This window comes from Mercenaria mercenaria, chromosome 1, assembly GCF_021730395.1.
Source record: "Mercenaria mercenaria strain notata chromosome 1, MADL_Memer_1, whole genome shotgun sequence".
Classification (NCBI taxonomy): domain Eukaryota; kingdom Metazoa; phylum Mollusca; class Bivalvia; order Venerida; family Veneridae; genus Mercenaria; species Mercenaria mercenaria.
In genome coordinates, this window is record NC_069361.1 from 20,000,001 (window position 1) to 20,122,252 (window position 122,252).

Here is a 122,252-nt window from a genome sequence, read left to right on the forward strand (position 1 = left end):
CAGCCTGCGCATCCGCGCAGTCTGGTCAGGATCCATGCTGTTCACTTTCATTGTCTATTGGAATTAGAGAAATCATTAGCGAACAGCATGGATCCTGACCAGACTGCGCGGATGCGCAGGCTGGTCTGGATCCATGCTGGTCGCAAAGTCACTATGTTGGTTTTCCCATGGCACGGCTCATATGTAAATTGTATAAATCAAGTCAGCACTTACATGGTTGTCTTTAACAGCATCTTCTTTCTTGAGGAATGTGATAACATCAATTGTATCACGTTCCGTTTGTAACATCTGATTCTGGAGAGCATCATTCTCAAGCATAAGTTGCTTAGCATTGTCTCTGAAAACAAGTTAAACATGGATTAATTATAGATTAAATGACTGATCAATTTAGGTTTTCCAAACCTTTCTAAAGATTTAAAAGCATGAAAAAATATGAGTATATGCCTTTACTCCTAGTAACATTATGCAATTTAGGAACTCATTTGTAGTTGCTTAATTTAAGTTTTGCATCTTTATAGTTTTCATAATATAATATTTAAAAAATGATAATAATTTTATTTACACAAGTTAACACATAAAGACATATACCGGTATAACTGTTCTAAAACATATTACAGTGAGCAATTTATACAGGTAGAACACATCTGGTAAAAGAATTAAGAGCTTCAAGTGCAGGATGTAACATGTGAATGTGACTTTGAAATTAGTAGAAAAAATCATGTGACCTTATAAAGTAACCAGTAAAATTTAATTATCATCACAATTCATCCAATGTGTCTGGACTGAGATTCTAAACTCTAAATATATTGTGTTCTTAAACATACCTGAATTCTTGTTTTGATTTTTCTGCAATGTCTAGTCTGGCTTCCCATACTTTTGAATTAGCAGCTGCGATTTTTGCAACTGATTCTTGCTTCTTCCCAGACTTTGCTCCCTTCTTTCCCTTTCTGTTGGAAAACAAAACAAAGATCATGACAGTCAAAAATAATGCTAAATATCATGCATTAGTGTCCTTCCAGGTAAGTAAATATAGAAAATATTGTAGTGAGGGCACTTCCAACAGCCTAGCTGTTTTGTTTGTGAACCCTTTAGCATAATGGCTAGAATGTCAGCCTATACACAGATCATGAGAACCTTTTTCCTAAGGGGTTGCTTTTTAGGTGTTACGACAAATGACATTATATCTGTGCTTCTTCCACAGTAATTAAGTGGGAAAAGTGCCAACATTGTTGATTTTATGAACATCTCGGAGGAGTTTGGGCGCTGCATTAGGGGGTGTTTCACCCATTTGTATCTTTTTTCTCTTTTTTTTTGGAAATATGGATTAATTTCTAAAGTTTCTTGTTTTCTTTTTTTTGTATATATCGGACATAAATTAAATAATTCTGTAAATATGCAGTCATTTTTTGTGTGTGATTCACATTCCTAGTTAACACTAGGGTGTCCGGTCCGACTACGAGCCAGGACTCAAACACCTTCCAGCCTGTTACAGAAGTACTGCAGAATTGAATATTACTTTTAAACAAATTATATAGTAAATCACCAGGGAGCTGGATTTATTTTTGGGTCCTGGACTCTCTATGGACGATTTTTTGTATAGCATCATACAAAATGTATAGCATAATTATTGAACAAATAAATGTGCGCAATGCCAAATGGGTATGTTTCGACTATTATATTCTCGAGATTGAACTTTTTTGAATCAAGTAGAAAACTTTCGTTTGACTTTTAATCTTATACGTATGTGAACATGGACCTATGGTATTGACCCAGGGTGAGAAAAATCAAATAAAATCCCGGGCCTCGGAATACCGTTCCAATGCTCTACCGAATGAGCTACCCGGTCGCAGGCCTACACACTTTCTCCCCATTTTTAAGTAATTAAGTCCTATACATTGACATTCTCCCCCACTATAAGAAATTCGTCCTCAAATTTCTTATGGGACAGAGAAAACAACATGCGACATAGTAATAAAGCCTTGAAAGAACAAGCATACATTTCCCTAGTTCGATCTGTGTTGGATTATGCTAGTGTTGTCTGGGACCCCCACCTCCAGAAAGACATAGACAAGCTTGAGGGTGTACAAAGGCACGCAGCGCATTTCGTTTCTAACAATTATGGGTGCAAAAGTAGTGTTTCTAACATGATGCGTGACCTGAAGTGAAAACCCTTAAAGGAGCGCCGATGAGACCAGCGCCTGGCATTCCTACACAAGATCGTCTACGACCTGGTGGCTATCCCTGCTAATGACCTCCTGGAATACAACCCACGGCAACAACGAAGATCCAACTCTAAATCAATTAAACAAGTGACAAATAATACAGACATACACAAAAACTCATTTGTGCCTCAAACCATCCGCGATTGGAACTTATTACAGGACTCAGTTGTAACTTTTACCAAAAAATACATTCAAATTTACATGCTCTCCTGGACTATAGAACGCGCGATTAACATCTAACATCATGCGCATACACACCGTCGATAATATTTGCTCATTAGAGCGATAATTTCGACTATCAATACAGATACAGAACAAGTTGAACAAGATCTATCATATATTTAGTCACCGCCCCCGTTTGGCGCCAAATGTCGTGCAGGGTGAGAAATATGTGCAGCCAGACTGTGACTCGAATACGGGGCCTCGGAATACAGTTCCGGGGCCTCGGAATACAGTTCCGATGCTGTACCATCTGAACTACCCGGCCGCCTACACACTTTCTCCCTTTTTAAGTAATTAATCCTATACCGTGACGGTTTGTATTCTGGAACCTGAGTTTAAAGCTCAAATTGGATTCATGATTGCTGCTCTCCATTTTCTAGTTGACTTTAAATGAAAAACACTATGTTGTGATAAGAAATTTATGACATTTTATCACACTTAACTTACCCCTTCTTTCCCTTTTTACCCTTCCCCTTCTTGCCCTTTTTAGGCATTTTTATTGTGTAAATTTATGCTGTCGTCAGAAAAACTAGCTCTCAATGGCGGCCATCTTTGTTTACTTTGTCATGACAACATTTATTCGTACTCAATATTCTCGTACACATAAACAGATACATTAAATTAGAACACAGGAGTCTGAAATTCTATCAATAAGACCATAGAAGTCTATATTTACAAATAATACCCCCCCTATATATATAAAATAAACACATATAATATAGGGGTTATTTTTTGTAAAGATAGACTTCTATGGTCTTATTGATAGAATTTCAGACTCCTTTCCTGTGATTAGAAATAAGATGCTCACTTTTGCGTTGTCATTAGCCCTAGATCTATAAGAAAAATTGGACGACATTGCAATCTTTTAATATATATCTCGCGAGAAGGTCTATACCACTAGCGGGCCTATACCACTAGCGGATCCAGGGGGAGCGCACCCGGCGCCCCCCCCCCCCCCACCGGAGCATAGGTAATTTGTCTTCTGTTCTGGGTAAAATAAGTGCAAAATATACATTTTTTCTCGCTCGCTACGCTCGCGTACATAATTTGTCTTTTGTTCTGACTGAAAAATATAAAATACGCATTTTTTTTTCTCGCTCGCTACGCTCGCATAGATAATTTATCTTTTGTTTTGGGTGAAAAATATGCTTTTTTTTTCGCTCGCTATGCTCGCACATTTAAAATCCGACAAATTTTACACGAGCTATTTTATGTTAAATAGTCCAAGGTAAACCCTCCCCATAAAAATCCTCAGAAGTCGGGCTAAAAAATTCCGAGATACTTGCGCAAGAATAAGTCTGACCATTCATAAAACATGGCTATAATTAGCATGTTATTTGTGTTGATTTTGTCACAAAACCTGTCCTTTGTCAATACCAAATAAAGTACCTCAGAACGCCCAGAATGCACCAGATAGATCCATTGTTTTCAAAATTTTCCGGGGGAGCATGTCCCCGGACCCCCTAGTTGCTCTACACTACCAATATTTTACGCCCCCTCTAACACCAAATCCTTTTATCCGCCCCTGTATACTCTTCTAGAGTGAGGCGACTGAAGATGGTGACGATTAGATCTAGCATAAAAATATATATGGGACGTTTCATGAGGAAACCTGTGTCAGTGAGAGAAAAAAAAAAACTGAGAAAAACATTCTTTTATACCAAATGTTAAAATTAAAACAAAAACGCTTATCTTCAATAGATCTATTTCGAGATGAACAATGCTTTTAAATACGTCATCGAACGCATGTAGGTATGTGACGTCAAGAACGTCGGGGAAGCAGATCAACGTTATCGTGCAATAATTGCATGGCGTGTAATTGCATATATCATTTATCATATCTCATTAGCTTTTGAACACCATAGGCTACATTCGAATATTTGAAAATAGTTTGAAATACTTACTGAAAAAAACGACTTAACCGTGTATTTTTGGTGTACAGTAACAATGGGCCTTTTATCTATATATATATATATTATATACATATATATATATATTTTTCATGGTAGCTCTACATGGTCCGCTAAAGGTAAAAGGTAAAAGTAATTTTTATTTACCACCGCTTTGTGAAACAGTCTGAACAAATGATTTGTAGAGCTTTTAAGCGACACTATTCTAAGATCAGATAAAACCAATAATACCTTTTCCCAGCAATTTGCCGGTAGAGCTACCCATTTATGTACAGCTGGGTCGACCGAGGCAAGCGCGATAAAGTGCCTTGCCCAAGGACACATCGCAATGGGACCTATAGCCAGTAATCGAACCCGGAACCTTCACCTCCATAGGAAAGTGTCTTAGCCCTCTATAGCAATGCATCCACATTTCGGTTGCCATGACAACAAAAATAACTTTTTATGAAAAATGGTATAATTTCATGTGTCTTAGATAACTGAATTACAACATTTCCAAGTTTCTGCACGAAGAGAAGAAAACAATCATCAGATTTTCCGGTTGACCTATATCAGAAGCAGAAAAGAACAGAACAGAACATATTTTTTACAGAAAGTTTATTTAACGAGTACACTATATGTATAGGTACATTCTTTAATATACATGTAATTTTATATAATTCGATTCTCAAAGTCACGCATACAAATGAAACTGACAATATTATGACATCACATGTAGAAGAACCTGCATTACAAAAAGGAAGAAGTATTTCCATCACAGAAATACACAACAGTATATATAGCTTCAGTACGCAGATACTGTCTATAGACCTTTATCAGAAAAGCACAAAAGATTACTGCAGACATGTAGGAGGAATTTAAACATGTAATGTTGGAGTTTTACTCGAATGATGATTTGTTCTTAGTACACGAATCTTGGAACTCCAAAATTGTGTAACAATTAATGTAGGCCTATAGTGTAGTTGACGGTCGTGGTGAGCTCGGTCATCTCCGTTAACTCTGGTAATGTACTTGCAGATTGATTTCTACCGCTTTGATAAACTGATAGTAATAAATGCGAGTGTTTGATGATTGTGAATCACAAAATGCTGTCTATTTGCTGGTATATCGACCGAAAAGTGTTAGAAATGCTGTATTAGTTTAAAATTGCACGGGAATATTCGAGCCCATTTCGCGTTGAATCGTCGTAATTTTTTCACGAAGTAATGCATTGCTCAGGAGACAACATGAAATCAGATATAAAAAGTCCCTTTCCATTGCTAAAACCAAAGTGTTTAAACATTGGAATGTCACACAAAACAGTTATTATAGTGATTTTTAGGGGAGCGGTACGCCCGCAACATGGCGGTTGGGGTTACAAAATATTACAGTTGCCATATTTTCAAAAGTAACGAAGATTGCGGTGTCTTTTCTTTAACTTGGACCCGCCACAGCCTAGTGACATACTCCCTATCCATCCACCCACCCACTCACACTTACACACATTTATTATAATAACTTCATGAACTTCATACTGATAATTCAGGTATAATGAAGCTATACTACAATTCACAACTTTATCTGCTAACTTATTCAGTAAATCTGTTTTCAATATAGTTTCAAAAACATAGACAAATATATCTTACACTTATAGAAACAAAGTGTGGTTTACACTTAACAAAATACGTCATGTACTGTGCATACTGTTAATGTAAAGAAAGTAAGCGCATTGTCTTGGGCTAATATATAGAGGATATTTGTTTGTTTCAGTGAAATATCAATTTTATTTCACAAGTGAACACCAAAAAAACCGATATTTTCACGACTGGCGTAGCCACGAGTGAAAATGTCTGTTTTGTGGTGTTCACGAGTGAAATAAAATTTATATTTTACTGAAACAAACAAATTTTCTTTTTATTTTATGTGTAAAACTCTACTTTTGTTGCGTTTTTCATATACAATGTCGAAAATCACGGGAAACGTAACCAGAAAGCATAACACAAAATGTAATTTTAACGACGTCATCGTCATATGCTTTCCGGTATTCATTACGTTCGGTATACATTTGACTTTAATCTGGGCAGAGGACGGGAACCAGTTCGGCGAAAACAGTGAAAAATAAAAATGGTAATCCACTGTTTCAAAACTGTAGATTACCACTTTTATTTCACTGAGAAAACTCTATAATTCACTGGAAAACATAAAATAAATGTCATTGTCAATGTGTAACTAAATACATGTACCTGTATTTTTCTTTTTTCATGCAGATCATGTATACTTAGCATCATTGAGATATAAATTTAAAAGGATACAGTTATTCTGGCTTGGGTCTTTAAGTCACACTATAAGCATTGTGCAGTTGAATAGGTACTATCATTATGATGCACTGTTTTCAATCTGACCAAAGTACTTGATATTCTAAACGAAGATCTAAGGATGACCCATTCATTTCCGATATTTCTATTTTCATTTTCGCAAATCTATTTTTATTTGAACCAATCAGACGACTAGTTTCAATAAGCATTTGGCTGAACCATCAAAATGGCGGTAATATCCGTAAGAATCGAAGTGATATGCATTACAACCCCGGTGATAGGCACAACAACATTGGTGATATATATTAGAGCCATGGCCCCGATTTTACGAATATACTTAAGTTTGTTACTTGACTTGAGTACGTTAATTTGCTTAAGAAAAGTAAAAAACGTAAGCAAATTAACGTACTTAAGTCAATTAACAAACTTAAGTATTTTCATGGAATTTGGGCCTAGTGATAGTAGTAAGAAACCCTGGTGATAGGCATTACAACCCCAGTGATAGTTGAAGGAACCCTGGTGATAGACATTAGATAGACCATGCATGGTTTTCTAAAATATCACTAGGGATGTTACCGGGATTCTAATGTCTACTAATTACCGGTGTTCTTACTGCTATCACCGGGGTTCTTACTGCTATTACCAGAGTTTTTTTTTCAACTACCACCGAGGTTCTAACGACTATCGACGGGGTTCTTATGTTTATTACCGGTGTTCTTGCTACTATTAAAGGGGTTCTAATGACTATCACCGGGGTTCTAATGTCTATCACCGGGGTCCTAATATCTATCACCGTGGTTCTTATGCCTATCAGCGGGGTTGTAATGCCTGTCAACGGGGTTCTAATATCAATCATCTGGGATCTAATGCCTATATATAACATATCAGGGTCTATTACTATCACCGGGGTCCTTATTACTATCGCTGGGTCTTTAATGCCTATCACCGGATTTTTAATGTGTCACGGTTTTAACAGATATTAATATTACAGAAGTGTAGATAAAACGCTAGAAAAGTCTCCCCGCGCATGCGAACTGAACGGTGCTTATCCCGGTGACTAGATACTCATTAATATGATACCTCTCAAAACACGAGGGCGCAGTCATGATGTGGTCGTCATAAGAATTATAAACATGAAAAACCCATGCTAAATATAGATTTTTAAGCTTCTACTTTCACTTTCAAAATGTTGAAAGCAAGGCTCTGATTGGCTAGCTGAAGGGTCGTCAAAACGAGTCATTCAATAGCACGTCTTCAGATCCAAAGCGTAGCGTTAAAGTGGTGATGTACTTTAGTCAGATTGCACTGTTTTTAAACGTACCCTTAAATAAGTTAAAATAATTTTAAAATATTGAAAAACTGTACCCGCGTCTCAAGAAAGTCAAAATCGAGGGGGAGGTTTTGAAAACTTTCCGAATTGGTTTAAATAAATTGGTGTGGCACCGTGGACCCCAAGATAAGACACAGGTAACGTGTCTGAAATGAGCCAATTATTACAATTATGAAAGAAGCCATTTATGATGACTTTACGTAGGCCTACTGTAATGCCAAAAGGAAGTAACCTTTTCTTGTGCCAAACTAAGAGATGGGTTAGAACCCAGCTAAAATCGATATTTTACCATGAAGCTACGGTGTCGCGTTTTACAATTCATGTATAAATCGGAAGCAATGCTGGTACTGGTTGAGATCATTATCGTTACATTAACCATTTTGCTCTGCATGAGTATGAATGCTATGGGGTAAGAGAGATGGGCCTGGGTTACTGGCCTCTCTTATGTGCAGGTACAAAAAATGAAAAGTTAGTGAGTATATGTGTTAAATTCAAGTATTTTTGGTGATGTTACATCAAGAGTAGCGGTTCGACACTACAGTCTTATTATACATAATATATGAATAAAGCATTTTTACTACTAACAGTTTTGTTTCGAGTAAGGATGTTGTATACTTAAGATTAAGCGTAAATCAACTCAATTTATACATGCCGACACATCCGTACAATAAATGCCAAAAGATGATGTTTTCGGTAACGAAATGTTTTAATTAATTCCTTCAACGTAGCTTATAGGTCCGTGCAGACCTAAGCGTACATTTTAATTAAATAAAAGATTTTTAATGTTATAAATAGTCATCAAAAAGAGCCCTACATACAGTTTTAACGCAGGAAATTAATGGCTAACTGGCGGGAAAACTGTAAGTATTGGAACTATAGTTGATGGAATGTTTGTCACGGGAAACAAATAAACTCCCAGTCAGGCCTCACACTTTTAAAAGTTTCAATGCTTCTTTTATATTTATAAAGTACATACCTATCGGAATTCGTCAGAGGGTGGATATGCTGTGCACCCGATAATAATGAGATTTAAATGTAGTGTTAACTTTCTACTTCTCTCAGCCTTTGTTGACTTAAACTATTTATCTGGAGTTGATAAACCGTAATAATCAAACAACAGGAAATTCAGGTAAGAATTTTGATCATACCAACAGAATCTAGTATTATTTGTGAAAATATTAAAGGGTAACTAAGGAATACAAAATTTTGAATAATAAAATAAATGCAATTAATTGTTGAATATTATTAAACGATACTGAGTTTTGGTCTGATTATTATGTAGACTATGCGTCAATTAAGCATGCTTTATTTTTCTCTCATAGAAAGGGTTATAAACAGGAATAAAGTAGAAAAAATACAGATTTAATTTAAATATATTTAACACGTCTAAACCTGTTATAAATAGTTTAAAATCATATCTTTAAATCACTGAAGCGGCAACATAAGCACATCTTTTAAACTATATAATATTTAATAAGGCCTTTTGAAACACACCAGTTGGTTTCCTGTACAAAGACTTCTTATATTCTATTTGTAACACGCAAAGGCCGGTAACAGCTTTTGCCTTATTTGCAAATACAGGCCATCTGTTACTGACTATACGCGGTAAACTATTGTTATACTAGATGAATTCAGGTGTCGTGTATAAAACAGGTCGAATCAACAAGTTAATATGTTAAAAGTTAGATTGCTTTAAGATACGTGCTTATGGATTTTTTAAAATGCTAAACACAACCTGGATGGCGAGTATGATGATTACTGAAATATAAATGGAATAGGCCAGTGAATGATCTTTTAAAGGTAAAGTATGTTAAGTAACATACAGTAATTTATGTAGGAAATATATAAAGAAATATTTTTATGTACGACAATCGGTGTTCAAATCTATTCAGCTATTGCGAACAACTAACAAATCTCTATTATGCAAATTTGCAAAATATGTTAGAGAAAGTTTGGAAATTAGAAATTCTATCATGTAAACTGCTTTTTATTATGAGTTAGCATACAGTCACACGTGATGTTAAACTATATATGTAATGTAAATGTTAAATCTATATTGATGATGTACTATGTATAAATCTAATAAAACATATGTTCTGTTCTGTTCATAATATTGTTCGATTCTTAAATTTACAGCCTGCTGGAACATTGAGAATAAGTTCAGATGATATAGAAATTAGATATGTAAGTTTGTTTGTTTTGGGTTTAACGCCGTTTTTCAACAGTATTTCAGTTATGTAATGGCGGACAGCTAAAATAACCAGTGTTCTTGGATTCTGTACCAGTACAAACATGTTCTCCGCAAGTAACTGTCAACTTCCCCATATGAATCAGAGGTTGAGGACGAATGATTTCACAATGTCTTTTTTCAAGTCGTCATGGAGAACATAACTCAAGAAACCGCGATCTGTAAGTCTGCGCTCTCCCAGCTGAGCTAAGCGGACAGGCTATATAGATATTAAGAGTTCTCATAGGTATACACAGAAGTCCCCTATTTTCCCAAAAAAGGGGACTCAAGCGTGATCCAGATTGTTGACATTCGAACTTAAACAAAAATAGTCAAAATCTAAATTGATCAACCGTTGTATATAATATTTAGAAGTTCTCCATATGTGTATTTATAAGTTTTAATACAAGTATCGGGAGAAATGGGAAACAAATGTATAAAATGTGTCTGCATATATATTTCGACTGTTGAACGGAAAACTGTCGTTATTTATATAGAATAACGACGGGGTTACGATAGTTTTCCGCCCAGCCTTTGATTTGTCGAAAAATTGGTACCACCCTGCAACACTATCCAACTTCGTTATTTTGTACACTCGCTGTGTTTGAGCAATTTAACTGCTAGTTCACCTAACAAGCCAATTAACTACAACAACTTAGGCCGCTGGTTATTTTGCTGATAACCTTCCTGTTATGTCACTGGACACAGTGGTCAGTAGATATATAAGTCAGCATTTTGAGTTTATGGACTTGTTGGTTTGACATTGTTTATTTTCATTATAATTAATTAATTGTGGCTAGGAACAGTGACAGTGATTCTTAGCTATATTTGAACGTCAATGTAATGTTCTTATACCTTTTAATGTGGCACTATTTCAAGCGGAAAGCCAAATATATACAATAAACATTTCTCTTGATTTTGCACTGTGTATATAATTCATAAATTCGAGTACTTAAATGTATATTGCAACGGTTGATCAAGTTTAGATTTTGAATATTTTGTTTCAATTCGAATGTAAATGATTTGGATCACGCTTTGGAAATAAAACGGGACATTTGAGATGGGAGTAACAAAAGTTGGTTTAATTATATAGTCAGCATTTGTATATACCATATGAGAAATCTCTAATTTCTATGTATCGTTTTAACTTATTCAGTGTCATCACAATGGCTTTTACAAAAAGAACACGGAGACACAGTAATATTCAGCTTTCAATGGGACTCGAACTCGCGAGTCTAAGCAAGTTGTAAACATGCCGCATATACTTCACTGTTTTCTTTGTTCTTTTTTTTTGTTACCAGACAGCAGTTTCTTCTTTCTCTACACGGTTTCAAATAATGCACTGGTTGACAGTTGTTGTGCTATTTGTGGTAACGGTTGGTTACCTGTTTATTGGAGCAGCTGTATTTCAAGCACTGGTGTCGGACAATGAGCAGGAAACCAAAACAATGTCAAGGGGACTGATTAAAAACTTCCTATGTCAGTATAACATACCTATTTCATTATTTTTCAATATTGTAAGCATTTTGTTTTAAGTCATGTTTCATATTGTATGATGTATTGTAACACATATAATTGTGTCGGTGTGGCGTTAAACCTAACAAAATAAAAGAAACAAATTGTAACATATGCATTATTAAAAGGGTTTTTACTAGTGTTTAACTGGCACAATGATAGACAATATGCCGACTTCCAAGCTACTGACGGTAGAGGAAGACCCAATTTGTCCCTTTGAGCATTATTTCCGGCACGAGCGGTTTCCTGGGTAGAACCGTCGACGTACTGGTCAGCTGAATGAACTCTTTAATGGAAGAAATCTACACCTGAAGTGAGGTCTCAAACTCACAGTGGTGAGTGATGTTAAAGAGGTGGATTTGCTTCTCTTAAACGTCTCTTAAACATATTATTTTCTTAAAACAGGGATGTCCATTGAATTTTGTATAAAATACTTGCTGTAAACTGAAGAACTTTTGAAAGTATAACGATTACCAAAGGCAAGACAAACAAATTTCAGTTTGAAACTCCTTCGTCTTTCATTTTTGTTCCGGAACGCGAGGAAGTTATTACAGACAACTTATCATAAAGTATAATGTACTTTCACATCGTTGGAGATGAAGAAATTAACAAAAAACATGCTAAACATGCATATATTCAAATATGCAATTATTGGACCGTTGCTTTTAAATATACAGTTAACATAACACAAAATCGATGGAACTATAGCAGATATATATGGGAAACATGAGCCTTTCATACATTTTTAAACGTTTCTGTTCAAGTATGAAATTGGTCAGTGCTTACATCAACTCGATTGAAAGGATTTTGACGATGTTTTTTCTCTGACTGCAGCGAATGCCACTTGTATTGACCAAGCACAACTGGAGACACTGATCACGTCCATTATAGCAGCCTATGACCAAGGTGTTCTAGTAACAAACCAGACGGATTCGAATGACAACTGGAACCTTTGGAACTCGTTCTTCTTTTCGGCAACTGTAGTGACAACTATTGGTAAAACCTCTAAATGTAGTCTTCAGTTCATGTGCATACACGTACATATATTATATATACATGTATTGCTTATTTTCCTCGTAAAAAGCCCATGATGAATTTTCACCCTATTTGCGGTAATAATTCACCCTTATTTCAGTTTACTATATCGTATGTTATTGTAGTATTTAAAGCTGCTCCTTTCTGATTCTCTAAGAAATTTTTCTGGTTGATTTCAAGTTTCACGTATCTGTACTTGTTATTTCAGGTTACGGTCATATATCACCATCAACAGTACGGGGACAGATATTCTGTATCTTCTATGCAATCATTGGTATCCCGCTTATAGGCGTGTTCTTGGTGGCTGTTGGGCAAAAACTATCAATTCCAGTGAAGAAATTCAAGAACAGATCAAAATCGAAGTGGTCTCGAGTTCTCAAGTCTGTAGTGATATCTTTTCTAGGATTTGCTATACTCGTATTGTTACCAGCGCTAGGATTCCACAAAGCTGAAGACTGGACAATGTTTGAAGCAATATATTACAGCGTAGTAACTCTTACAACAGTAGGATTCGGTGACTTTGTCGTGGGTAAGATATATACTTTATATTTACCTTCAACAAAATAACATTTCATAGAGTAAGCAAATAACTTTTACAATGTTCTGTTATCTTTAACCTGGGTTAAAGTTTTATACGTCAATATCAATGTCTACTGAATTTGAAGTAGTTATAAAGCTTTTTTTAAAAAAGGAAAAGAATCGTGAATCACACTTCTTACTGGTCTAACGGAGCGTCTTTAACTACGGAAGGCAGGCCAGGATCCAGAAATTTTCGACCGGGGGGCACCAGTCTAGAACGAAGCGCATAGCAAGGGTTTGGAGGGGGTGCCTTAGCCCATGTTAGAGGGTTCGTCGGGGGGGCTCTTCCCTTGGAAACTTTTTTTTTGAAATACAGGCATGAAATGGTGGCCTCTGGTGCGTTTCTGGGTCTAAATTTTGAGAAAAATTATTCCTTTGCCTTTGGGTAGGGGAGGAGGGGGGCACGGACCTCTTCTACCCAGCCCTGGATCCGCGCCTTGAAGGAACCGGAGCGAACCTAACAAGATACACTTATACAGTACTGAGCAAATGAAAGCTCCAAACTGTGCACTTTTTAGTCAGTCGCAGAAATTGGTCTTGTCATAATGGTCGTGATATTATACTGTATGATTTAATGTTGTCGACTGACTGAGTGTTTATAGATATTATATAAAATCCTAAAGTCTTAATTTGAAATTTATTACCACTTCATTAAATATTAAGTTAAGAGCGTAATATTTTAAATGCTTAACAAGATTCATACGAGACGACTATTATATGTGGACATATTGATAGGGAGGGCTAAGACGCTATCCTACGGAGGTGACGGTCCCGGGTTCGAGTCCTGGCTACTCACAGTACGTTGTCTTTAGGCATGGCACTTTATCGCGATTGACAAATGTTTCATGCTGACCCCAGATATTTCCACGGAGTCACTTACAAACCCTTTAATTGATTTGTTTTATCGACCATTTATCTTTAGCCTAAATTTACATGAAGATCTACTGACCTTCCACAAAACGTGTAAGGCGTCACCACGTGACCATTTTTAAACAAGTGAAAATGGTAGAATCTTATAAATCAGTCTGTGCTTCTTTTTGAGCAGGTCAGACTAAGGACTCGTACAGAATATGGTACAGAATGATTACCATAGTGTGGATATTTGTCGGTCTTTCCTGGTTTGCAGTTGTCATATCAGATATCGGGGACTACTTTACTGCTACAGTCAAAGAACAGGAACAATCTGTACGTAGGAGAAGGAAATCGCACGTACGCATATTTTCTTCTAAACTTTCCGATCCTGTCAGTGTTTTTTTTTCGTGCTCCTTTGCGCATGTCTGGTTTCATTAAACTTAGCCGTTTCTCACTTCTTTATTTTGCATTGAACAATATGAGCCGCGCCATGAGAAAACAAACATAGTGGCTTTGCAACCAGCATGGATCCAGACCAGCCTGCGCATCCGCGCAGTCTGGTCAGGGTCCATGCTGTTCGCTAAAAGTTTCTCTAATTGCAATAGGCTTTGAAAGCGAACAGCATGGAGTTCGCTAAAAGTTTCTCTAACTGCAATAGGCTTGGAAAGCGAACAGCATGGATCCTGACCAGACTGCGAGGATGCGCAGGCTGGTCTGGATCTATGCTGGTCGCAAAGCCACTACTAGTATGTTGGTTTTCTCATGGCGCGGCTCATATCCGCTTTTATGTTCACTCTCTCAGTATTGTTTGGGATCTTTCCCTGGAAATTATTACATGATTTTTTTCAGTTAATTATCGAAAAATCAGAGTTAAATATATCTGGAATTTTCACAGTGAAAAATAAAATCAAATATATTTTCATTGGCAAGAAACTATAAAATTGGTAAATTTACTAAAAACATGAAATTAAAATAACATTTGTAGAAAAGAAAGGTAGATAGAAATATGACTGGCTTATTTGTATTCTTGACGGATTGTATCCCTTTATACATATTTCATTACTTTAAAGAATCTTTGTTTTCAGTTTTTTAGTCTATTTATGTTTTTTTTTGTAGGACGTTGATACAATCAGGTCTAAAAAAAGTACACGCAGTAATGGACAGTACAATAATTCCTTTTCACAATTGTGATGAAATGAATGACGGCAATAGAGTCTGGATTTGTAAAATACCTCGCACTGATGGCGGACTGCTGAAAAGGTACCGGTCTGATATAATAGAATCTGATACCATTCTACAATGTTAAGAGATTCTGTGTTATTCCCACCATAAAAAAGGGAGAGCATGGACTTCGTTAATAATTTACTTGTGTTCTTTCCCTCAGGCATTTTCGTGTATTCCGTCGGTGAAACGTTAGTAATAGTGCATGTTTATTAATTGACTTTGATATAAGGTTATTATTTATATGTGCACTTTAGAGATATAATGTTAATTGGGATAAGACTGCTATATGCTCAATATAACAATGTTCCCACTATAATAATTCACCTTTGTAATTTTTTATTATTCCAAAATTCACTTAAGATGTGAAATAAATTATGTATATATTTATTTAATGTACACTTTGAATTTATAGCTTTTGCAATAAATTTATCAGACATTTAGGCTATTCTTCCCTCCTCCAAAACACACAAACTTGAATCAAGTTAACCATGTACCGTTGTAGCGGTGAGCAATAATGAATGTGTAAAATATATTAATCCGCTGGCAAAAGATATATGATCTCCTTTAATCGTTAAATGAAATGCTTCTCTCTAAGTTTTGAAGTTCTAAGCACTAGCTTTTTAAGAACGGATTTTGTTCGGTTTGGTTTTATGCCAAGCCGGCACATATGACCACTTTCTATCATAAATAGAGGACGAAAACCGAATGTGCCCCTCCTTGCATTATTTTGAGCTGCGCCATGAGAAAACCAACATAGTGCGTTTGCGACCAGCATGGATCCAGACCAGCTTGCGCATCCGCGTAGTCTGGTCAGGATCCATGCTGTTCGCTTTCAAATCTATTGTAATTAGAGAAACGGTTAGCGAACAGCATGGATCCTGACCAGACTGTGCGGATGCTCATTTTATATTCAACCAATGACCTAAATTACTCAGTCGATGACCCGCCCCCCACCCACACCCACTCTCCGCTGAAGTTATGGAAGAAATTTCCAATTCTGCTTTTATGTTTTATCTTGAATATAATATTCAAAAGTATTTTAAGTCGTCATAGTCTTTAGGAGCAGTTTATACAAGGCTTGAACTCGACTGTCAAATATGTGACAGGGTACCTCCGTGGCCGAATGGTTTATGTCGCTGACTTCGAATCACTTGCCCCTGTGGGTAATACCTGAAATAATGGCTGAAGCGGCACTTCATGTCTTCCTCCGTCATCAAAAGCTGGAATGTCGCCTTTTGACCAATAGCTGTGTTAGTCTGGCATTAATCAAATCATACAAACATCTGTGACAACCCATTTAAACTGCTCTTTCAAAATAAATTATTTGTGATTTTGTAAAAAGTAAAAAATCTTGTTCACAAAAATACTTTATTATTTATAATCATAATATTTCGACATACTGAAATCTTTTGTTATGTACGTGTTTCAGAATGATTCATGGAAAATAGAATCAGTGCTTTGAAGATATTTCTGTTAAGATTAATTACACATATTTTTCAAGTTCCACTGTCACTTGCAAAAGTTGGCAGAGTGACGAATCAAATAGGAAAATCCGGTCTACTTGCAGTCCTTACAATTGAAAATTTAGTTTCTGTCACGGGGGAGCTTCCAGCGGCTACTTTGTTAACGGCTGTAGTGATTTATTGTCCTGCATTGATACAAGCATTAGATAAACCAGATGGCTGCGTTACATTTGGAGGCTATGCAAACGTTTTTGTTCAGATTGTACTGAAATAGACACGTATACACACAGTATTGGTGTAGCATTCTACAGATATATAGGAAGATCATCAATAAAGACAAGCGCATGAAGCAAACAACTTCGCCCAATTCGTAGAATGATAACTGGCTCTGATGTACCCCGCCACAATCATGCGATAACTTCTTGGCGATGAGTGAAAAACAAGCTGATATTGCTAGGTGGTTCCTTTCTGAGAGTTTGCAAACAATGACAGATACGTTACCAAGAGAGAAAGGCCGTGTTACAGGAGGAGGCTACTAGGATGTACTGAAAACAACTTTCAATAAACGCGAAGTGCAACAACTGTCATCAAATCACGAAGAGGCTGATACGAGGATCATTCTACCCAAGAGAAGATTATGAAATGATAATTATCAAATGTCAAGATACTGCTCTTACTGGATGATGGCTGGGGCATCCAAGAAAATCAAACTGTACCCTGCACACATTATTTCTCAGAAGATGTCCCAATATTTTGGGATTCCATGCATTGACGGAGTGCTAAACAACTTCCTTCTTTTCCGGTATTGGCAAGAAGACTTGTTGGAAGAAGTATGTCACATAAGATAAGGCAGAGAAGTTTGTATGCTTATTGTATGGCGTCGATGGAGAATCCGTTGATGATGCAAGATATTCTCTGTTTGTTAAGGCTACGAAAACGCTTGAAATGCTTCCGCTAACAAGTGATGTAGAGAATTGGAATACATCAAAATGAAACTGTCCCAATAAATCACAAACCAAACTACAGCATTTTATACTAGTTTTGTTTTATAGCATAATTATAATACATATAATGCTATTTTTTATAGAAGATGTGTACCATTTTCTTACATTAATGCAGTTTGAAATTAAGAAGAACTTAATTGTCTTTTGCACTTAAACGACCTTTAACACAGTATAATTTAATTGGTACATATCCAATGTCAATGCCCGAGATAAATCATATTTAGATCAAAGATTATTTGTATTATTTATTTATATTACTTTTGACGGTATTGATATTTTTCGCGTTCGTGTCAATTTACCCTACCCACTTTTAGCAGTACATTTGTTCCCGTAAACTAATAAATAGGCTATTGACAAGTATATATATTAATAGCTTAATGTCTCACCTTTAATTTAGTATCATTTAGGTCTTAAAACAGCAACAATGACGATGTTATGACATGTGTGTCGTGCATACACGTCGATTTCTTACGAAATTTTCCATTTTGTAGGTGTATTCTTTAGTATGCAAATGAGCTAATTTGCAAAAAGTTATTTTTAGTACGAGCCCAATAGGTTAGCTTCATTTTGATTCCATTTTTGTATTTCCTTCCTAAGATATAATGATATTTTTAGTGAGATATATGAAAATGTACTTACTTGACATTTGACCCACTTCTGAGAAAACGAGGCAAAATCATGTATGTCATGGGGCAGTTTCAGATTACTCACATATCAAAGATAGCATATAGTATGCATGCCAAAATTCTTTTCTCTGATGCCATGACCCGTCACATTTTCTCCTGATGGACTACTGATTATGATAGGTTTATAGATTATATAACTACACCGAACCGCAAAATAAACGCAACGCATTTCTTTTTTGAATATTCACGGGGGAGGAAGTGTCACACGAAGGATGGAGTTCTTCTGATAACCTGTCATGTTTTCCTCTGATAACTGTTACGGAGTTCCTGGAAAACGTTACAGAGTTCGTCTGATTTCTGAATGACGTGCCAAGGAGTCGTAGGAAAAAATGGTAATTATTTATCTTTAAATAGAGAGAATGGGGTGTAAAACTAAAGTTTGATGATCAAGGTTGCCCGATGTCTTGTGCTATGCGTCAGAAAAAAACTGTTTAGTCTAATAATCAGCGCCACTACTTTGAAAAGAAGACATTTTGAGTAAAATACCGAAATCGTTTGCTCATTCATAAATATTATTCTTCTTATTCACGTTCTTCATCCGCAGCACATGCAATAGAATAATTTTAGTGCAAAGTTGCAAACATATACCACTTTCTAACAATTTTATGCCCTATTTTTCAAATGTTACGGAATTCCGGTGATAACTCTGAAGATGTCACAGAGTTCTTATGATAACTTTTATTACTGCCAGGGTGTTTCTTGAGCTATGTTAAGATACTTTTTAGCTAATTTCATTATTTAAAAAGGGTGTTAACGATGTTCTAACGTAATATAATTATCCAAGGCACAGTATTGTGGTTATATAATGTACGGTATGTGTCTTTTGTAAAGTTTAAAACTATATGCAGTATAATGGCATATATAGTGAAATACTAATAGATAATAAATGCAGTAAATTGTATTTTTTCGTTCTATCAATGGATGTGCTAATGTTCGTGAACAACGATTTATTGGTTTCCGTTTTGATTGATCACTGAATTGAAATCAAATCCGTTATCTTTAATTTAAGGTACATCTATTTGCTGCATTTGCAGAGGCTGTCTTTTTCTGAAGTGATTGATCGGATTAATATGTATGACTGCTGTTGTCATTGCATGCAATTCAATTGCTTGTCTAATTATGCATATTCATACTATGGCCTTTACGTTAAGTTAATATGTAGTAGGTTGAAAAGGCCAATATGCTAGGTAAAGCTTTAGATAATTGTCCTTTGTTTCAGGATGCGACAGTCAGATGTAAATACTGTCACAAAAGATTCCCGACACCGTCTGAAGCAGTTGCTCATGTTGTAAATATTCATCCTGAAAGGAAAGTCGCAACTACAACATTGAGGCCATGTGGCAAATTTTAAACACGGACGTTTGATTTACTTGGGGAAGACATTGGACAGGATGAATCAAAAATATCTTATGATGAAGAAAGTGGCTTGATACAAGTGTTGACGAAAGAAACTACAGAAAGTCCTGTACAAAAATTAAAAAGAATAAATACACCAACCAAGACTGTGCATAAACAGTTGTTTAAGGACGATGGTCAGCTTGAAGCTAAAGATTCTGATATCAAAGGTAAAGACCTGTTTAAAGTTAAATTTTTTATAAAATAGTCAATATTTGTCCTTATTTGTATTTGTAAACAATTGCTTTGTTGCAGAAAAACTATACTGTTGATATTGTCCATAATAAAAGTGTAGTGGATATAATCCTAAAATAATTAATGAAACTGTGTATGGGAACGCGATATCGAACAACGCAATTGCCGTGTCATGCTATGACTTTTGAACAGGAAATGCGAAACCTTTTACGATATGGCCTACATTGAATTAAGATCAATCGCTTGGACCGCTTTTGCATTTGTTCACGAACATTAGCACATCCATTGATAGAACGAAAAAATACAATTTACTGCATTTGTTATCTATTCGTATTTTACTATATGTATCATTATACTGCATATAGTTTTAAACTTTACAAAAGACACATACCGTACATTATATAACCACAATACTGTGCCTTGGAAAAATATATTACGTTAGAACATCGTTAACACCCTTTTTAAATAATAAAATTAGCTAAAAAGTATCTTAACATAGCTCAAGAAACACCCTGGCAGTAATAAAAGTTATCATAAGAACTCTGTGACATCTTCAGAGTTATCACCAGAATTCCTTAACATTTGAAAAATCGGGCATAAAATTGTTAGAAAGTGGTACATGCTTACAACTTTGCACTAAAATTATTATTTTACTCAAAATGTCTTCTTTTCAAAGTAGTGGCGCTGATTATTAGACTAAACAGTTTTTTCTGACGTATAGCACAAGACATCGGGCAACCTTGATCATCAAACTTTAGTTTTACACCCCATTCTCTCTATTTAAAGATAAATAATTACCATTTTTTCCTACGACTCCTTGGCACGTCATTCAGAAATCAGACGAACTCTGTAACGTTTTTCCGGAACTCCGTAACAGTTATCAGAAGAAAACATGACAGGTTATCAGAAGAACTCCATCCTTCGTGTGACACTTCCTCCTCCGTGATATTACCGCCGTAAATATATTTTTCTAACCCAAACGTACTGTGCCACTAAAATTTATTGAAATCATCGTACCTTGACACCTGACTGGCACAACAATACGAAAAGCACGTTTTGCACGTGCGCGCTGAAAGTAAGTAAATTATTTTTTAAAAATCGCTACTTTCGTGACCTGTTACGATTTTACAATTAAAAAAACACCCCAAAAGATTTTTAGCTGACATAAATAGTCTTTTGCAATGCCACGACTTCCGGATAATTTGCGAAATCAGGCTGTCGGAATGCTGCATGCCGGAATGTCCACGAGACGTATAGCTGCAGCATTAGGTTGTTATGCTTCGACGATTGTAAGACTCCATCAAAGTCTATTATAAACTGGTAATGTTCAGGATCGACCAAGGACAGGACGTTCCAAAGTGACAACACCGCACAAGACGCACGGGTGCAAGCTGCCCACCGTCAGGACAGATGCCTTAAAGCCACAACTACTGCCAGGAATAGTATTGGGATTACTGGGTGAGTCTCATATACATGTACAAAACATTAACATTGCAATCATTCTTTATTTTAAATAAATAACCAGTTATATGTATCAACCTTGTTGGTATAAATTAAACAAATGACGCAATGAAGTCATATTAATAATATTTCATATGCGATTCGGTGCACTACTTCATACAATGATACAAATAACGTAATGTGCATGTACTTGTACTAACTGCATATTTGTTCATTGTAGACGTAACGTCAGCGATGATACGATACGCCGTCGGCTGTATGCTATTGGTTTCAAGGCTCGACGCCCGAAGAAAGGATTGATTCTCAGTGCTAGACATCGGCAGGGGCGATTAAACTGGGCTACGAGACATCTACGATTTACCCGCAGGCAATGGGGTCAAGTGCTATTTTCGGACGAATCCAAGGTCAACGTCAACCGGCTGGATGGACGTGTACGTGTATGGCGCGCACGTGGTGAGCGAGTAGCAGATCAGTGTGTACAGAGGTATGACCGGTGGTGGAAGCGTGCACATCTGGGCTGGTATGTCCCAATTTGGACGTATTAATCTAGTAATTCTCAACGGCAACGTCAACGCCCATAGGTACGTAAATGACGTTCTCCAACCGGAAGTGATCCCGTATATGCGACAGAACCTACGCGGTGGCATATACCAGCATGATAATGCAAGGCCTCACACGGCGAACCTAACAACTAACTTTCTAGGAAACAATAATGTTAATGTCCTTGACTGGCCGTCCTTGTCGCCAGACCTGGCACCGATAGAGAACATCTGGGCGGAGCTCAAAACACGCGTGTATGCACGTCAACCACCACCGAACAACCTTCAACATTTACGTCAGGCTCTTAATCGAGAGTGGAACAATATTCCACAGAACGATATCGCGAATGTAATTGGCTCCATGAGACGTAGATGCGCTGCTTGTATTCAGGCCAATGGAGGATACACGAGATATTGACAATGTGTGAAAACTGAACTTGTGGGAAATGAACTTTGACATAATGAAATCGGGGTTATTTGTTGATATATTTTAATGAAATTTAAACAGTATGTCTGTAAGGTACCAATAAAATGAAATAAACTTGTTATTCATCATTTGAATTGTTTATTTTCGAATTATATGTGTTTCCCCAACCGTTGCGTTTATTTTGCGGTTCGGTGTAGTTTAGATGCAAAACATGAAAATAATTTTAATATTTCACTCTGCGGAGACATAATTAATGCCCGTATTTCAGACTGTCCTGATTATGTAAATGATGATAATTTTATACATATGGACATATTGCCCGTTGACTATCTTGTTGACACCGAATGAAACTTTGTTCTCAAGGTACTGGTCGTATGAATTATAACGACACTTCATGCCTAATTCACATTTGACCCGGGCGCCATACGATAAATTAGTCTACGATTTTCCTTGTAGATTTTTTTGCATCGTATGTGTTTGCGGGCTACGGCGTATGTGTGTACATTATATACGAGCATCGTACCATTTTTTTGTACAGGCTTTCTGGGAAGGCCGGGAGAAATCCGTACGGAGGCTGCGTGGAGATTATACGGAAATCGTGCAATTTGAGTGAAGTTGCCGTATAGTCTCCGCAAGCTTTCCACGGAAATCGTACGACGCCCGTACTGCTTCCATGCAGAGGCTGTGCGGAGAAGATACGGTGACGGTACAAGCCTGGACGGCAGTCTTGCTTCTTAGAAATTATGGGGGTCAGTCTGTCCACTATCTCGTGAAACATAGGTGGCTCGATTCTTAGGTAAGGTTTGAAGTCCCAATGCGATTCCCGCATCAACTCCTGCATCAGGGTGTCGTAGTGTCCCAGGGTGACCCGTCTCATAAGCCAGGGCCTCACACACACACCGTCCTCTCCCTGTGCTTCTGTCGGGCCTGCTGCTCCTTCAAGGACGGCCAAGGTTGCAATCATTGCCTGCTCTCTTCTCCTGGCCTGCCTCAACTCCATCCTCAGGTATGCCGCTCTGAGTCTTGGTGGTACTATTATTTCTCTGAAGTGACGAATAATGAAAAGATGTTGGAGATGGCCAATATATACATGACCATCTGAAAAATGTTTGTCCATATAAAGGCTGCCGCACGGCAATTGTGCGGCTACTGTAGGGTTGCCGCGCAATGATTGCTCAATATCCGTGCGACTTCACGGATACTGCACGGGCAGCAAGCGGCACTTTTGCGGCAGCTGCGCGAGAGCCGTGCGAAGGTCCCACGAGTCTACAATGGCACTACGAATTCTTTTGGGCACCACGTCCATGGAAAATCGTGCGATTTCTGCCCGGTCAGGGCACGGCCTCATAACGATGCCCGTGTGGGTATTTTGCAATGCCACCTGCAGGTTTACGATTTTTTCAAATGTGTATAACTTTTCGCTAAACAAACTCTGAGAGGCTGCGGTGCCCGTATATTTGTACGAAAATTGCCTTGCCTTCTCCTGCCTCCGCACGGAGGCCGCATGGGATTGAGGATATGGGCAGTCTACGGGCTCCGCAGACGCATCGCAGGCCAAATGTGAACTACACATTACTGCTTGATATATGCAAGTATACTGGGTTACGTATATTAATGGCCGTGTCGGTACTGATAAAGGTATAGGCAAATACACTTTTATTTGGAACAGAGGTTCAAGTCTAATAGACTATGTAATTTGGACCTCAAAATCTTTTCAGATTTATTAAAAGCTTTGATGTGTCAGACCCGAATTTTTTGTCTGATCAGAGTGTTGTCTCTTTTACGTTCGAATTTGAAGAACAATTTATTAAGGGGACGCATATTGCTACATTCACAGTTCATACAGAAATGCGGAAGGGGTGCATATTCAAGAAATCAATGGTGGGAAAATAAAAAACATATTCCTAAACTGATATAATACTGATGGACACCTGTAATATTCAGTATTTTGTGGATAAGGATGTGGTACTATGTCTGTAATAGGAAAACAGAGGTCTTTGTGAAAGTACATTCAACACAAAATATAAAGCTTTTGTATAAGGAAAAAACAGGTTTTTACAATAACAGTGTTCCAAATAATCTTGAAGGGATGAGATTTTCTTTCTAACACACCAGGTTTGCTTAAACATGTAATAATGTAACGCCACGTCAGTTCAGCTCGGGATGGACGCCATATTTCATGACATTCTACACAACGAATACCTTAGAACAGATATGTAAGATGCTACACAGGTCAGGCGGGTTAAATGCATAATGGCGATCACTTGAATCTCATCTTGAAAAGGTGGTTAATTTTAGTTTATTTACATGGTTTTTAATTTTCCCACGACTTCTCGGCGATTCACTGCAAATGTATTACTGCGCCGGACGAAAGGTAACTCTAATAAACAACGGGAGACAACTTAGGTGTCAGCACGTGTACGATTTTTAAAAAAACATGTCGATGATTATAATTTCTTATCAAATAATGAATCCTATTCAGATATTCGTCTTTAATATTAGAAAATTATTAATTTCTGTGGACATTTGTCAATAAATATTACTTACATTGGACTAATTTTCGCGAATCAAACTGGTTTCCGCTTCAGTTGTGAGGCACTTCCGTTATACTTTTTGACAACAATAACAAAACACAAAATGAATCAATAAAGTCACTTATAAACCGACTGCTACTTAAATCAGTGTAAGTAAAGTTGTTGTTACAACATTATACATGTTCGTTACGTTATGAGATAAAGTTTATCTTGAACTGCATAATCCATTAATTACGTTTAGATGATATTGCATTTACAACTTATTTGACCCCATTTTTTTACGTGAATGACAGCATTCTCGTGCAATTCGTGCAAACAGAGTTATGAAAAGTATGGTGGAGAATTCAAGGACAAATTATAAATGACATTAAAGTGAGGATAACTGTATATTCGTCCAGTTTTGATCATTGACATGCCTGCTGTGTATTAGTAACTTTTGTGAACAAGATGAGAATGTTACTTTTGCACATATACACATTGATTGGACCTCTCAACAAAATTTCATACCTTATTTTAGGGATTTTTAAGACAATACATTTTCAAAAGTTTGTTGAATGTGTTTTGATATTTAAGTGCATTGTAGTTCATGAATACCAAGTTAAAAATTAATAATGGCAACATTTCTAGGCCCTTATTGTAAGCCACTAGACTTCTGTAACGATAAATGTTTAATGTATTAAGGGGAATATACTCTTTTAGTTTTGGAATGTGGCATTCCTTGACCACCGTATCTTTTCTTATGCACTACTTTGTAAACAAACTAAATAATGTGTTTTAGCTTACATATGCGAAATGAAAAGCAAGACAGTTACCATATCTCACATTCTTTCTTTAAATTAGAATCTGTAGGACATTGATAAAGGTTTGGACAAGGTGAAGCACTATTATTTTCGCACCAAAAAGTCTTAATTGTTGACTTTGAATGTACACAATAAGTCTTATGTAATTCAACAATAACTTTCTTGTTTATTTTAGTGAGCAATCCTTTGTGTACTTATAACAGTTGAAACAGTATCCATTTCATGTACCAAAACCTTGTACTTTTTTGCACGTAAATTTTATCATACCCCACCCACTTTTTTCTAATTACAAAGTATGCGTCCCCTTAACGAAACAAATACTGTGTATGAAATGTGAAATACAAATACATGTATGGTCCAATGACCTGAAAAATGGTCTTATTGATGGATTATCACCAAGTGTATTGTTGATAAATTAATCAGTTTTAATGAGCAAATACAAGTTGCGGAAAATAATCAAGAGATTGACAAGTGTATAAATGAATTCTACATTTTGATAGAAGAAGTTGCATCCCTTTTGTTTAAAAAGTATATACATGTCTGATAAACTCACATCTTCTGATGACAATAATTCGTGGTTCAATGAAGAATGTATTGAAAAGAGAACTGCAAGTGATCACTAACAACCAATCACTGAACTGGTAATTTTTAAGTCAATTTTCAAGATGTCTATTGCATTTTAAGTCGCTCGTATATTTTGTGCATTTTTGTATTTCAACTGGAATTTACACCTTTCCTGGTAAATAATTTTACTTCTATATTCTTTTACCGTCAGTACATAATTGTATGAACGTTAATTGCAAACAAATTATATTTTACCTGTAATGCAGTAATGCTAAGCATGATTCATTTTCTCAGGTGGCCAATGTTTGTTTACATATTTGACAGCTGTCATCTGTCATATCGCGTTGTAATTTTGATATTTGAATAATTTGTTAAATAGTTAATATAATTGAATTAATTTTAATTTCAGGATACCGATACATATTTACATATCAATTTTAAACCTCTGTATCATCGTGGTCATTAAACTGCGACAAATACTTTTGGTTGTCCGGTAATTAAAGGAACACGTCCCATAAATACTATAATTATATTCTAGCCGTGGCAGTACACCAAGGAAAGATTAATATCTTAACAGATGAGCACAGTCTATGAATTATCTTCAAAATAATAATAGATAAATAAGAGGGGCTACCAAAATTACGCCTCATATTCGAAAAGATTAGACGATGAATACAGCATTTATCATCAGCGTTTTTGTAGCTCTGATATCTTTTGGTAAGTACAATTCTTATTTTACTCTTTTATAAAGTCAATAGGATCAAAGTTATCCTTTATCTTAATAAGAGAATATACGCCTTATCTTGGGAGAGCCATCAATAAATTTGTGCTCTCTCTATGGAACTAAACAGGCGGGCTAACATAAAGGATGGCTCTCCCTTCTAAACTTGGCGGATAGGCGAACATAAAGGGCGCTTATTAAGATACGCGCACTTCCTACTATTCTAAACTAAGCGGACGAGCTTAAATGAAGGAGGAAAGGGTTTTAGATGCCCCTGATTGTTTTGGATATATTATTAAATTGATAGTCCAAATAATCATTTGAGTCATTTTCACCACGTGATATTAAAACATGTAATTTTGACCATATTTCTATTTTTTCCGACTTCTATATACAACTGTATAAATATTTACATTCACCATATAGTCTAAGGGCTAACTTTTCAAAGGACCTTGTAATGGGTTCTCTTCCAGTCCATTGAGTATAAAAATCCAATGATATGTTTGAATAATATAGATCATTGTGCTTTGATTTAATGCGGATGCCAGATCTCGAAGTGGTCAAGATTATTTTACAGGGGCAATAACTCGTGTTTCAAATATTTCAATATTTATTGAAGAATAGTATAGGGAACAATTATTTTCCTAAGTTGAATAAAATTATCAGTAGATTTGTAAAATGTTGATCTTCCGTATACATTAACATCGATCTGATATTAACAAACATAGTACTTAGTTGGAAATATACCGTAGTAGTTCTTTAAAAACCACAGCAGCACCCCCTTCCCCTGCCCCTTTAATTAGAACTGTAAAGTATTGGCAACCTCTTTGTATCAGTTGTATTACTATGTTACACTTTCAGCAATAATGAAATTCTGTTGCTGATACTGAATTATTATATATTTAAATAATTTCAGTCCTCCTCCTCCTCCTTCTCCTCATCATCATCATCATCATCGTCATCCGAATGTCTCTATTTCTACATAAATATACCCGACATTGTTAACAAACACTCTCAGATCAGTCAGCTTCCTGTCTTCCCGAACAAACACATCCTATCCTGTGTGTCATATACACAAGCATCAGTACACGGTAAGTATTCATTTTACATTTGCATCACCTCGTTAGACAGTCAGTTTTACAAAAACATATGGTAAAGTCAAGTAGCACTACAGGTGTAGGCTGCTGCGTCATTTTAATGGGAACCATATGCCCTTCTTTGTCATGGGTCCAACCAGCGTTAAGTGGTGATCGTAGGTGTAAGAACAGTTCAGTTGCTGATTTTCAGATATATGACTGGTAGTTAACCCTTCCTATGTGTTCATGCAATGCATCAGATATTGGCGGAAGTTTTCCTCTGGAAAATCCTTTCTTGGAGGACAGTTCATATCTAACATTGTCTATATTTTCTTTCGGTTTACCAAAATATAAATAAGACACTGTTCGTGTCACAGCCGAATTTGCTATATCTGATATTTGAATGGGATCCTCACCAAGTTCCATCATTCTCTCAAGTATTGACGGGTATTCTTTATTATTGTCCAGCTCTTTTTTTCCTACACCATGGAATGCATTCGTGGAGTCACAACCACTTCATGCGTGTATAACTGAAAGAGTCATTGAAAGGTTTTATCCTAATTCTGATGCTACATCATGTATTGGAATGGATCGTCTCAGCTGACGAACATCAGTCTTGAAGAATATCTTGATTCCAAGAATTAATGACAGTCTTGGACACAGGGTTAATACTCCAAAGTACGACACTTGTAACATTATGCTCTCTCACAGCATAGTCTCTATGGATGAACATTCTCCAGTCAGCCTCTTCATAGTCTGACTTTAGAACTCTATGTATTCGCTTTAATTTCTCTGAGCTTTCTTTGGATCCTTAAAACTACCAGCAAGGTACATTGTCATTTTATCCGACAAGTCCATTTTCAATTTTTCTTCCAATTTTCTTTAAAATTATCTGCCAAATTCACCTTATTAACTGCATTTGATAGGTATTTCAATGTTTGTCTCCGCAATGGAGTTTCCAATGTTTGATTTCATATCTCTTGAATTTGAACTTGTCCTCGTCTTGCCCTTTCTCCTGACTGATGGTCTTGGATTTTCGGACAAAAATCACCTTGTATATTGTTGTTATTACCATCAGTCAGATACAACACCATGTTTGTAATATCTAGATGTTTACCATAAAGTGCTTCTGTAGCTCTGCTGAAATTATAAGCTGCTGCCCGAAGAGTTGATCAAGGTTTAATGTTTAAAGGTACTGTCGTTTTTTTCTTCACTCTGTTGATATTTAGCCCAGCTTGTGTCAGTACGCTCTATCTCTTCATAACTTATTCCGTGTCCATTTTTATTGATTAAACGACTGCATGTTTCGACAGATAGATAGTATTTTCTGATGCAAATTCGTGTTTCTCTCTTTCATCTGAGTCTTGTCGACTGTATCAGGTGATAAAGAACGCTCACCTGACCCATGACACAAAGGAATACATTTCACAAGGGACAATCTTTTTTCCTTTCTTTACAAATATCTGTTGGATCTCAAGGCTGGATTGGTATTCCGGTGCATTCTGTTTTCAAAGATCTGAGTATAAGAGCTGTGTGAAAGAACATTAACTCTACTGTCTGATCTGTACTTTACTAAGACTTAAATCAGCCTCCATCGGTACAGACGTCGGTGCTTCTTTAAATCTTGCTGCTGAATGTATTACTTCTTCCAGCTTCAGTGATTTATCGACTCAACAAGTCAGGATTACCTTTACGGTTGGACAAAACGAAAATTGTCTGTGTATTGAGCATTTAGTTTCATTTTCAGCTTTTGAGAAGTGTAAGATTTAGCTTCGTCCGTGAGTATCGCTTGGTATTGCTGAAGTAAGATTGTCATTAAGTAGGCGTGTCCACATTTTATTTTAGGCGGGATCTTATTGATAAGTTTTTTTTCAAGAGCGGTATTGTATACGTTTTCTCCCTTTGGCATAACACATTCTCTTACATCTTGCTTAATGTATTTACAGTAGCACCCTTTATGTAGAGATAGTACCTAAGTTTTTCAAATCATAGGTATGAAGTTAAAAAGCTTTGAAGTGAATATATCCATATATTTGTCAAAAATAGATATATTGACAATATTTTAACCAGAAGCGTAGAGTTATGAACATTTAATATTTTCATGTAAAAGAAAATTTTGTGATCAAGGAAATGTAACTCTTCTTGAACCTGGAGAGCAGAAACATCAAAGGGACATAATATAGCGAATATTTTCCTTTGGGTGCATTTGATTTAACATTCAACTGTGATCTGGATTTCTGAATAATGATCCATGATACTGTGTGCTAAAAATATAGAACAACTGGAACAGTCCTTTAATAGCAAAAAGATGCTGTAGCAGAATGAAAATTGTTAAGGTCTAACTGGGACTCGAACCCAGGACCTCTCACACCTAAGGCAGACACTCTACCACTTCCCTATAACAGCAGTAGCTACAGCTAGGCAGTTTAAGTTCAACGATTACATTACGTGAACTGGAACAGTTTTGTGACAACAACACATAATTGGCCTACTCCGGATTATCGGCGTATTCGCTTTGTTACCTAACTGCAATTTTCGTGTAAAGAAAAAATAATCTAATGCTGCAAACGTTTTAATCGGTCAAAATTGCCCAAATTTCTCTGTCGTGTTTTTTAGAGTATGAACTTACTAATTGGTAGTACCAGTGAAATATAACTTACACTGCATCTTATATATTTGCCTTTTTAGCAGCTGGCGAATGGCAAAGACAGTGGGCTTTGTCCAAATATAAGCAATTACTTTACCAGTTTCGAGAGGATATCAATTGATAGGAAAACACAGTTACAAACTAAATACCTTTCTGCAACACATGGAGTCATTAGCATTCACTGTCAATCAGTATTATGACTAAGATTGACGATCATTCATTCATTCAAATAATTTATAGACAGAGTCCGTTGTTTACATTTTTAATCGTAACCGGTGCTCTTGTAAAAAACACTTTTTTTTTGAAAAATCGAAGAAGGCGAAGAGCTATGGTACGGTCTCTACTTTATGATACTTTGCTTTACTTGCTATCAATTTGTTGTAATCACCTAAGTTACAATTCATTTCTATGTTACCTTTTTCACTAGCTCTCTTTTCAAGATTACTACAGAACTCAAATGTAGATACATTAATTAGTTTTACACCTTTCTTGTACGATTTCTGTTCACAAAAGAAACACAACTCTTCAGTTAAATGGCCGGTTTGGGATTTTTAACTTGATGGTCTGCTCCTGTAGAACTTGATGATCCATGTGCGCCTTCATGTAACAGCTGGTGACTTCATAGTCTTGCTATATGATGTTTGCTTGTAAATGTAGAGTAACAACTTTTATGCCGGTGAATATCACTACAGTACTGGTGTCTCGTAATTTCAATCAGCGTAATATTCAACTACAGAGTCAATATACTAATCAGTGCCATTATCACCAGCATCTATGCGGCTTTTTAAAGCACTCAGAAAAGTAAATATTCACTTATCTGAAGCTTTTCTAGCAGTTTCACCTGTTTCAGTTTCGAATATATTACACGTATTTTTGTTTATACTTAATCTTCGTTTAACAGATATCCGTTTCAGCTTTAGGGCACTTGGTTCCATCATTCTGGCTTTATGCTACAAGATATCACTCAAATATGACTGTGAAATTCTTGAAAATAACTGAAAATGATTCTAGAATGAAAAGATTTACTGTCGAAGTTATTATTATATAAATTTTACAAGAAAACCATACCTTTGGCATTTACAATTGAATTTTAGTGGGTGGGGCTGGTAACAATTGCTATACTAATGCTGACTTTGACACCCACGCTTAATTTTAATGTATGTGGTAAAACTATCCCCTGGTATCAACATAAATTTTATACCTTGTATGTTGAAATAGAAATAACACTCCCGGAGCCAGCTCCTAGACTAATATATTTTCTGTGGAAAGAAAAGTATGTTTATTTTCGTATAAAAACATTGATGTAATAATAGAGAGTTTGAGATTTCAACCTTCGTCTTCTACTTCAACGTCTCTTGCGAAGTTAACGTATGAAGTTGAAGTCCGAGTAAAATTCCTTGAGATTTCAAACTTTACAATGAACCTTACTTCTTTTAATCCGCCCATTCAATTTATCTGTAATTATGATCGTTTTTCTCGTGCATTTTGATATCAATTGTCCGAAAGTGCATGAGTTTTACAAGAGGTTTTAAAAATAAAAAATTAAATAAAAACATTTCAATTAACATAATCATCGCATGGATATTAGTGCGATTACAAAAAAAAAACAACAAAAAAAAACATTTTATATAAAATGATGTCAGTATACAATGCACGATTGTAAATTATATATGAGAGGAAATAAAAATGATAATCATATCAACGTATTCTAGTGTTGATGGTGCTCTTGAAAGATATTACAATTAATATTTTTAAACAAAAACATGAGACACCAACTACTACAAATGCATTTCTCGATATACTTTGAAGTTAAGTTAAATATATGTCGAGATAAAGCAAACACAAAAGGCTGTTGACTAGTATTCATAGTTTTCCTTAAAGTTTATTTTTTACTTTGAATTGGTACTTTGTACATCGAATTCCTTAAAATACGCGTTTTACTTGTAGACTGTACCTGTTGAACATCTAACCTTTTAAAAGCTATGTTGATAACACGAACCCATACGGCTAACAAGAAACTTCTCGCATCATGATATCATAGATCTGAAATTGTCTGATACTTCAGAATTTTTTTTCCGTCTTACTAGTACCATTTTGTGTTTATAATTAAAACGCAATTGTCTGAAGTGTCCGACAGAAACGGATTGATTTTTTTGGGAAGTTAAATTAAAATGTTCCACCAAACGATAATCGCGCGTTATCATTATTTTTTCAAGTAAAATGACTGTCATGCTATGTGCCTCCATCCAGATTTCAGTCTTTGATTCATTAGCCAAACAAAACGTCATTATTCTTATACTTATTGATAGTGTTTCGCATCAAATTTAGTCCAGTTATACATATGGATAATCGAATAACTTAATAAGCAGAAATCCTGAAACTAAGCTTTTTATTTCACATAGTAATGAAGCGAAGTCTTAGGCTTACTTGATATTACATTGAAAACTTTAGTAGCAACGTCTGATATAAATAAAATAAACGCATATCGGTGACGTTTTACCCCAAGTATATATGAGAGACGTTGAAGGAGAATGCGAAGGTTGAAATCTCAAACTCTCTATTATCAAAGACGGCCCTCACGCGCAACCTGTCGTCATTCACAACATTTAAGTGGCGTCGTTCGAAAAAATTCTTTCGAAAACTGAAGTCAGAATTTCAAAACGAACATTAAATTAAAGCTTGAATTGTCAAAACTGTATGAGTTTTCATTGGATATTGTAAAACTAGGAACTGTATTTTCATCGGACGGCAAATTACAACTGAACGTTGGCGGGTCTTTTTGGATGTTCTAAGTAGATAATAAAGATATCGGTATTCTCGCATTTATTTTGATTTTCTGATACTCATGATAAGCACCCACATATTGTTGTAGCATGCTACCTTTGAAAATCACCCATCAGTCGTCAGTTGTATCTTCTTTCTTAAAAATATCGGTATACTCGCATTTATTTTGATTTTCTGACACCCATGATAAGCACCCATATATTTTTGTAGCATGTTACCATTGCAAATCATCCATCAGTCGTCAGTTGTATCTTCTTTCTTAAAAGTTAAAATCCGAATCCGAAACCAAAAATAATTGATGGTCATGTCTGAAATTTTTCATAAAACCATCTGCACTTTCCTCCCCTGTCATATGATGATAAAATTATTAAAGATATACCTGACAAAGTAGCTTACTTGCTGAACGGTATTTTGTTGGTCAAACACGTGCAGATGTCAGCACCCCACTACCGCATCAGCAACTTGTTGATCACGACACAATTGTTAGTATCACCATTTCCGCAGATGAAATAATATCTGTTTTGCAACCTCTCCTATATAAAGCCGTTGGTCCTGATGGTATTAATAACCTTATACTTTTTGAGCTTTCTTTAGAACTACATCCGGCTATTTATGTGACCTCTTTAACTATTCGTTGCGTATTTCTTCAGTTCCGGATAGCTGTAAAAACGCTCCCGTTATACCTATTTTTAATTCCTTGTAAATAATTACATGTAATGTAAATAAGTAATATCAATAAAGTATTTATCTTTGAAAATAAGTAAAATTTTCTTCATGAACATCCTCTGCAGTCTTGTTTTGTTCATGATGATAGTACAGTAAATCAAATACCATATATCCACAACGTATTTTCACAAGCATCTGATTCTGGTAAAGAAATAAAGGCTACATTTTGTGACATACTTATGGCAACCGGCAGTATTTGGCACAAGGATCTCATTTATAAACTTAAGTCTATTGGCATCTTATTATATTGGTATTCTTCATACCAGAATAATCGGAAACAAAGTGTTATACTCCATGGCTGCAAATCAACTCAAAAGGTAACCACTGCAGGGGGTTCCTCATTGACCAATCCTTGGCACCCCGAACCCCATCATCCCCTATCCCGCTCTTATTTCTCATCAAGCTCATATCAGATTAATTGCAGATGATACAAACCTTTGAATTGTCGTTGTAAATTCAAACGCTGCTTCTGCTATCTTAAATTCCGATCTTTGGACAATTTTAAATCAGGCATCAAGATGTCTAGTAAAGATAATCCCTTCTAAATTAGAGTCGATATTGATATCCCGCAGACAAAATAGAGCTGATCATCCTCCACTATTAATGCAAGGTCAACAAATAAACGAAGTCCATAATCATAAACATTTAGGTATTTTCCTTTCAAATGACCTTAGGTTGACTACACAAATTGACTACATAAAGCACAAAGTCTTGTCGCGAATAAATGTCATCAAATAGTTGAAAATAACCTCACACCATTCTATCTTTCAGATCTCGTTCCATCTAATATAGGAAGAGACCACAGTTATCCCCTTAGAAATGCTGAAAATATTCATACTATATTCATGCATAATGCATTTTACTTCAATTAATTCTTTCCATCAGTCATAAGAGACTTCAGTGCTTTTCCTGACGAAATACGTAATACTTGTTTTCTGTAGTTGTCTTTTCACACAAGGCTACGTACGCAATGCAGCTCTCAGTCTTCTGAGCTGTATGCCGAACACATTACTAAAACTCCATATTGTGATTGTGGTGATTTAGAAACTCCCTATCACTATTTTAAGTAGACCCGAGATATTCTTACTTCAGAATACAATTGTTTAATACAATATCACATTTTTGCACACTTCATGTAATGTTATTTTACATGGCAAAATCCTACGCTATTAGAAACCAACGGAGAAATTTTTAATGCTGTACAGAGTTACATTGTTCAATCCAAACGATTTTCGTCTACTCTACAAGAAGTGCACATATCAGAAACAGCTTAGTAAAAAAATAGTTTACCAACTCCCGGAATCTGAAAACAAGTGATAGTAACAGCAATAATGTAATCGCTACTAGTTTTGTTGTATTTCTCTGTTTTCCTGATATTTTCCATTACGGACATCTTTATTGATAGCCACTATATAACTTCCCCATTGGTAATATCCTTTAGTAAATGCTTATTATATTCCAATTCATTAAAAGTATTGTTATGCAATGAACTATATATGCGCATTGTTATAATAGGGAGAGGGCACTATCAAACTTATAAATCTTTCTGTCCAATCCTTCATCATGCTGGAAAAATAATACAAAATAAGCGCGTGCTCAGATATTTAAGTCCCAATGTGTTTTATACCCGTATAAATGTACAGAAATAGCATTTAATTCTTACATTATTCCATAAACCTGTAAAAAGCTCAATGAACAAAAGAAAGTGAAATAGTAGTAAATATACTGAGTATCTCTTTATAATGCCTTAAAAAAATGATATCCATTTTGTGCTTTACAAAGGATGTCTCAAATTATTCCATTAGTTTTTTTATTTGTTGATTCTGATATTGTCATTGCTTCAAATAATGGATACTATTTCATTAATCGTGGTAATTGCGATAGTAACATCAAATGTATATTTACAGTTTCAGCACAGGACCCTAAACACCACTGTAACACCGATAAAGACTGTCACGAAGTTGTGTGTTCTGACAAAAAACACACGACTTACTGCCACTCCTCTGAGTGCCACTGCCACATTGAGAACGAGTGTGACTTTAACTTTCAATGTAAACACTGTGGGGATACAAACTATAGGTGCGATAACGGTCATTGTCACGGTCCTGAATGTACACACATCACAGGAAGTCTGGGAGGACAGTATGGCGATTAAAAGTACAGAGGATTTTCAAAGAAAAGTTAATCTAGATTATATACAATATTGGGATACTACGCTTATTCTCAAACTTTTAAGTGTACATGAAATAAGCTAAATATCACTTAGGGTTATATTTATATGCCTTTATGCTATTCTTATTTTGTATAATTGTCAACATATGAACATTTATTAGCCCCCATCATGCTGACCGGTGTCTGTTCCCAAAGGACTGAATTTCATTGAACTGCATTTCAGGCCGGTCGATAGTTTTACCCGTCTTGAATAACTAGAGGGTTGTGGGTAGACATTCAAAGCATTCTTTGCTGCTGGTCCTGGACAATCGCCAAATAACTTAATCCTTTCTCTGAACACTAACCATACCCCTTCTCTTAATTTTTCTCCAATTACAGATTACGTAATATTTACACGTTGAATATTATCAGGCATGGGTCATGTCATGTTGCAGCAAGGTTCCTCTTAATGTCATGCCAGAATATATGGTGTTGATTTACTGTATATCTTTACTGTTTTTAACGACCGGTCTACCCTTCAGTTCTAGTCAACTAAAATTATCACGTTACAAGCTTAACAAAACATCAAATATGCGCATGCTTTTAGTGGTCCTAGATCTGTTTGACGTTTCTCATACAAAAAAGCCTAAGTTAGTTGTAACGGTCGATTTTCACGCATTTGAGTTAACGTGCAAAGTGTCTTCATTTTCATTAACTTTAAACAATAAATAATATGTTAGAAGAATAAACATTATAATCTCCAACTTGAAATAATCTGTGACTTTCTTTCGTTTCAGATAGCGCAAAGACTTAACACGTGTGGAAAAGGAAACTTAATAGAAAGCCATTGATATTTATAGAAGAAATCAAATAAAATGTGCATAAAACAAACAATCTATTCTTTCTTATTTCTGCAATAACATTAATTCGAAAATAGAAAGTGCTTGTTAGAGATTTCGGCTGTTTTATATAAAAACAAAACAAACAAAGAAAACTTTTTATCTATAGCTCACAACTGATGCTGATGCCCGGTGTATTGGGAGGCGAGAGCAGCAATTACCATTGTCTCTGCGCTTAGTCTTGAAACATTTTTCTTTTAGAAGCATGTGGATTACTGTGGTCAATTTGCGTTTGATAAAAGCGGCTAACTTTGCTTTAAATCGGATTTTAGGAATGAAAACTCGCTATAGCACAATCAAATCAGAGCAAATGAAACGCAAAAACAATTTTTTTTTAAAAAATATCATAGATTAGTCCTCGCTGCCGCGGGTGCAATATACAGAATTTATGGGGTAACATAATAAAAGAGTGTAAGGACATGTGCTAATTTTATAGTGTGAAAGTTCAAATATTACGATTGTCAGGACTTTAAGCTTGGAACTCTATTAGCAAAATTTTGTGACGAATAGGCATTTTGAAATACAATTACTGTTATAGTAAACGATTGAGTTCTGGTCTGTTTATTATTATGTAGACTTCGCGTCAATTAAGCATGCTTTATTTTTCTCTGATAGAGAGTTACAGGAATAAAGTAGAAACAAATTCAGACTAAATCTAAATATATTTAACGGATTTAAACCTGTAATAAGCTGCTTAAAATCGTATCTTCAGATCACTGAAGCGGCAAAAGAAGCACATCTTTTAAACTATGTCGTATTTAATAAGGCCTTTTGAAACACACCAGTTGGTTGCCTGTACAAAATATAAAGGGTAGATTTGCTGGAAGCACAGTTAAACCCAAACACAGCAATAGAGCCATACATCGCAAACTAAGCCCACAAGAAAAAAGATGCTGTAACGGAAAAATATTATGGACGGGTTGCTTAAAAATCAAACAAGTACATTTTAACATATGCAAAATACAGAAGAGGTGTGGTGTGTGTGTGTGTGTGTGGGGGGGGGGATGTTGGGAGCGGTGGGAAGGAGTAAAGGGTAGATAAAAGGACGATTTTGGGGGGAAAGTGGAGCAAGAATGAATATTCAAAAGGGAAAGCCACATTCATTATATGCAGTAAACCACAACGTAAACCACAGCAACGCGACATCCACGTACAAAAGACAAAAGTAAGAAAAAATCATCACCCAACACACACACACACACACACACACACGCAGGCACGCAGACACACGAACATACACAGAGACAAACAAGCTGGAAAAAAACAACAGTTGGGCACCGCCTACGGTTGGCACGATAACTTACTCCTAGAAAAAGGAGAAGGGATGCAAATGCAAAGGATCGTAAATGCAAGGGCAAAGGATGGGAGGGGGGCGATGGGGGTAGTGAGGTGAAAGAGGAAAGAAACGCGAACAACAAAGAAGACAACATACGCAGCACAGAATACGAGACAGAAAGAAAACATGTCGAAAACAGAGTCGCCGCCTTGGAACGGTCAGTAACCTATATAAAGGAAACTGTGGGTTTAAACGCGTTTGGGCATGTCAACCTCGCACTTACTTACCCTATTTTCAACACGTTAGACAAACCAATGTGAAAAAAATCACTCCACACTGAGAAAGGCTCTAATATTAGTGATAAAATATCAGAATCTGATCATATCAAGTAAAATATAAAATTAGGGTCAATATAATGTATAGATTCACCAATAAACTCAACAACTTGTCTCAAGTCAGAGCACCAAGAGCCTAACTTTAAAGGGCACGACTAAGCAACCTGCAACACAAAATTCCACTCCCTACTTGCTGTTAATTGAAGAAATTTTGAACGAAGCAAAATTACAAAAGGCAATACAATCAAATTCTTCTTCTATTTGTAACACGCAAAGGCCGGTAACAGCTTTTTTTGCCGTATTTGCAAATACAAGCCATCTGTTACTGACTATACGCGGTAAAGTATTGTTATATTAGATGAATTCATATCTCATGTATACATCAGTTCGAATCAACAAAAGTTAGATTGCTTTAAGATATGTGCTAAAAGATTTGTTTGTAATGCTAAAAACAACTTGCATGGCTTGTATAATGTTTACTGCATTATAAATAGAATAGGCAAGTAAATAACCTTTTAAACGTAAAGTATCTTTAGTTCGTGTCTTAAAGTTTGTAGCACGGTGTGCTGAGACATTTGTAATAAGTTAAGACGAAATTAGAGTTTTCTCATAAACAAATACTGATTAATTAAACCCACTGGTGTTAGTACCATATAAAATGTCTCGTTTTATTCCAAATAAGGGGACTCAAGCGTGATCCACATTATTTACATTCGGACTGAAATAAAATAACCAAAATCTAAACTTGATACCATTGAAATATTTAGAAGTACTCAAATTTATGAACTGTTGTATTTATAAATTAAAATACAATGTACAAGATCACAAACGCAAACAATGGGGGAAATGGGAAGTAATTGTACAAAATGTGTCTGCGCATAATTTTCGACGGTTGAACGGAAACTGTCATAACTTGCATTAAATAACGACGGAGTTACTATAGTTTTTCGCTCAACAATTGATTTGTGGAAATATGGGTACCACACTGCAACACTTCGTTATTTTCTACACTCGCTGTGCTTGAGCAACACCTAAACAAGCCAATTTACTGCAACTTAGACATATTAGGTCGCTGGAATTTGTTTTGCTGATAACCTTCCTGTTATGTCACTGGACAAAGTACTTAGTCAGTAGATATATGGGGTCAGCACTTTGAATATGTGGGCTTGTTTGAAAATTGCTTATTTTCATTATTGTGGCTAGGAACATACTTAGAAACAGTGGTTTGAACGTCAATGTAACGATCTTATACCATTCAATGTTGCACTATAAGTAGAGGAACTCGAACTCGCGAGTCTAAGAAGATTGTAAACATGCTACATATACTTCACTGTTTTCTTTGTACTCTTTGTGTTACCAGGCAACTGTTTCTACCTTTTCTACACGGTTTCAAATAACGCACTGGTTGACAGTTGTTGTGCTATTTGTTGTAACGGTTGGTTACATGTTTATTGGAGCAGCTGTATTTCCAGTACTGGAGTTGTACCATGAGCAGGAAACCAGAACATTGACAAGAAAGTTCATGTTTCAGTATTACAGAACTATTTCTGTCTTTTTTCAGTGTGACATTTTAGTTATATATGCCACTGCTTTAATGTTATATAAAGTGTTTTACACATATATACACTGTTAAGGGTTTTTGCTGGTACTTAACGCCGCTCTGACACAATGATAGGTCATATGCCGACTTTCTAGCTTATGACCGTGAACGAAGACTACAGGTGCATCTCCGAGCATTATTTCCAGCACAAGCGGTTACCTGAGTAGGACCACCGACCTCCCATAAGCCAGCTGAATGGGTTACTTACGTAAAAAGAATTCTATACCTCAGGCGAGGTTTCGAACTCACGGTGGTTATGGACATCAAATGTTTAAAATACTTGCTGGTAATTGAAGAAATTTTGAATGAAACGAATTTACAAAAGGCAATACAATTAAATCCACTGATTCGTCTTTAATTTTTGTTCCACGCGAGAAAGAAATAACAGACCCGGATATCAAAGATCCCTATCATTTTTCGTATGGATTATAATTATGTTATTTTATCCTTGTGTTCAATTGCTCGATTGCTCTAGCACGATACTGGGCCTGTATTCATTATTGATTTTCACTAATATTTTAAAATGCTTAATTTGCATTTACTTTCATCAATTCACTTCAGTACAAAGATACATAACAAAATGAACAATGCCACTTGAATTTTTAGAGACTTAGACCGTTGAAAGAATTTCTCTACTCAATCTTAACAATACATTCCAATTTCTTGTACATTAGATACAGCAACTTTAATAAAACAGTAACAGTAATAATATATAAATATGTTTCAAAATTTGCGTCATTGAAACACCTGAGTCACAATACAAACTTCGAGATCAATGATATATTTTGTTGGGATTTTGCAACGTCCGCGAAGGAATATTGTGTATCGTCAAAGGGATATGTCAGTTAGGGTTATTGTATCAAAACTCCTTGCTAATTGCAACTGCTACTACATATCCATAGTCGAGCCGTGTGCAAAGCTGCTACGTGCATAGATGATTAAGGATATATACTTCTTTTTGTTGTTATCGTTTTTGAAATCATCAATAATGTTTCATTTAAATGCATGACTTCTGCATCAATATTTGCACAGGTTGTTGATAAATGATAAATGCGCCTACCCACAAACTGCGAATGTTTCATGTTTTTGGAAATAGTCATTGATATCAGATCTTTCTCACACGAAACGCAATTATTTTAGTCAACTTGAACAACATCTGCTTTCGACAAATGCAAATTCAACTGCTAATTGCTTTGGTATTTCGCTATCCTGATCATAGATAAAATTGCAACTCGAACATCACATTAAGAGTGTTATATTTAGAGCACAACTTTTCTTACTCCAGACGTCGGATGGCTCAGTTTTGTTTTCCACGTTCGTACTTGAATTACCGATGTTTTACCGCATGTCATTTGAACATTAAATAGCAGAGACAGGGATGATCTTTTTGTGCAAATATATTTCCGACATGCTCAAATTGAGTAATCCAAGCTTCGCTGGTCATAAGTCTTTTAGCTATGTTTTACCTAGATTCATTGTAGGAAACGAGCGCTCGGTTGTCGTAGATACTTGCAAGCACATCTAAAACAACCAATCCGTATACATAAACACTGAGATATTTATACAATTGAATACCAGTAAAACAGATAAAATCAATGGCTAGACAATATTCCTTTCAGCCATCTAATCAAATATAATATCCATTCGTCTATTTCAGTACAATTAAAATTGATCAATGTAAAATATAACTGCTGAAATATGGCCAATGCCCATCTTTTACTGAATTATTTACTCCAAATGTAGAGAAACAATAGAAAACGTTTATTTTTTTTTGTACTGATAGTACACATTTATTCTATGTCTATCTATACATGCATTAAGTGTGTGTCCTGTTTCGAAGACGTGCCACAGAATAACTGTAGTCTTTTGTATTATGTTTATTATACCTGATTTACATGAATAAAAAAAGCGAAGTTTGCAGGGGCTTTTATTTGGCCAATACAATGTGTTTAGTGTCTTAACATTTTACTGAATGTATGTAGATGAATGCACAGTATTTGGTGTATTTAGCTGTGATAAGGCCACTCTTTGTTTCTACATTCATTTATGTTTTTAATTCCCTATTGAAAAACAATTGACTGACTAAATTAGCAAACACATTGATTCAGGAGGGCTTAAATTGTTCACTTGTCATCTTACAGTATAGCTGTATCATATTAGTACTATCAAAATGATTTTCACAAAGTTCATATAGAAGGAAAACTTGTGATGAGCCTTTAAACCTAATACAGATAAACTTGTTAATGTTAAGTTTATATCGACTGTATATAATAATTGTTGATATTTTCAAATATGTACGTTGGATCTAGTATACCTTTAAGAAATAGTCAGTTTCTTGTATCCGCTCGTACCCTTGTGTTTTGAAACCCCACACGGCATGTCGTTTTTTAATGTAAGCCATACAGATGGCTTGCGAACAATTTATGACATTAACCAGGTACCAGTTCATGCCTAAAATTATGTCCGTCCGAAGGAGTCACCCCGGGGTTTTCCTCCCACGATTAAACGCTGTTAAAAGCTGGAATTCTGTTTAGACACATACGGGTACTTGTGAAATGTTGCAAGTTTACATTAACTGATCGTTGTATCACGCCTGGTAAACAACAGAGCTGCCTCTTTCAGAGGTAAACGGGAAATCTCTCTGTCGCAACTTTTGAGCTAGTACATGTCGCGATAAATGAACGTCAACAATGGCGAGTATCATCATATTATTTTTGTATTTTTACAAGCATTGTATCGAATATCAATTTAGTACTTTCATAGTTCGAATGTTTCTTGACAAGTTCGACACTTAGGTAGACAAAATCTATGGTTCTTGAAAGGCAGATATACACAAACTTTCATCTATAAGAAACGCCAACTAGGTCTTATATACACATGTGTAATCAAGATCATATGGTTGTGTAACCTCAGAGAGAAAATCTTTACAATTTCAGTACGATATTTAAAACTATTCATATTATATGATCGACATCAATTGATATTACTGTACGTACCATGCGTGGTGTGTACAATTTGGTGATCTGACTGTGTTTGCTGTGCTCTATACTTCCAGCCACTATAGCCACTTAGCCCTCCCCCCACCAACCTCCGACCTCGGAGGCGTAAAGTTACATTTTACTGCATTTTTCGCATTTTATACTTTTTCATTTTCCCTTTGCTGAATTTGATTGTACGCAAGGAACAACCAGTACGTAGGAGAAGTCACATGTGCGAATCTTTTATACACTTTGCGAGCGTAGAGGGTTTTTTTCGTGCTGGATTGCGCATGTCTGTTTTCATTATAATAAATTAGTGTTGATCTCGTCAGTTTCTTACATTCATCTTTAAAAGAACATCACTTGATGGATTTGGGAGATCAAAGTATTGACGGTTTAGCTTGGATATGTCTTGAATAACGTATATCAGTGCTGGGCTTACTATGTTTTATAACATTTACAATAACTAAGCCGTCTCTTATGCTACAGTACTCTTGAATGGTCTGTCAGATCACACTGCCGCCATGCCTAGCTTGGACTCATACTTTATACCACATTGAACGTGATATCTGCTTTTATTTTCACACTCTCAATAATGTTTGGGAACTTCCCAGGTAATATTTTGGTATTTCTTTAATTTGTGGCAAGCACTCCCTGTCAATGACACTCGAAAGAGAAGTGCCACAATACCAAAATAAATGTAGATAGAATGACAAATAAATTTGGCCTCTTCACGGAATGTATCCGAATATACATATTTCCACATTTTAAAAAGTCTTTGTTTTCAGGTTTTAAAGTCTATATATGTTTATTTTGATTGTAGGAAGTTGATACAATCAGATCTAAAAAAATACACGCAGTAATGGGCAGAACAATAATTCCTTTTCACAATTGTGATGAAATGAGCGACGACAATCGAGTCTGGTTATGTAAAATACCACGCACTTATGGCAGACTACTGAAAAATGGCTGGTCTGATACCATAGGATCTGATACCATTCTACAATGTATATCGAGTTCAGAGATTCTGTGTTATTCCCACCATGATAAAAAGGAGAGCATGATCTTCGTTGAACTTACTTGTGTTCTTTCTCTCGAGCATTTTCGTATATTTCCTCGATAAAATGTAAGGAACAGTGCATGCTCATTAATTTATTTTGATATAATTAGGCTATATGTGCAATTTAGAGATATTTGTTAATAGGGATAAAACTGTTATGTGCTAGATATATGACAATGTTCTCACATATTGTAAATACATGTAAACGGATACATACACATAAGTGATAAAGTTCATACCGGATTGGTAATATTCATGTTTACTGTTCTGAAGGGGAAGTGATCAAAACAAAAAAAAATATTTTTTTAATAGAGAAAATAATATTAACAGATTAAGAATATCATATATAATATAATGCCATATTTCAAAAGTAAAAGGGCAAAACAGCAAAAGCAAAAATATTAATTGAAAAACATTGTTTAAAATTGTACGGCTCATTATTTTTGTTGTGTACATTACAGGTATAGGCTAATATATGGGAGAGCGGTGCCTTTGAGTGATAATGGCCCTGGCAAGGTGATAATAGCCCGAGGGCTTTAGCCCGAGGGCTATTATCTTCTTCCAGGGCCATTATCACTCAAAGGCACCGCTCTCCCATGTATTTACCTGTTAATACATGTTTACCTATAATATAGTAAGAAATGTTTTTTTGTGTCATTTTTATGGGCACTTGCATCTTCTGGCACAATAAATTTCAGCTTTTCAGTTTCTATATTATTTGTATAAGAGTCTATTTACTGTATAAAATCAAATACCTGGATAGTTGTACTTTTTTGCTTATTGCATAATTTAAGGATAAAAATACGTTATTTCACGAAGAATACACGATGATACGCTCAAGATGATAAAATGAAACGGAAATATTCGCTGTTTTACCTCCATGAAACGCCATGACGTCATTTCTGTTTACGGACGTTAATTTCCCGCGCTAACGCCAGGGCCATTATCGATAATGACCCCGGGGCTTATTATGATAATGCGATAATGCATGACACAATGCGATAATGGGAGAATTTTCAGCACAAATGTGCTACTATTTATAGGTACTCATGTAATAATATATATTAAAACGAAAACAGTTTAAAATATAGATAACATCAGAAAATAAAACTATAAACAGGGGATTAAAGAATAAACGTAATTGGTATACCCTAAAAACTAAACTAGGGGTAGTGTTGGATTACATTTAAAGCAATATTAATATTGTTATATTTATTGCATGAAATAAAACACAGATAAATAAAGACTTCAGAAAATATAACAACACATCCTATAAAAATGTGAACAATGCAAGACAATTACACTTAGTAATAAGACATAAAAAGAGCACAAAAAAAAAAAGAAAAAAAAGAAAATGAATAAAAGAAAGAAACAAGAGTTGTCACTATTAGTAACAAATGCCCCCGAAGCGTACCCAATAATGCATCAGTTGTCTGCGCAAAATATGCAAGAATAGTTTAGGTATGAATCGTTTTTTGACCTTGGCCTTGGCATTAGAGACCCGGGTCATAAGTGCAACACACATCAATATGGTTACCATTTGTGTAAAATTATTTTCAAATCCCTTGATAAATGACAGAGTTATGGACCAGACAAGAAATAGACCATGTCAACCATTGGCTTCTAGGTGTGACATTGGAGCTAGGGGTCTGGGTCTTGCGCAAGACACGTCATCTCCTTATAGGGAACATTTATGTAATGTATATTTAAAATCCCTTAATCGATGGTAGAATTATGGACCGGAAAAGAAACAGACCTTGTTAACCTTTAACCTCTTAGTGTGTCAACAAGTTGAACGTTATTTTAAACATGTAACGGATATATCTTTTTTCCGCGTCCGTCTGAACTTAAAGTAAAAGCATGGATGCGTTTAATTTTAACGTAACGTTATTACATGCGTAACACCAAACGACATCCCTGTTTCAATATCAATCTAGATTCTCTAACATCGAATAATAATCGGACACAAGTTACGTTAATTGCACATCCATGACTGATCATGACATGTTTCCGGAATAAAGAAAACAAACCGCATGATAAATAATACTGGTGTCGCCTTTTCATAATTATATATATATATAAAATGTTTTTGTTGTTCAAGTGTTTCGAAGAAAAGTGCACAATTTACAAACATTTAAGTCAACAAACAATCTTTTTTTCAAACATGAACCGCAAACACAAGGCAGATTTACTGTGCATCCTTTACAGCTACCATATATATAGCCTAATGTTTTGTTAAATATTACAAATCGAGATAACTGCTTTAATAAGTTTGTAATTAAGCCTCATATACGAAAGATTAGATAATGAATACAGCATTTATTGTGTGCGTTTTTGTAGCTCTGATATGTTTTGGTAAGTACAATTCTTGTTTTATTTTTCAAAAGAGTAAATTAAATTAAGTTATCATTTATCGTAATAAAAGTTTTCGTCAATCTTTTAAGCATTAATTTTTGTTCCGTTTTGAAGACATAAAGTGTTTGTTGATTTGATTTGGGTTTAGCGCTGTGTTTTACAAAAGCGTTAGTTAACGTAACCAGTGTTTCTGGATTCTAAACTAGTCTGCAAGTAACTACCAAATTCTCAACAGGTGGAAAAAGACCAATTTTGGACAAATCGTCACAGAGAATATACAGTCTTGTCCTGGGAGTGCGATCAATAAATTCGCGCTCTCACAATGGAACTAAACGGGCGGGCTAACATAAAGGATGGCTCTCTGGATAGGCTAACATAAAGGACTTTAATTAAGATATGCGCACTTCCTACTAAAATAAAGGATGGAAGTAAATAACTTTTTGGGTTTAAGATGTCTTCGATAGTTTTGAATATATCATTAAATTAATTATAATAATTCAAATAATTATTTGAGTCATTTTCACCACGTGGTATTAAAACATATAATTTTGACCATATCTTTATTTTTGTCCGACTTCTATATACAGCTGTTAGAATCACGTCATTCTAAAAATTCACATTCACCATATATTTTCTATGGAAATATTGTGTTTAAGAAATAATTTGTAGCAAAACTGTGCTTTATCACTATTTATATACGATGGGCGTAATAATTTCATTAGGGCGCAGCCCGAGTGAAATTATTTCGGACGACGTGTAACCGCCCGAGTGTATAAATAGTGATAAAGCACTGTTTTGCTATAGATTATTTCGATTCTAATATGTTCTTTATTGTACAATTTATATCAAATATGATGGAACTGTTTTTTTCGCGCAAGCATGGCGCCAGTAGTAGGTCTTTGTTTATACACGCCAGGACCGGAAATGATAATACGTCTTGTGGCAGAATTCAGTTCGGACGGAAATTATTGCGAATTGTTCAGCAAAGCGAATAACTAACTCATTATGTTTGTACCTTAATCAACACATTTGTTCAATGTGACATTTACTTCATGAAATTTGAAAGCGCCATTTATTGATGCGTACATGGCGCTAAATATCACATTGACGTGACGTCAACATAATATCGTTGTAATGATTAAAGCATTGTTAACCATATTAGAATTTCGTTTCTTGCATACCAGACGGGGGTGTAAGATGACTCTCGTGCTTTAAATGACGTATTACGAACTACGCATATATGTAGTGATTTATATTTTATTTAAAAAAAATAAAGAACGGAATAAAAATCCAGTACCTTGACAGTTCCTATTTGATCCTGATGGTATATTTCTCGATTCAAAACACGTTGTTTTATCAAAAAATCATAACGTTACGTTGCAACTGATAAAACAAAACCGGAACTAAACATTGTTATTTGTCTTTGAAACGTCATGACGCCTTTCCTGTTTACGTACGTTGATTTCCCGGGCTTTGTTTAAATACGCCTCTATATGAAATAGTTCTAAAAAGAAAGCCATTCAATTGATTTTTTTAATATTATTTCTAGATATCGATATGCAAGAAAAAGATTCTGTCACTGGTTATATAGTTGCAGATAGGAATATCCGGCTCTCATGTAACTGTTTAGGCGGTAACTCGGTAGGAACCTCGTTACCGCCTAAACAGTTACCCTCGAGGCCGGAAATTCCCATCTGCACCTACAACCAGTAAAAGAATCTTATAATAAACAACATTGGTGCAATAATATCAAGGACGGCCCTTTCCGCGAGATTGCACATGCAAAATGACGTCATTCACAAAAAAACATGAACAAAGTGGCGTCGTTCGAAAAAATCTTTCAAAACCTGAAGCAAAAATTTTAAAAAGAACATTAAATAAAACTTATGCTAATTTTTTATGGTTAAGATTGAATTTGAATTTGAACTGTCACGACTGTATGGTTTTTCATTGGAACCAGGAGCTGTATTTTCATCGCACGATAAATTAAATTGAACGGGTGTTTTCGGCTGTCCTAATTAGATGTTCAAAATAAGCTGACATTTATTTTGATTTCCAGATACTCATGAAAAGCAATCACTTATTTTTGTAGCATGCTACCTTTGAAACTGTAAAAATAAGAATGAATGCAACCTTAGGACTTCTTGCAAATCATTCATCAGTCAACAGTTGCATCTTCCTTCTTAAAAGTTAAAATCAGAATCCCAAATAAAAAAAAGTCGGTGGTCTTGTCTGAAATCTTTCATAAACCAACTGCACCTTCATGTTTTCTTCACCTGTCATATGATAATAAAATAATTGAAGATGTGCCTGACAAAGAAGTTAACTTGCTGAAGGATTTTTGGTTGGTCAAACCCGTCAGCACCCCGTTACCACATCTACAACTTCTTGATCACAACACCATAGTTTGTATCACCATTTCCGCATTTTCGCAGATGAAGTAATATCTCCAACTATGTAAAGCCGTTGGTCCTGATGGTCTTAATATCCGTTTTGTTTATACTAATGTATTTTAGCTCGATTGTGATGAATTCAACCACTCTCGAGTCCGCTTCCTGGAAAAACTGTGTCATATAAGAAGTCATGGTCGTGACCCTAGTGTGGCTCGAACACACGACCCCCGGGTTGAGCGGCCGACACCTTAACCACTAGACCACCGCTCCCCTTTCCGTTCCTTTTCCGTGATATCCGTTTCCTTCATGAGCTTTCTTGAGAACTATACCGGCTCTTTAAGTGATCTATTTAACTTCTCATTGCATATTTCTAAAGTTCAAGATAACTCGAAAGTGCTACCGTTACACCTATATATTGAGGTCCTTGTAAATAACTACTGTCCTATTTCTCTCATATGTACTGTCAATAAAGCGTTATGAAATTATCTTGATTTCAATTTTCTTCATGAGCATCCTTTACAGTCTTGTTTTGTCTCTGATGTTTGTACAATAAACCATATATCCACAAGCTTTTGATTCTGGTAAAGAAATAAAGGTTACATTTTGTGACATAATTAAGTGAGTTGACCGTATTTGGCAAAACTATTTAAGTCTACTGGCATTATTGGATCATTATTATCTTGGTTTTCTTCATACCTTAATAATCGGAAACAAAGTGTTATACTCTCTGGCTGCAAGTCAACAGGTAATCACTACAGGTGTTCCTCAAGGATCAATCCTTGCCACCCCACAACCCCATCCCACACCCCAGCTCTTATTTCTTATCAAACTCATATCAGATTATTTGCAGATGATACAAGCATTTTAATTATCTTTAAAAATCCAAACGCTGCTTCTGCTAAATTCGGCTAGTAAACTTTATCCCTTCTAAATCAGAGTCGTTATTGATATACCGCAAACAAAATAGAGCTTATCGTCCTCCTTTATTCATACGAGGTCAACAAATGAACGAAGTCCATAATCTTAAACATTTCGGTATTGTCCTTTCGAATGATCTTAGGTGGACTACACACATTGACTACATAACAAAGAAGGCCTGGACGCGAATAAATGCCATAAAAAAGTTTAAATTTCAATAGATATAAAATCCCTCGTAGTCATTTACAAATCATTTATTAGACATATTCTTTAATATGGCACTGTTCTTTTTGACAATTGTACACAAAGCGAAAAACAAGATCTTGAAAATATTCAACACGAAGCAGCAAGGATTTCGTTTCTATTGAAACTCTCTTATCTAAAGTTTGTTGGGAAACCCTTGCAAACAGAAGGAAAAAGCATAAGTTAGTTCTGATGTATGAAATAAAAAATAACCTCACACCATCCTATCTTTCAGATCTAGTTCCATTTACTGTGGGAAGAGACCACAGATATCCTCTTAGAAATGCTGAAAATATTCATACTGTATCCACGCATGATGCAATTTACTTCTATTCATTCTTTCCATCAGTCATAAGGGAATTCAATGCTTTTCCAGATGAAATATGTAATGCTTGTTCTCTAATGTTTTTTAAGTTTATGTTATATAATGATATTCCTGCTGTTCCAAAGTATTTCCTGACAGGAGTAAGAAAAACACAGATATTTCATAAAAGGCTACACACGCAATGCAGCTCTCAGTCTTCTGAGCTATATGCCGAAAACATTATTGTGTCTCAAAATTGTGACTGGCGATGATCTCTATTTTTCTCATACCTTGGATATTCTTATTTAAGAATACAATTGTTTAATGCCAAATCCCATTTTGCGCTCCTACATTTTTAGTGTTATTTTGCAAGGTAATCCTACCCTATTAGAAATCAGCGGAGAATTTTTTACTGTTTTACAGTGTTTCAATGTTGAATCCAAATGACTTTGATCCACGAGAAATGAACATATCAGAAATAGCTTAGTGAACAAAGCTTACACACTCCTCGTAGCTGAATCAAGTGATGGCAACAACAATTATTGTGTAACTGCTACTAGTTTTTTTTTTATTTCTGATATTTTCCTCTTCGAAAATCTTTATTGATAGCAATTTTATAACTTCCTCTTAGGTAATATCCTTTAGTAAATGCTTATTATTTTCAAATTCATTAGAAGTATTGTTATACCATGAACTATGCATGCACATTGTTGTAATAGGGAGAGGACAACCTCAAACTAATAAGTTCCAATACTCCCGCTTTGATAGACTTGGGAATTGTATAATCACCCCTTGGATATGGTGCCTGCCCTTTGATTTTGTCTTTTGACAGTTCCTGTAATATGCAGGCGCCATAACCTCAGATCCCCCTTCTAAATTTCTGTTTGTTTAGTTCTGCCAATTGTTTTCTCGTTTGGGGCAAACCCATTATTTTATCTGGGGACCATACGCCGCTTTTCAAGGAATTACACGCCACAACATGTGTATCATTGAAGGCTCCATGTGCACCGCCGTATTGATACATCTGCGGATGTCTCTAAGTTGCTTTTTGTACATTTAGCATGTGTAAATGTTGAGTTCTGCTCAGCCTGGGCTAGAGGGCGTGGACGGTAGCATGCATTTCCACCACCGTCCATGAACAGGCTCAATCAAACCGAGCTTGCAACAGTTTCGTTTTTGTCGTGTTGAACGACCTGTGGAGTCTCCACTTTTTCTATTTTATAATGTCTAATCCTTAATCATGCTGTGAAAATAATACAAAATGAAATTTAAACCAAACTAGAGCTGCTTTTGAGAAAAGCGAATGTCTCCCACAACTGCCTAATCATCTAAATAGCAAGTCAGTCTTTATATACTGTTTACTCACTACAATTCAAGGGCCAGAACTCCAAAATGCCTGGACCGATTTGGCTCATTATCGAACTTGTCTGAGGTCTTATGGTCAAACACATTTTGTTCAAGTTTGGTGAAGATCGGATGAGAAAAGTTCGACTTAGAGTGCGGAAAAGAGTAAAAAGGCTTATTTTTCGGTAGTTCAAGGGCCATAACTCCAAAATGCCTGGACCGATTTGGCTAGTTATCGAATATGGCCGAGGTTTTATGGTCAAACACATTTTATTCAAGTTTGGTGAAGATCGGATGAGAAATGTTTGACTTAGAGTACAAAAAAGAGATCTGCCAAATAAAAACAAGAGCACTGCAATGCAGAGCAATATACACAAAGCAAAGTCATATATGACCTTTGACCCTTAAGTGTGACCTTGACCTTGAAGCGAGTTATCCGGAACATGCGCTCTGCACATCGTTACAATGTGGTGAACATTTCTGCCAAGTTTCTTTGAAATCCTTCCAGCAGTTCAAGAGTTACAGAGCGGACACGAAACAAACTGATATGACCTTTAACTCCTAAGTGTGACCTTGACCTTGAAGCGAGACATCCAAAACATGCGCTCTGCACATTGTCTCGTTGAGGTGAACATTTGTGTAAAGTTTCCTTGAAATCCTTCAAGGGGTTCAAGAGTTACAGAGCGGACACGAAATTGCTAACGGACAGACGGACAGACGGACACCAGCGTCATAACATAATACGTCCCTTCGGGCGTATAAAAAGCCGATTTTTCGGTAATTCAGGATTTGGCTAGTTATCGAACTTGGCCGAGGTCTCATGGTCAAACACATTTTGTTCAAGTTTGGTGAAGATCTAATGAGAAATGTTCGACTTAAAGTGCGGACAAGAGTCAAAAGCCCGATTTTTGGTAATTCAAGGGCCGTAACTCCAAAATGCCTGGACCGATTTGGTTAGTTATCAAACTTGGCCGAGGGCTTATGGTCAAACACATTTTGTTCAAGTTTGGTGAAAATCGGATAAGAAATGTTCGACTTAGAGTACGGACAAGCTTTGTGACAGACAGACAGACTGACAGACGGACACACGGACACACAGACTGGAGTAAGTCAATATGTCTCCCACACCACTGTGTGGTGGGAGACATAATTATCTAAGAATATATACCTGACAGGGTATAAACGCACAAAAATAGCATTCTTAAATAATTACATAAACTTGCAAAAAGCTCCATGAATATTGGAACTTTTCTGTGAAAAAAGAAACGAAAAAAAAAAAAAAAACAAAAAAAAAAAAAAAACAACAACAACATCGCATAAATTCATTGAGTACCTCTTGATAATTCAAAACTGGCAAGACCAAACAAAAGCTTTAAAATGATATATATTTTGTGTCTTTCAGAGGTTTGTTAAATTATTACAGTAGTTTTACATGTACTCGTATATCCTGACATTTTCACTGTTTCATACAATTGATACCATTTCGTTAACCGTGAAACATTGCGATAGTAACATCAAATGTTTATTTACAGTTTCAGCACAGGACCATAAAGACCATAAATACTGCGACACCGATAAAGACTGTCACGATATTGTGTGTTCTGACAAAAAACACACGGCTTACTGCCACTTCCACGAGTGCCACTGCCACGGTGAGAAAGAGTGCGACTTTAACTATCAATGTAAACACTGTGGTGATAAAAACTATAGGTGCGATAAAGGTCATTGCCACGGTCCTGCCTGTGAACATCATAGGAAGTAAAATGGTGAGTACAAAGTTTACAAAAGATAATAGGTAAGGGTACAAGTCTAGGAAGACAGTATGGCAATTAAAAGTACAGGGGGATTTCAAAGGAAAGTAATCTAGATTAAATACAGTAATCAAAATTTGAAGTGTACATGAAATAACCAAATTATCACTAGAGTTATATGTATATACTTTCAGTCTATTCTTAGTTTGTATTATAGTCATATTACTAAAAACATTATTTATTAGTCTCCCTTTTGCAGACCGGTGTCTGTTCCCAAAAGACTGAAGGTTTCATTGAACTGCATTTCAGGCCGGTCTTGAAATCATCTGGGACTTTCTTTCTTTTCAGATAGTGCCAAGAGTTATAACGTGTGGAACAAGAAAACTATATAGAATGTCATTCCTGTTTATAGTAGAAATCAAATAAAATGTGCAGAAAGCAAGAAATCTATTCTTTCTTATTTTTGCTTTAACATAATTTCGAAATTTAAATTACAAAAGTACTTGTTAGAGATGCCGGCTTTTTATAAAAAACAACAACAAAAAAACAAACAAAAAAAAACAACAACAAAAAACAACTAGCCTTCTTTATATAAATAGCACACAACTGATGCTGATGCACAGGCGATCCCAAATGTTACCACTTAGTACGGGCAACAATGTGCCTCTAACGTAAGACACTTGCCCAAAGTCGCAGCATAAATACAGTCTTTTACTTCTGGGCGTAAAATCGGAGTCCTTAGTATTAAGGTAAAGAGGTAAATGTTGGTCATGCTTGCATTTGTATTTATATGGTTTCTGTCTTCGTACGCTTGTTTGGTCGTCCTGACTTCGTCCCGAATAGTGTCAAAAAGCTCTTAATACTACAGGTATAAGTGAGTGTTGGCGTCCTTACAATGCTTTCGTTTTAGTCAATGGCATCTTTCCAGAAGCCAGAGACCGTAGCAAAAGTATTTTCCTTTCAAGTAGCTGGGCATATCTTCTTGCCGGATTAATCGTTCCATTAACTACTCTTTTTGCCACTTGAGCATACTTTTGTCTCGACGTATTATTGATGTTAATACTTTCTCTGACTGCTATAGTAACATCTTTCAATTGAATTGAATTTAAGGTACACTTGGTACTGATTCATGTTTGTTTTGTATAATGACTTCGTAGCTATCTTACATTCTTACGTGCGTAGAGTTCCAGTTCAATCAAGACCGACAGAACCAACAAGTCAATTTCTTTCCCCTTCACCGTGTATTATTCAGACATGCAGATATACACATACCAGCGGGGAAAGAACCAACTAGTCAATTTCTTCCCCCTTCACCGTGTATTATTCAGACATGCAGATATACACATACCAAGGGGGAAAGAACCAACTAGTCAGTTTCTTCCCCCTTCACTGTGTATTACTCAGACATGCAGATACATAAAAGGGCGAAAAGAACAAACTAGTCAGTTTCTTCCCCCATCACTGTTTATCATTCAGACATGCAGATACATACATACAAGGGGAAAAAACAACTAGTCAGTTTCTCGCCCCTTCACCGTATATTATTCAGACATACAGATACATACATACAAGTGGGAGGGGGGAACAACTAGTCAGTTTTTCCCCCTTTCATCGTGTATTATTCAGACATTCAGATACGTACATACAAGGGGAGAAAAACCAACTAGTCAATTTCTCCCCCCTTCACTGTGTATTATTAAGACATGCAGATATACACACACCAGGGTGGAAAGAACCAACTAGTCAGTTTCTTCCCTTCACCGTGTATTATTCAGACATGCAGATATACACATACAAGGGGGAAAAGAACCAACTAGTCAATTTCTTCCCCTTCATCGTGTATTATTCAGACATGCAGATATACACATACCAGGGTGAAAAGAACCAACTAATCAGTTTCTTCACCCTTCACCGTGTATTATTCAGACATGCAGATATACACATACCAGGGGGGAAAGAACCAACTAGTCAATTGCTTCCCCCTTCACCGTGTATTATTCAGACATGCAGATATACACATACCAGAGGGGAAAGAACAAACTAGTCAGGTTCTTCCCCATTCACCGTGTATTATTCAGACATGCAGATATACACATACCAGGGGGGAAAGAATCAGCTAGTCAATTTTTCCTCCTTCACCGTGTATTATTCAGACATGCAGATATACACATACCAGGGGGGAAAGAACCATCTAGTCAGTTTCTTCATCTTCACTGTGTATTACTCAGACATGCAGATACATACATACAAGGGGGAGGGGGAAACAACAAGTCTCTTTCTTCCCCCTTCATCGTATATTATTCAGACATGAAGATGCATACATACAAGGGGGGAAAACAACTAGTCAGTTTCTTCCCCCTTTCACCGTGTATTATTCAGACATTCAGATACGTACATACAAGGGGGGAAAAACAATTACTCAATTTCTTCCGCCTTCACCGTGTATTATTGAGACATGCAGATATACACATACCAGGGTGGAAAGAACCAATTACTCTGTTTCTTATCCCTTCACCGTGTATTATTCAGACATGCAGATATACACAAACCAGGGGGGAAAGAAACAACTAGTCCATTTCTTCCCCCTTCACTGTGTATTATTCAGACATGCAGATATACACATACCACGGAAGAAAGAACCAACTAGTCAGTTTCTTCCCCCTTCACCGTATATTATTCAGACATGCAGATACATACATACAAGGGGGGAAAACAACTAGTCAGTTTCTTACCCCTTTCACCGTGCATTATTCAGGCATTCACATACGTACACACAAGAGGGGGAAAAACAACAAGTCAATTTCTTCCCCCTTCACCGTGTATTATTAAGACATGCAAATATACACATACCAGGGTTGAAAGAACCAACTACTCAGTTTCTTACCCATTCAACGTTTATTATTCAGACATGCAGATATACACATACCAGGGGGGAAAGAACCAACTAGGCAATTACTTCCCCCTTCACTGTGTATTATTCAGACATGCAGATATACACATACCATGGAGGAAAGAAACAACTAGTCAGTTTCTTCCCCCTTTACCGTGTATTATTCAGACATGCAGATATACACATACCAGTGGGCAAAGAACCAACTAGTCAGTTTCTTCCCCATTCACCGTGTATTATTCAGACATGCAGATATACACATACCAGTGGGGAAAGAACCAACTAGTCAGTTTCTTCCCCCTTCACCGTGTATTATTCAGACATGCAGATATATACATACTAGGGGGAAAGAACCAAATAGTCAATTTCTTCCCCCTTCACCGTGTATTATTCAGACATGCAGATATACACATACCAGTGGGGAGGGGAACCAACTAGTCAGTTTCTTCCCCCTTCACCGTGTATTATTCAGACATGCAGATACATATATACCAGGGGGAAAGAACCAGCAAGTCAATTTCTTCCCCATTCAACGTGTATTTTTCAGACATGTAGATTTACACATACCAGGGGGGAAAGAACCAACTAGTCAATTTCTTCCCCCTTCACCATGTAATATTCAGACATGCAGATATACACATACCAGGGGGAAAGAACCAACTAGTCAGTTTCTTCCCCCTTCACCGTGTATTATTCGGGCATGCAGATATACACATACCAGGTGGAAAGAACCAACTAGTCAGTTTCATCCCCCTTCACCGTGTATTATTCGGGCATGCAGATATACACATACCAGGGGGAAAGAACCAACTAGTCAGTTTCTTCCCCCTTCACTGTGTATTACTCAGACATGCAGGTACATACATACAAGGGGGGTGGGGGGGGGACACAATTAATCAGTTTCTTCCCCCTTCACCGTATATTATTTAGACAAATAGATCCATACATACAAGGGGGGATGGGGGGGGGGGGTGTGGGGGGGGGGAACAATTAATCAGTTTCTTCCGCCTTTCACCGTGTATTATTCAGACATTCAGATACGTACATTCAAGGGGGGAAAAACAACTAGTAAATTTCTTCCCCCTTCAACGTGTATTATTAAAACATGCAGATATACACAAACCGGGCTGGAAAGAACCAACTAGTTAGTTTCTTCCCCCTTCACCGTGTATGTATTATTGAGACATGCAGATGTACACATACCAAGGGGGAAAGAACCAACTAGTCAATTTCTTCTCCCTTCACCGTGTATTATTCAGACATGGAGATATACACATAAAAGGGAGGGGGGAAAAACCAACTAGTCAGTTTCTTCCCCCTTCAGCGTATATTATTCAGACATGCAGATACATACATATAAGGGTAGGAAAACAACTAGTCAGTTTCTTCCCCCTTTCACTGTGTATTATTCAGACATTCAGATACGTACATACAAGGGGGAAAAACAACTAGTCAGTTTCTCTCCCCTTTCACCGTGTATTATTCAGACATTCAGATACGTACATACAAAAAGGTAGTGTGTGTGTGTGTGGGGGGGGGGGGACCAACTAGTCAATTTATTCCCCCTTCACCGTGTATTATTAAGACATGCAGATATACATATATACAAGGGTGGAAAGAACCAACTAGTCAGTTTCTTCCCCCTTCACCGTGTATTATTCAGACATGCAGATATACACATACCAGGGTGGAAAGAACAAACTAGTCAGTTTCTTCCCCCTTCACCGTGTATTATTCAGACATGCAGATATACACATACCAGGGCGGAAAAACCAACTAGTCAGTTTCTTTCTCCTTTCCCGTGTATTATTCATACCAGGGTGGAAAGAACAAACTAGTCAGTTTCTTTCCCCTTCACCGTGTATTATTCAGACATGCAGATATACACATACCAGGGCGGAAAAACCAACTAGTCAGTTTCTTCCTCCTTTCCCGTGTATTATTCAGACATGCAGATGTAAACATACTAGGGGGTAAAGAACCAATTAGTCAGTTTCTTCCCCCTTCACCGTGTATTATTCAGACATGCAGATATACACATACCAGAGGGAAAAGAACCAACTAGTCAGTTTCTTCTCCCTTCACCGTGTATTATTCAGACATGCAGATATACACATACCAGGGGGGAAAGAACCAACCAGTCAATTGCTTCCCCCTTCACCGTGTATTATTCAGACATGCAGATATATACATACCAGGGCGGAAAAACCAGCTAGTCAGTTTCTTCCTCCTTTCCCGTGTATTATTCATATATGCTGATATATACATACCAGTAGGAAAAAACCAAATAGTCAATTTCTTCCCCCTTCACCGTGTATCATTCAGACATGCAGATATACACATACCAGGGGGGGGGGGGGGGGGGAACAAACTAGTCAGTTTCTTACCCCTTCACCGTGTGCTATTAAGACATGCAGATATACACATACCAGGGGGGAAAAACCAACTGGTCAATTTTTCCCCTTTCACCGTGTATTATTCGGACATGCAGATATACACATACCAGGGGGGAAAAACCAACTAGTCAGTTTCTTCAACAACCATTGGGGATAATAAAAACAACCAGTTGGTTTTCTTTCCCTCGTTAATGCACAAAAACTTAGTTTTAAGGGGGAAAAAGCCATCAGGGCGGAGAAAAAACAACCGGTTGTTTTTTTTTCTCCCTTGTTAATGCACAAAAACCAGGGGGTAGGGGTGGGGGGGGGGGGAAACAACAAGGAGGGGAGAAAAAATCAACCGGTTGTTTTTTTCGCTCTTTTTTATCACAAAAACTTAGTTATAAGGGGGAAAAAGCAACCAGGTGGGTGGGGGTGGGAAGAGAAAAGAAAAATATTTTTCTTCCATGTTTATGCACAAAAACTGGTGGGGGGCGGTGAACCAACCGTGTGTGGGGGGAGGGGGGGGGAGGAGGTGAACAACCAGTTGATTTTTCCCCGGGGAAAGAATCAAACGGTTGGTTTTTCCCCCGGGAAAGAAATCAACCGGTTGTTTTTTTCCCCGGGGAAAAAACTGACTGGGTAAAAATCTGACCGTTATACCGGGTAGACTACATCATCTTTTTGAGTTTGAATTTTGATACATTTATGACCACTTTACGACTGTGTAAACAACAGAAATTAACACCATCGATTTTAAAATTTTAATTACAATTATAATTCATGTTCATACCTGATTTGGTTGTCTTTTATATATGATAATTCTTTTCTTTTAAAAATCTGGAGACATCAGTACGTTTCTTATTACCATTTAGGCAACGGCAATTTACCGATAATATTCTAAGATAAAACATTATCTATACAAAGTGTGCAAACAGACTTGAAAAAAAGATGTTCATGATACAAGTTACCGTTTTGGAAACAACAAATTCAGAAGGCAGAGGAGAATATGTGCAAAATACAATAAATGTATAAACTATTTATAGAAAAGTGAATGTAAATATCTCTACATACAAGTATCACAATAATATTAGGTAATTTTTGGATAATTAGTTATCCATTTTAGGTTGCTTGATGTATTCCTTTGAAAAGGAAGAAACTATTCTTTTCCACCTTAATGTGTGTTAAGAAAAGAAACACCAACATAAAGGCTAGTGATGAAATTGATAACAGCACAACAAGCAAGAAAGAATTGTTCTTAGCCTTCAAACAAAAATATATACTGAGTACATCTAGAGACGCAGCACTTGGTCAATGGTTTTATTCTTTAAATCTGAAAATTGACAAGAAAACTGCACAACTTGATGTTATTTTATTCAATTATCAATACACCTGTAACATTTTATCACACAATTCCAATATTTAAGGGTCAAAATTCACGTTTGAACAAGCACACAGTTAATAACGTGTAAAACCACCATTTGCATTTGCAAATGCAAGGCATTGTCGGTTCATTGAACGAACACTCCGGCACATGAGCACGTGCATGAGCACGTGCATACACACGACGCTTGAGTTCGTCCAAAACATGCTCAATAGGAGACCTGTCTGGCGACAGCGCGGGCCATGGCAGAAAGTTGACTATGTTCTGCTGCAGATATACTCAGGCCTGTCGTTGTCTTGCTGCAATATCCCGTTGCCATTAGGATAATGCTGCTGCAGAAACAGCACCACAAAAGGCTGTAGGACATTGTCAATGTACGAATGAGCGTTGACGTTTCGTTGGAATACCACCAGGCGTTTCTGCGGTGACGTGTAATGCCTCCCTAGATATGGATAGAACCTCCACCCTATATGATGTACTGTAGCACACACGGCTCGTTGTACCTTTCGTTTCTTCGTCTCCATATTCGTTGTCTTCCATCAGCCCGCTCATTTGCACGATCAAGGAACAATACGCAGTCTCACTACCGCTGAATGAAACGGATGTGCGTCCTCACCTAGCGTAATCTGGCTGCTCTGTGTTGCATTGTGAGTCTTGATGACTTCAGGGATCGTCTACACCGTAGTCCAGCTACCCTTAGGCGCGATCGCACGGTGTTCGGATGGATAGTTGAAAAATGGCTGCTGAAAAAAAAGGAACACATTTTATTCAAGTAAAAAACACAGATTTGTCAGAATCGTGGTTTTAAGTGAATAGGTAATATATCGATTAAATTATGGATTACTTACCCATAACGCCCAACAAAGTGTCTAGCAGTGTCTGTAGCAGTTGTGAAACTGTTCCGGAGGTGGTTCACGCGGAGTTGCTTGTCTTGCCGGGCAGTTGTTACCCGTGGGTAGTCTGGACGTGGGCGATCTCGAACGGCGTTAGTGTGCTGGTAGCGAGTCTTCAGACGAGAAATGGTCGACGCATGACAATTAAACAGTCGCCAAACCTCCCGTTTTGACGTCCCCACCAGATGCATCCCAACGGCATGATTTCGTTCATGTTCGGATAATCGCGGCATCGTGATTTTCCTTTCATAAGCAAACTTTACAAAAAGTTCGATGCAACTTATACCAAAGTTTAACATGCGTAAAAGTTGCACTTTGAATTCGTGCTGTTTGCGTTTGTATTGGAACGAGGGATTTACATCATGGCAAATTTTACAATACTACTACACAAAATGCAAAAATACATGTACAAGGAAAGTATGAAAAAATCGAGCGTAAAAAACGTTGCGTTTCTCGATGTACTGAGCATACACAAGGTCTTTTCCTGAAATGTGCCTTTTCACTGTAGATTTATGGACATTCAAGAAGCTAGAGCTTAAATGTCTAAAAGTTACGCTAACATTTTGAGGTATTTTCATGTAAAACAACAAAATATAAATTTACTAAAAACATAGTTCATGTCACAAATTTATCTATATCAATCAGAAGCTGATGTTAAAGCATTGTTCTGCCTTTGTAAGTGATTGAACACTGTTCAAAGCTTATTAATCTAATATAATGTAAATATTTGTAAAGACTTTATGTTGATAGTGTATTTAAGTGAAAGTGTCTCAAATGAAACATTGTATATATATATATACTGCCTCAAGTAATGATGGAGCTGATGGTATCATATATGTCAAATTTATATCTGATCCCTTTCATTGTAGAACCACGGACACTACCATTGAAAAACCAAGCACTTAAAATTTCTGGATGTAGAGAAAGTCTGCTAAGACCATGGTTTAACTTAGTCACATCATCAATGAGTCTGTGACCAGCTTCTTTCATTGCTTTTCTCTTTTGCATAATTGCAATTTTAGCATTGTTACTTTTTAATTTTGTCAGTACAGGCTTCATGTTGTCTTGCATTTCAGGAATTCTATGAATTGCGAGGATTTGTTCCTTTTCCAGAGAAATCTTATGTTTCTCAAGGATTTCTTGAACACATGTTGTCAAGACTTCTTCAGTTTCATTTTCCTTCCCTTCACAGGAGCATTCATTATTTTGAAATTATTCTTTCTGCTGCACTGTTCATTATAATCTGCCTTCTTGTAGGCTCTTGTGCAAAACTGTAATTTTTTCAACTTGATCAAGTAGATGATCAAGTTCTTGATCTATTTTGGTATTTATTTAGTCTAGTTCCGCTTTTAGCTCTGCATTGTCAAATTCAAGGCTATTTATTCTATCATGGAGTTCTTGTATTTTTTCTTTAATTTTTCTGTTTATTATATCAGTCATTTTCTTTTCATTTTTCCCCGTGATGTTTGTAAGTGTTGTGGTAATCAAATTTTCAACGTCCTCCTTTTTCGTCAATGGTTTGAGCTCATTCCTAACTTCAGCTAGATCTTCACTCATGCTTTCTAATTCTCGTGTATGTAGCTCAATTCTTCTGTACTACAGTTACTGACTTTAGAGTGTGTACGTAAAGCTAGAGGCTGTCCATTTTTCTTTTTACCAGTCTTAGTTTCCTTTTCAATACTGCTCTTTTCACTGTTTCAAATCATACTTCTACTTCGTCTCATTTGCTTTACTCATTGTTTTACACTTATTCCGCTTTAATAAGACAAACACTGCTCACTATTTTATTACTTAATATCAATGTAATTTATATCCAGTATACACATAATCCCAATGGTATAACAGTATTATAGTACAGGGGTTATCTCAACTGTCAGTAAATCCAAAATTTGAAAACCTCTCACAATAATGTCCAGTCAATCAGTAATAAAAAAAATCCAGCTAATATCTCCAAAACTTATAAAGCTTTCGTGAATATTTTGTTTTCACACCAGGCTCTCTCTACTTTTTGCTACAATATCATCCAAATATTACACAGAAACAATTTTATTGATGAAAGCGGGTCCTAATGACAGTATTTCATTTAGTTTTTCCCCGAGGTCTCAAGTTATAAAAGCTTGCGCATAATATAACATTTAACGTCAATATCGATGTGCAATTTAATCTGTCAATCTACATCCAGATCAGGATACCGAAATACCAAGGCAATTTACGCAGTTTAAATTTTCGTTTGCAAAAAATAAATGTTGTTTACGTTTTCTAGAAAATGATTACTTTTGTGTGAGAAAGATATATCAATGATTATTTGATAAAACCTAACGCATTCGCAATGAATAGGTAGGCGTATTTATCAAAAACCTGTCAAAATGCAGATGCAGAAGTCATGCATGAAATTGAAACATTACTATGATTTCAAAAACGACAACAACAAAAACTAGAATACTCTTGTAAACACAATCTAATCAAGACTCTCTCGCTCATCTGCCCTATACTCGCAGCATCGCTCATAGTTATGCTGCTCAACTATCTGGCGTACAGTTCAAAATCATCCAGGTACGCCCCTGACAATACATCATATATAAATATAAACACTGCAAGACAATTACACTTAGTGACAACACATTAAAAGAGAAAAAACATGAAACTAAATAAAACATTATGACAGAATTGCCATATAAACTATTAACAGCTTAATAAATAAGGAAAGAACACAACGAAAACAACGAAACTAAGTATGATTTAGCGAAAGAAAAAGCAAAAGAAAATGTGTAGAAAATAATGAATATATTTCATACATATGTAGTAAAAATTTTAAACTTTTCATGAAACATATAATGTCTGAGAACTCATGAATAGGAAGAATGAACATTATACACCAATTAATAATATTACGGATGGTGGTGGTCAGATACATGAAATGCACTCATCAGGAAAGATAGAGACCAATAGCCTTCCATCTCAGGTTAAAGTAAATAGGAAGAACTCATCAGTTTAGGTGGAAAATGGTGCGAAAATTACGCTATCAAGTGTTGAATATTAGTTTCACTTAAAGTTTTATAAATACATGTAACGGATATATTTTGTCCGCGTTTGCCATTTAGGGGGAAATTACAGTAAAAGCATGGATGCGTTTAATTTTAACGTAATGTTGTTTCATGCGTAGCACCAAATGACATCCCTGTTTCAAGATCAATCTATTTTCAGGCTTTCACGTAGTCCTACGTTTTCCTATTTTCCTACTTTTTAGGTCTGTTCCTACTTTTTTCCTACTTTTTTTTTCAAAAACACTCCTTCTATTCCTACTTTTTTTATCTAAAGAAGAAGAAATATGTTAACAAATGTGGTTGGTCTATTTGTAGAATGAATCTTGTTACAAAATATAAGGACGTGTAGTACACTGGTGAGGCTCTAGAGAGCTTTGACATGGTCCTGGTGACCTCTTATGCATGCAGAAATCTATCTTCTGACAGTTTGAGGTGTCTGTTGAATACTGACCTTGATATTGAAGCATAAGAGGTTGCCGGCAGCTATGTACAATGGGGACATCATGAAAATTGACAGACCATAAATATTGTGATTGAAGTTCATTTAAAGTGTCCTGCTGTTTAACTGTGAGTACATGTAAGAAATTGTGGGGTACGTTTGTTCATATGTTCTTACAATTTATCATCAGATTCCTACTTTTCTCCTACTTTTTATATCAAAGGCTCCTACTTTTCTCCTAGTTTTTAATCTAGGTCACATGAAAGCCTGTAGATTCTTCTTACATCGAATAATAATCGGGCACAAGTTACGTTAATCGCACATCATTGACTGATCATGGCAATTCTCCGGACTAAAGAAAACAAACCGCATAAAAGTGATACTGGTGTCACCTTTTCATAATTATTAGTGTTGTACAAGTATTTGAAAGTTTTGTTTTGACGAAAAGTGCACAATTTACGAACATTTACTTAGAATATGAACCGCATGATTTACTGCGCATCCTTTAAACTACCCATATAGCGTAATGTTTTGTGTTAAATGTTACGAATTGAGATAACTGTTAAATAAGTTTGTGATTACGCCTCACGCCTTACGAAAGATTAGATGATGAATACAGCATTTATCTTCTGCGTTTTCGTAGCTCTGATATGTTTTGGTAAGTACGATTCTTAGTTTACTTTTTTATAAGATTTTTTTTTGTCATTCCTATAAGTTTTGTTTTCGTTCTGAAAACACGAAATGTTTGTTTATTTGATTTGGGTTACAAAAGTGTTGGTTAAACTAAGCAGTGTTATTGGATTCTAAGCTAGTCTGCAAGTAACTGCCGAATCCTCAACAGATGGAAGAAGACCGAATTCGGACAAATCATTGGAGCCCCATCAATACATTTGTGCTCTCTCTATGGAATTAAACTGGCGGGCTAACATAAAGGATGGCTCTCCCGTCTAAACTAAGCGGATAGGCTAACATAAAGGGTGCTAATTAAGATATGCGCACGTCCTACTATACTAAACTAAGCGAACGAGCTTAAATGAAGGATAGAAGTAAGTAAATTTAAGGGGTTTTGATGTTCAATTAATCATTTGAGTCATTTTCACCACGTGATATTAATGTATTGTGTAATTTGGACCATATTTTTATTTTTTCCGACTTCTATATACAGCTGTCAGAAAAACATTTCAATATTTACATTCACCATATATTTTCTATGGAAAGAAAAAAAGGTGTTTATTTTCGTATAAACATTAATTAGTAATAATATCAAAAAACGGCCCTTTCTGCGAGGTTGCACGCGCAACCTGACGTCTTTCACATGGAACATTAACGTTCGAAAACCTGAAGCCAAAATTTCAAAAAAGAACATTAAATTAAAGCTTATGCTGTTTTTTATGGTAAAAATCGAATTTGAATTGTCACGATGTACGAGATTTCACTGGATATTGTAAATAAAAACAAGGAGCTGTATTTTCATCGGACGGCAAATTACAATTGAATGTGGGTAGGTCTTTTTGGCTGTTCTAAGTAGATGTGCTCGCATTTATTTTGATTTCCAGATACTCATGAAAAGCAACCACTACCACATATGTTTGTAGCATGCTAACTTTGAAAATGTAAATATAAGGACTGAATGCTACCTTTTTGTGCGTTTATACGGGAATAAACAACAATGGGACTTTTTGCAAATGATCCATCAGTCAACAGTTGTATTCTTTTTTCTTAAAAGTTATAATTAGAATCCCAAACTAAAAATAGTTGATGGTCTTGTCTGAAATCTTTCATAAAACTATCTTCACCTTCCTGTTTTCCTCCCCTGTCATATGATGATAGAATTATTAAAGATATGACTGACAAAGATGCTAACTTGCTGAACGATTTTTGTTGGTCAAACACGTGCAGATGTCAGCACGTTGTTGATCACGACATCATAGTTAGTATCACCATTTCCACATTTCCGCAGATGAAGTAATATCTTTCTTACAATCTCTCCAACTATGTAAAGCCGTTGGTCCTGATGGTATTATCAACCGTATCCTTCTTGAGCTTTCTTTTGAACTATATCCCATTTTTGCACTCCTACATTTAATGTTATTTTACATTATAATACAACCCTATTAGAAACCAACGGAGGAATGTTTAATGCTGTACAGTGTTACATTTTTGAATCCAAACGATTTTGGTCTACAAGAAGTGCACATATAAGAAATAGCTTAGTGAAAAATAGCTTACCAACTCCCGGAATCTGAATCAAGTGATAGTAACAGCAATAATGTAATTGCTACTAGTTTTGTTGTTGAATTAGCAATATCCTTTAGTAAATGCTTATTATTTTTCAATTCATTGGAAGTATTGCTATGCCATGGACTATGCATACACAGTGTTGTAACAGACACGAAGTGGACTGTGAACACCTAAGACGATCAATATTTTAAGGGGGACATCTCAATATTTAAATCATATTATGCGCAGACGAAAATGCATGCCTATAATAGCGAAAAGGTCTGTCTTATTATTCCCTGACAAAGGCGAAGGAATATTGTTTTGGCGTTGTCCGCCCGGATGTTCGTCCGTCCGTGCCTCTGTGTGTCTAGCCTGGCTCCCTGGCTGCATGGTTATTTTTTTATATAAATACTGCAGGCAAAATAAGAAATTTTAAGCCTCTAAAATAGCACATTTTATCTGATGGCTGAACCATACATGTTCGGAGCCAGGGGCAATAAAAAATGTCAAATGTCTTAATGACCTAGATATTCACCCCCACCCCCATTTTAAAGTTAATCTACAATTGATAAAGGCAAATATTCTGACCCAGTTTCATAAGATCTAGCAGAAAATATTGCCTCTATAGTGTGTTAAGAATGTTTTATTTTCTATGATACAGCCTCGTGACCCCGATTTTAATCCCAGGTAATCCAGTTTTATAAAGTCAAATATTCTAACCAGGTTTCATAAAAATTGAAAGTAAATCATGGCCTCTAGTGTGTTAACGATATTTTTCCATAACTTTATCTAATTGTTTTATTTTTTTTGCCCTAGGTAATTTAGTTTCAAAATGTTCAAACTTGATGTAGATTTTATAAAGACAACTATTGTGACAAGGTCTTATATATAGATCCAGTAGAAGAAAATGGAGTCTAGAGTGTTAACAAGATTGTTTATGCTTTGACCTAGTCACGTAATGACTCAGTTCATAGAAGATGGACGACGACGGACGACACGGTGCTACCACAATAGCTCATTTTGAGATCGAATATACTTAAATCTTACTAGGTGCGCCACTTCAAATGTTGAATAACATGCCCCACGCAATTTTATGACGGTCGTTCAATACTTTTTGCGACGGTCGTTCAATACTTTCAGTGATATGTGTATTACAAAGTATCTCTGACGGACAGACGGACGGACGAACAGATGGAGCCAATCTACATCCCCTACCGCGTAGTGGTGGCATAATAAGCCAGGCATATCACTGTTCACGCATTTTTCCTACACACATAATATAAAAATATTGAAAATATCGATCGTTGTAATTGTTCACACTCTACTTTGTCCTAAGTAGAGAGAGCACAACCTTAATCTTATTAACCTTTCTGTCCAATCCTTAATCATGCTGTGAAAATAATTCAAAATAAAATTTTAACCATATCATCTATGAATCGCTAGCGCTTTCTCAGATACCAAGTCACAGTGTAAAAAATGTGTTTTATACCCGTATAAACGCACAAAAAAACAACAACATTTATTTCTTAATTAAACCTGTAAAAGGCTCAGTGAACAAAAGATTCACATTGAAATTTTTCTATGAAAAGGAGAGAAAGAAATCATAGTAATATCAAAAAGTACATCTTAATTATTCGAACCTGGTAAAACCAAATATTTCCTTTAAAATAATGTCCATTTTGTGCCTTTCAGTGGTTTGTTAAACTATTACGGTAGTTTTACATGTATATCCTAATATTGTCACTGTTTCAAACAATGGGTACCATTTTGTTAACCGTGTAACATTGCGATAGTAACATCAAATGTATATAGTATTTACAGTTTCAGCACAGGAATATAAATACTGCAACAACGGTCAAGACTGTTTGGATGTTAAATGTTCTGACGAAACAAACGCGACTTTTTGCCACTCACGAGTGCCACTGCCACGAATATATTGAGTGCTACTTTAACTCTCAATGTAAACACTGCGGTGTTACAAACTATAGCTGCGATAAAGGCCGTTACCACGGTCCTGACTGTACACATGATAGGAAGTAAAATGGTGAGTGCAAGTTTACAAGTCTAGTTGGACATTATGGCGATTAAAAGTCAACGAAAAGTTATTAATCTAGATTAAATACAATAATGGAATACTACTCTTATTCTCAAAATTTTAAGTGTACATGAAACAAGCAAAATATCACTTAGAGTTATATTTTTATGCTTTTAGCCTATTCTTATTGTGTATAATTGTCAATTTATTAAAACATCATTTACTAGTCCCCATTTTGCGGAACGGTGTCTGTACCCAAAGGACTGAATCTTTCATTGAGCTGTATTTCAGGCGGTCAATAGTTTTACCCGTCTTGAATAACTAGTGGGTAGATATCCAAAGTATTCTTTGCTGCTGGTCCTGGACAATCGCCAAGTAACTTAGATCTTTCTCTAAACACTACCCATACCCATTCTCTTAATTTTTATTCAGTTACAGAAGTAACATTCACACGTTGAATATTATGAGATATGGGTCATTTAATATTGCAGCAACGTTCCTCTTAATGTCATGCCAGAACATATGAAGGTTGATTTGCAGCATACCTTTACTGTTTAGGACGACCGCTCTAACGTTCACTTCTAGTCAATAAAAGTATCACGTTACAAGCTTAACAAAACATTAAATATGCGCTTTCTTTTAGTGGGTCCACATCTGTTTCACTTTACTCATATAAAAATAAAAAACCAACAACAACATATTTTAGGTATAACGGTCGATTTTTACAGCATTTGAATTAACGTGTCAAGTGTCTACACTATCATTAACTCCAAACAATAAATATTATTTTAGAAGAATAAACTTTATTATCTCCAACTTTTAAATCATCTGTGACTTTCTTTCTTTTCAGATAGTGCAAAGACTTAAAACGTGCGGAAACTGAAACTGAAAATCTAATTTGATTCAATGCCAATTTTTATACAACGACATATTCAATGGCGTTGTACATTTAATTAAACATGATGGAATGTGAAAAAACTCACAAAAATTTAAAAACTAACACCTGCTGTTATCGCATTTAAAACAGTTATCAAACAATTTAAAACATTGCCATAACGTCTCTAAAATACAGTGTCTTAAGATTTTGTTTGAATGTATCAAGTGATTCACTTTTGCGTAATGCTAACGGCAGTTCATTCCACAGCTTTGGACCAATAGCACAGAAACTTTTATCATAGAATGTTTTCCGCTTGCTTGTTTAGAACTGTCAAATTTCCTCCTGTTAAGGACAAGTTTTGCACACATGTTTTGAATATATTGCATCATACGCACCTCACCGTTAGCTACACCATACAGTATGACATTGCAGTAATCCAGATGTGAAACAAGTCGAAAGATTTCCTGCGGCCAGAAGTTATACAGACCAGAAATTGTTGATAGTAACTTATGGATGAATAACGTACTTGTTTCGTGTTTTATTATACCATTACGCTTTAATGTAAGAAATATTACTCCATTCTACATGATTTACAAGTAGATATATGAACTATGTATTTCTTAATTCTGAAAGTTATTGTTTTGAGCAAAAATAACTATATTTTCCTTTCATGTATAACATAACTTTTTAGATCAACTGGTCGCATTCCTTGACTATTGAAATACTTTACTAGAGCTTTCACAAATGTGATACATGCCTTCACCTGGGAAATTGAAAAGCAATTAACATAAAAGCCCTTATGCACAACAAGTTATCAATGTTGATCATTGCTGAAAGTTTGAATAAATTATATGAAATAATGAATGAGGAATCAGGTCACAAACATTTCTCTATATATCATATAGAGTGCTAGCTATATTGCAAAAACGGCGTTTCATAAATGCGATAAGCCAATCGCATATCGGTAAAAAGTCAGGTGAAATCACCCAGTCCCCAAGTGCTATACTGCTTGTTGCGTTCCAATGCAGGTAATAATTAGAGACAAAACTAAAATTTCAGTGGCTGCTTTGATTAAATATTTGCGGATGTTCTTTATTCGTTGGTAATTCAACATGGCTGTACGACATTTGCGATTTACATGATCTTTAAAGTTTAAGGGTTCATTAAGAAATGCACCAAGATATCTAATTATGCTTTCACGTTTGATATCATCACCAGCAATGTTAATCGGATTTGTAAAACATTTGTTCAATTGAGGTCTGCTACCAAACATAATAAACTCAATTTTTGAAGTGTTCATTTTCATTTTGTTTCTATTCATCCAGTCATTGATTGTAAGTGCGCACCATCCTAGGTCTCCGACCAGTTGTGATTCTAAATGAAAACTTGATAGAAAGCCATTGATGTTTACCGTAGAAATAAAAAAAGTGCAGAAAGCAAGAAATCTATTCTTTCTTATTTTTTCTATGGCAATAATTCGAAAATAGGAAGTACTTGTTCGAGATTTGGACTGTTTTATGTACAAACGAAACAAACAAAACACTAACTGTCTTTATATCAACAACTGATGCACAGGCGTTCCCAAATGGTGAATTGGGGACGTCAGCAGCAGTTACCACTGCCTCTGTGCTTAGTCCCGAAATATTTTCCTTTTAAAATCATGTTGATAACTGTGATTCATGTGTTTTGATAAAAGCTGCTAACTTTGCTAAAATCGGATTTTTGAAAAATCACTATAATAGTACAATTAAATCAGAGCAAATGAAACGCGAAAAAATAAAAAATCAAAAATCATATATTAGTCTTCGCTGTCGCGGGTGAAGCATACAGAATTTAAGGGGTAACGTAACAGAAGAATGTAAGGATATGTGCTAATTTTATAGTGTGAATGATCAGATAATACGATTGTCAGGACTTTAAGCTTGAAACTCTGTCTTTTAGCAAAATGTAGTGTCGAATAGGCATTTTGAAATACAATTACTGTTTTAATAGACATTTGAAACACAAGAGTTTAAGTTTCTATAACGTTTGCGTTAAGACATATAGTCAGCGATAAGTCAAATACACTTCTCTACAAAACTGTACAAACAACAGTCAGATCCATTAAACTTTGTAAGAAAAGGATTTTCATTTCATTTGCCGCTAGATAACTAGCAAAAGAAAAAAATGTACTTTAAAAACTTTTCAAAGACTGGTTAGTGTAATTCGTTTAAGAACACATAACCATCGACATGTTCCTCAAATAACTAACAGTTCTTCTTTTAGAAACATTCTTTGCGATAGCTTGCACACAAAGCAATGGGCATAAACCGCCACTACATTTGAAATTAGTCTGTTAAAAAATCAGGCCCATGTTTTGTAAAAGCTAGTCAATGGCTCATTTATTATGATACATTCTAATATAAAACAACATGTACATTTTGTTTCAACACGGCAGTAAAGATTGCGTTGACATATTATATGACAATACACATGCGCCGAAAAAGAGTGCTACCATACATAGATTTTGATATGCACTACGCCTCATTCAAACTCATTGTACAATATTTTGTTAACTGTGATTTAAAATTAGATCAGAACAATTCCATTCGCAAATCTGATGATTTAAAAGAATTGATTGTTGATTAGAGAGCAATTCATGGTCGCATTATGCTTCAAGCCTTGAATTTCAACAGATTGGTCAGAGGAATTACACTGACACAATCAGTAACGCGTGTGACAACCTCTATAGTCAACCACAGCAGCAAGACGTCGCCCCATGGACGCGTACTAGTTATGTAGCAGATACCGCGGGATTCTGGCCGACTACTGGTGGAGCGCTGCTATCAGTTCCTGGAAGTTGACAGGCTGCGGTAGATGTTGGCGTTACCGCCGTCCAAGATAATAAGGTAATCACAGGTGTGTTAAATCGAATTGCAGTGGCAAAACATCAATGTTGCTCGTCTGAAAAAAGTTTCTGATGACACGTGCAACGTGAGGTCGCGCGTTGTCATGCTATACTTCAGTGTCTCTGTAAATAAACCTTTACCATATAAAAACATTTTGAACGACGTTCATCGTTTATTGTCATAAATTAAGTACTGTGGAATATGAAATGTAAGGCAAGTATTACGGAATACTTATTCAAATGCTTTTAACCTATGTTTCTGTTCCAGCTGAGAGGTAACCAAAATTTATGATTGGGCATATAATAAGTAAAATTCATTTTATGGAAACTATAGACGAATTTCTAGCGCCGTTGGTTAACCGGATGCTTTGATTTTAATGCACATGCACTCTTGACATCTTGCAAAAACACCGCTCAACAATAAGTAAACATACATAAAACCAATATCATTACATTACGAACTGTATTGTCACAATGAAAGAAAGATTTTATTCACAGAATTTATTGTACAGAATGCCATGATTAAACATACATATGTTTTTTTAATCATATCTAATCTGAGGAGCTGCCTTTATCTTTTGATAATGCCCAAATCTGATAAACTCTGTGTTTCTTGACATTTCTTTTTAAATTTTGATTACTCTACACAGTATTACAGCGAAGATATCTGCGAGCTTAGCTGTTAGCTTATATATACACATATGGAGGATATTAATGTTATTATAAAATTGCAGGATATATATTAGACATACCTGATAATAATCCCAGGACGACAGTGCAGAATTGCAATCATCTCATTGTATGTGTACCCAGCGAAGACATATTGTGCTGTGCCACACGTTTAGTGTTTTAGAAGAACAATATCATAATAATAAAACCAAAACCCTTATTTAACAAGGGAACTCGTTTGAATAGGTTAATCGTCACTGAGGTTCTCGCGTATACGTAATTATTTTTCTTTTTATACAGGCTCAAATCTAGAGCCGGGCACGGGGGAGTGTATCAACCCCCGCGCCCCGAACCACCAAGGCGGCCGCCTGAGAAGTTACCAGTACTCATCAAAATTGCATACAACCATTTTGGCAAAGGAATGATATTTTCTCACAATTCAGACCCAAAATATCACCAGAGGCCACCATTTCATACATATATTTCAAACATTTCTGTGGGAATACCCCCTGACCCCCGAAGAGGAGGGCATTACTCTCTCCCGTACCTCAAATTTTAGACTCGAAAAATGCAGTGGGGTCCACAATTTCGTACCAATATTTAAAAGATTACCGGGAAGAGACCCTGTGCCACTCTCTGGAGGGGGTAAAGCCCTCCCGTACCTCATAATTTGGACTAGAAATGCAGCAGGGGCCACCATGCTATACCTATATTTCAAATATTTTGGGCGGACACGGCCTGACCCACCTAACAGGAGGGATTACACCTTTCCGTACCTATTTGGATCCGGTCCTATATCATACATACACTTCGTATTCTTAAAACGATAACTGATCATCTGACATATTGTACTGAGTTGTAATTTCAAATCTCCTATTGAAGCTTTAGTGAAAATAAATAAGTTCTGAATTTACGGTTCGTTCGTTAGAAACAAAAATGCTTCTAAACCCTTCTGCCACTGGCTTCAGAATAACTCTATTTTTATTAGAGATGGCTGGAAAGTATTTGTCGTGTTTTCGTGTCGGCGGTTTAGATACTGTTTAAGTACAGTAAGACAGTGTTTGTGGTTTTGTCTGAAATACAGTATTATTAAAAAACAGAAGGTAGAGTCAACATTTAAATGAAGAACTGTAGCCACAAAAATAAAAGATGCTGATGTGAAACAGCCATTATAGTTATGGTAACTGAATCGGTTGGTAAATTGATAGAATATATTCAGAAGAAGATCTAGAAAAAATAAAAAGATAAATCATTCGGATAGTGAAATGTTGGCAGCAAAGTCATTCCTATTCTTAACCACGCAAATATGTTACACTACCTAATGATTCAGCCCATTGGCTGTTACATTTCACTCCCCGCGATTTGAAAGCACTAATAAACTTGTAATCAAATAATTCTAAAACGATATGTGCTAAATAAATATACTGACTACTTTTTTATTTTTGATATGTGATTACTAGTTTAGAAGTGCTTTCAAATCGATGGTCTGAATGCTAGCATTTTACGTGGTTAAGAATAGAACCAGCGTTGCTGCCAACTCACCACGCATCTTAATGTTTTGAAAACAAAAAGCTGCAAAGTTCAAAAGAAACTCATAAACAGGTTATTTATCGATGACCTGGTCCAGGCGAAAACAAGTACAAAACAGAGTTGGCCTTTCTAACACTCCAGTCAGTTATATCTCTGACCTTGAAGACAGGTAGATTGGAACCGTGTACCTATTGAAATTTTGATATTGACATCAAAGGTTTTATGACATTGAGTTGTGTATTGTACTGGTTACAAACTGTAGTCCTTACACTGATAGACTGTCAGGCAGTCGCACTGACAGGGTAACAGTAAAAAGCAGACAGCTACCGTAACGAAAGACCGTTGGTGACTTCACACTTCAAACTTCACACTTTATACTTTACACTTCAAACTTCAGCCGCCTTCAGACTTTAAACTTCAAACTTCAGACTTCATACTTTCCTATTATTTGTATATGTGTATATAGCATTATACGAGGGCTGTTCCAAAAATAATGTCATTTGTGTTTTATTTCGCGGAAATCGTGTCATGTGTACACAAAACCACCTCGTGTCGATAGAATGATCACTGAATCGTAACATAGGTAAATATCTCGCTCACACGTTCACTGACCTTAGTACAGTGTATATTGCTTTATAGCGTATTCATTACATTTTACACAAAATGACTGGGAAAAGAGCTGAAAATGTGCTTGAAATTAGGGCCTACATAAAAGGTAGGTCGCTACTCGGCATGAAGCTTGTAGATATTCACCGTGAGGTGTGCGACATTTATGGGGAGGGTCAAATGTCTCACAGGACTATTTGTAGATGGGTAGCTAAATTTAGGACCGGACAGCAGCAACTCAAAGATGCTGCTCACACAGATCGTCCTGCAACAACTACGTCGAAAGGTAACATCGAAAAAATCCTCAATTTAAGGATGCCCGATTCACCGTAAGGCAATTGGCCCGACTGACAAACTTGTCGTTAGCACGAGTTCATGGAATTTTGAAGAAACACCTAAAACTTAGAAAAATAAATGCAAGGTGGATACCCCATTTGTTAACAGATGAACAAAAGAGGTCCCGTGTAACAATGGCAAAAAAACTTCTGAACATGTACCTAAAATACAGCTAAAAGGTTTTTGATAATATAGTTACTGGTAATGAAACCTGGGTTTATTATTTTAAACCAAAGCGGAAGTATTCCAACCGAATTTGGGTCACCAAAAATGAGAGACGCCCAAGTATTGCCAAACGAATATGAACGGTGAAGAAGGTTTTGTATGTATTTTTTTCACTCATAAGGGTCCAATCATTCAAATTCCGGTACCAAAATGCAGTACGGTCATAGGAAAATTCTATAAAAAATGTTGTTCTAAGAAAATTGAAGAACTACTACAAAAGTCGCCGCCCCAAAACAGGACTTAAGTACCTCCGACTTTTGCACGATAATGCACCCGCTCACAAGGCACGTATTGTGACCGAGTTTTTGGAGTCAGAGAAGGTTACCGTCCTTCCACACCCTCCGTTTTCGCCAGACCTGGCCCCCTGCGACTATTTTCTGTTTCCCAAACTTAAATATCATCTGTCTGGTGTCAAGTTTTGGGTTAACTATAATGGTGACAATATCTGAGGTATCTTCCAAGCAGTACACACGATGAAGGTTTCCTAGATATACTTGACTTGCTGTACCCCTAGACTTGCTTCACGTCTTAGACTTGCTTCGCTTCTTAGACGTGCTTCACTTCCTGGACTTGCTTCACGTCTTAGATTTGCTTCGCTTCTTAGACTTGCTTCGCTTCTTAGACTTGCTCCTCTAATTTAAATTGCTCCTCTCACTAGACTTGCTGCGCAACCTGGACTTGCTGCATTTGGAAGACTTACTCCTCCAAATTAGACTTGCTCCTGTTACTGGACTTGCTGCGCAACCTGGACTTGCTGCACTTGGAAGACTTACTCCTCCGAATTGGACTTGCTCCTGTTACGGGACTTGCTGCACAACCTGGACTTGCTGCACTTGGAAGACTTACTCTTCCAAATTGGACTTGCTCCTTTTACTGGACTTGCTGCGCAACCTGGACTTGCTGCACTTGGAAGACTTACTCTTCCAAATTGGACTTGCTCCTTTTACTGGACTTGCTGCGCAACCTGGACTTGCTGCACTTGGAAGACTTACTCTTCCGAATTGGACTTGCTCCTTTTACTGGACTTGCTTCACAACCTGGACTTGCTGCACTTGGAAGACTTACTCTTCCGAATTGGACTTGCTCCTTTTACTGGACTTGCTGCACAACCTGGACTTGCTGCACTTGGAAGACTTACTCTTCCGAATTGGACTTGCTCCTTTTACTGGACTTGCTGCGCAACCTGGACTTGCTGCACTTGGAAGACTTACTCTTCCGAATTGGACTTGCTCCTCTTACTGGACTTGCTGCGCAACCTGGACTTGCTGCACTTGGAAGACTTACTCGTCCGAATTAGACTTGCTCCTCTTACTGGACTTGCTGCGCAACCTGGACTTGCTGCACTTGGAAGACTTACTCTTCTGAATTAGACTTGCTCCTCTTACTGGACTTGCTGCGCAACCTGGACTTGCTGCACTTTGAAGACTTACTCTTCCGAATTGGACTTGCTGCGCAACTTGGACTTGCTGCGCTTTGGAGACGTACTCCTCTAACTGAAACTCTTAAGTTTCGTTAGTGACAATACTGGAGGTTTCTTTCTAAACCTTATTTTTTTCTCTCTTTTTTTTTATTTCTAATCCATTTCAAGTATATATACAAAACGCGCGAACCGGATAGAGAGACGCCATTGTGACGTCACGCGAACAAAAATAGCATACACAAAATGGCGGCAAATTGTGTTTGTTTTATACAAATAAATCGATATTTTTGACAACAGCCCACTTCTAAAGAAATATTCCATGTTTCAAAATCATGGCAAAAATATCTGATTTATTCTGTCTGCATATCCTCTGTTGATATTGTAATGTGGGGACTGTCTTCATCATCTTCATCTTGTCTGCTCAGATAATCTGCAAAGATGTTGTCTGATCCTTTTATTGCCTCAATCCGGAATTTATATGACTGCAAAAATAATGCCCATCTCACTAATCTTCCATTATCTGGTGTGGATTTCTGGATATATGCTAAAGAATTGTGGTCTGTTTGTATGACGAATTCCTTCCCATAAAGATACTTCTGGAATTTTTTTATTCCGAATACTATGGCAAGGCACTCTCTTTCTCCAACTGAGTAGTTCTTCTCACGATCGAGCAGCTTCTTGCTGGCAAAGGCAACTGGAAATAAACCCTCTTCATACTGCTGCAGTAACGCCGCTCCGATCCCGGTACTTGAACCATCACACTGTAAAATGAATTGTTTAGAAAAATCTGGTAGTCGAAGAATAGGCGATCTGGTGAGTTGATCCTTCAAGGTATTAAAAGCACTATCTTGACTTGCTTCCCATTTGACATAATTCGGCTGTCCCTTTTTCGTCAAGTCTGTTAGAGGTGCTGCTATTTCGGCAAATGAAGGTATGAATTTTCTGTAATAGCCCGCTTATCCTAAAAATGCCCTAACTTGTCTTTTGGTTTTTGGAACTGCTGCTTGCCTTATGCTATTAAGTTTCTCCTCTTCCATCTGAACTATTCCATTTCCAACCATATGTCCTGTTAATCCAATATTGCCAAATCCAATAAAACATTTTGATGGTTTAACTGTAAGACATGCTTCTTTAAGTCTTTGGAGGAGGTCTCGTAGCATAACAAGATGATCATTCCAAGTTGGAGTATGTCCTATCATATCGTCGATATAATTATCAACGTTGTTACATCCTGCTAGCAGCTTCCTCATCATACGATTGAAAGTCGCCCCAGAGTTGACCATTCCAAATGACATTTTCTTAAACTGGTAACTCCCTCTGTCTGTAGAAAATGCTGTCATTCTTCAGCAACTTTCAGCAACTGGAATCTGCCAGTAACCTTTACATAAGTCGATCTTTGTAAGAAACTTATCATCTTTCAGTCTTGCCAGAATATCATCCACACTAGCCATAGGTTCGGTATCAAACTTGGTCACAGAATTAAGGCGTCGAAAGTCATTGCAGAATCTATTGCTTCCGTCTTTCTTCTTTACAATTACGATAGGTGCATTGTACTCGGATACAGATTGTTCTATAACATCAGCTTCTAGCATCTTCTTAATTGCATCTTCCACATCTTGACGCTTAGCGTATGGTATTGGGTACTGCTTCACTCGGATAGGTTTCTGGTCAATCAGTTCGACGTGGTGCTGTATGAGAGGAGTTGTTCCTGGTTGTTCGGAGAACACCTCACTAAATTCTTGAAGAAGATCTAAGACTTGCTTTCTCTGTTCCTGAGTAAGTCTTTCACAGATCTTGACATCACAAAATGTTTCACCACTTGTGTATCCTGGAAACTCTAGAAGACTTTCATCATCTACCGCTCCACCTTGAATATGGTTGTCATCTTCTATAATTGCCACACTTGCTGCAATCGTGTCTTGCGTTCTTCATACTTCTTTAGCAAATTGATGTGATATGTTCTCGTTCTATCACCAACATTTATTCTATAGTCAACTCCGTTGATAGCCTCAACAACTTCATAGGGTCCTTTCCATTGTAGCATCATCTTATTCTTATCTGTCGGAAGCAGGAGTAGTACCTTGTCGCCAAGTTTTAATACTCGTTTGCGAGCTTTCTTATCGTAATGATGTTTGTATGTCCTCTGAGCTCTATTTAGACTTTCTCTTGCTATCTTGCACGTTTCTTCCAACCGCTGCTTTAAATCAAATACATATTGATATGTGTTCTGTGTCTCAGGATTTTCTTTCGCTGTCCATATTTCTTTCAACACTTGCATTGGTCCCCGCACTGTTCTTCCATATAAAAGTTCAAAGGGTGAGAATCCTGTACTTGATTGTGGTACTTCTCTATAGGCAAATAATACTGCCGAAAGGTATCTATCCCAATCTTTGGGTCTTTCTTGGCACATCTTCTTTAACATGCTCTTCAGGACTCCATTCATACGCTCACAAAATCCATTGCACTTCGGGTTGTATGGTGTTGAAAAGATCGAAACAATCAGAAACGATATAGCATCGCAAACACAATCTGTATCTGATTTAGATGACATAGAAACTGAATAAACAGGTGTCAATTATGTAGAGTTTACTCAAGCCTCAGAAGACGAAGTGAAATCAATTATCAAAAAGTCAGCGAACAAATCATGCGAACTAGATCCTATCCCAACATGGTTATTAAAAGAATGTCTTGACGAACTAACACCAGTGATAACAACAATTATGAATGCATCTCTAGATGCTGCGTATGTGCCCAAAGCGTTCAAACATTCACGAATAAGACCTCTTCTCAAAAAGCCAAGCCTAGATTCTAATGTCCTAAAAAACTATAGACCTGTGTCAAACTTGCCGTTTCTGTCTAAAATCTTAGAAAAAGTGGTAGATGTTCGAATTGAAAATCATCTGAGGAACAACGAACTTCATGAAGTTAATCAATCTGCTTATAAAAAATTCCACTCAACCGAAACCGCCCTATTAAAAGTTCAAAATGACATTCTTCAATCGTTGGATAAGAACAATGTGACTATTCTTGTGATGCTGATCTCTCTGCAGCATTTGACACTATTGACCACGGGACGTTGATTCATCGCCTTGAACGTCACTTTGGTGTTACAGGCAAGCCACTCGCATGGATGATGTCATACCTTAGTGACCGCTACCAGACCGTATGCATAGATGGCGAGCTATCACAACCAGTGCTAATGAAGTACAGTGTACCCCAAGGGTCTGTCCTGGGCCAAAGAACTACACAATGTACACAAAACCAGTCGGAGCTATCTGCAGAAAGCACGGACTGAACAATCATTTCTATGCGGACGATTCGCAGTTATATCAATCCTTCAAACCAATAAATAAATGTCTATTGAAGAGACCATTCATCGCGTTGAAAGTTGTTTAAAGGATATAGTAAGTTGGATGAATACTAACATGTTGAAACTCAATGCTGAAAAAACAGAATTAATCATATTTTCATCTGAACACAAGACACAATCTGTTTCAAACATATCTGTGAAAGTGGACGGCTCTGAAATCAAACAATCAGGCAGTGTCAGGAACCTCGGTGCTTTCCTGGATTCGAACATGAGGATGGAGCAACATGTGAATAGTGTGTGTAGGAATTCCTATGCACAGTTGCGGCAAATTAGTCACATCAGACAATATATAACCGCAAACGCAACCAAATCTCTAATCAACTCTCTTGTTACATCACGTTTGGATTATTGCAACTCTCTTCTATATGGAATTCCAAAACGGTCAATGAACAAACTGCAATATGTCCAAAACACGGCAGCTAGAATCGTAACCAGAACATCCAGATACGACCATATAACGCCTGTTCTGCGTGAACTCCATTGCTTCCTGTGCAATGTAGGGTAGAATACAAAATTATAACACATACATATAAGGCACTCAAAGATCAATCACCAGCTTATGTAGCGAACATGCTAGAAATATATACACCATCCAGAAATCTGAGATCGCAGAATAATGCATTAAAACTAGTGGTGCCCAAATGTCGAACAATACGATTTGGTGACAGGAGCTTTCAGACAGCTGCTGCGAGGTTATGGAATGCCCTCCCATCTGGCATAAGAGAGTGCAAGACCGTGCAAAGTTTCAAAAAAGCGCTAAAGACGCATTATTTCATACAATTCTTTGGCAACTAACATCTCACTGATTACCTGATTTATAATGTAGGTACTTTGCCGGCCAATTAATTACTTTAATTAAGAACTCCAGTGTGACAGAATAATATTGGCGGTGTTTTTTTCTGTGGGATGTATCGTGGATGTTCTCCGGACCGTTTAGGTAGGGATTGGCCCAATCATCCGGGGCGGTTTGCATGCTGTGATGCATGTCGCAGACATCATACCGTTTAATTCTGTCTGTTCAAAATGTAAGATATCTTCTGTTCTATTCTGCTCTGACCTGTGTCTTTAATAGGTCAGTTAATGTTTTATGATATTGTATTTTGTTTCATGTTTTGATCTGCCTACCTTCCAATTTAAAATGCTTGGTATCTTATTACCGTAATGTAATTTTAATTTCTTCTATAATAGTTCAATTCCCATTTTTTATTGAACATTATATAAATGTTTTTATGTAAAGCACTTTTGAACGTATTTTTATATGAAAAGAGTGCTATATAAATGTGGTATATAATAATAATAATAATAAATAATAGTGTGGTGAAGAGTTGCTTCACTGATATAAGACGACTTACTTCTTTCATCAGGTCAGATGTAAATTGGCTGCCTCTGTCACTTAAAACTTCACCTGGAAGACCTACTCTCGAAAAGATGTAAAGAAGTGCTTCTGCTACTCTTTCTGTGTCAATTCGTGGTAATGCTACCGCTTCTGGGTATCGCGTGGCATAATCAACCACTGTTAATATATATCTGTTTCCACTGTCTGACACTGGTGCAATAGGTCCTATTAAATTTATGGCTATTCTGTGGAATGGTTCTTTAATCACTGGCATGTCTCCTAAAGGAACCTTCTTAACTCGGCCTTTCGGAATGGTCTTTTGGCATTTGTCACAAGATCGGCAAAATCGTCCAACTTCACTTGAAATCCCAGGCCAATAAAAACTTGACGTGATCCTGTCCTCAGTTTTCTTTGCTGAAAGATGTCCTCCAACGATCGATTCGTGAGCAAGTTCCATCACTCTTTTGCGTTTGCTCGCTGGTACGACAATCTGTTTTGTCTCGTAGTCATATGCCCCTTTCGTCTGAAGATAAACTCTATACAGCACTCCATTTCTTATTGCAAATTTGTATTTTGCACCACCCTTTGTTTCGAGCATGTCTTCTGTCTTTGCTAAATCCCACAGCTTTTGCAATGCTTTATCTTCCTTCTGTGATGCCTTTAATGTCTCCACATTAACTTCTGTTTCACAGGAGGGTTTCGGCACATTCAGTGCTTTCGTTGGTAGCTCTGCTTTTCTACTCTGTGATCTTGTCATAACCGCAGCTACTGATGTATCAGCAATCTTCTTTTTCCATTCAGGATCAGGTCTATCAAGTACACCAGGAACATTCCCAATGACTAAGTCACAAATCAACGACTTTGGTACCATTGCCTCAATTTCTCCAATGTAATACGGAGTATCAACCCATATCTTCGCCATAGGTACAACTTTGGCGTCCCCATCTATTGTGATCATCACTATTTCTTTACCTAGAAATTGCTCTTCTTTGACTAAGTCTCTTCTTACAGCAGCGGATTCGCATCCAGTGTCCCTTAACACTTTCACTTCTTCTGTTCCTACGAATCCTCTCTGTACCTCCAAGTTCCTCTCCCCTTTTAAGCTGTCAATGGTACAAACTCCTGCAAGTATTGGGACTGACTCCCCACTTGCCAACTTCAATTTTCCGTCTTCAGTATTGTTTTTCAATGGACTGTTTTTTACTTCCGTTTGAACACACACTGCTGCTAACTTCTGGTCATTCTTTGCTGGAGCTGATCTCATCTGCTTACAATCTCTGGCTAAGTGTCCTGCTTTATTACAGATAAAGCAACTCTTTGGAGTGTTACTCCTGCTGTTTTGTCTACAGTCACGCGCTAAATGACCTGCTTTATTACATATAAAGCAGGTTTTCCGCAACCCATTCTTCTCTTCTGTCTTTCGACTGGACTGCTCATGACTGGTGGAGTTGTGCTTCCTTTGTGGCGCAACACTCTTCGACAATATTGAAGGTGTCCCCTTATGTGCTTCGATGTACTGCTCTGCAAGACGTGTTATCTCGTCCATCGACTTTGGTGTTCTCTCTTTTAGAAACACCGCTAATTCGGCCGAACAACCTTCAATAAACTGCTCTCTTATCATTAAATCACATAAGGATTCATACGTCTTTTCTATTCCAGCCAGTTCAGTCCAACGACTGAAGTATCTCTTTATTCTTGACACAAATTGGAAGACCGACTCTCCTTGGTCTGGTTTACTTTGTCGAAATTTAGATCTGAATCCATCTTCAGTCAACTGATACCTCCTTAGGATCGCTTTCTTGAGAGAATCGTAATTACAGGCCTCTTCTTGTGGCATGCTTGTGTACACCTCCAGTCCCATTCCTGTTAAAAGCGAGCTAAGACTTATGGCCCAGCTCTCCTCTTCCCACTTTTGACTTTGAGCATATCTCTCAAACCTTTCCAGATATGCGTCAATGTTATCGTGCTCTTCATCAAACTTTGGAATCTTAGGTCTGTACGCCTTACAAGTATCAGTACTGTTTACTCTGTTGACCCTCAAACGCTCAATCTCTAAGTCTCTCTCCTTCATTTGCAGTTCAAAGTTCATCTGCATCTGTCTCCTTTCTTCATCACGTCGTTGAGCTCTCTCTTCCCTTGCTATACATTCCTCTTCCTTATCTTTGATGAAAAGGATCAAGTCTCCACCGGACAATCCAAGTCTCTCGCCAAGTCTCAACCATTCATCGTAATACATCATGCTTGTTATGATAGCTGCAATATTATTATAATAAATCCCGGACGAGCCCCCAATTTGTCAAGTTTTGGGTTAACTATAATGGTGACAATATCTGAGGTATCTTCCAAGCAGTACACACGATGAAGGTTTCCTCGATATACTTGACTTGCTGTACCCCTAGACTTGCTTCACGTCTTAGACTTGCTTCGCTTCTTAGACGCGCTTCACTTCCTGGACTTGCTTCACGTCTTAGATTTGCTTCGCTTCTTAGACTTGCTTCGCTTCTTAGATTTGCTCCTCTAATTTAAATTGCTCCTCTCACTAGACTTGCTGCGCAACCTGGACTTGCTGCACTTGGAAGACTTACTCCTCCGAATTAGACTTGCTCCTGTTACTGGACTTGCTGCGCAACCTGGACTTGCTGCACTTGGAAGACTTACTCCTCCGAATTGGACTTGCTCCTGTTACTGGACTTGCTGCACAACCTGGACTTGCTGCACTTGGAAGACTTACTCTTCCAAATTGGACTTGCTCCTTTTACTGGACTTGCTGCGCAACCTGGACTTGCTGCACTTGGAAGACTTACTCTTCCAAATTGGACTTGCTCCTTTTACTGGACTTGCTGCACAACCTGGACTTGCTGCACTTGGAAGTCTAACTCTTCCGAATTGGACTTGCTCCTTTTACTGGACTTGCTGCACAACCTGGACTTGCTGCATTTGGAAGACTTACTCTTCCGAATTGGACTTGCTCCTCTTACTGGACTTGCTGCGCAACCTGGACTTGCTGCACTTGGAAGACTTACTCTTCTGAATTAGACTTGCTCCTCTTACTGGACTTGCTGCGCAACCTGGACTTGCTGCACTTGGAAGACTTACTCTTCTGAATTAGACTTGCTCCTCTTACTGGACTTGCTGCGCAACCTGGACTTGCTGCACTTGGAAGACTTACTCTTCCGAATTGGACTTGCTGCGCAACTTGGACTTGCTGCGCTTTGGAGACGTACTCCTCTAACTGAAACTCTTAAGTTTCGTTAGTGACAATACTGGAGGTTTCTTTCTAAACCTTATTTGTTTCTCTCTTTTTTTATTTCTAATCCATTTCAAGTATATATACAAAACGCGCGAACCGGATAGAGAGACGCCATTGTGACGTCACGCGAACAAAAATAGCATACACAAAATGGCGGCAAATTGTGTTTGTTTTATACAAATAAATTGATATTTTTGACATCTGGAAAGAGATACAAATCGAGAAATGCCCTTGGATCTGCTGTTTATCAGTATCTGATGGGTGTTCCCATAGAAGAGTATGAACAATGCTTCCAAAAGAGGATTGACCGGCTCAAAAGGTGTATTCAGGCTGACGGAGAGTATTTTGAAGGGCAGAGCAAGTTTAAATGATCAAAACATTTGCAGTATAGGAGAACCGATACAAGTGACATTACTTTTGGAACACCCCTCGTATATGAAGTGTGAAGTTTGGAGTAAGAAATTCTTATTCTTATCCTTATCTCAGTCTATATAGCTTACACCATGATTTGATAAGGTTATCTTATGATCACATAAATTTGACATTGCTTCTATAGTTGTATATTTGTGCACAACCATCGTCGGACAAAGTCATGAAGCTGTATCTTGTAATTGGTGTGGTAATTTCTGCTGCTGTTTGTAAGTTCCTCAGTGCTTTATTTCTTTAAATCAATTTATGATTTAAGAATTCAATCATAACTAAATATTAAAACTCAGAAAATACAGTAAAATGTAATGGCTGTTTACTATGGCGAAAACTGTATATTTGTCGTGTCTTCGTGTCCCCGTGGGTCGGAGAGAACACATTGACAGGGATCCTTTAAGGCAAAAAAAAAAAAAATAAAATAAAATACGCTTACAATTGCACAAGTCTACTGGCAAATGTCGTGTCGGTGGGTATAATAACTCTCGCTGTTGCCTTTATTTATCGTGTGCATCGTCTCTTTGTTCCGAGCGTACGAGGACTCGATGAAACTTTAAGGCAAAAAAAAAAAATAAAAAAAAATAAATAAAATACGCTGACAATTGCACAAGTCTGCAGGCAAATGTCGTGTCGGCGGGTATAATAACTCGTGCCGTTGCTTTTTATTTATCGTGTGCATCGTCTCTTTGTTCCGAGCGTACGAGGACTCGATGAAACGGAAGTTTGTCTTTCGTGTTCACCACGAACACACGAGACACGACAACTTGTCGTCTTCAATGTCATCATGTCTTCACACTGAGGGCACGAATCTACGACATATCAGTAGTTTATCGTCCTTTCATGTCTTCACACCGAGGGCACGAATCTACGACATATCAGTAGCTTATCGTCATTTCGTGTCCTCGTAAATGTTGGATTCCCGTAAATTTCCAAAACAGATATTTTCAAAAACTGTTCAGAAATGTTGGAATCATTATGATAATATTGTTTTTACTTAATTTATCCTGAAATGCTGAAAAGAATCAAAGGATAGATAATTTTAATAAAAACAGCACAATCAAAGTAGGATTTTTTAAAAATTATTTCTAAATTAACAAATGTATTTAAGAATGGGGACTTACTTTCATCATTTGTATTTAAAAATAACTTGACTGAATTCCCCTTTCAATGGATATATGTATCAACGTATCAAATTGATTCTGGACTCTTGTAGTTTAAAAAAAAAAAACTGTTCGAAATGTTTGAATGGTAATATTTGTTTTTATATTTACTTAATTATCCTAAAATATCGAAAAGAATCAAAGGACAGATAAAGTTTATTGCATACCCAAAACAACAGAATAAACAAGTAAAATAGCTCCCTCAAAGTCGATTTTTCAGTCAATTCTAAATCAACAAATATATCTAAAAGTGGGAAGTTACTTTCATCTTCTGTATCTAAAATGAAATTTCCCCCAATTCCTTTTTAAAGAGATATGAGCCACGCCATGATAAAACCAACATGGTGCGTTTGTGACCAGCATGGATCCAGACCAGACTGCGCATCCCCGCAGTCTGGTCAGGATCCATGCTATTCGCTAATGGTTTCTGTAATTGCAATAGGCTTTGAAAGCGAACAGCATGGATCCTGACCAGACTGCGCGGATGCGCAGGCTGGTCTGGATCCATGCTGGTCGCAAACGCACTATGTTGGTTTTCTCATGGCGCGGCTCATATTTGTATCAAAGATTGTTTGTCTATAACAGGAAACTGATCCGACTTGAACTTCTTGTTATGGTAACTAAGGTACTGAAACAGTAACCTTTTTTATCTCGGCCACCAAACTGAAATTAAAGGTTTTTTTATTTGCTTTGTGTAAAGGTGAGGTCTAATACGTATGCCTTAACACTTTAATAAATCTGTTCATATGTTTTTGCACTTACAGGTATTGTTTATTCGACACATTGCGATCACAATGATCCAACGAACTGCCAGATAAACTGTACAAATCCTAACGAAGTTGTGGGCTGCGAGCACGAAATCTGTACATGTGTATCGGCCGGAGCTAGTGGCCAAGGTATGCAGAAACAGTACACAATGTAGTTACCTCTCATTTTAGGGACTCTTCTAGCGGTACATGAATCACTGTCGTCATAAATCAAATATTTATATTCAAATACTAGCACTACATTAGCCGTAACTTAAATGGACTCAATAATGTTACATATTCTGGTTTAACGTTCTTTGTAAACTTCGAAAAAAAAATCAATAGCCCTAGATGTGTGTCTGTTTAAGACATGCAGATGTAATCTTACACTTTTCATCGAAGGCAGATATTTTGTCATTCCATCTAAAATCATTTATAAAATGGTAACAGTCTAGAGTAATAACAACAAACCTTGTGTGTTGGATCATGTGTGACTGAACTGTAGAGGGCCTAAGTTGGGAGCAAGTTGTCACAAATTTATATTTATTTATATTTATAGGTAGAATCGTGAGTGTTTCATATTTGTTTCATATTTATTGTCGTCATAATTATTACGTGCCAATTAACTTGTACTTTCTGTGCATTCAGCTTAATTTCTAACCGTTTCCGTAAAATATGAAATTAGAACGGTATTGTCAAACAAATCATTAGGTATAGAATACAGACTTTGTTAAAATTGTAACAATCTAGTATTTTACAATATTTTAGTTGAAATTATTACATCTTAACTTTTTATTCTTTTTATTTCATTTTTTCAGCATGCCAGCAAAAACAAGACTGTCATGGGCACGACTTTCATCCCCACTGTCCAGATCCCGAGATACATTGCATGAATAATGTCTGCAAATGTAGGCATCACTGATGAACTCAAAGTTTGAAACAGTTGTCATAACAAATCGTCAAACTAATAAACTGAAACTGTGTTTGTTTTCTTTTAAATTAAAGCCACTATAATATGTTGGTTTGTTTAGGACATGCATTTTTTTTAAGATTAAATTATCTCGAGCGCACGACATTTTATCTCGAGCGCACGACATCTTATCTCGAGCGCACGACATCTTATCTTGTACGCACGTCATCTTATCTGGAGCGCTCGACATCTTATCTATTGCAAACGAAATCTTATCTCGAGCGCACGACATCTTATCTCGAGCGCTCGACATCTTATCTTTGAAGAGTGCGTGATGTTTCCTTATGGATATCAGTATAACTGCTAATCCTATAATCACATGCGGTCTACCTTTTGTCCAATACAATTAAACATGTGTATTGTCCGTACGTTTTGACCTGGCACTAATGTTTCCGTAAACTAATTTTCGGTGTCCGGACCTAAATAACGATATAACTGTTGAAAAACTAATAATATACATTTCGCAACTTCATCATGTCACATATGCAGATATAGCTGCCCGGGCAAAACGGTCAGCTACCAATCTCAGGGTTGTGAGCTCGAGATCTCTGTCTGACCTTTTTTTTTCTATTTCATCTGTAAACTGAATAGACATGGCAACTGTCACATTTACTGTGATTTATTGTTTATTTTATTTCATGAAAGAAATACTAAACATTCTTTTACGTCAGTAAATCGGACTAAAATCTTCAGGACCGGAAAGCGTTCGTTCATTCAACTGGCAATTCAAGGAAATGGCGTCACTAAAATGATATATATCTTAAAAAAGTAAGAACGAAAGTAATATCGACACAATTACATCATAGTGAATTAAGAAAAACTGGTTTTAACTAAATTCCAACCCACGGTAACTCGCGTAGAAGGGGGGGAGCTTACCACTACGCCACGTTCCAATGGTTAACTGTATCGTTTGTTTTGATTAATGTAGATATTTTCAGGTCTGGATACAAATATCGCGTAAAATAACAAAAACGCCCGAAAATATTGACGAAGATTAATGAGTGCCACGGCAATACTTACGGACAAGACATTTACTGGTCGGCAAAAACAAACAAGAGGGTCATGATGGCCCTATATCGCTTACCTTACCTGATGTTTATACTAAAAATAAGAAATACGTATAATTGGTCAGAATGTCATTACTTTAGCTTCAAAATAAAGCATATAGGTCAAGATTAATGTCAGCAAATGTAAATACTGAACACTGTTTTAAATCATTTGCAAAACTGTACACATTTTCAAAATTTTATCACTGTACATTTCCTAACATGAAAGTAGGTCAAGGTTAAGGTCAATGGTGTTAAAGGTAGTAATTGAAAACGACCTGGAACAAGGCGATTGGTAACGTCTATGGATGCTCCCCGAAAATGCTGTCGGATAAGAGGCTTTTCAGTCACGGTGGTTGTGTTTCGGAAAATGTGTTCAGCAAGAGTTGTGGTTCTTTAACACTGCACTCCCGCTCTCTGATATCTGTGAATATGTAAAGTATGAAGTAAATACCTTACATAATGTTCAAGATATGCCCCGGACAAGGTTTTCAAAAAAGGGAGATAATTAAAAAAGGACCACCAAGAGTTATGGTTTCTTGTCAGTACACTCCCACACACTGACCTCTATCAATATGTAAAGTATGAAGTTAATAACTAACATAGTATTAAAGTTATAACCGTGACAATGTGCTCAAAAAAGAGTGATTACTCAAAAAGGGACAAATAATAGTTATGGTTCCTTATCACTGAACTCTCTATCACTAACCTCTATCAATATGTTACGTATGAAATCAATACCTTTTATAGTATTCGAGTAATAGTACCCTGTCACTGAATGTTCTTTCAATATGCTCTATCATTGTATGAAGTTATAACTTCTTATGTTGTAGAACCAACGTAGTTAAGAATCCAGTTATAGATACAAAGCTTTTATACGAGACTTAACTGTTTTCAAGCCATGAATGTTTGCTTTGGGTTATCAGTATTTCAGTTATGTAACGGTGGGCAGTTAATCTAACCAGTGTTCCTGGATTCTGCACCAGTACAAACCTGTTCTCCGCAAGTAACTGCCAACTTCCTAACATTAATCAAAAGTGGAGGACGAATGATTTCAGAAACAATGTTTTCTACCAAATCGTCACAGAGAACATAAGCCCCGCCCGACGATAGAACTCATGACCCCGCGATCCGTAGACCTGCGCTCTCCCTATCGAGCTAAGCGGGCGGGTGCGTTCTTAAGCCATGGTCTCTTTTAATCAATCTATAGTGTCTTCTCCGGCCCGCCTTTGAGTGCGCGTCTCGAGAAGGGACAGGGTCTTTAGATCATAATTATATTGGTCTTCAGATTGCTGACTGAAGCCAGCGGGAGTGGCCCTGAAAAGGGACCGTTTGTGTATGAAAGAAGGCGTATTCTTGGTGACGACATAGAGATAGGCGCCATGCAGAGAAGCCCCTGAACATTCAAATCCCAACGCTCAGCATGGGGCGTTGGAGTGGCGTAAACCTGTGCTGTGGCGGAAAGTCCGAATGGACCGGAATTGAACTCAGATACTCACACACGCAGACTTTTGAGTTCATGGCATGTTTGACAGACGTCTCCCTAAGAAGCAGACTTGAGGGCCGATTACACATTAATTAGATTCAATGCGGGATCGATGCTGAAACTCTCTATAAATTATTTGAGATATAACAATTTAAAGAAATAACACTTGTGTAACATGTCCAATTTTCATAAAACACAAAATTAATGTGATTTTATCTGAAATATTTTCGGGAGACTATCATGCGTTACGTCATGAAAACACATGACGTCCACTCTTTTAATACTATTTTGCTTTTCCTCAATGTAAAGTGTAATACATGAAGTTCCCTCTGCTCTTTCATCTTAGGTACTGTAGTTTTATTTCAAATCAACATGCTCGGACACTGTTCATACGTTCTGCAGCCTCTACAACTCAGTGATATCCATTGCTTTCTCACGAATTGCTCCACGGTCATGATCTTACTACGGAAGAGCATCGAAATTTTGAGTCATTCAACAAAAATGTTGAGTTACCGGGTCAAAATTCGATTTCGTAAATGTTGACTCAGAAGCTTGAAATTTTGAGATACGCAACTCGACTCGAAATTTCCAGGTACTATGTTTTTAAATCCCAGTAACTATGTCTACGTTTCGAGTAAAGTTTCTCGGTTTTCGCGTTATTGTATAGGTATTGATAAAAATAAAACACATTCAACAGCCCTCAGGTAGCCCTAGAGGGTCATTGCAGATGACCGGGCTGCGTCCTTTGTTAACAATATTAATATTTAACCATGTTTAAGTCTTGGACGTTTTCGATTCTGTTTGACCTAAACCGGTTGGAAAATATAGGCATTCATTATATCACCATGTAGTTATGAGTCCGACCAAGATTGAGTACCTTGGTAGCCCAGGATTATGAGGAGAGGTCATAGAAGGTGATCGGATAGAGTTCGAACTTAGAATAATTCACTGTTGTTCTCAAAACACAAAAGGTGGACAATATTATAAAGATATAGAATATTATAGTATTCTGGTTATATTGTATAATTCTTATAATTCTTTGATCTTTTACGTTAACAGCAATATATAAGTAATGCGCTTAAAATATGTTCGTGGTAGATTAGGACCTTAGTAGATTAGGTTTGAAACAAAAACTTGTGATTTCAAGGTTTGAAACAAAGATTTGGAGTCGGATGTATTTGATTTGGTTAGAAGCAAGATTTTAAGTTTGGAATTCACTTGATCTAAACTTAATCATCAGGATCTTCATTTCGGCTCTTAAGCATCATCTCGAGACATTGTTAAGCTAGTAGGCCAGTGTTATGTTAGGCTAATAGCTGCCAAAACACCTACTAGATTAATTTTGAGTTCTATATGTTTGTCATATTTCTCAAAACACTATTAAAGCAAAAAGAAATTTGATGTTCTATATGAAGAAGGTAATGGACAGTCGAGGCCTTAATGTGTAAAAAATGTATGGATTATACATACAAACACAGTTCACAACCTCTGAAACAATACAATGCAAATACCTTGGTGTACGCACAGCCCTGACAAAGGCAAACAATTCGGTAAGCAAAAACGTCTGTTAATGATATGGTCGCACTTTTAATGCCTGTCATAGCAAATCCCATGGTGACAAAATACTCCGTCAAGTCCGTCAGACAAAAGCAAAGATTACTGCGTTCAAGTAAGCTCGTATTAATACATTGTAGGTTCATTATGAACTAAGCAAGACATGATACCCCATGTAGTCAAATTATTCTGACAACACTTTTGTCTAATTTGGATAAACTGAATTTAAGATCTTTTGACATAAGTTTATAACTGATTGAAGTATATTTTTTGATGTGTGTTTAATTTTAAATCTTCTTAAAAAGTGAAATTTGAACCCTCAAAGTTTCCCGGAGTAAATGAAGTTTTAACACGTGATAGAGACTTCAATTTGTTTAATGATCTCGCCCTATTTTGTTAGCTTGGCAGATTCCGCACGTTTCGTTCCTGGTTAATTTTAAAATTATGAAAAAGTTATAGAGAATGAGAAACAGTAATAAAGATATCTCCTTAAATCAAGAGTGGCTTTATGCGCTTGACCAATTAGTGTTTGCAGAAAAACTACCTGAGGTGGAAACATTACCTAAACATGATTGCTTTTACTATTTCTAATTGAGTATTGGATTCAGTGTTTTATATTTTCTGGTCTTTTGGGATCACAGAGTCCTTTTAATTGATGCGTAATAGAGTACCGCTTAAGCCGGTGCTAGGGGCCGTAAGAGGTGTTGCATTTTGTATTACCTCTCATGAACAGACGCAATCAAACCGAGTCTGTTTTTATTCTGCTTGGTTGCATTCTTTGCTTCCAAAGGATCTTTTTACAGATTTTATTGTCAAAATAAAAGTTAAAATTTCGTGGTTAAGCATGCCCTTTTCTGAAAACTATAACTTATTTCCACATTATGCACTTAAGGAGGTAGGTTACCTTCATATTTGTATGTGCGCATGTCCAACCGGAAGCTAACGTGACGATTTACGACGACGTTTACGACAAATTAAATGTGTTTGTATATTCATTCTCCTGAAAACAAATCATGAACCTGCCTCCGATCTGATACTTTATGGTTTAATAATGCAGAAATAATGAATCAATTGCCGCAGAAACGCTTCAAAACAATGTTGCCTTAAAATGACGTCATTGGCGTCATGACGTTACGTGTCAGTTACCGCGCAAAATTAATAGCTTTTATCTTGAAAGTACGTAATTCTGTGCATTTTCTTTATTTTAACTATCTTCAAATAACAAATATTTGCTGAAATATTTGTTATGAATCTTTTGCTCTGAATAATCATCAATATTTTGCTTCTTTTATGTAGTTATATTGAAACGTTATGCGGATTGTAAGAAAATGGATGATGGTAACCAATGTTATTTGGAATATAGCTGGATGAAAGGTTACTTGTAACGGCCATTTTCAAAAAAAAAATCTAGCAGTTTGATTTGTAATACCTATTATTCAGGTCCCGTTGATAATTTTTACTTATATACTAAAACTAAGATCTAAAATTGTTCAAATTTCAGTAGAAAAATGTGGTTTCTTAAATTTAATTGATGTTACCATGGAAACGAAGCCCGTGACCTATGTATCTGAATGTAAAATTCAAAAGCGTTGACACTGGTCTATTTAAGAAACACAGCTTCGACTTTTTATTTTCATTTCAACATTATCCATTAGAATAATATCAGCATGCTGAACGATTTTTCCATGAAAAATGCCAGGCGAGGGGTACTGTCGTATGTATTCTAAGCTGTGAAATTTGTTTGAATCAATGCAGATAACAAGAAAATATAACTTACGTTAGAAATAATATGTTTTAAAGCTACATTAACTAGAAAGATAATCTTATTCAATATTTTTTTATAAGCAATTATGACAAAAAACAAGATATAAGCTATTTTAAACATCTCTGTTGCCATGGTTACTTTAAACTTTAAGAAAAATAGGGTACCATGTAAAGTGCTTGGTATTTTGCTAATAATATTACCCAAATATTCCATGTTGGTCATTAACAGAATGGCACTGAAGTCGTCCAAAACACATATTTTATACATAGTTGTTTAAAAAATGAGAGAAAATGCGTTACCATGGAAACACGAGCCCCGCGACATATACATTTTAAGCTTATATTAGAAAGCTTATGTGCATATTAGTAAAATTATCAATTATGCAGATTTCTACGGATATCAATGAACCTAAAATACACTGAAAAGTGTTAAATATCCGTATTTTCCTTCTTCTTTCAATATGAAATACCTTTGGAGGGTCATGTTCTTCAAACCTGGATAAAAATTGAATTTGAAGGGACAGAGACAAACGAAACTGAGATTACAGCAGTTAAAACTTCATATTACACGAAACACAAAAAAATTCTGCGGTTCAACTAATCTGAATTTACCCTTGTAACAAGGTAACCTACCTCCTTAAACAAGAGATACCGTATGAAACAGATCATCATGAATAAAAATGAGATCGCAAAATATTTTTTTTTCAGATACACCACATTATTCGTGTTCAGCTATTTTGCAGTTGGGTATTATGGTTTCCTCTTAGATTGTGTCTGACGGGTCGGTTGTTCATTTTCTCAAATGCCATCTGAACTGTTCAGCTAATCAAATATCTACATGTCTATTTTTAATATATAATTACGTTTTGTAAACTTGCTGATAATACATGCTTGCACAATTTTACTGATACTTTTTCATCTAGCTTCTACGTTTGAATTGAAAATGTCCTACTATCTTTTACTAATTTGTATATAACTAAGTTGAAAAAGCAAAGTTATTTGGTAAATCATTTATATTCTCTATCATTTTACTTTTTATTGATACTTCTATTTTAGAACGTGCATGTTTTGTGTTCAAATTAATCTATACCGAGATTTTTTTTAATTATTTTTGAGACTGTACTAGCTGTTGCTTTTTGAACATTTTTTGCGGGAGAAACCTTCACTGCCTTTCAGCACTATCGAAAACTGTTTGATGACAGCCACTGGCGACTCACACAAATACTCACTTATTTAATTTCCATCCAAATAACTTTAATATTAATGTGGAATTGTTTGACTTGAGTATATGCCAGAACCAGAGATAGTTTCGCGTACATGTTTGTGTCTGAAATGGCTTGAATGTATACAATTTCTCTAGATTTTCATTGTTAGGAAGGAAGCCAGTCCTACCCATGTCCCAAAACACTAAGCCTGAAGATATACAGAGTATTTCACAGAAGGTCCGTGTGTGGTTAAAGATAGTCAGTCTGTTTTTGGAAGTGTCATGGATCCGTAGCAAAACTGTACAGATATTGAATTTCCCTGTGCGTTTGAGAAATGTTAAATTCGGGATTTTTTCTAGCCAGTAACATAAATGGGCCATTATATGAGAAAACCTGTATATGTGACATGATATAATTATAGGCTATGCAGTGGTAAATAAATTTGCTATATGTTCTATACAAAAATTAACAATCTTCTGAAAGTTGTAACACATAGCCAGGCCCATTTTAAAAAAGAATTACAAGCTTTATGTTATTAAATTACCTATAAACCACCAAACAACACCAAGAAAAGTAGGTGTCATGTATCTTCTAAGGAGATGTCTTGTCTGACAGGTCAACACTATGGAATAGCTTCCAAACTGACACCTTAAATGTGGATTTGAACACATGAGTAATAAGGTTTGTTTACACTTCTATAAATGCAAAACATCTCCTTGAAAATGCTACCAGAATGTCAACAATAGGTCCACAATGAGATAAAAACAGGAACTGGCTTACATAAAACATGAAAATGCTACTTTAACAGGAAAAAATTGAGAACATTTTCTTTCCGCCATTACCTGACTAGTCATTTTCAGAAGGCGCGCATGGTCGTCCGAAGACGGGAAGTGCGGCAACAACAAGTGGTTGCCACGCTGAGTGAATATCACTTGTGTAAAACAAACGGTACTTGTACTACTTTGATAAAAGTTTGTTTCTGTTTCATAATTATAGTAATCTAACTGCTAAGCGGAAATATTACCTGCTTATTTGGGTTATAGGTATAAATTTGACATTTGGCATTTCGTTTTATGATGAGTTTGCTAATTTTTACGGTCTTCTTAATGAGATTTATACTTCATTTAAGATTTGAAATTAACCAAACTTTATAGCGATACCTTTCGACCATACACATGGGTTTCTGAATCTACTCCGTCTTAATCTATTACATCGTTCACAAAAGAAACGACCGAAGAACAAATAGGAAACAGCGACGCGTTAAAGCTTTAATCGGAATGTCTTTGACAGAAACGTTGTTGAAGGAAATTGTAGCTAAAATGATTTTGGAAAATGAAAAATTCCAAGTCATGATTTGAACAGCAGCTTTATTCATGCATTATGTATGTCATCACTTGTAAACTCCTGACGTCTATGTTTCCGTTAAAGAATAACTAACTACATTAAATACAAATAACCGATTCTCTACAATGATTTACAAAAATATTACATCCCTGATTTACCTTAATGAATATAAGATATAGTTGATGATGCAAAGGTATCATTAATGACTGTTTATGTAATAAAATTATGAAATTGGATGTCAACAGTATCATACTGTTGAGAATCAGTTTAGGTGCTCTAGATACGTGATTAAGTTTTGATAAAAATGTTTGCTTCTTAAGACATAACAGGCATTGGTAGAACCTATTTGCTGGTGTGGATAGGGTGTTTTACAGTTTGTTTTTAGATTATTATTATTTTTAGACCATTAGTAATGTAATAATTGCTGCTTAGATGTAATAGGTACCCGCTTGATTAAACGAAACGCGACACTTGCTTCTGAGACAGTTGTGTAATTGGATCATCCGTTGAGCCTAAAAATAGTTGTGAATGTTTTAACATGTTACGCAAAAGCCCTCGATCAAATCAGTTCCAGGTTTACATACACATGTTCTGAATTCGGGGTCGTCATTATATACAGCACTGTGGTCACCGGAGCACTTGCTGTCATCACATTTTCCCGTTGGGATACCGTGTAATGTTCTGATTATATATATGAACATTTCGGACCCTTAAAGGGATTTGTATTCTAAATGACTGACCCAAGACGGGATTGTTTAACACTACGTTTATTCACTACAGCTAATACAAGATAACTGATTTAACAGTATAATACAAACATGTATACGTTCTTAGAACCAGCACGCTATACGCTAGTGCGGTGCAGGAGGGAGGAGCTACATTTCATGAATGAGTGACCATTACATCCCTCCTATCTTCAGATTTAAAATCTTATAATTATCGTATTTTCTAAGAACAAAATATAATGTGAAGCTTATAACACAAACAAAGAAAGGCATCAAACTTTAAAGAAAATAAATATCAACAGTATCCGATCAATTCCCTATTTACTCATTTGTCATGCATAATGATGTATTCCTTCTCATGAGGTTAGAGTCGTTTTCCCAGAACGAAATAAATGTCAGTGTCAAATCACTAAGCTTCACATATTCAGATTTACGATTCATTTATAAGTTCGTAGTTGTTCTTGAGAATGTCATTATTACCGAATACAAGAAATAATGTCTGTAAAATTTAGGGATTATCATCTAATGTTCATCATGACACCAGAATAGTCTGCGAAAACACCATGAAATTTTGTTTTAAATGCTTGTAAAGTTAATGTCCATTTTGTCCGACGCTCATTAATCACCCCGTGATAGCGTTCGCTGATATTTTATTATCCACAGCTGTGCAAATTAAAGAGCTAGTTTGTGGAACCAGATATTTAGATTATAAACAAGAAAAAAAAAACACTAGACATTAAATGACCACCAGCAGTGGTTATGCTCATTTGTTTCGCAATAGAATATGTACTTTGCAGGTTTTATTATGACCTGGCTATAACACTTCGCAGTATAATTGCACTTTTTGCACTTTACAGGTTTTATTATGACCTGGCTATTTAAAACACGCCACAAATAGAATCGCACTTTTTTTTTTTTTTTTGCACTTCCAGGTTTTATTATGACCTGAACATTAGAACACTTCCAACTAAATTAATCCATAAGTGTAAGAATTTTTCTTTTGTAATTGAGACACATTTTTTAGGCAATTTATACACACTGTATTTACTATTATTCGTCTATAAACCTTCTAGGGGGTCTTCGTTTCCTTCCTGATTTTCGCAGTGAGGTACCGTCGGCGTCGGAAGAGGATTTACGCTGGTCGCTGTCGTTAAATGAGTTTACAGGTTTGAAATGGGATATGTCACGGGTAATTGTACGATCATTGTGTTGAACTGTGACCATAGAACCTTTTCTCGAGATTACCTTACCGACTGAAGAGCTGAATGGTGTGTCAAGTTTATTCCTTATATTTTGTTTCACAAGTACCTTATCTCCAGGTTTTATTGTTGAATACTTCGTTTTCCGTCGGATGTCGGCATAACGTTTATTTTTCATCTTTGCTTTAGTGTCTCTTTCTCTGACATACTTATCCTTTCTGAAAACTGAAAACTGGGGAAGTTTTGTTTTCATTTTTCTGTTAAACATGAGTTCATACGGAGAAAGCCCAGTGCATGGATGTGGGGCTACTCCTATAGTTAGTGAGGAAACTACTGATTTCAGTTTTAAAGTTCTTTCCTGATGCTGATGCGGTTTTCATGGTTTTAACTAAAGGCTTCATAAATGCTTCTGCTGTACCGTTTGCCATCGGATGGAGTGGTGTTATTTTTCTATGTTTAAAACCAAAACGATCTGCAAAGTCCGAGAAGATTTGACTGTTGAATGGAGATCCGTTGTCAGTTTTCACGACACTTGGGATAGAAAACAAACTGAATAATTTGTCAAGATGTGGAATAACTGTTTGCGCAGAAAGGCTATGGAGTTTTTCTACAACAGGATATCTGCTATAGTCACATATGACTACCATGAAATATTCGCCTGACGGGAAAGGTCCACAAAAATCCACGGATACTTCGTCCCAAGGTTGTTTTGGTAACGGACTGGGTTTTATAGGTTCTTGTATTGTTGAGGGAGAAGCGGACATGCACGGTATGCAGATTTTACACATTTCATCTACACGTGTATCCATGTATGGAAACCAACATGTTTCTCTCAAAAGTGCTTTGCAGCGAACACGACCCTGATGACCTTCGTGTGCTAGCTTAACGACCTTTTGTTGCAGCGAATCAGGAATGCACAGTCGCGTGCCGCGCAATAAAACATTTCCTTCATCGAGTGACACGACAGTTAGCTCTTCGCTCACAGTTTGATAACTCCTGAAGCTGTCATCTTGGAAACATAATTGTTTCGACCAACTGTTATTCAGTATCGCGTCCATTACGCACTTAATAACACAGTCTTTCTGAGTGGCAGTTGCGATGTCAGACATAGTTAATGAACTTGGCACTGACGTGTGCGCAATAAACCTGACGTAATCTTCAGCAAAGCTTTCAACTGGCTGCTCTTTAACTGGATGTCTGGAGCAGTAGTCTGAGATCATTTGGCTTCCGGCGCGATATTTCACTTTGAAATTGTAAGTTGTCAATTTTAACCTCCATCTTTCAAGGCGCGCTGACTGAATTTGCTTGGTGTTATTGAATATTGATTCTAAACAACGATGATCACTGATTAATGTAAACTCTTTTCCAAACAAATAAAGGTGGAAATGCTGGCAACCAAAAACACAAGCCAATGCCTCACGCTCTGTTTGGCTGTAGCGTTGCTCTACGGGTGTAAGTGACCTACTTCCATATGACACGATTCGATTTTCTTGAACTAAGATCGCAGAAACACCAACAGGACTTCCATCAACCCACAGTTCTGTTTGTTTTGACGGGTCAAAGTATGCCATGACCTTGTCACTGACTAATGCATTTTTCAGTTGATGAAACGCGTTTTCCTGCTGTGTTGTCCATTCAAATGGCTGATTTTGCTGTGTTAAGCGTCTGAGGGGTTCTGAGATTGTAGAGTAGTTTTCAATAAATCTTGACACGTAATTTGTCATTCCAAGGAAAGATCGAACCTCGCCCTGATTTTTCGGCTTTTCAACGTTCTTGATAGCAGTGATTTTCTCAGGATCTGGTGATATTCCCGATTCAGAAAAGACATATCCGAAGAATTTTATTTTGCTTTTTCCAAATTCACATTTTTCTTTGTTGAGTGTCAGATTTTTATCTTGTAGCCGTTGCAGAAGTGCTTCTAAGTTCGAGTCATGATCTGTTTGCGTTTTCCCATGAATGATTATGTCATCTGAAATGTTCAGCACACCATTTAATCCATTTATCACTTGCCGTATTTCATTTTGGAAAATTTCTGGGGCTACACTTACACCGAAATTTAGCCGTTTGTACCGCCAAAGTCCAACATGGCTTGCGAACACGGTCATGTTTCTTGATTCCTCGGAAAGTTCGAGCTGATGGAACCCTTTGTAAAGGTCCACCTTTGAAAACACGGTTGAGCCATTTAGTTCCATTATTATGTCATCCACTGTAGGCACGACATGTCTTTCACGCTTTAATGCTAGATTCGCTTTTCTCATATCTACACAAATTCTGACATCATTCGGAGACTTGGGTTTCGGAGCAACGACCAAGTTCGAGACCCAGGGTGTCGCACCTGTGGCTTTTTCAATTACATCAAGTTTTTCAAGTTTCTCGAGCTCTTGTGCAACTTTATCACGGACGTGAAACGGAATGCGTCTAGCTGGCTGGGCAGTAGGTATTACACTTTCGTCTATATGGAATTTGATTTGTTTATCCTTTAATTTTCCTAGCCCATTGAACACTGGTTTGTATTTGTCATATAAGTCTGAATATTTCTCATTTTTACTAGATATAGTCTGTATGACTGGTACAATTTCAAGCTCCACGGCGGTTTCATAACTTATCAAATTTTCCGATGCACCGTTCACGACATGAAAATCCGTTGTTGCGAATTTAGGACCCGATTCTATGACACATACGTATTTCCCTTTTATAGACAATGGTTTGTTTTGACCGAATGCATATGCTTTTGTTTTTGTTTTCTGGATTTTCGGCTTCGGTCTCATTTTGTCGATTAAAGACTCGTCGAGAATATTCAAGCTACTTCCTGTGTCAACAAGAAAAGTCACATCAACACCATTTACTTTTAAGTTTACTTTTGGCACTTTTTTGTTTGAAATTTTCTTTACAACACTAAGTCCAAAAGCCACATCCGTTTCAGAACAAGATTCGTCTTCACTGTTGGTTTCATAGCCATTGTTATTTTCGGATATTTCGTGTAGTTGTCCTTTTGAATTCAGCCGTTTACGACATACCCCAATGAAATGGTTTCTTTTATGGCAGTAATTGCATTTTGCGCCAAGGGCTGGGCATTTTCGCGCATGTGGATAAGTTCCTCCGCAGTTTCTACACTTCTGTATTTCTTTCTGATAAGCAGGATTTTCAGGCTTTCGTCGCTGGGAAGGATGTTTCTTAATTTTGTTTACCGGAAGACTGTCATGTCTGTCCATTGCGTGTGCTTGTTTTTCCGCCATTTCCATACTTCTTGCTAAAATTAGGATATCTTTCAATTCCTTTTCTTCTTCTAAGCACTTAATTCTTAATTTCTTTGATACGCATCCTTGTATTATCTGACTTTTAATTTCACCATCCTTATCACTGAATTCACAATGTTCCGCTTTCTGACGTAATTTCGTTACATACATATCTATTGTTTCGCCTTGATTTTGCTTCAGATTTCTAAACTCAAATCTTTCGAATTCTTTATTCTTTTTTGGCATGAAGTAGTCATGAAGCGCAGATTTTGTTTCTGTATAATTGTCGTCGGTAGTTCCAAGGTTGAGCGTCTCGTATATTTCAAATACTTCATCTCCGGAGTAGTGTAATAACAATGCCTTTTTTCTTTTATTTTTGTCTATGTTCATTCCCACAAATAAATTCTCTAATTTCGCGACATATTTGTTCCATCTTACACCTGCAGACTGTTCATCACTGTAAACTTCAAATTTCGGAAATTCCGGAATGCTAGCCATAGTTCAATTGTTCATAAATATCCACTGTTTTATTGCACTGATTAAATTGATAAATTGTATTCCATAATTCTTCGAAAAGCACGCTTTATCCTCGTCGCCAATGTAATGTTCTGATTATATATATGAACATTTCGGACCCTTAAAGGGATTTGTATTCTAAATGACTGACCCAAGACGGGATTGTTTAACACTACGTTTATTCACTACAGCTAATACAAGATAACTGATTTAACAGTATAATACAAACATGTATACGTTCTTAGAACCAGCACGCTATACGCTAGTGCGGTGCAGGAGGGAGGAGCTACATTTCATGAATGAGTGACCATTACATACCGTCTGTAATAGATGGTAAACGTAGTTTCTATTTGTGATATATTGTCATAAGTACGATTTAACCACTACCATCTGCAACAATACACAACGTTTAACACATTATTCGGCGAATGCCGTACTAAGAACGAATTCGTGACCTTGACCGACCCACGCCACGTGACTTCTGTGTGCAAATCATACTACTTGATAACGCATTATAGATAATTTATCAAAATTAAAGATTTATGCAACACTCTGCCTCATTGGACGAAAGTGTCTATTTGTTTCACGGTGCTGATTGTGCTACGCTGAGTGAAATGTGGACAAAGCGTTTATCCTAAATGACGCTGTTCGCAGTTTTAAAGCTAAGTTTTGCTCAGTATATTTAGCAAGAACATTGATATATCTAAAAAAAAATGTAAGTAAGTTTAATAAATATGATAAAAAATGTCCAAATACCAACATATATCTATTAACAGAAAAAGCTAAATACGGTCTGCGTATCACATGAACAAGGATGTGATTAGAGTCTTCTATGTAGAGAAGTGCCTTCCAGACCGCTGCTGTAATTATTCGTCGTAGAATAAACGAGACAAAATTGCACACAAACGAAACCTTTGTGAACAGTTAAAAGTGAATCATTTAAATTGTTGTTAAGTGTGATGTTAAGTATTGCTATTTGCAAAATAATAGAATAACACGATATGTAAACCTCATAAACTTCTTGTCTTGCTACAATTCGCCGACAATCTTTTTTAAAGATTTTTCTTGTTTTACATACAAATACTTTTTCACTGGATCCGAGAATAGGATATCTACGTCTTGTTGCTGTTATTTTTTTTCCATAAAAGTCTTCTACTTTCGTAGTATAAAAGATGCAATCTAATACATAATATTATTACATTTTTTCTGGATTTAGCTATTAATCCAGACGCACTACCATTTGACCGGCCCTAGCTGTGACTCTCCTGTTTGGTATATTGAGACGCATTAAAAAAGAAGAAGAAAGCATTTGAGCCGTGCCATGGGAAAACCAACATAGTGGCTTTGCGACCAGCATGGATCCAGACCAGCCTGCGCATCCGCGCAGTCTGGTCAGGATCCATCCGCGCAGTCTGGTCAGGATCCATCCTGTTCGCTAACAGTTTCTCTAATTCCAACAGGCTTTGAAAGCGAACAGCATGGATCCTGACCAGACTGCGCGGATGCGCAGGCTGGTCTGGATCAATGCTGGTCGCAAACCCATTATGTTGGTTTTCTCATGGCACGGCTCATTTTGTTCTTCGCCGATGAATCAGACCAACGGTGCTTTGTAATAATCGATAGAGGAATTAACCGTTGGACGTTTTAATTTCCCTTAAAGCTTAAAACTTGTCTTGTCAACTTGCTGGTACTCAAATCATCTCGTACATTTTATGTTGCGTTCATGGTTACCGAATTACTACACGATATTCGAGTACCGTTTCATATTTCTGATAAATATATCTTTGTCGATTAAAACATCGAACGTCAAAACATTTGGTAGTGTCATTGAATTTTTGCCTAGGCTGTGAATATTTAAAAAAAACATATGTGCATTCAAAAAGTACAACATAACTGGTAAATACAAACTGTAAAGAAATTTACACACATGTATTTTATGAAAGATTCGATCATATCAATAGACTAATATGAACTTAGATGCTACCTAGGAGGCAGAGCTCCCTTGAAAAATCACCAGTGACCCTTGAAATTTAAAGGAGTGCTGCTGGAATTACCTGGAATTATGGATCCGTTTTAGGAAGTTTATGTTCTTTAAGATCTATTAAAATTTTCATAAATTAATGATAATTCCTGATTTCTGAATGAATGTCTTAGAATGCATTAAGATTAAATCTAAAGAAAGTTACAGTTCTTTTTAGAAAGAAGAATGTGACCAACTTTAAGGCAAAATACTGCTATGATAGACCTCTGGTATGGGAGAATGAAAATCATTTACATGTACAAAGCTTGTTTAAAAACCAAAAGACTAGCTTTGTACATGTAAATGATGAGAATTTGACCCAGAGAAAATCACTTTTTTGCCGAAATTCTCGAAAACTTCTGTTTTATTTACTGAACTGCGAAGTTAACATTTTTATGGTTAATCTTTTAGCACAACTGATAAAGAATAGGAATGGTAGTTACTAGTAGGAGCCTTTTTGATGTTTATTGATAATTCATAGTCAATAGTTTTTTTCCTAGTAATAAACTCTGGTCAGAGATTTTTAAGCTTGTGGATGAAATATATGTTAACAGGGAGAAGAGCATTTTGTGCTTTTCACAGTTAAATGCCTGTAAATTTTGATCGAAAAACCTTTTTTTAAAAAAAAAAGTTTTATCTACTGACTACTGTAGGCTACAGACAGTACTACATTGGAACCTGACATCACTAACAAAACACTTGTTAAATATCACATGAATGACTTTATTTTTTTTTACAATACTTTCAAAACCCATAATAAAAAAATATAAAAAAACTGAAATAAAAAAGAAATTTAAAAAAAAGACGCTTCTGGTGAGGATCGAACAACCGACCTTTGGACTTCAACGCGACCTCGCTAACCACTGCACCAGTGAGGAAGTATGACGTCCTTACTACAAATATAAGTATATAGAATAAATTTCAGTTGCGGCAGCGTGACGAAAATCGTTTTTCACATTGAAAATATTGTATTTTACCTTTCTTTCTTCGTAGAAAATGTATTTAGCACTAAATTCTTATTATCAGGTGCTCATTTACATTTTTATTCAACGTTCAAAGCAGTAAGCGAAACGCTTTGGTCAACTATAAACAGCAAGCGTCTATTGACGTCTTACTGATTAATTACTATGAGCATTGCGTACTGGAAGAAACCCGAACAACACCGATTCCAAAAACTTACCAAGAATTTTCAACTCGATAGTTATGTACGTCTGTACACAGTTTTATTCATTTTCTTTTTCACACGTCTAACCGTAATGCGACGCTGTCGGCGCCGCTTCGCGGCGCCGGTAGGTCTGCTATTAAAACTATTATACCTGTGACCGCATAGGCTGGTATGTCTTTGGTGTTAATCATGTGATCAAGTAACAATAAAACAGCTCTGAGTTACTGCAAGGGAGGTTATAGTTGAGGACATAATGAAAACTGCTTTCAGTATCAGTCTGTTTTCACTTCACAACCAATTAAAATAAACATATATTTGTCTCAGTTGTATGACAGTAAATAACTGCTGCACACGTTTCTATGAGCTAATTTTCAGAATAAAATTACTTGAATAATTCAAATATCAAATATGAAATATAACCCAGTATTTTATAACAATGCAAGTAGTGTTTTGTTGCTTTGAAAAGTAAATGTCTCATTTATAACTATTACGCAACGCATATCCTGTCCGTCTTTTGACTACCAACTTTACGTAGAAATGAAGCTATGAAACGGGTTCTAAGCACATTAAGTATGTTTTTATAAACTTAAAATGTCACCCGCAAGAACTGCAAGGAGTTTGCAGAAATCGTATATTCTTCTCGTGCTCGTACAGTTTGTTAAAATTTTAGTTTTTATTGTACGTTAATGTAAATCTATAATGATAGCATGTAATTCAATCCATGTTAATTTGCTGTAAATGATACTTTAAGTTCAAGTGACAAAATTATTTTGATCACTAATTGATTGTCAAAATAAACGATTATTACGTAGGCTCTGGTGTCCTCTTCATGCTCTAATTTGAAGTTACTTTTCGACTACATTGATTGCAGAAGCCCCTTCCAAGATTTAAAATGAAAGAAAGTTGAAACTGAAAATATAGTAAATGCGGGATTATGTAGAATTATTTTACTGTCAGAAAACTTGATTAGATAAGTGGATTTTATATGAAATAAGGAACAGACGGATATAGTGTTGATCAGCTTTCCGTGCGACGGATATTGCGTAAAGCAAGGTGTAACAACCATTAACTTACCACTTTTCCTCCCCAGATGTGCCGGATGTAGTCTAACAAGTGTAATTTTATATAGTTCTATAGCATTATTTTTGCAAAAAGCGATCAGTTTCAGGAATAAAGGAGTATCTTGTTTGCAGGGGTCAAATATATAACAGTCATAAACTATATAAATAATGCAAGGACGTACCCATTCTTATTTGACATCGTGTTTTATTTGAACGTGATGGACAAGAAAATGATCTCACATGTCTGTATGTCCCAACCTGATTTCTCAACCCTCTGGACAGCGTGAATAAAAGCCCTCGCTAACACTCATATTTTTCATACCATACCTCGGGTAGGGAAACCCCTTCTTGCCTACCTAGCGGAGAAAGGCAACGATATCCTTGCAGTGGATCATTTTTCTAGGGAAAAGACAAATTTCACGACGTAATAAGTATTAACATGCACCAAAACTTTGTAAAATTGAAATTAAAAATACCTCAATAAACTACTCGAAAATGAAAGCAAAGGAAAGAAGAGACAAAATTGATAAATTAGAGGCCAAGCTGAAATTACTACTCGAAAAAGAAGAAACGGTTGTTACAAAAACAGAAATAGAAAGTTTACAATCTAAAATACAAGAATTATATGACATTAAAGCTAAAGGCGCGCAGATTAGATCAAGAATAAAATACATTGAAGAAGGTGAAAAGAATACAAAATATTTTTTAAACCTCTAAAAATCAAGGCAAACAAAGAAATCTATACACTCGTTGAAAATTAATGGTGAAATAGTCACAGAAGAAACGTCAATTTTAAAACAGACTGTTAATTATTATAAAACGTTATATTCATCAAATACAACTGACCAAGATACAATAATATCATACCTAGACAATACGCTATATGAACAAAAACTCTCTGAAACAGATGCAGATATTTGCGAAGGTTTATTTACAACAGATGAAATTAAAAAATCAGTTTTTGAAATGAAGTCTAATAAAAGTCCCGGAATTGATGGCCTTCCAGCCGAATTTTATAAAGTGTTCTGGTATTGCATCGGAAATATTCTTACAGATTCTTTTAATGACAGCTTTGATAAAAAAGAATTATCTCACTCACAGAAAATAAGTTGTCTAGCCTTATCTTACAAAAAGGGTGACCCTACATTATTAGAGAATTATAGACCTATATCATTACTTTGTGTAGATTTAAAAATAGGAACTCGTGCTTTAGCAAATAGATTACAGAAAATTATTCACAAAATTGTAAGTTTGGACCAACAGGGTTATATCAAAAATAGATTCATTGGATATAACATAAGACTTATACAAGATGTTATTGATTATTCTGAAAAGCTACAAACCGAAGGAGCCATCTTATTTTTAGACTTTCGGAAAGCTTTCGATACTTTAGAAAGGACTTTTCTAAGAAATGTCTTAAAACATTTTGGATTTAAATCGAACTTTATCCAATGGGTTGAAACAATATATAATGATATCAAGTCATGTATTTTTAATAATGGACACAAATCACAAACATTTAATTTAAACCGAGGTATTAAACAAGGCTGTCCACTTTCGGCTCTTTTGTTTATAATAGCAGCTGAAATTCTAGCACTAAGAATACGGAATTCAGAATAAATAACTGGTATCGAAATAAAAAATAGTAAAAAACGTATAAAGATATCACAACTAGCTGATGATACAACGCTATTTATGAGATCAAGTCAAGACATTAATAATGCAATAAAACTCGTTGAGCAATTTGGCAAACTTTCGGGGCTTGAGCTTAATAAAACCAAAACAGAAGCCATGTGGATAGGACGTTTTAAGTCAAATACGGAAACCACAGGAAACATTACATGGCCGAACAAACCAATTAAGGCATTAGTAGTATATTTTGGCACAAATAAAGATGAATGTTCAGCTCTAAATTGGAAAACAAAATTAACAGGAGTAAACGTAAGATGACCATTTATGGCAAAGTTCAGATCATAAAATCTCTACTAATACCAAAATTCACGTATTTATTTCATTCTCTAATTGTACCAAAAGAAATAATAAAAGATATAAATACATTGATATTCAAGTTTCTGTGGAATAATAAAAGAGAAAAAATAAAACGAACCACACTTATTGGTGCTAAAGAATGTGGTGGAATAGATATGATAGACATTGAATCCTATATTACTGCCATAAAACTAAAATGGGTCAAAGCGCTGACAGATGATAATAATGCAAGTTGGAAAATCATTCCAAATTACTACTTAGAAAATTTTGGAAAAGACTTTCTAATTTTTCAATGCAATTTGAACAGTGTGAAAAGTATTCAACTAAACAATATTTCAGATTTTTATAAAAACTTAATAGAACTCTGGCTGAAGGTAAAAAACTTAGAAAAACATCCGGAAATAAAGACATTCGTTTGGGTAAGAAGACAAATGTTATGGGGTAACAGTTTCATACACATAAATAATAAATGTTTATTTTTTGAAAGTTGGATTAACTCAAATATTTTATTCGTGAATGATATAATAAACACAAAAGGAGAAATTGATCAAAATATTATACTGAATAAGCTGACAGACAAAAGAAACTGTTTAGCTGAATTGAATAAGATTTTCCAGGCTATACCAAAATCATGGAAGCAAAAGCTCAAATCTGAAAATTCGACTAAAACAAAAGTAAAAACTGATAGAATTTTAAAAGTTAAAGGAAAATCTTTAGAAACGCTTGATACCAAAGACATTTACCAAATATTAGCCAAAACAATATCTACAAAACCGATTACTCATAAGTACTGGTCAACTAAAATAAACGAAGAAATAGAATGGGACAGTGTATATCAATTTATAAAAAGAATTCCAGATAACCGACATAAACAATTTAAATTTAGAGTTATAAATAAAATATTTACAAGCGGAGGCGTACGATACTCCTGGAAAATTTCTGAAACTCCTCTGTGCGTTAAATGCAGAGTCCTAGAGATTACGAACATCTTTTCATTAAATGTACAACAGTAGATATATTCTGGACAAAAATACAAAATCTGCTTTATAAGTGTGGAATTGAAAGAAATATGCGCAACATAAAAAGTTTAATTTTCGGATACAAACTTTATGAACCTAATTATTTTTATATTAACATATTTTAACCATAGTTGGGTTTAGCATTTATAAATCGTATTTTGCTAGTGAAAACTGGACGATAGAATATGATATATATAAAGTTTTTAGATCAGAATTCGAAATCATGCATCATTATTATAAGTTCAAAAATGTTAATATAACTTTTTTCAATAAGATTTGTGACAACATCTAAGTTGATATCTAGAAAATGAAACTGTATTTGACTTGTGTATCATTGTTGTATGTATGTATGTATAAATAACTTACCAAAAAAAAAAAAAAAAAAACATGCACCAAAACATTTTGACGTTGGACAAAAAAGGTCTATATGTCTGCCTTTGTCAGACAGGTGTTTTCCCAACCCTCGCTGGCGCTCGGTTTCTTATTCCCCGCTGTCACTCGTGTTGGGAAAGACCTGTCAGGCAGACAGACATGTACAATTTTGACAGCTCCTACATTGTAATTATAGACAAGGACAAAGAATGTACATCACAACGTCGTGATAGAAACTCATGATTTCAACCAGATACCGATTTGGCAGTCTTATCTTGCAGACAGTGTGTCAAATCATATCTTGTGTTATTCTTATATATTCACATCACTATTCGTGTGCAAACTATTGCAGAAAACAGTCATGAAGTTATATCTTGTAATTGGTTTTGTACTTTCTGTTGCAGTTGGTAAGCTACTTAAATTTATTTCTGAGTATAGAATGATAAACTATTGCGATAACTAACCTTCCCTCGTCGGACCGTTGGAGCGTCCATAATACAACTGTTTACATTGATGAAAACTTATTGTGAATATTTTTTGGATATGTGTTCTAGCGGTTCCGTTCAGCTGAGCACAGGGGTCGGTAAAAGCTGAAGATAGAAACGTTTATAACAAGTTCATTTCCTAAGACACAAATGCGATTGTAAAATACTTTCATAGGTTTGGTTCTTGGGTGAACCTGTACCAAGATCGATCATATTATTTAGATTCATCTAGGGGTGTGTGGAATGATGTAGGGGACGGGCTTGCTCATTTATTTTTATTCGCATAGTGTTAGCTTTGATTTTTGTTTACAAACAAATCTGCTTATTTCGAAATTATTTCAAATTATTCTGATTCGTCAAATAACATAGCCACACAGGCCGTTGTCACTTTGCCTACAAGTTTGAAAACATATTTCTCGTCAGAAATTACTTGAGCGGTTTTGAAATGATTACTTACCAACGTTCATTCGGCGACCCTCTACCAAGAGTAATCAGATACAATTACTGGACCTAAGAGAGCATGTTTTAGATGGTACTTCTGCTACGTTATATACTCCCAAGTTTATGTCGAATCTGCAGGGTACAATGAAATGAAAAGCTGGTATTTATGTTGTCTACCTACGTAATATTAGCGTTTTAATCCCGTGTCTCAGTCCCGTGATCATGTTTTCATTGCATTATTGTGAACCCCATATTTTTGGTATGTCAGTCTTCAAGACAAAGGTAGTCTCACAAGATGTGACGGACTGAGTCAGTCTTCAAGACAAAGGTAGTCTCACAAGATGTGACAGACTGATTAAAACATAACATACACTGTTATTTGTACTTAGAAAATAGTAGCGGAGGCATTTAATACCTTCTTACCTTGAATCAGTGGTTTAAATAATCAAGTGCTCGGTATCCATGCATTGCGTTTATGTATAAACGAAGGAACTAATTTAACGACAGCGGCAAGCCGTACATGGTTACTAGCACTTCTCGAGTCAATATAAGTACTCGGGCTACGCCCCCATTAGAATACATGTTAAATGGTGCTATTAACCACTAAAGTCACGTTATTGCCAATTATATAGTGTATATTATTTTGCCTTACTATAAATATCAACAAAGGACTAAACCTGCAACTCAGGCAAGCCATCGGAAGCGAGGACCGCCATGGATATGTGACGTCATTTTAAACGTCGTCCTACATTTTGTCGTCAGCCTAATGGTAGAGCGCCCGCTTTGCGTGCGGGAGGGAGTAGGTTTGATTATCGGCCCCGTCATACATGTACCAAAGACGTGAAAAAATGGCTCCAGTAGCTCCCTTGATTGCACTCAGCATAAGAAAAGGGAAACAGGTTCCTCTTCTCTCATACACTCGTGGCGATGGATACTATCATGAATGAGGTGTCGGAAGTGATTAATTACGTTGTGAACCTTGCCTCACAAACAAAACAAAAAAAAAAAAAACAACTCTTAGACAGCAATGACGTTTCATCCATGGTTATCAACACTCCGCAGCCTGTGTTGGCAATCGGGCTACGCCCTTGTTTAATTATAGGTTATTTCTTGGTAAAAGCAAAAGCGTAATATATTTCTTTTGAGTTTAATACAGGTCAACTTTACAAAATATACCCCATCAAAATTATTTGTGATGATAGTAGCATGTTTCAATTAACTTCCTCCAACTTCTTTAATTAAAATTGTTTATCAATTTAGATAATTTCACCCAATGCCTAGAAATCAATTATCTTAAACCTTATTGCGGAATAAACGAACCAAAACATACATGTATGTTTATTACATGAACAGAAATAGCACCTTCAGTGGCTACAACCGGTCTGTTTATCATCAGAAGGGAATTTAGCCATTAATTGTACCTTTACAGGTTTAAAGGCTCTAAATTTGTAATGTCTAAATTTCTATACTTCCAGCTCTTGTTTATTCATCAAGTTGCGGCCACGGAGGAGACGCAAGCAATTGTGCCCTGAATTGCACAGGTGCTAACCAAGTTGTTGGATGTGAGAAGGAAATATGCACTTGTGTAGCAGGTAGGCGAGTACAATCATTGTTATATTGATATACCTGTGTATTAATAACACACACTATATACTATACATGTATATATATATGTAAGGTTGATTTAGTAAACTTCCCTCGGTAAAGGGGTTCAGGTCAACAATCATAACATGTAGTTCGAGGACAAGAATGAGAATACAATCTTAACTGTAAGTTGCAAGAATCTGCAAAATCCCATCTGATGGCTGCGTTGTTGAATGGTTCTCATAGCATGTATCACTCAAACGATTTCTTTAATAATAACACGTCTTACTGTAAATATTATTCACGCAGGACGTTCGCATTTATTACAGCCTTTCATATGCAATACTAGTATCAGACTAAAAGCATTTTCATGTAAATGAAATAATCACTATTCAGTATTTAAGAAATGGGGACATGGCTATATCTTCCTACTGGTGGTCAGGAGTATTGTGATGTTAAGAATCTTCAAAGCAGTGGTCATGTAAATACTTTAGATACTTAAGGCTATATTTGCGGATATATGCGTATATTTTCATGGTTCTATAACAACAGACGCATGTCATAATGAAAGATGCGAGCATGCCGGTATACGTCACAATAATAAAGTTTGTTAAAGAAAGATGTTTTACTGCACGACGAACACTGAAAAATGCTTTTCTACACGTTTATCGAACTACATAAGCGTTGTTATATCTCACTGATATATTTTAGTATAAGTATTTCAAATGGATGTACTGTTTCAACTAGTGAAGATTATAGATATAGTTATGTAATGGACGACTTTTCACTCTCCTAAGTGGAATCATCTATCGACACATCCATATATACATGTAGCGACTTGAATATATACTACCATACATCAATGTATGGCCTACCCCATAGCCTCTAGAGCTTACTTTTATTTCCGATTTAAATGTTGTTAATTGTTTTACTGCTATTTGTAAAAAATCTTCATCAATTTTCTCTTATCCCTTATAATGTAAATCACCCCGTAATTTGATCTAATTTTTTTCCAGGATGCCAGCAAGTAAGCGATTGCCCTGATGATCACGCTCTTCATTGTAAACATGACGAGCACGTTCATTGTATCGATAATAAGTGCGCCTGTCAGAAGGGTAACTGATTAACACGACGATGACTGTGATGCTTACTTTGTTTGTGCTTTAATAAAACCTCAAACTAGTCGACTGAAATTGTTTTTTCTAGCATCTTTTCGTATGTGCGATGATTTATGAAATATTCTAACACGATACGATTCATTTTCCTTTTAAACAAAGAAGGCTGAAAACAGTGAATTATTTTACAACAATTCATTTTTTGACGTCACAATTATTACGCCAAAGCGTCAAACGGCATAGCGGCGCGCTGGAAAAGAAACCAGTTGAAAACAGGCAGATATTTAACTAAAGTCGTCCAGGATGAACTTTTGCAACATGTTAGAATCGAAATAATATATCTTATTTAGTGATTTGCTCTTGAATAAAACCACCGTTTGTCGTTCAGATGCGTATTATTATATCACTCAGGCGGCTTCCTCGTGATATAATTCCTTCGCATCTGAACTCCAAACAATGATTTATTCAGCGACAAATCATTAAATGAGATATATTATTTCTTAATTAGTAAGAAATGGAATCAATGCTTATAAATATTGCCTATTTATAGGAAAAAATCACAAAAGCGGACGGTGACTGTCATTCAACTCATACATAGTTCGGAAACAATGTGAAACAAAAGTTTGTTCTGTCAAAAAAAAAAAAAAAAAAAAAGAAATAGGATAAATAAAATACAATAGAAACCATGACATGGGTCAAAATTGTAAGATATCAAACAGTAAGTATATATGAATTGGCCCTTCCAAGAGAAAACGCGTATTATTGACATGATATAGATTTAGCATTTTATTTTTCATTTTCTCTAAATGTTCAAACGCATACTGTTTAAAATAGTGATGTTAATTTCTTTAGATGTTCAGATTTGAAAGGTAAAAGAATTTTCTTTATGAATAATTTGCTCTCTAAATTGTGTTATCAGGTTTTGTCATAGAACGGCCCATTTTACCCTAATTACTATACTTAAACATCTGACACATGGAAGCAACAACGTGTACACTATAAGGGAACTTTAAGTATTGCGTGAGAACATCGTTTTAAATTACATTTTGGATAATGAAACTTGGGTAATCTTTAAATTGCCCTTTTCAAGAAAAAGCTAACAGTTTGGCTATATAAAGAACATAATACAGATGTTTGCAAACTATTCATCTATCAACCTACTTTGTTAACAATCACAACGGCAGTCTTTTAGGGCTACCATATTCCCTTTACTTGGACTTTGGGTTTGCTAAACCGGCGCTATAATTCAGGGGATGTTGCAAACATAATAACTTCTGATCAGATGTATTCAAACAGAGTCTACTATTATTTTGGCTGGATGCGCTGTATGTATAAAAAGGATCTTATTTACATTTTATTATGGAAAAAAGCACAAGTCATGATACAGATTCATTAGGAAAATCATTTTGTAAAAATGCAGCCCCAACCCCCTAAAACTGAAATGCTAGAATAGTCGTCGCCTTATTGCAACATTGCCACAACTAGCTTTTTAATACTTTGTGGAAATGACGTTTAAAGATTTACACTATTAACAGACTTGTTGTACTAAAATTTAGCCTGTACATGTAAGTTCTACATTGCCAAAAAATTCACCACTATACAGAGATTATAGAGACACTCCTCGTTTTTTTTATCCAAAAATAGACTTACGGCATAGTGGAAATAAAACGACGCAGTATACGTATTGGTAGGAACCGTATTAGAATATGCATGAAAATACATAGACAAATTAAACATACATACAAAACAAACAACTACAGGAACACAGATTGGCAGCGCATTGGGCAGCTTGGGACGGTCAATGGCAAAAAACAACACTGGATCAATATAATACCACTAGGGAGTTTAAACCGGTTATATGACCAAAACTCACTTTAACTCACAAGATATTCCTGAGTAACGGTCGAAATCAAAATTATCCCCACCAAGTCAAACGTAATGGTAACAAAGGGCAGTATGTGAAAACAATGAACCGCACACATTTTCAGCCAATCCAGAAGAATCCATTTTATGAATGTCTTGATGTTGTTTTTCGCGTATTTAATGTTTTCTGGTAAGACTGATAAAGAAATAATGACTGATAAAGAAACAACTGATATCTTAAAACTAGTTTAATATAAAATCATTGCAATTCACTGATAAATTTGCATGCTCAAAATTTAAAGTAATACAGTTATTACAAAGCTAATTCAAAAGGTAACATAGAAAGACAGGCACAAAATATTGCTGAAGGATAAAGGAAAAGTAAATGATTTAATATACCTCCGCGAGTCACTGTTACGTACCAGAAAGGCAGATGTATTAAGATGAAAATCATAAATAATTATTAACTCACTCTAACAAAGGGTATCGGACCACTGTGACCTTGACTCACGTAACTTCAGTAAATTTTATTTCGGAAACATACGTAATATTCAGTTATTACATAATGAATCGTTTCGTTTTATAACACTGTAATATTGTGATCACGGATCATTTTTTCAAACCATAAGTATTTTCATTTAAATTTACGCGCAAAAAGAGCCCTTTCTGCATCAGCAAAGCGTGTGAACGCCTTTAAACTGTTAATATTTCGAATCCTTCACGAAATTTGTCTCGAGCTTTTAATAAATCTTCAAATTTCTTGTTATCTACAGTGTCTATGGTCTACAGTCAGTACCTTGTATCAGCTGTAACAAGTCTCCCCGTACTAAGCCAATTTTACCAATTCAATATTTCTGAATAGCAGAGTGCCACTTCAGCCTGAGCTGGTAGCGTGAGCAGATGCACATTGCATTCTCGGTCACAAAACTGAGTCAAACCGTTTTTCTAGATTTTATCAAGTACGTTTCATACGACCGAATCCGGATAGCTAGTTAGAGTCTATAGCGCTAAAGTTCAGTAGCAGTGAGATGTTATTAAAATGACATTTCAAACATTTAAATATTTATTTATCATACAAACATGTTGGCACCCATCTGCACGGTAAATACTATATGCTGAGAGGTAGATAAGCCCGTGTTAAGCATAATGCCCGTTTTGTAAATTGCATGTGGAACACCCCATAGAATTAAAGGCTGTTTGACCGGATACCTTTACTTCGTTCTAATTAAATATGTCAGATATCGATAACAGTATTGAACATTTCTGAATTTAAATTATTATTCACCGCGTTTATTCATATAAAATTCGATGATGTAACATTTAATACATGACTATTAGAAAGGAGGTTATCATTCTTTAGGATCGTGCCTGATTTATCAGCAAAAGAATAGAGGTCAAGGGCAGTTTGACACATTTTTCATTCCTGTTAGTTCAATATCAGTACAAACGCAATTTAGGAAGTACGAAACAAGTTCATTTAGGGTACTTTCTTTTATTTGGCCACACTAGCACATGAGCAGAGTCAAAAAATTGTTATATCAGCATATTTGAGAATATTTGTATGATTCATTAAAGACGAAAACAATCTAGGCCTTGGGCAACAAATCGAAATAAAGCTTGCAATTTACCCCATAGAAAGCAACAAAAAAGAAAGAAAAAAAAAAATCAACAAAAAAAAAACAACAACAACACAAAACATTTAGGCCATTTCCGATATAAATCATGCTGTTTTATGTTTTATAGAACTATTATTTCTGTAGGGATAGAATAGGGTTATTATACAATAGCTCGATCTGGGATGCTGTATTCGGCTCGAGTGGATTTTACCAGATCGGATATCACGAGGCGCGCATGCGCCGAGTGTGATCCGTACTTGCAAAATCCACGAGAGCCGAACACATAATCCCAGATCTAGCTACTGTTGTAATAACCCTTTTATTATATACCTCCATCTTTTTGTTTGTTTATTTGAAATCGGACGAAATCTTAAATGTTTGTTGAGGTTGAAATGCAATGAGTGATGTTTTTGTGTGCGCTATTTAAATAACTGTGTCGGCTCATGCATGCCGGTGTAATGAAGTATTTCGACCCCCATAGAATAATGATCCCCCCGGTCATTATTCTATAGAAATAGTGACCCCCCGGTCATAGTATTATGACCTCTAGATCATAGTACTATGACTCCCCCACGTGAAGCAAACTGAACCTCACGAAGAATATTGACTCCCATAAAAAAACAACCCCCGGTCATTTGGTCAAATTTAGTGATAACTCATGTATCTAAGGCCTAATTGCTGCATTTTATGCCCCCACTCGGGGGAGGGGGGCATATAGATTTGCCCGCCCTTGTCCGTTCGTCCGTCCGTCCTTCCGTTTGACCATTAGCCCCAGATACCATCACTTGACACAGAAATCAGAGCATTGCGCAACGGGAAAAGGGATTCTATTTCTAGACGCTGTATCTTGGTGTATACATTTTTTTTCAGGAAAATAACAATTCACAATACGTTCACAAAACACACCAGTGTCGATAATCCCTGCAAACTTCGGTATGAAGTAATTCTTCAGAAGAAAACTGCACAAGAAATTGCTAGCATAGAACTTAGTATTAATAGAAGTTGCAATACTTAGCAGTGGCAGTAAAGTACGGTAGCGGCAACAATAGAAAGTAGTAGTAGTAGTAGTAGCAGTAGTAGTAGTGGTAGTGGTAGTGGTAGTGGTAGTGGCAGTGGCAGTGGCAGTGGCAGCAGCAGCAGCAGCAGCAGCAGCAGCAGAGGAATAAGTGACAGCAACAACAGCAGCAGGAGAAGAAGAGGTAGATGTACAAGACGTATTTGTGGAAGCAGGTATAGTAGTATCAGTAGTAGCAGTTGTAGTAGTAGTAGTAGAAGTAGTAGTAGTAGTAGTAGAAGAAGAAGAAGTACATGTAGTTATAGCAATAGAAGTAGCGGCACCAGTAGTAGTAGTACACTCAAAATGTTAACTATTGGCAATGGAGGGTATTAGAGTTGTAGATCTAGTAGAATTGTCCGTTAGGTTTGGTGGGGATCACTTTTTAATAGATATTATCGTCGAAAGTCTTTTTAGGAGCCGGTGTTTTACACGGAAAGAGTAACTTTTTTTAAATAGAATAATGTCCGGGAATCGATATTGTATGAGAGTTCGAATGTAGTAATTTCGGCAGTGAGTATTTTACATGGAAGGAGTCACTTTTTCTATAGAATAATAACCGGGGTCGTTATTCTATGAGATTCGAAGGGAGTCATCTTTAGGGAGTCAGTATTTTACTTGGAGGGGTCAGTTTTTCTATAGAGTTTTCAAAGGGAGTCAGTTTTTTATAAGGGGAGTCAATATTTTACAGGAAAGGAGTCACATTTTCTATAGAATAATGGCCGGGGGTCGTTATTCTATGGGGGTCGAAATACTCCATTACACCTGCAACATACAATAAGGAAGGTACAATGCGGGATTTTGCAAGGTACAATACGGGATTTTTTCAGCCTATTCGTATTTCCTTGTGACATGCAAGCTGTATTTTTGACAGAATTTATATAGATGTATAATAGAAGACATTTCTGTAGAAAACATGATTACCTGATAATATTACGGATTTTTGTATTTCCATGTAACAGAAAATGAAGACATTTAGATAATCTAAAATTTCTTTCCTTTAGTTTTTGAAACTTTAAAGTGCATCACAAAACGATGGCTAAAGATTATCGAGGATTATTTTATATACGAGCTTTCCAAAAAAAAAAAAAAGACATGTATAGTTCTAATAGTAATTTTTCTAGAGAAAAACGAGAGTTATGTGAATATACATGACTGTATTCCTATTTTGTCTGCTTTTTTTCCATATAACCAGTACTTTTGTTATTTTTACATGCCTAGGGGTTTGTTCTTTAAAACATGATAAAATAAAGGAATAAACTAAGCAATACTGTACTTGACATAGGCAATATTATCTGACAAAAACAATCAACAAAAAACAAAACAAAACAAAAAACAACAGTACTAATCCCCACTTATAACATGATTCCCGTGCAAACGCGAGGACGCGTTCATTTCGTAACTGACAAAATAACAATTCATATTTATTGTACATTACTTGACAAACGTATATCAGTATTTGTCTCATTTTAACTGTCCAGTAAGTTTACAGTAAAAGCTCAGTCTGCTCAGAGGCAGATTACAGAAATTAAGCAAATCGTTTTGTACATATATGAGTTCGAATACTCATGAAGATTTTTTTTCAGAATTTTTTTTTTATTCATTTATTCATTTTCTATTCCATTCTGTTCCCGTACTCTTCGTTTCTTTCTTTGATTGCATATTTTTGCTCATATGCCTTCATATAACATAACATTCAGTGTTCATTCTTCGCTATAGTGCAATGTACCTGCATTTAACAAATGGTACTAAACTTTTTTCTGATCTGCCATACCGGCAGCAGATATTTCTCTGTCGTTGTGTCAGAGAGATGAAACAAGCTTTTTATGCAAATATGAAAAGAAAATAAACTGTTCTCGCTGAGTTTCGAACCCACACGGCAAAAGATCTGTTGAACATAAATAGTATGCTTGGATCTAATTTGTAATCGATATAAAACTTGAAATATTTAGATTCTGACAGGTTACCAAAATATTGAATTCCCTATGATAAATTCAAATCTATCTATAGTTATGTTTGTAAAACATCACGTTATCATTGGAACATAGTAGTTTAACAAACATAAAACAATATTGTTTGTTTGTTTTATATTTAACGCCGTTTTTCAACAGTATGTTAGTTATGTAACGGAGGACAGTTAACCTAACGGGTGTCCCTGAATTCAGTACCAGTACTTTGTTACCTGCAAGTAACACATAAATCAAAGGTGGAGGACGAATGATTTCAGACACGACATATTTTATCAAATCATTAATTTGCTTAGCTCTCCCTATTGAGCTAAGCACGCAGGTAAGTAATACACTGAAGGATACTTGACTGATCGCCGGTTTCATTAACTGGCCTTGATCCTTTCTGTTAACTGCAAGGTTTTCCATAGAAATCAATGTTTATACATAGGGGAAAGAAGGATTTTTAAAATTAAATTCAAGTTTCAGACATGTCTTATTAGCATCATAAGCTACAGATAGTACTTACCAAAGAAAATCTAAGGGGAACAACTCTGAATTGACCAATAAACTGAAACCAACATACAAACGGTGGTCAAAAGTGAAAGAAAAACTAAATAGGTCCTTTTCCCAACAACTGATCAGGCAGACAAAATATGAACTGCATTTGTTTAAAACTCTTTGTAGTGGATATACAGTAAACACACTTTTATCATGGCTTACACTGACAATTATTTCAGAGGTTGTGCTGAGGCCCTGCTAGAATGTTTTGCAGAGAAATTTTACGACATTAAGAAATGTACCTGGCCTTTTTAAGTTTTGTCTTTTAGCTAAAGTTAATTTTTGTTCTCGCTGATAATAACTTGGTTTACACGAACTATGATATATTAAAATATAAAATGTCTATACAACAATGAGAGATTACAAAAGACTTAAACTGTATCACATATGTGTTACAACATATATATAATATTGTTATATTAATCATTTCAATTAATCATTTTGAAAATGTTTCTTATGCTTTACTCATTTTGAAGCGTTTATCTGAATTTTGCTGCAAATAGTGTAATACTAAGAGTCACTGTCATCAAATGTAATAACCAAATTCTAAGGTAGAGGAAAGGTAATGACGCCCAGCAGTGTTCGTGTTATTATGTATTTGTAAGCTCTTTGTACGATCATTGCTTTACGTAACGTAAAACAAAAAATGCTGAGAAAGCATACAGGGAATACGTAACTTGACAATTGTCATTACAGGTCCATTACCTCAAACAAACAAGGTAAGTGGGTAACTTAAGTTATTCGCATTAATTTACAACTTAA

General features: G+C 36.2%; 5 protein-coding genes and 2 long non-coding RNA genes across 8 annotated transcripts in view; 3 read left to right on the plus strand and 4 right to left on the minus strand.

The window, feature by feature from the left end:
- The window catches only part of LOC123544621 (basal body-orientation factor 1-like), a 15,678-nt gene extending 12,647 nt beyond the window's left edge, over positions 1–3,031 (minus strand). Inside the window, exons 1-3 of the mRNA XM_045330693.2 lie at positions 2,892–3,031; positions 825–947; positions 214–337 (exon numbers count right to left, since the gene is read on the minus strand). Coding sequence (XP_045186628.2) covers positions 214–337; positions 825–947; positions 2,892–2,938 — 294 coding nt within the window. The 5' untranslated portion in view covers positions 2,939–3,031. The remainder of the gene's footprint in view (positions 1–213; positions 338–824; positions 948–2,891) is intronic.
- Positions 3,032–8,947: 5,916 nt separating this feature from the next.
- On the plus strand, positions 8,948–15,848 carry LOC123544601 (potassium channel subfamily K member 2-like). Of its 2 annotated transcripts, none has more exons than XM_045330681.2 (6): positions 8,948–9,107; positions 11,507–11,684; positions 12,555–12,716; positions 12,964–13,284; positions 14,380–14,543; positions 15,303–15,848. In XM_045330681.2, exons 2-6 carry the CDS (start codon positions 11,543–11,545, stop codon positions 15,375–15,377), a joined length of 864 nt encoding a protein of 287 aa, XP_045186616.2. In that variant the 5' UTR covers positions 8,948–9,107; positions 11,507–11,542; the 3' UTR covers positions 15,378–15,848. The 2 variants fall into 2 exon arrangements, with proteins under 2 accessions (XP_045186616.2, XP_045186620.2); XM_045330685.2 differs by lacking the exon at positions 8,948–9,107 and adding an exon at positions 9,485–9,778.
- A 31,079-nt stretch (positions 15,849–46,927) lies between these two features.
- On the plus strand, positions 46,928–54,485 carry LOC123545750 (uncharacterized). The gene is made up of 3 exons (XR_008370632.1): positions 46,928–47,086; positions 53,821–54,054; positions 54,388–54,485. It is a non-coding gene; the product is annotated as an uncharacterized LOC123545750 (long non-coding RNA).
- Positions 54,486–60,855: 6,370 nt separating this feature from the next.
- LOC128556410 (uncharacterized) lies at positions 60,856–63,833 on the minus strand. The gene is made up of 2 exons (XM_053541473.1): positions 61,537–63,833; positions 60,856–61,431 (listed from the first exon to the last, which is right to left on the minus strand). Exons 1-2 carry the CDS (start codon positions 61,878–61,880, stop codon positions 61,305–61,307), a joined length of 471 nt encoding a protein of 156 aa, XP_053397448.1. The 5' UTR covers positions 61,881–63,833; the 3' UTR covers positions 60,856–61,304.
- A 1,700-nt stretch (positions 63,834–65,533) lies between these two features.
- On the plus strand, positions 65,534–71,493 carry LOC123544594 (uncharacterized). Its single transcript, XR_006685129.2, has 3 exons — positions 65,534–65,722; positions 69,106–69,328; positions 70,170–71,493. It is a non-coding gene; the product is annotated as an uncharacterized LOC123544594 (long non-coding RNA).
- Positions 71,494–79,212: 7,719 nt separating this feature from the next.
- Positions 79,213–84,811, minus strand: LOC128548205 (uncharacterized). Its single transcript, XM_053522803.1, has 3 exons — positions 82,592–84,811; positions 79,844–80,333; positions 79,213–79,736 (listed from the first exon to the last, which is right to left on the minus strand). Exons 1-3 carry the CDS (start codon positions 84,809–84,811, stop codon positions 79,213–79,215), a joined length of 3,234 nt encoding a protein of 1,077 aa, XP_053378778.1.
- A 14,908-nt stretch (positions 84,812–99,719) lies between these two features.
- LOC123531065 (uncharacterized protein K02A2.6-like) lies at positions 99,720–103,181 on the minus strand. The gene has a single exon (XM_045311848.2). It carries the CDS (start codon positions 103,179–103,181, stop codon positions 99,720–99,722), a length of 3,462 nt encoding a protein of 1,153 aa, XP_045167783.2.
- Between the last annotated feature and the right edge of the window lie 19,071 nt (positions 103,182–122,252).

What these genes read in the sequence shown, in the direction of transcription:
- LOC128556410 (XM_053541473.1), bottom strand. Translation starts at nt 61,880, where the DNA reads ATGTTAAACTTTGGTATAAGTTGCATCGAACTTTTTGTAAAGTTTGCT. An exon ending in CACTTTGTTGGGCGTTATGG is followed by an intron (nt 61,432 to 61,536) that starts GTAAGTAATCCA and finishes CTTTTTTTTCAG; the next exon opens with CAGCCATTTTTCAACTATCC.
- LOC123544601 (XM_045330681.2), top strand. Translation starts at nt 11,543, where the DNA reads ATGCACTGGTTGACAGTTGTTGTGCTATTTGTGGTAACGGTTGGTTAC. An exon ending in AACTGTAGTGACAACTATTG is followed by an intron (nt 12,717 to 12,963) that starts GTAAAACCTCTA and finishes TTGTTATTTCAG; the next exon opens with GTTACGGTCATATATCACCA. An exon ending in ATTCGGTGACTTTGTCGTGG is followed by an intron (nt 13,285 to 14,379) that starts GTAAGATATATA and finishes CTTTTTGAGCAG; the next exon opens with GTCAGACTAAGGACTCGTAC.
- LOC123531065 (XM_045311848.2), bottom strand. Translation starts at nt 103,181, where the DNA reads ATGGCTAGCATTCCGGAATTTCCGAAATTTGAAGTTTACAGTGATGAA.
- LOC128548205 (XM_053522803.1), bottom strand. Translation starts at nt 84,811, where the DNA reads ATGTATTACGATGAATGGTTGAGACTTGGCGAGAGACTTGGATTGTCC. An exon ending in CATCTGACCTGATGAAAGAA is followed by an intron (nt 80,334 to 82,591) that starts GTAAGTCGTCTT and finishes TACAACCCGAAG; the next exon opens with TGCAATGGATTTTGTGAGCG. An exon ending in TGACTATAGAATAAATGTTG is followed by an intron (nt 79,737 to 79,843) that starts GTGATAGAACGA and finishes ACCATATTCAAG; the next exon opens with GTGGAGCGGTAGATGATGAA.